The 144179-nt window shown below is 47.9% G+C and overlaps 4 protein-coding genes and 1 long non-coding RNA gene across 14 annotated transcripts in view; 2 read left to right on the plus strand and 3 right to left on the minus strand.

The window, feature by feature from the left end:
* Window positions 1-94: 94 nt before the first annotated feature.
* On the minus strand, window positions 95-12980 carry LOC135249273 (meteorin-like protein). 4 transcript variants are annotated; one of them, XM_064324750.1, is made up of 4 exons: window positions 12643-12980; window positions 7715-8103; window positions 1729-1788; window positions 95-1087 (listed from the first exon to the last, which is right to left on the minus strand). In XM_064324750.1, the coding sequence occupies exons 1-4, from the start codon at window positions 12828-12830 to the stop codon at window positions 774-776; spliced, it is 951 nt and encodes a 316-aa protein (XP_064180820.1). In that variant the 5' UTR covers window positions 12831-12980; the 3' UTR covers window positions 95-773. The 4 variants fall into 4 exon arrangements, with proteins under 4 accessions (XP_064180820.1, XP_064180822.1, XP_064180821.1 ...); XM_064324752.1 differs by lacking the exon at window positions 12643-12980 and adding an exon at window positions 11707-12115; XM_064324751.1 differs by lacking the exon at window positions 12643-12980 and adding an exon at window positions 9440-11676.
* Window positions 12981-17273: 4293 nt separating this feature from the next.
* On the minus strand, window positions 17274-85922 carry b3gntl1 (UDP-GlcNAc:betaGal beta-1,3-N-acetylglucosaminyltransferase-like 1). 3 transcript variants are annotated; one of them, XM_064324743.1, is made up of 12 exons: window positions 85346-85922; window positions 83576-83692; window positions 81902-82001; window positions 79997-80061; window positions 70355-70420; window positions 62698-62793; window positions 38067-38162; window positions 35036-35160; window positions 24830-24965; window positions 23759-23827; window positions 22773-22847; window positions 17274-17863 (listed from the first exon to the last, which is right to left on the minus strand). In XM_064324743.1, the coding sequence occupies exons 1-12, from the start codon at window positions 85388-85390 to the stop codon at window positions 17783-17785; spliced, it is 1071 nt and encodes a 356-aa protein (XP_064180813.1). In that variant the 5' UTR covers window positions 85391-85922; the 3' UTR covers window positions 17274-17782. The 3 variants fall into 3 exon arrangements, with proteins under 3 accessions (XP_064180813.1, XP_064180815.1, XP_064180816.1); XM_064324745.1 differs by lacking the exon at window positions 70355-70420 and having other exon boundaries at window positions 85346-85914; XM_064324746.1 differs by lacking the exons at window positions 62698-62793; window positions 70355-70420; window positions 79997-80061; ... (1 more) ...; window positions 83576-83692; window positions 85346-85922 and adding an exon at window positions 44426-44445.
* A 76-nt stretch (window positions 85923-85998) lies between these two features.
* On the plus strand, window positions 85999-92704 carry LOC135249285 (uncharacterized). 3 transcript variants are annotated; one of them, XR_010328632.1, is made up of 3 exons: window positions 85999-86252; window positions 86662-89492; window positions 91949-92704. It is a non-coding gene; the product is annotated as an uncharacterized LOC135249285 (long non-coding RNA). The 3 variants fall into 3 exon arrangements; XR_010328631.1 differs by having other exon boundaries at window positions 86662-86889; XR_010328630.1 differs by having other exon boundaries at window positions 86662-92704.
* Window positions 92705-120335: 27631 nt separating this feature from the next.
* On the plus strand, window positions 120336-128202 carry LOC135249266 (zinc finger protein 750-like). The gene is made up of 3 exons (XM_064324733.1): window positions 120336-120674; window positions 125069-126694; window positions 126908-128202. Exons 2-3 carry the CDS (start codon window positions 125265-125267, stop codon window positions 127560-127562), a joined length of 2085 nt encoding a protein of 694 aa, XP_064180803.1. The 5' UTR covers window positions 120336-120674; window positions 125069-125264; the 3' UTR covers window positions 127563-128202.
* Window positions 128203-137814: 9612 nt separating this feature from the next.
* Window positions 137815-144179, minus strand: part of epn3b (epsin 3b) — a 35988-nt gene continuing 29623 nt past the window's right edge. For all 3 annotated transcript variants that reach the window (XM_064324737.1, XM_064324736.1, XM_064324734.1), the window contains 5 exons: window positions 143557-143674; window positions 142632-142808; window positions 142047-142154; window positions 140189-140419; window positions 137815-139189 (listed from right to left, as the gene is read on the minus strand). In XM_064324737.1, the coding sequence (XP_064180807.1) occupies window positions 138882-139189; window positions 140189-140419; window positions 142047-142154; window positions 142632-142808; window positions 143557-143674 (942 nt within the window). In that variant the 3' untranslated portion in view covers window positions 137815-138881. The remainder of the gene's footprint in view (window positions 139190-140188; window positions 140420-142046; window positions 142155-142631; window positions 142809-143556; window positions 143675-144179) is intronic.

Below are 144179 nucleotides of genomic sequence, written 5' to 3' on the forward strand. Positions count from 1 at the left end.
GTTCTGGAATGACTGCTTATGAATGGCAGTTTAATACACATTCATATTCCTCAAACCAAACACACACACACACACACACACAGAACAGGAAATATTCCAGGAAGATGTCTTTATTCTCTGGAAAACACAACTTTTATCTCTTCACAATTCTTCTCCTGAAGAAAAATCACAGACTGCAATTGCACTTAAAAAAAAAAACAAACAAAAAAAAAACAACACCAATAACAACAAAATAAAACATGAAAACAAAACAGCAGTATTAGCTGCATACTGTCCATTTCTGTCATAAGAAACAACTTCACACTGTACATCAAGCTTTTTACAAAGCAGTGGCAACTTCTCATTTACAATGTTCTTCCACACGCACACCAGCGGCTGCTACAGTGGGGGGGGGGGGGGAGTTGGGTGAGTGCTACCGCTACGGTTGTCAATGTCAACGTAGTTATCGGTGGCAAAGACAGCGTTCCTCTTCCAAAAAAAAGGGTAGCCTTAAGACATTCCAGATTGGAATGGATGTTGGCTTCAGAGAGAGAGAGAGAAACTCAAACACAAAAAAAAACAGTCCAGCTGATTGCGTTGCTAGGCAACATTTAAGAGCTTCGGCCTCTGTCAAACAGAGCGTTAAGACAGCAAGGTTTTTGGAGGGAGGGTTTTGTCCATGGGACAAGGGAGCACATCCCGACAGCTCTGGCCCCTTCCCCGTCCCCTGCCCGATCTGGGCAGGCGGACGGCGGGGACCTGGCGTTTCCAGCGTTAGCCGCCCGGTTAGCGGTTCATTCTGTGTCTATGTGACAGGGGTTGGTTCCCTGCGCCACGGCCTCCTGGTACAGCTTCAGGAAGTCCTTGTACCGCGGGGCGCACCCCAGCCATGCCTCCCCAAAATGTACCGTCCCGGTAAAGAGGAACTCGCCCTCCCCAGGCCTCACGCCGCACTGGAGGGGCGTCTTCACTCGCCCCACCCATCGCCTGGCCCGCCCCCCCGCCGAGCTGAACACCTTGCTCTTCTGCCTGTACAGCTGGCTCAACCTCACGGCAACCGCCGACTGCCCCGCCTCCTCCTCCACCCCCTGGATACTGCCATGCCCAGCTGGGAGGGAGGGAGAGAGAGAGAGAGAGAGAGAGAGTTAGTCACAGCTCCCAGAATTCCAATGCTCTGATTGAAAAGCCTAATTTAAGACAGATTTAACCCCGCCCCCCGCCCCCCCAAGTTGCATCAACTAGTGTAAAAACTAATCCACATCAGACATCTTCTCCAACTACCTTGTTTTGTGATTCTTTATTGGCTGTATTAGCAGAGCACTGCGGATACAGTCAATCAGGAGAGCAGGTGCAGATTCACTGAACCGACAACCCTCAATCACTATGATTATGTACATGTTGTTTTATTACATAGCATGCTAAGTGCTACAGGGCTGCTTCGTGCTCATTATGTTGCATTGTTCCCGTCAACCGTGAAGCAAAACAAATACTTCAGTCAACCAATCACACAATTAATCAATCAATCAAGACACAAGACAAGCTTGGCCTCACGCTGAGCTTCTGGTTCAGTAAGAGTAAGACCTTATTTCATAAGACTGAGATTATCAAGAACTTCATCGCCTTTGAACAAGAAAAACACTGCATGGGCTGTAGTGTTGTCTAATGGTTATTGAACTTGGGACTTGGGACTGTGAGTGCAGGTTTGATTATGGGACAGGAAACAGTTGGGGTTGGGGGTGAGGTCCTTACCAAAATCACTGGTGCACACAGCGAGAAGTACCTCTGCATCATTGCAAGGCTGACAGGGAGCTGTGGAGAGGGAGGGAGGGAGGGAGGGAGAGAGAGAGAGAGAGACAGAGATTAAAGATGTGTTTCATGCATAATGTTCCTCCGTGTAACTGTTACAAAGATCACAAATCTTCCCCCAGCATGTACACACGCATACATATGCTCACATATGCACATGCACAGGTGCACTCCTCACACTCACCCTCATACTGACACACACACACACATATACGTGCACACATGCACGCACACACACTCACCCTCAAACTGACACACACACAGACACACGCACACGCACACACACACACGTGCACACACACACATTACATTACATTACATTACAGGCATTTAGCAGACGCTCTTATCCAGAGCGACTTACACAACTTTTTACATAGCACTTTACATTGTATCCATTTATACAGCTGGATATATACTGAATCCTGCAATGCAGGTTAAGTACCTTGCTCAAGGGTACAACGGCAGTGTCCTTATCCGGGATTCGAACCTGCGACCTTTCGGTTACAAGCGCAGTTCCTTACCCACTGTGCCACACACACAGACACACACACACACACGCGCGCACACACACACACACAGACACACACACACACGTGCACACACACACACACACGCACGCACACACACACACACACAGACACACACACACACACACACACAGGCACGTACACACACACACACTCAGTAAATGCAGGTGTGCAGAGGACGCAGTGCTTCTTGTTCTTATGCTGAAATGAATTTGTTCTCCTGCCCTGGGTCTCTTATTTATTTACAGGGTGGAACAGGAGTCAGCCGTCACAGTCTGCAGTTTCACACAAACGAGGAGCGGGGGGGGGGGCAGTGGTCTTTAAAATCCACTCACATCCCCCCCTGCTTCCTTTCAGAGTACCGCCCATCAGAAGCGAGGTTCTCCTTAAAATCAGCGACCCAGCACCCCATCAGGGCAGCCCTAAGGCCAGGGGCTTCCTTTAAAACCAGCGAAGCGTCAGCCTACGACCTGGCCTCTCAATTAGGGAGGAAGGGGGGTGGGGCTCAGGCGTGCAGTGAAGTGACTCAGGCTACCCCCCCCCCCCCGCCCCCCCGCCGGAGCCCTGTCCCCTTGAGCCCGCCCCCTGTACCCGCTGCATAACTGGGTCACTTTCAAACAAACTTTTGCTAAACTGCCAAGAGAATTTCTGTCAAACTCACCAGGCATAAATTAAAGTCCAAAGATCACAGAACTGTACAGAGAGACTCAGATAGGCAGTGAGAGAGAGAAAGAGAGAGCGAGAGAGAGAGGTGTGTAGGGTCTCTGAAAATAGAGAACAAGAGGTAGAGCAAGAGAAGACAGGGATAGAGAGAAGAAGAGAGACAGTGCATGCACATGTACTATAGATGTGCACCTACATAGGTAAATAGGCCCTTCAGTTGCCTTATAAACAAAATTACATATTATTATGTATTACATATTGTCTTACGTTCTGGCAATACAAATGCTGTTCTGTCATGCCAATGAAGCTGAATTGAATTGAGTGCGCAGAACTGAACACCATTTCCTCAAACCCATTTGCTACTTAACCCTTTGAAGAGGAGGCTTTTTGGAATGGCTTTTCAAAGTTCTAAGTCAGTGTTCTGGAACTCTACTGCTTTTCAGGGACCAGTAGTGATTGTGACATCAAACTTGTCTAGAATGTTCAGTTACAGTAAGTACATACTAATCACATACTGTATCTGTGACCTTACACTTTAACAAGTTAAAGCACTATATCAATAACACACTCAACCTCCCACTCACACCAACGATGGCACTCAACTATGTTTTAGAGTTATGAACATGCTGCTACTATCAGCTGTGTCACTGCGGACTGCCTAAACCAGGGTGTATTTACGGTTACTGAGGATAAGGGCGTCTGCCAAATGCCTGAATGTAAATGTTAACACATGGTATGGCACAGAGAGCAGCTACAGCCTTGCCGGTCCACACTCAGCCCAGGTTCTTAATGGGTTTTTTTGGAGGGGGGCGGGGGCAGTCGCAGCAGTAAATCACTCTCTGGCTGAGGTTCGGAGCTGCCGCTCTCTACCCCTGAGGTGGGGGTCCGGGGAAAGGCAGCGCGTGGCGGAATTTCCTGGACCTGCCACATTCCGCTGAACTGTGGCCCCTGCCTGTGGCGCCGGCCAATCAGCTGAGGGACTCTGTCCTTACCTGAGGCCCTGTCACTCACTGATGCATCAGAAACACCCAACACCATTCCTCTGCCAATTAACCTTGCTTAGGAGGTCATGGAGGAGAGGGAGGGAGGAGGCAGGGGGGTGGTGGAAAGAGTGGCAGTTAGAGGACAGAATTAAGGAAACGCCACCGCAGTTACCCACGTGTGGCTAAGACAGGGGGAGGGTTACCAGATATGTTAAAAGGAAAAAAGTTTAGCGATATTTTAATCAGGGGATTAAGTTTTTTTTTTTTTTTTTGAGGTGCATCGATTTTTATAACTGGATGTTTACTGAGGCAATGGAAGTCAGCCTGGTCCACCATGGGATTGCCTGGCCTGGGATCTGAACACGCAACCTGCTGTTGCCCCAGTTATGTTCACCTGGAACGCTCACTTTGCTGCGGGTAGGAGAAGAGACTCCAGTGTGCTAACTAGCATGCAACACCGCAGAAAGCGCCAGTCAAAAAATAGCCCTTTATCTGGACAGCCTGGAGCCTGGCTCCCCTGAAGTTGGGGGGGAGGGCACATTATTTTTAACTCCCTGTCAGGTGGGGGAGGAGCAGGAGCGGGTACCAGAGGTCAGCTGGTGCAGCCGTGCCCCGCCTCCGCTGTGGGGTCAGAGTTGATGGGTCGGAGGTCAGGCAACCACGGGCCTGCCTGCAGCGGGGAAACTCCTGGGCCCATCTCCAGAGAGCTGATACCCTGGACGCTGCTGAAAGCTGGGGGCAGCTCTGCCTGACGGAGGGGTAAATACCGCCAGATCCACCGGCCCGCCATCATACATCAAACGCAGCCCTCCCCGCCACATCTAAACAGCCACGCTCGACTCAGAACCGCGGAAATGCACTGTCTTTCCGTCTGGGCATAAACAGGCCCGCTCGGCTCAGAACCGCGGAAATGCACTGTCTTTCCGTCCGGGCATAAACAGGCCCGCTCGGTGCACGGCCGCAGGAATTCCCTGTCTCTCTATCCCCATTAAAACAGGCCTGTGGGGCCAGACCAGCAGGACTGTAATGTCTCACCATCCACATTAAAGCACTGGATCAGAGCCACAGAAAAGCACTGTATCTCTGTCCACATTAAAGCAGGCTCATTTGGATCGGAACCGCAGAACCATTTTGTCTCACCTTCCACATTAAACATCGGACCAGGACCACAGGCATGTAATGGTCTGTTTATGCACCATGAAACAGCCATGCCTCAGACCCGCTCGAATTAGGACCACAGGAAACCACCGTCTGTCTGTCAACGCTAAAATGGGCCTGCTTGAGTCAGGAGCACAGGGCTGCATCCAGATTAATACATCGGATCAGAACCGCAGGAATGCACCCTCTCCCAGTCCACAGAAAAACTGCCAGAACCAGAACAGCTATGGAAAAAACATGGAGAGAAACACAGAGAGGGATGACAGAGAGAGAGAGAGAGAGAGATAGAAAAAGAGAATGAGAGAAAGATAGAGAAAAGACAAATAGAGAAAGAGAGACAGTGAGAGTAAGAGAGAGATAGAAAGTGAAACAGAAAGAGAAATAGAAACAGAATGAGAGAGAGACATAAATTGAGAAAGATAGAAAGCGAGAGACCTAGACAGAATGAGAGATGAGGAGAAAGAGAGAGAAAGACAGAGAGAGAGAGAAAGAAAGACAAGGTTCAACAGACAGTTACAGCACATTCGGTGGGGATGATGGGTATACTGTAACCAGAACAGCACTGGAACAAGAAGACCCAGTTTCCCACGTAGGGCAATCGGATCAGACGCTGATTCCAGCAGAAGATCCGACATCGCTCTTTGTGCCCTCTCTGGAAGAGAGCCCGTCCACCTCTTCAGCCCAGGGAAGGAAACTGACGTGATGCAAGCTTCCCCATGTCACACTCACACCGCGAAGCCCCCCTGTTAGTCAGGCACCTGGATCTTACTGACCGCTGGATTATCAGAGTATGCATGTTGATTCATACATACCCACTTTGATTTCACTTTATCACTTCTAATACTACAGTAACCGAGTCCAGCTACCTTCCTGAGTGAAGACAATCCATTGGGTTATAACCGGAGGTGCATGCATTCAGTGGACGAGCAGGAGTTGAGCCCAATGCTTCTTCTGTGCACTTTCATGACTTCTCCGGTGGCTTAATTCAGCCCAAAAAACCAACAATGGGCTTGTTCACCGACCAATCGATGGCCGTTCAGTGTCGTACTGAAGCCTGCCATCACAAGCTTGCTATCACAAGCCGTTCCACAGCAAAGAAAAAAGTGACCAATGACACATCCGTCCCTGCCTGCCAAATCCTTTCAAAAGTTTGACACGTTAAACAATGACAACGGGTTTATTTGTCACAAATCCGTGAACAATTGTTGACTTTCAGATGCGGAATATTCGGGAATATTCCGGAAAGCAAACTCAAACCAAACAGACGATATCACCAACAGGATTCAGTCACAGCCTGAACACGTATAATGTCCACATTCACAGAGCCACACTATATCTCGCCATACTTTCTATGCGTTTTCACAGCAGTGGTAGTGGGTAGGAGCAGCTGTGATTGGCTTACTGCCCCCCTGGTGTGAATCCCATGTGACCCCACTCCACCCAGCTATTGCTCTTGGACACCCTTGGTTCCTATGGATTTGGCACTGGAGGTGGGGGGGGGGGTGGGGGGGGGGGTGCAGAAGGGACGCAGGGCAGGCAGACAAAGGGCTCTTTCATGTCAAAAGGGGGGGACAATTTGTACCTGTTGCTAATCCCATCCCAACCCCCCCACCCCCCACCACCCTTCATCATGTTTGTTTACCCAGCCAATTCTGCAGTATCCTGGCCTCATGAATGAGCTGATTCACCAGCCCCCACCCCACCGTTTAAAGTCTCATAATGCCGCACTCAACAGAGCGAGGTCAAACAACGAACAGGGTGAGGACCGCGGCCGCACTTCAAAAGGGTGGGATAAATCAACCTAAACACCCCCCCAAAACCAAACGTCCCCCTCCCACCCCACCCCCCGAAGCTCCCAGCAAGTCAAAGCAAACACCGCGTCCCTCTCAGCCCTCTGATGAAGAGGAAACCCGAAACCCAAAAGCACTCTGAGGGTAGCGTGGGGGAGAGGACACAGCGCCGGACCTGGACCCTGCTTCACGAAGCAGGATTACTGAGTTAGCTGGATAACAGCGCCGAGTAAAACCCGGAACCTCCCTAAATCTGGAACACGGACTGAAGTAAAAAGAGCCGCTCCGGGTTTTACTCGGTGCTTCATCCTGCTTCGTGAAACACCCCCCTAATCTGCACGTTTACCCCAATGCGCTTTCTTTTAGCCACTATCCAGATATCGCCCTCCCCCCCACGACTCCTGATCCTTACAGACACAACTAGAGCCCGGGGTCGCCGAGCAACCGGCCTCCAGCGTTTCCGCGGTGATGAGCGGCGCATGCGAACACGGGGCACTGTGCAGGACTTGTTGTGTTGGGCAGGAGGACAGAGCTGCGTTCAGGCACAGTCGCTCCCCGGCCAGCCGGCTCCTATCAGACCGGCGCTTAACACTCCGGCGCCATGGCGACCGGCTAACGGCAGGGCCGCTCAACCGCTAACCATTTCACCCTCCCTTAGCAGCTGCGCATCACGACGTGGCAAACCGCCGGCAGGCCGACAACCGTGCCGACGTCGGGCCGCTCGCGGGCTCCCGCGCGCCTGTCAGTTGGGGGAGGTGCCCCTGTTTTTTTTTTTTAGTTAAAGAAACAAAAGGAAAACCCCTCTTACCCGTCAGGGAGTGCAGCTCGGGCCTCTGCCTGCCGCTGAACAGCTCGTACTGGAAGGCGGTGATCTTGCGGCTGATGTCGCGGCGGGCGACGGCCTCGATGAACAGCGCCCCCTCCTGGAGGCCGAAGCAGTGCAGGCGGCCCGGCGCCTGGTCCTGCTCGCGCAGCAGCAGCCGGAGCCGGCCGCCCTTCTCCAGGTAGACGTTGGCGCCGCGCGAGTCCGCCGCGGGCTTGACGCAGACGCTGAGCGGCCCGGCGGCCTGGGCGGCCGTGTTGGGCCGCAGGTTGACGATGATGGCGCCCGTGGGGTACAGCCACTCCAGCGAGCCCTGGGAGCAGCGCAGGTACACCTGCTCCACGTCCCGCGCGTGAGCCTCGTGCGTCAGCCCGCTGAGGGGAAAGGCCCACACAAAGGAGTCACCGGGGGCCGCTTCCCTTCTCTTTCTTATGTGAAATCATTTTCCCTATTTCTATTTTTCACACAACATCACCCACTCACCACCCCCAGCCCCTCCCCTATCCCAACAGCATCTCTCTCAACCCCCCCCCACAGCTCCCCTTATCACACTACCTAAACAACAGGCCCCCTTCAAACCCATCCCCAAAACCATCAGGCAGCCATCTTTAAAGCCCACATAAAGGCATAAGAGCAGAAATAAGTAAACCACTTTAAAAATGGCTCAGCATCCTGCAGATTACTGGAATCCCATAACCAGAATTGGCTGTGCCAGTTCATGTATCAGTCCCAGTCGTTCCTTTTGGGTCACAAGCAGGAAATCATTTCTTTTACTTGGTCAAGGGCTATAAGAGTAATAGCATTCTCTAAACCGTAAGCAGTTATAGTTTCTACGTTACAAGTAAAAATGAATAAATGCTACTAGAGGCCTCCTAGTGGATGACACGAGAACATGCGCGTACCTGCCAAACAGAAGACGTCCCCCCAAACGAAACTGAACAGAAACCCCGTCGCTCGCAGGTTTGCCTATCACTGGTGACTGTTCCGAGGTGCAACCCATTTTATGTCTATGGCATTCTCTATTTAGATAGGGCAGAACTGATGTTACAGATACTGCGGGAGGATATGAGCCTGCTTATCTGGGGTGACTTGCGTTTTATAGATCGAGTCGCTTCGTGGGTAATCAGCCGGGAACTGATTAAAACTTGTTAGATGATGTCGTAAAACTGCAACAAGGACGTGTGAACGTGGGCTGCGAAGTTGCTTGCTTTTATTACGGCGCTATTTCTTAACGCCGCATCAAAGGATTCTGTTTCTTGCTTTAAAAAAATAGGTAATTGCGGCTCTACTTGCTCCTGTTGGACCACAGCCAAGCAGCAGCCTATGCTCGGCGCGAGGTAGTTATTACAGAGAAAAAAGTGTGTGTGGTTAATATCTTACACAAGGTACCCCCCCCCCCCTCCCTCCGCGCGCCTGGCAGCATGACCGGTCACATGTGCACACGGTTCAGATACTAATCTCCGCGGACACACTGTTATTATGTTTTCCGAAACTGTCGTTTCTCAACGCTCGCGCGATGTGTTGCAATAGGAATGTTGCCTCCTTGGGACGTTGCCTTTTTTTTAAAGCAGATGTTAAAGCACTTACTGAACAAGGCGCGTGACCTCGCAATAGTTAAAGGATAGGCTGCCGATAAATACGAGCGAATGCAGGGGAGCTATACGCACATGCACGCGGCAACAATCAATGTCCAACCTCTAGAGCGCTTACATGAAATTCGAGGATCCAGCTGCAACCTTGATTACTTCATATGTGGCCATTTTGCAGACGCTCTTATCCAGATCGCCGTATATGATGCGCATTAATTCCAAGTCCATTCTCTTTGGAAGCGATTCATTTTTTTCCCTTTTCTTTTTAAAATTTCTTAGAATTTTTACCATCGTCAACGTTTTACACAAATTACTGGAACAAGCATACTGTTTTTCTATTCAAGCAAAACATCTGCCTTTTTAATACTTCTTCAACAAGAAGAGGTTCGTTGTGGTAGACTTATTTTAATTAGTGTAGCCTATTCTCCCGTCTCACTAAGGGAAATGTTAGGGTGTTCAACTGATGTTAGCCTATATGTTAAGATCGGAGAGATGTTAAGATGATGAGATCAAGCCAGTGAATCGTAGGCAGCGCGAAGATAAGGGTTTAGGTACCACGCGCAAATAACCCCACAACCCGGAGTAACTTTACTTGTTCTTGATTAAGCCTCGAAATTGCCTCTATCGCCAATTAGGAGAGTTTCGCAGAACAAATTATTGGTTTATATTCAAAGAGTTGGATCAAGCTTTTACTTCTAGTCTCGATAATGTTGAAGCCGGGCCAAACAATTCTGAATCGAATGTCGGTTAACTCATGCAGGACTCATTATTACTTTCTGGGAGTGTTTGTTGGGAGATGGCATGATCCAAATCCAATATCCTCGCCGCTTTGCTTAAACAGAATTATATACCATAGTGGCTGCAAAAAAGCCGCAAACGAAACAAACAGCGAACGGCCTATTTCCTTCCAGAAAATGATTTATTTTCAGTGGAGAAGCTGTTTATGATATCAATCTATATTTATGAATAGCAGTATAATGTGCCTATCGTCAGTGTAAACTATTTGCCAACACCAAACTGCCCGCGGATGTTAGGAAAAGTTTATTTAAATATATCTGAATTCTGCACTTGGATTAGGTATATCCCATTAGATTTATTAGCACTTTCTATTTGGAGCAACGACAGCTTATAGAACACGTTTAGATATAATAATTGTATCGTAGAAATGTGTATAATAAAATTTATTTAAGTCTACATTGCCATGTTCAGTGTTTCGTTCTAGATCAGGGCCCACATCAAATAAAATTTAAACTCTGTAAACTCGCACCGAAACGACCCTCGCGTAATCCACAGTGTCAGCAAGAAGGTAATTTAGATCAAAGTTCTATCAGTGGGCTAATACTGAAATTGCGTTCGTTGCTTACGCCACCCCTGGCCGTGTTTTTAACGTGGAAAAATACAATGTGATCTTCTGTGTATCTTAAATCGCCCGTCAAGGACTTCACACAAACGTTAGGCTAAGTGCCGAAGGCTAAAATCCCCCAAAGACGGAAATGTGTCATACTTGGACGAACACCGAGTCTCATTTTTTCCACAAAATTAAGTATTTTTTAAACATTTTGTATTTTGACAGTGACTATGTTACGAGCCAATATAAATAGTTTCAGGCACTGTCATAGGCAAAAACTATTCCTAACCCGAATTAACGAACTGCAAGAGAAACCAACAAAGCCCTCGAAAACTGAAGCGTTTTACAAACAAAGAAAACAATTATACAAGGCGATAAAGTGAAGGAATCTCAAGGTCAAGAGGGTGACTGCATTTTGATGACTGAGGGTGTGTTTTACTGTCTTAAATATAGACACCGCTACAGGTGTTAGTGCGGCGCGTGCAGTAATCCCCCCTCTATATGCTGGCATGCCACATAACACCGCCTATCGCAGCAAAATACCGGACACTGAGCCCAGATAACTACCTATACTGTTTTATCAGTTTCAAAGCATTTTACTTTGACAGAAAGATACCCGAGGCCTCGTTTACCACCCCAAGTCTGCTTATAGGCGATAGATCGAGCAGGGTAGTCTATCGACCGCACATATAGTTACATTCAAGAAACATAGATATGACCTCAACGACTATTTTAAACGCAAGTGCCTCTTTCATTCCTCAACTCAGATGCACTACAGTTCTTAAAAAGCACACGGTGTGAAAATACATTCTAGTCTACACTACTAAATTCTTCACGCAAACCCAATACAACTTAACCTGAAAAGTATGATTTAAAAGTACATACAATTAAATCACTGAAATATTTGCCAATGATAAAATGCAAAAGAATGTAAAGCCAGTGCAATTCCCAAGGTAGTGTAAGCAACAGTAGTTTTTTTGCGAAATGTCAGTGATGTCGCGAGGAGGATCAAATCAAATCGTTTCGAATAAACTGCTTACCTTCCCCTCCAACTGCACTGGTCGCTCGAGTACTGCGAGGACGCTACCCGGCACAGCAGCAGCACCGCCACAAAGTAAGCTAAAAACGGTGACAGCATGATCCGCTCTTCCACCCAAAAGCTCAGTCCGACTCCCTTTCCTCTTCTGCGGGTAAAGAAAAATCCACCTCGTCGAAGACTCCCCCAAACGAGCTTTCCTCCCCCCCTTCAACTACATTGCAGTCGCGTGCGGGAGCGCGTCTTCTCTAAAAGTGAGCCGATGTGATTTGCGGCGTTTGCTCTCATTTCAGTGTCCCCCTTTAGCAGCGGTACGTTCCTAAAGAGAACTGTAGACTGTTGAAGCTTTTTTTTTTTTTGCAATCGACTTCCACTCCACGTCACCGCCTCTTCAGCCAGATGACTGGGTGACTGACACAGCAGTGCTCCGTCCGCGACACGCCTACTCTCTGACTCTTGTGCCTGTCAGTCGGCATCCTGCCAAGATGTATTAATACACAATAAGCTATAAAAACAATTGCAAAATACCTAACATAATGTCTTGGTTTACATTTTGAGAAGAAATTTTTTTTTAAAAGCACAAGGTACGTTTTTATCTTTCAGGGGCGACGCATTTTTATTATTATTAGGGTCATACCAGGACTTCGGGGTTATCTTTATTTTACATAGCCTATCAGTTACATAGACCAAATGATGAATCCTACAAACGTCTCCCTGTCAAAACTTCAATCAACTCTCATCTCATAGGAAATAGACACCTGAAAAATATATTTTAATGGTGGGTTCTCATGACATTCCCATAGCTAATTATCGGCAGAAAAAAGTGCATACACGGAAAGGCACCCCGTATCTGTTTTTAAATATGGTTGTGGATCATTGATTTGTTAAGATCAATGGCATATTGAGTTCCACTATGTACTGAGATATTTAAGCCAGATACCTGGTTACCTCTGATAGCAGGTTCAGACTTGGATACAGATGGATCTCCCAACAAGACATTGATCCCAATTGTACCTCAAAAAGATCACAGAAATGGTTCTGTGAAAAGAAAATCGGTGTCTTGCAACAGCTATCAAAAACATGTGGTCTGAATTGAAGAGGACAGCACATAAGCACAAAGCCAAACATATCAACGATACTAAATGGTTATGTTCTGATCCCTTCAACTGTGAACACACAAACCTTAGCAAACATCACAGAGAAAGGTTGCGGTGCTTTTATTCGTGCCTGAGGATTGCTGCACAAAGTATTAATCACATTATCTATTTAGATAGCAATAATTTAGGTGTCAATAATTGTGAAGCCTAGATAAATGTATTATTTGGAAAATTTGTTATTTTGGTTAATTCCGTTGTTTCGTTAAAAGTACAGCATGTTCCATATGTGGGGAAATTATCTTTTTTTATGAATATGTATCCAGGGTCCGATATTTCTGGACCCAGCAGTAAAAATTTGGAACAAGAAGGAACGATTCTTCGCGACATTACACAGGGTTTGTTACAACGCATAGTCTGCGTCGTTGCTGAAGTCCAAAACAATTGAAGACCACTCGCTGAACTAGCACGCAGGTGACGGTTGCACACTGGCTACCCTTTCCCGTGAGAAAATCGAAACGGCAACAATATATCGAGCGCGCTACATTCCCCCAGACAGCTCCATCAATGTAGCGTATTTCGTAGCAAGTTGACAAGAGTGGGCGTAAACGTCAACAATCGTACATATATCCATACAGTTGAACAGCACGCAATTACGCTGAAACAATGCACTGTTGTTATACAACGTAAAGATATATAAACAAGTATTGTTTGTATTTAAAAAAAAATCAAAAACCTTTTTACCTGCCTGATTTCTACGAATATTTGAAAATATAGTCGCTATATAGCTAAAAAAGAATCCACCAGACAGCGCTGCTCATGACTATGATCTTATATCTTCACTCAGTAGGCCCCTGCATATACGTTTCTTTTAAAGTAATAAGAATGACTTGTTGAAATGCCGATACATTATTTTTATTAATATGCCTAATAATGATCCCGCGGTGATTAGAAATTCTTTATAAATCACCCTATCCGAGACATGCTTCCGGCGAATACCCCCTTCTGCATAACCCTTTTAAATAGAGGCTGCTGTGATCTGTGCTCAGCTCTCCACTTTTCTGACTTTTCAAATATTTAGATACCCCGACCCTTTGACCCGGCCCGTGGAGATTTTTTTTCATCCTTATCCTGCCCGTGTCACCTGGGTCTTCTCAAACTCGCTGACAGACGGAACGTTTTAGCCGCCATCATGAATTGCTTAATGGAACGCGCGCATTCCTCCCGCTCGCGAGCACCACACTTAGCACTCACCGTACTGTACACACATGCGCGCACTCGAGCTCTCTCTCTCTCTCCGTCTCTCTCTTGTATGCAGACCTGCAGACCAAAGCAGATGTGTACGTCAGAAATGGAAAAAAGAAAAGCAGTTGACTCTAAGCTTTCCTCAATCTAAGAAAGAAAACTAAGGATCAGGGAAAAATTGTTGTAAACAATTGTTTTATCTTAATAGCCAAGTCAAATGATAATCAGTTTGACCAGGCTACCAACAGCGGGAAAATTTCTTGTGTTGCCTGCAAGTTTTCACAAAGGCTGTGGTCATCAAACATGTTTCTGTCCCTAAGTACTCACAGCACATACCTGTCAAGAGACGTCAAATGTCAGGCCAGGATTCAGAGAACAGGTCTAGCCATTCCAGAGTTCTGCTGTAACGAAAACCAGATCCCAAGGCGCACCCCTGGGACCAGGGCTGCAAAACTCTGCTGAGCGGAGCAGGCCGTCCACTCAAAGGTCCGCTCCTGATTGAACGAAACAGGCTTTATCCCCGTCGTAAATACCTCCAAGCCCTGTTGAGAGGTTTAAAGCAGTTATGTCAAGGGAGCCATCACGTTATTACGATTTATTTCACATTTAAGTCTTGTTTTTTTTTTTGGGGTTTGGAGCTTCTTTGTAAAATCACTCTGAAATTCCAGGAAACGGTCCCCATGGCCAGATGAAAATTATGTTCACACTCGGAAGCAGGAACTGTTTACAGTTTAGCCGCACCTGTCCCTATACCCAAGCTACTCATTTCTCTGGTGCACCCTACTGCTCAGTGACACATGATTTATGACAAGCAAATTCAATAGCCTCATGCACACATCTTAATATATCCGTATCTACAAGGTTTTGGCTTCAATGGACACTCAGCACAGCTTATTGTGTCCAGATAGTCTGGTAATCTATTCTAGTGCATGAGAAGGTAACCCTGGTTCTGGGGTGCCAGAGAGGTCACATGCATTTTCCTTCAAGTGAATGCCAAAACGTAGGGTGGGCGCATGTAGCTGGAGAGCTGGACAAAATGTCACAGGAGAGGGTCCCGCATTTGGAGAGCTGGTGTGCATTTAGGTTTCTTTCCACCATTTGCTTCGGCTCAGTTGGCTGATTAACTGCATGCACCAAAGCCATTTGACCCACAGTAAAATAGTTTATTTTAGTGACACAAAGGTCTTCTGCTACTGCTTGTAAGCTCGCCGAAAAATGCAGCAAAAAATGTCAGATCATGTTAATAACTGGGCTAACAAATTAAGCAGAAGCAGAAGTTGGCAGGCAGATGAGGCTCTCCTGGCCCATCCTGCTCTGTCTGCATAATGGGATTAATTATCATGTGTAATTAATTCAGCTGACCATGCGCTGGAGGTGCCTCAGTGTTTCACAATTCAGACTCTTGGAAGCTGCTCAGGCTCACACTCTTACCATGCAAGATTTTTACCTTTGAAATATTAGATAAGATAACGATACTAAGGCAGATCTATGATGCGCTGGAAATCTCTGTCTTTACTTTTTCTTGTTTTCCTCTTTCAGCTGTTCCCGTTCGTGGTCGCCACAGCAGATCATCCTGATCCACATATTTGATGTGGCATATGTTTTACGCTGGATGCCCTTCCTGACGCAACCCTCCCATTTATCCGGGCTTGGGACCGGCACTATGAATGCACTGGCTTGTACATCCCCAGTGGCTGGGTATGGGGCATTGCCCGGCAATCTCTGCCTTTACGTACTTTCGCAAAATTTGTGCACCTTTACCCTGTATTTGTTATTCTAAAATGTATTCAGGACATTTTAATTTGTGTGTCAGTGACTCAGTCGGGTACTTGGGTTTAGTTGAGAGGGGCTGAAGAGGAGACTTCTTTGATTGTAAACACAAGTCAAAAAAAGAAAGATCAATAAAACTGCAACCAAGGCTACAATGGAACAGAAAACTAGGGACTGCTCGAGACTGGGACCAGGGTCTGCCTGGCCCTGAACAAACCCATGCATTAAAAAAAGAAGAAAAAAGGTAATACGTGTACGCTGACCTCGAGGGAAAGGCAATCAAAGGTCATGACACTCCAGGGCTTCCTTCGGGGGCTGTGGACCGTCTCCATGGTGACGGAGTGACGGGGGGGGGGAATGTAAACAGTGCGGAGACTGGACAGGGCAGCTCAGACATGCAAGTGGAGAGTAAGTGCTAACTGGACATGAGAGATTTCTCAGGCCCAGGGATGAGAATGCCATGACTGGGACATCAGTGAGAGGGTCGCGGGTCCGCAGTTCCCAGGCCCCCCCCCCCCAAAATAATTTGACCCCCCCTCCCCGCCCCACCCTGCTGCAGCTAGCACTGCGGTCGTTTTGAGGCCACATTCTGCAGAAGCAGCGGTGACTGTCTGTCCCGCGCGGCTGTAGGAACTGGTCAGACGGGAGGAACTGGAGACGGCCGAGGCGGTTTCCTCCCTTCTCGGTTTCCCCCGGTTTGGGCCCGGCGTTCCGGTTTGCAGCCGGCACGCGTCCTGGCACTCGTCCACGGCGAGGCACGCGCTCCCTCCCCGGGGTGACGTGAGGCGCAAGCGCAGCGGTGTCCGCGTTCGTCACAAGCTGTCAGGCCGTCAGAGACACCTGCTGAGCCACGCCTGACTGTGTGTGTGTACATGAGACATTTACAACTGTGTGTATGTGTGTGTGTGTGTGTGTGTGTACATGTGAGACATTTACAACTGTGTGTGTGTGTGTACATGAGACATTTACAACTGTGTGTGTGTGTATGTGTGTGTGTGTACATGTGAGACATTTACAACTGTGTGTGTGTGTGTGTGTGTGTGTACATGTGAGACATTTACAACTGTGTGTGTGTGTGTGTGTGTGTACATGTGAGACATTTACAACTGTGTGTGTGTGTGTGTACATGTGAGACATTTACAACTGTGTGTGTGTGTGTGTGTGTGTACATGTGAGACATTTACAACTGTGTGTGTGTGTGTGTACATGTGAGACATTTACAACTGTGTGTGTGTGTGTGTACATGTGAGACATTTACAACTGTGTGTATGTGTGTACATGTGAGACATTTAGAATTAAGGATTTTACTGGACTCACACAGGAAATTTAAAGACGATGACGGTATCTAGGACTGACTCTACGTACTCCCGCCCTCCCACAGAGAGCCACTGGATCAAGAGACAATGCAGAAAACTATGTCAGTAACAAACATACCCTGTCTTTACTGATCAAAGGCTGTATCTATATATATATATTTTTATTTTAACATGAAATTAAAATAAATACAAACCTTCTCAACAAAGTGGACATTGACCCTTCTCACTTTACACAGAGAAAAAGGAACAGAATGGAAAACGGTCTTTTCTATTTTTTTTTCGTCCTGAACTCAACTTCATGGGAGTGTAGTTGAAGTTCCTCTTAAAAAAAACAAAAAAAAAACAGTTTGTCCTCAAATAGATCTGTTTGTGTGAGGGGGACACTGGAGCGGGTGGCGGTTTGAGATGATGGCCTGGGCTGTCCCTTCTGAACGGCTGCAGAAATAGACAAACCAAGTTTCTCTTCCTCTTCTTCTCTCTCTTCTTCCTCCTCCTCTTTCCAGGCAGTTTCCTGGTACCCATCTCCTTTCTTTCTTTCTTTATCTTTTTGCGGTTTTGAAGAAATGCTTCTAGTTTTTCCTGTCTTTCCAGATCTTGCTCCAGATGTTTATTTCTCTGCACTTCTGTTCACAGCCTCAACCCCCCGGTTCCAAATTCAGTTGAAATGGTAGTAGTCTAATCCCTCCTTCCGCTTGAGGGAGAGCAGGTTTTCTTCCAATCCTCCACCTGTCATATCCTGAGAGAGAAAGAAAGGGATACAGAAAGAAAATTGAGGGAGGGAGGGGGGGGGAGAGAGAAAGGCAGAGAAAAGGAAACGGATTAAACGAAACCACTGTGGAACAAGAGAAATCACGGTTTACAATTTCCCCTGGAGGCGAAGAGGGAGCGGAACTTGGCAAAGCGAGTTAAAATCTCGCTACGCTAATGTGCTATGCTAACATGCTACGTTAACAGCGGAATACGGTGTTGAACTGGAGGCCCACTGAAGAACCAACATGGTGCAGGTATATTGGTAAAGGGGGGTGAGATAGGAGTAGGGTTTGGGGGGGGGGGGGGGGTGAGAGGGGCAAGTAGGCATAATCTGCTGGCAAAAGCTGTAGCTGAAGAATTCATATTTCATATGCTATAGATGTGTCATGCTCACAAGGGTAAGTCTGACCAAAATTAAACAAAACAAGATGAGGAGAACCGCCAGAATTACAGGGAGACCTGCAGGTTGTCCCCATTCCCTCCAAAAAAAATGCCCGATAACTGCTTGCTGTTCCTCCAGATAGCCTCCAACCATTCCATTCTGTTTGCTGGCTAGCATTAGCTTTGTAATATTCAAGGGCTTGATGCACCACAGAGTAATGTCAGAAAATGATTGGGATATTTTAGCAATTGCACAATAACTTAATTAAGGGAGTCATCCGAGCAAAGCTAGAACAAATTGTGCCTTGTTCATTCACACAGAATAGAAAACAAGGTACTCCAGTCTATGGGCAACCATTTTAGAAAAAAACAAGGCAAGACTCAAAGCAGACTGCACTTTTTCCCTGCTACTGAGAGAACTGACAAAGACAAAATGTAAGAAAGAAATAAAAAAAAACATAAACAAAAAACTAGTAACCATGCCTTCAGATACAGATTTACAGTTTTAAAAAATAAGCAAGAACTTGACCGCAAATAGTTCTGTTTTGCAGTCTTATACTTATTACCATAACACTAGTGTAAAATGCACCACATGTACCTCAGAAAGGTATGGACCTCATGAGAGACAGTGGGGCTGTCTCAAAAAAAGCACTCTTTTCTCTAATACTAACATGACAAACAATAAACATGGCACCTTCCCCTAAAATAATGGAATATACTGCAACATACTGAAATGAAACATATTATTAGAAAGCTTGGAAAAGATATAGATACACTTCACAATAAAAGCAAATATAAAAATACAGTAATTGCAGCTTTTAATTAATGTAGTTTTCAATAGAACATTTTATTTATGCTATTTATATTTTGCCAAAGTCAACATATTTATATAATGCTGCATATTTCTAATTTATAATATTTTCTTCCACTTTTCCTCCATGTTTTAGGAGTACCTTACACCTTACACTCTCTGACACTTTTATTTTTTTACCAATTAAAAAAGTGAAAGTAAGCAGAAAGTAGATATTTTTCAACACATTTAAACAGACACACACACACACACACACACACACACATGCACGCACACACACACACACACTCACGATCAGCTGAAATATTTGGGGAGATGTGACTCATTTGGAGAATGTGCCTACCGACTAGCTCCCCCCTGCTCCACATTCCCAGCAATCCACAAACTCCGCGGAGGACAAAAGCGCCTCTTTTCTGCTGGCAAAACCCCGCCCCCCCCCACCCCCCACCTCCCCGCCAGCCCTGGAAGCGTTACCCGAGGAGGAGCGGACGGCCGGGGAACCGCGTGGTAAAAAAACCCCGCCTCGACCCCCACCCCGCGACTCCCAGACGGCTACGGCGCATTAGCGCTTAATACCTTCAAGCTGTCCCCCCCCCAATCCCCCCCGTGCCCATTGGATTCCAGCTGCTGCAGGTGAGCTGATGGATCGCAGGACAGTTAAACATGATTTCACTACTGGAATACATTCACAGTGCGGGATATCAAGGGGGGCAGGGTCTGGCTCCTGGGTGCAGGTGTACAATTGACCCTCCTTTACACACCTGCACTCTTTGAACTGCTCGTCTGATTGGACACCTGCAGTCTGAAGTCTGCATATTCACATACAATTGTGAAGTCCATTTTCCAAGGATCTCCCTCCAAACATTCACAAATGATTCTTGTTAAAATTATCTAGATTATGGTTATTATTTTCTTTATCACTATTGAATAAAATTGTACATAATTAAATATTGTTATATTCTAGTGACTGCATTGAGACAGATGGATATTACAGTGCAATCCGCTTATACTGCTGAATATTTGTTTAAATGACTCCCGTAGAACACCTTGCCCATCGGTGTGTGGCAACTGAACTCTGGGACTGGCTGCACAGGTACTAGTTTTGTTACCATTATACCACAGTTCCATTACCACTACGCCACAGTTCCATTACCGCAATACTGTTACTCCACAGTTCCATTGCCACTACAGAACAGTTCCATTACCATTACACCAGAGTTCTGCTACAGCTACACCACAGGTCCATTACCGCTACACTGCAGTTCCATTACCACCACAGCACAGTTCCATTAGCTCTACACCACAGTTCCAGAGAAGGCAAGGGCTGAGGCAAGAGGAGGGCAGGACGACCTGCCCGACTCGGCTCATCAACAGGAGAGCGGACGGAGAACCATGGTCCTGGAGAGCCGATGGGCCTGCTGGGGTTTTGATTTCACCTCAAATTCAGACCCAGAAATGAAATCGCTGTGGAATAAAATCGCTTCAACTGACCACATGCTGAGTAAAAACTAAAATCAGCAAAACCCTGTGGCTCTCCAGGACCAGGGCTGCAGACGCCCAACACTTCCTTTCCACCACCCAACACATACTGAACATCCGTGTTCAAATATAACACTGAAATTTACAACATATCAGCGCAATCCACACAGAAGTGCTGAACACCTACAGCACATTTAACACTTAATATAACAACACAAAAAGCACAGTGATTCATAGAGGAACTCAAAGGTGCTGTACAGAGAGCAGTGAGAGCAATGGCTGTTTTAAGCATTAAATTCAATGCAGCGAAAGCTAACGGTGCACACTCCCCACCTTATAATAGTCCCATGCTAACTTTCTCATCTTAGATGTGCAGAATTTTCAAGATCAGGTACTTCACCAACGTGCATTTTTTTCCATGTTGGGAGGTTTTTTACAAGCACTGTGAGATTTCTGTTTTTCACGGACGTTAGCATTCACGTTTGCTTTCCAGAGATGTTTTCCCCGCAGACGTTCTGGTTTTTTAGAGATATATTTGTTTTTCATGGGCACGCTGGTTTTTGGAACATATGTCTCTTTTTCACGGATGTGCTGGTTTTCCAGAGATACGTTTTTTTCCGCAGACGTGGGTGTATCTCGGTAGACGCTGTGTGTCAGAGCCCAGGTCAGCAGGTCTTGGAAAAACAATCTGCGATTACGGCTCGCAATTACCGTAATTGGAAACAATTAGCGAAGCCATTATCATTTCTGAAGTCCCAATCTCATAATTTGATAAATATGCGAATCGCTGCATTTTGGAACAATTTGCCTGACAGGCGATAATTAAGCAGATCTCTGTGTCCACTTCCCGATACCAGGCCTCGACTGCTGGAACTGACACAGGGCAGTTTTGTGAGCACTGATGTGTGCGTACAGGAAGCAGTTTATGCCACAGCCTCTTCATGGCACTCACATGTTTCTGCACCTGTTTCTCTCGGCACTTAAAAGCAACGACGTGTGGATCTTTCCCATGATGCCCTGCAAAGCGCTCTGGACAGGAGCGGCGGGCAAAGCGAGCACACAGCAAACAGGAAGTAGCATCCGGAGCCCGTTCCTGTTTTTAGATGAGAGGACGGCGGAGAGTAAAGAAGTGAAGAAGTCCATTCGGGATGTCAAGGGGGGGGTTGGTGAAGCGACCCCGCTGGTGCTCCACGCCTCCCCGCTCCGGGCGGGCAGCCATTACAGATGACAGCCCGTCATGTGAACTCAACGCTGCTGTTCCGCCAGGATCAGAGCACTGTCTCCCCTCATTTCCTGTGTGGTGTCCACTGTGACCCTCCATGGGTCGTTCTTTTTACCCAGAAATCCCTGCCTGGGGCTCTGATACGCAGGATAGGGCGTAATTACGCAATTAGGGATGATTAGTGCCAAGTCTGGCAGGCCAAGTGTGTGATGTGGTCTTGGGGGGCAGAGGGCAGTTAGGGGTGGGCGGGGGGAGTCGGGGGGACGGGGGGGAAGTCAGGCTGCTGCTAAAAATATCTACACCAAAATAGAGTTTGTGTGAGGAGAGGTGCAAAACCTCTGCTTCTGTCTCTCTGATGTACAGACACACACACAGACACACATAATCTCTCTTTTTCTCTTTCCAGACAGTCAGACTCACACAAACTCCTTCTGTCTCAGACAGCCAGAAACACAAATTATCTTCTTCTTTCTTTTGGTTTCCTTCTAACAGACAGACAGACAAACAGACAGACAGCTAGATACACACACACACTCCTTCACACACACACACACACACACACACGCACACTCACACACAAACACACACACACTCTCTCTCTCACTCACTCACTCACACACACACACACACAATAGTTTGAGTCTCCTCTCAGAAGCATACGAGCACAGAGCACTATGAGTCCTGATGGCATTGCAGGAATCAGCATCTAAATGATGACATGGACTTTTATAATGCATCAGCTCAGCGGCAGTTATTTCCTGCACTGGGGGGACTTTTATAATGCGTCAGCTCAGCGGCAGTTCCATGGAACACTTCCACGTCATTGTAAAATGCTTTATTTCAAATGGTTTCTTTCTTTCCAAATGGCAGTCATGGTTGTCATGTATGTATCCAATATGTATCCTTGATGTTTCTATTTTAACTTCGCTGCACCCGAACTGACCCCCAGGGCCAAAAATGATCTACTTAACTGACCCTCTCCCAAAAGCCCCACCCACTCACCAGCTTCACGCAAACGAGAAATGGAGGAGATGCTTCTCTGAAGTGCAGTATGGGAACTCTGGGCTTCGGCCTCTCCTACGGAGAGAGGGAGGGAGAGAGGGAGAGACAGAGGGAAGGAAGGACAGAAATAGGGAGGGAGAGAGGGAGAAAGAGGGAGGAAAGGAGAGAGACAAAGGAAGACAAGAAGGGAGAGAGGCGGATAGAGAAAACAGATGGAAGGAGAGAAAGGGGAAGAACAAGGGAGGGATGGAAGGACAGAATAAAAGGAAGGAGGGAGAAAGAGGGAGGAAAGGGGGAGATATAGGAAGAGGACAGACAGAGAGGAGAGAGAGAGAAAACAGATGCAGGGAGAAAAAGGGAGAGAATGGGAAGAATAAAAGAGGGATGGAAGGAGGGAATAAAAGGAGAGAGGGAGAGAGGGAGAGAGAGAGAAACAGACAGCATTGTGAAAGAGTGATTTGGACCATGACCAGAGCGGGATTAGCCTGCCCTCTCTGGTCAGGGTGTGGCCTGATCCATCCTGCCTTACACAAGCAGGTGGTGATGTAATGCACTGGGGGGTAGTCTCACCCCCCCCCCCCCAACCCTAACCCTAACCCTAATGATGCTGTTTTCTCCTGGTCCAATCACTACTGCAGTCCTTTCTGATCACAGGAGGATTCTATGATTCTGTGCATCTATGATTCCGTGATTCTATAATTCAGTGATTCAGTGATTCTATGATTCTGTGCATCTAAGATTCTGTGATTCTATAATTCAGTGATTCAGAGATTCTAAGATTCTGTGATTCTAAAATTCAGTGATTCTATGATTCTGTGATTCTATAATTCAGTGATTCAGTGATTCTATGATTCTGTGATTCCCCTGTTTGATGATGCCTGATGTCGCTGCAGCAGAGGATTGGGGGTGGCACAGCTGGCCCACGGCTGGTTCGGACACGCGGGTCTGCTTGCGGCGTGGAGATGCATCTCAGAGACGTGACTCACCTCAGTCTCCTCGTAGGTGTAGAATCCTTTTTTGATCTTGTTTTCATCCACGTCACAAAATGCCTTCACCTGAAAAGCACGGTTGAATCAGTGGAATCAGCTGGGTGGGATAGTCACAAAAACTTCTCTAATTTTTACATTACAATCACTTACACACGTGATACAAAAATGTGACATCACCAAGAAGACCCAATAAGTAATGTTAATCTAAGAAACAACAGTACCACGAACAGGTAAAAAAAAGTACCACTAACAGCTAACTATATCCCAGTGTGCATTGGGCAAGAGGCAGGAATACACCCTGGACAGGCCACCAATCAATCACAGGGAACACACACAATTCACACACACACACACACATACCTACAGGGGAATCCAAAGAAGAAGAAGAATACAGGTAATCTAAAGGGGTTCAGGGCAGCATTGGGTGTTTTATCAGGACTGCTGGGATGTCCATTTAGAGCGAGTAACATTTTTCCCTCTTTATTCTGGCTGAGTTCTCGCTGCGGTGGCAGAAGGGGGGGGGGGGGGGGGTTGGCGGTCAGCTCTTATGGCTTCAGCAGCTGCCTCTTGAGCAGGGACGTCAAGCTAACGGTTTCACACAAACACACACACACACACATACACTCACACTCACACACATACACACACACACTCTTTCACAGGAAGGCCAGAACAGGGGCCACAGTGACCCCCCCCTTACCCCCTGGACACACCCCCCTGGTCTGGGACAGGCTCCAAGCTGCATCTTTAGTGTGAAGTACACTTAAAAAAAAAATTTTTTCAACTTTGAAATCCAACATGCATCATTTTTGAATGAGCATACTGTACGGATGGGACTTCTCTGAACCGCATCTGGATGTGGCCTGGTTTGGATTCTCTGTTGCATATATGATATGAGTGAAAACAGGGCCTTCACAAGCCGAGCCGGTGGTGACATCAGGCCTTCAGTGAGCTGCAAGTTCTGGTGTCTGTTTTCAGTGCCGGTGGGAGCAAACAGCAGCTCGGGGTTTTACGACCTCTAGAATCATTAACGGCAGGTGCGCGCGCACAGCGCCCGAGCGCGTTTACCTTCTTCCGATTGGCCGGGCTCAAGCTGCGGTACAGCTTCCGCCCCTGTTTCCCAGCGTTCCATATGGTGAAGGAATCCCATTGGCTGAGGACCCTTTCCTGCAGGAACTCCACTCGAAGATTCCACATGGTCTCCCTGGAAATGTCAAGAGAGCAATGATGATTTTCTGGGACGGACAGTACAGCCAATATGAGCCCATATTTATCTGCAGGCTCATTTCCTCCTGTGGGTCTCCACTGTATTTCCCAAACTGTGATTTATAACACCGTATTTTACAGCTGAGCTGTCAGGCTGGACAGATACACACACAGCACACACACACACACACTCCCTCACACACAAGCATGCAAGTATACACACACACTCTTACTCTCACATACACACCCGTACACACTCTCCCACATGCACACACACGGATACACACATACTCTCACTCTCACACACTCTCACTATCATGCACACACACACACAGGCACACCGAGGGGAGGGAGGAGAGAGACAGCTGCTTTTCACATCAATGACACTCAGCCAGCTCTCCTTCTGACTCTCTTCTCTTTCACTCTCACTCCATCTTTTCTGCAAAAATGCCCGATCGGCAGCTAATCGCTCCTCCGCCCTCTGTTGCCATCGCCATTGTTACATGGTCATCACATAGGACACACTGTGGCTACTGCCTCGGTCATGGGAACAAGGGGGGGGGTGCCTGCTGGCCATACGTTTCTCTTCAGCATTTAAATTTAAATTGTACAGTTTCCCTCATAAACCGGCCTCTATAACTCACACTCCAGTGGTCAGGAGTCGCACACATACAGACCTGAACCACATCATTTCTTCCAGGTCTGCTGAGGCGTGAAAGCATTTCCCAAAGTATAAAGCACCTGAGATATTTTAACCCTGTGGACACCAATACAAATCCCCACAGGCTACAGACAGTTTGTTAATCCTAACCCTAACCCTAACAACCATTTTCACCAATATTCAAGAACAAAATTGTAACAGTGTGTGTGTTCGTTCTGGTCAGCGTACAAGAAAAAAACAATTGTGGTGTCTGCACACTACAAAAGAAGAAACACTGAAGTCTGGCAAGGATAATTTGTTTACCAAGTCATGCAAGTAGTGCTCAAGTGAATAAGTAAACGTATTAAAACCTAGGCAAAGCAACATCATCACTGATATAATGGCAGATTTCTATGGATTCTTCCGAACCAGAATACAATTTTAATCCAGATTAAAACCAGACAAATAACTAACAGGCAAGGCACTGGTGATACAGCACAACACTCATTATTGGCTGCTGAATGCACAGTACACATGACCACCCAATCACAGTAGCCATAAATAAAGCAATTGAATCATTACGGCAAATGGAGACACACCAAGCACAATCAAAGTTCACTTCATTGAAATTTCTCAGGGATCCATCAGACCTTCACCTTATCCTTAACTCCAGGTAACATTATGAGTGTTTTGGATTCACGCTGGTGTTGAAGTGAATCACCCAATCGGCAGGGTGGAAGTTTCAGGACTGAAAACAGCAGAGGAATTACTGGTATAAAAAAAGAAAGCACTTTGATTGCTGCTAAAAACAAACTTAGCCCCCATTACTTACAACTGACTTCATCATCACCCAAAACACACACACACATTTGCATGCACACATACATTCACACACACACACTCTCTCTCTGTATTTCTCTCTCATACACATACACACACACACTCACAAACAGACAGAAACACATACACACACACTGCTCTCACAGGCTAGACCTGCAGGTTCTGTCCTGACCACTGCTAGTGGCAGATAACACACTGTTGAAAAACAGGCCAACAGCCGGCACCTATACGCACTTTCAGCTCTCAAAGTCCAACCCGCACAACAAAAGTGACATCACTTAAAAGCTGAAAACAGGAAGTGGTCACATCACTCACAGGAAGTGGTTGTGGTATCCACCAGGCCATGCAAAAGCCTCTTTTTGGTTAGCGGCCTGTGAGGGAGGACATGACATGGCGACAGTGCCGCCATTTTGCACCATGTCCAGTTCTTCGCTTCAGCGTACAGAGGAGCCTGCGTGTCTGCAGCCTTAGCGTGTGCGGTTAGCATGTAGGCTAAACACGGTTACGCAACTGAGGTCTCACCCAGTAACAGGCTTTTGAAAACGCAGCTGGGAGAAAGGTATACATGGGTCAGAGTGCAGCGCGCTAAAGCATAAAACACATTGCGTTCCGCGCACAAATCGTATATTTAAAGCCGCCATTAAGCAATGTTAGAACGCTGTGCTGTGTGGCCACTTGCTGTGTTTGAAAAGAATTCCCTAACAAAGGTCATAAAGCTTAGCATGTCCTGCAGTAATGTACACACGTGTACGTACACACAACTGCACACTCATGCACACGGGTCATCCACAGTGCACGCTTCCACACACAGACCTACATACACCATTTTCATATTGATAATCATTTATGAAAACTATTATACACAGACAAATAGAGCACACGCACGCACACACGCTGACTCTAATGTACACACATACATACATACACATGTACACAGACACACACATACATCTTCATATACCTTTACATACAGATGTGTGCTGGTGGAAATGCTGGTGGAAATGTAGGCGTGTAACTGCACAGGCTCTCTCTCTCTGTAGCGGTGGCCTGATTTACGCCTGGTTTTAAGTGTGTGCTTGAGTACCAAGATGGTAACACATAAACAAACAGAGGCACTGACACTAAAAACCCTTCTGATGACAAGGAGAGAGAGAGAGAGAGAGAGAGAGAGAGAGAGAGAGAGAGAGAGAGACAGAGAGACCATCATAGAAAGAGAGAGACAGGGAAAAAGGAAGAGAGAGAGCAATGGGTGAGATGGGAAGGAAAGATGGCTAAAAGAAAAGAGGGAAAGACAGGAAAGAGGAAGGAAGGATAGAAGAGATCCTTTGCTTTGGTGTATTTTCAGAGCACAGCTGAGTTTCCGCTGGATCAGTCCCTGCACGTGTGTGTGTGTGTGTGTGCGAGTGCGTATGTGTGCTTGTGTGTATGCTTGTGTGTGCGTGCGTGTAAGTGTATGTGTGTGTGTGCGTGTAAGTGTGTGAGTGTATGAGCGTTTTTGCACGTGTGCTTGTGTGTGTGAGAGACACAGTCAGTGTGTGTGCGTGTGTGTAAGTGTATGTGTGTGTGTGTGTGTGTGCAAGTGCGTATGTGTGCGTGTGTGTGTGTGCTTGTGTGTATGTGTGTGTGTGTGTGTGTGTGTGAGAGAGACACAGTCAGAGTGTGTGTGTGTGTGTGTGTGCACGTGTGTATGTGTGTGTGTGTGTGTGTGTGAGAGAGAGACAGTCAGTGTGTGTGTGCTTGTGTGTGTGTAGTGTGTGTGTGTGTGGGTGTGGTAGTGTGTGTGTGTGTGTGTGAGAGAGACAGTCAGTGTGTATGTGTGTGTGTGTGTGTGTGTGTGTGTGTGTGTGTGGACAGTAGTGTGTGTGTGTGTGTGTGAGCACGTCGTGTGTGTGTGTGTGTGTGTGTGTGTGTGTTGTGTGAGAGACACAGTCAGTGTGTGTGTGTGTGACGTGTGTGTGTGTGTGTGTGTGTGTGTGTGTGAGAGAGACAGTCAGTGTGTGTGTGTGTGTGTGTGTGTGTGTGTGTGTGTGTGTGTGTGAGAGACACAGTCAGTGTGTGTGTGTGTGTGTGTGTGTGTGTGTGTGTGTGTGTGTATCGTGTGTGTGTGTGTGTGTGTGTGTGTGTGTGTGTGTGTGTGTGTGTATGTGTGTGTGCTTGTGTGTGCGTGTGTGTGTGTGTGTGTGTGTGTGTGTAGCAGCAGCAGCAGCGGTGACCCGGTGACTCCCCCACACGGAGGCTGTTTCCCGCTCCACACGCCGCTCAGCCTCTCGGGGAGCTGCTTCAGGAATGTCGCTTACGCCCCCTCCACCTCATCCCACCATCGCCCCGCTGCTATCTCCCCTCCTCTGCTCCACCCCCCATGCCCCCCTCCCGTCCCGAGCACCATCACCTCTCCAACCCCCCCCCCCCCCCCCCCGCCCCCCCCAAAACCCCCAGCTCACTCGCCGTTTCAAACAAACCCAAAACATTCTTCAGCCACTGAGAAAAATGGCTGAAATTCCTCAACCCATCGACGGACGAGGGTCGAGGAACCGCCCCCAAAAAAACACCCGCAGCCATGCGGGCCTGACCGCACAGACCAGGGCGCCCCTAACGCTGGAGGTCACGGGTTCGATTCCCGCCGATCAGGCTCCGACACAAAAAAAACTCTGAAGGAAGGAATTTATATTGATTTTCTCTAAGTGAAAATCCAAACATTTCAATGACCAGGTGAAATAAAATAAAAAAAACAGTGGGCTACTGTGCTTGAGCGATGCTGGGGGAACCATTTTGCAGGGAAAGGAAATAACTGCAGACGATCAGGAGAGCAGGACAGGAGAGGAAGAGAGGGATGGGAGAGGAGGAAAAACAGCTGCGGAGCGAGATAGCAAAGAGAAAGAAAATAAAAGCCTGTTTCAATTATGTTCCGTGATGGTTTCAATGCCTTCCGACACATCCCTTTTCCCGAAGACATGATGTTCCCCTTCCACATTTGTTACTTCTTACTGTGGAATTAGCTTTGGAAAAGTGAGTACAAACTTGTCATGCTAACAGTCAACTGCCAAAACAGCCAACTGTCAAAAGCCAAGTGACCTGAGGTAAAGGGAGAGAGAACTCAAGGAAAACTGGGAGAGTGGGGGGGGGGGGGGGAGAAAGAGAGAGAGATGAGCAGGCATACAGTGCATTCACTCTATCTGTCATTACAACATCAGTCAAGCAGTCTGTGTGCTTCTGTGTGTGTGTGTGCAAGCATATCCTTGTCCTCATTAATCTGGAATGATTCTGGAGGTCAGTTAAAATATTCCAGCAGGAGGCTGATTGCTTAACAACAGCTACTTACAGGAGCTCGTGAGGAGTGTGTGTGTGTGTGTGTGTGTGCGGGGGTGGGGGTGGGGGGGTGAAAACTTCAATCAGCCAACAGAACCAGAGAAGATGTCTAAACAGCGCTGTAGGAGACTGGGCTGAACAACACCAGGCACATCTGGGTGACAGCTGCCACACACATGTGTGTGTGTGTGTTTGTAGGTGTGTGTGTGCGCGTGTGTGTGTGTTTGTGTGTGTGTGTGTGCGCGTGTGTGTGTTTGAGTGTGTGTGTGTGTGTGTGTCTGTGTGTGTGTTTGCGTGGATGCGTGTGTCATCATCATCCCCATCACCACTCCATCATCATTACCACCATCATTATGGTCATAAAAGTCATCATCACTGTTACCATCACCATCATCACTATCAAAAATATCATGACCATCACATTCATCACTACCATTATTATCATCACCAAAACCACCATGAACACTGTTATAATCATCATAATCATCATCACTATTACCAACACCACCATCATCATCATCAGCATCATCATAATAATAATCATCATCATCATTATCACAAACATAAAAAATAAAATGAAAATGAAATGATATCACCATTATCACCATCAAGCTAGCTCATTACTGGGTCTTTTCCTGATTAATAGACACACACACACGCGCACACACACACAGGAACGTCTCTTTCACACCGTTCACCAGGTCAAACATCAGATAAGAACCAATTGAACACTCAAGCACACAAACAGAATCATTGATGACAACTGCAGAAGCCTACAGAATGACCATATCCACCAGGCCCTGTCTCTTCTGCCAATAAAGAACTCAAAGTGCAACTGACGCATGCTCTGGGCATGGACAGGAAGGTCGGTGACTAAGCACTATTTCCTGGTTTCACACACGTCTGCATCTTTAATCATTCAACCAACTCACATTACTGATGAACAGGGAAAGAGTAACTGTGGTTTCACTATATAACAGGAAACCAGGAAAAAATGCTTTAAAAAGGCCTTGAATGCCAGACATACTGACAACTGACAAACTTTAGAATTTCCAAGATAATGCTGAGATCCTACGGAGAGGAGACAGGAGATAGACAGGCCATATTTAAGCTGGAAGAGACAAAAAACTGAGATAAAACACTTCTTCCACAGAGCACCAACCAATTATCAACAGCCAGCTGCCACTGTCTGTGAGTCCCATATCAAAGGCTGTGATCATATTGGTATGTGAGGTCAGTTTATAGGTCTGTGATTATCCCTGTCTGTGAGCCAGACTCTTGGCAGTGATGATCCAAGTCAGTGAGCCAAGGTCCTAAGGCTGTGATGATCTGTTTCGGGGCTCAGTTTTCAGGTCTGTGATTATCCCCGTCTGTGAGCCAGTATCTAGGGGCTGTGGTTATCTCTGCCTGTGAGCCAGTATCTACAGATGTGGTTATCCCTGTTTGTGAGCCAGACTCTTGGCTGTGATGATCCCAGTCAGTGAGCCAAGGTTCTAAGGCTGTGATTATTTCAGTTTCTGAGTTCAGTTTTTAGGTCTGTGATTATCCCTGTCTGTGAGCCAGTATCTAGTGGCTGTGGTAATCTCTGTCTGTGAGCCTGTATCTACAGCTGTGGTTATCTCTGTTTGTGAGCCAGTATCTAGAGCTGTGGTTATCTCTCTGAGAGCCAGTATATAGGGGCTGCGGTTATCTCTGTCTGTGAGCCTGTATCTAGAGCTGTGGTTATCTCAGTCTGTGTGCCAGTATCTAGAGGCTGTGGTTATCTCTGTCTGTGAGCCTATATTTAGAGCTGTGGTTATCTCTTATGTCTATGAGCCAGTATCTTAAATCAATCACAAACAAGTGCCAACTTTTTCCAAAAAGCAGTATGAGAGACACGCGTTTGCTGCCTGGGAGATGTTCTTTTCCCATCATCCTCCTCCGCTGGCTCTATCTGTACCTCTCTCTCTCTATCTGTATCTCTCTCTCTCTGAAAATCCTGAAATGGTGTCGCGCTCCACTTATCAGCACATCATTTCCTTTAGCTTCTCGTGGACAAAGGAAAAAAAAAAAACTCCACTTCCTGCCTCAATGTTTTTCAACACCTCTTCCAGCTTTCATCAGAACTAGGAGCTATGTGGAAGTGTGTCAGGAGACAACTACAAAAATACACAAATTTAGAAAAAAAGAGTCATATTAAAAATAATTTTTCTGCACCCATTCAGAGGCAGCATAGAGAGGAGAGAAAAAACCCAGAAACTTGGCTGATAGTTATGAAATGGCCGCCCCTCTTGGCATGCGTGCGGAGGAGAGAGGCGGTGTTGCTGACAGGAGGTGAGCGAACACAAACACAATGTGTGTGTCTGGCAGTGCCGGACAAGTCCCACTCAAACGCCGTCACTCAACCCTCTGAGCCACAGAAAAACAACTGCAGGGCGGGTAGGGGCCTGTGCTCTCACTGGATGAACTGGTGTCTCAATGCTTTAAAAAACAAAAAGTGGGAGACACACAAAAAACAACCCATAGAGTCACTCAGTATTCAACTTGCAGTTTTAGGTCTCTCAGTATTCTACCTGTGGAGTCTTAAATCTCTCAATGTTCTACCTGTGGAATCCTAAGTCTCTCAATATTCTACCTGTGGAATCCTAAGTCTCTCATAATTCTACCTGTGGAATCCTAAGTCTCTCAGTAATCTATCTGTGGAATCTTAAGACTCTCAGCACTCTAAATGTGGAATCCCCAGTCTCTCGGTACTCTACCTGGGGTCAAAGTCAGGTGAGAGAGCAGCTGAGATTGCCCTGTACTGAACAAAAGGCCCACTGGGAGAAGAGGAATATATTCAGAGAAAAGAAAGTGCAAAAAAGTGCTGTGCTTCGGCTCAGCTACTGAATGGCGCAGAAAAGCCAAGACAATAATATATTCAAAGAATCTATACCTGGGTAACTTGAAAACAGATTAACCAGAAAAACAACTGGAGCACAAAGACCATTTGAACCCAAGCCATTTATGTAGAAACATCCTGTCCCAGTTGTGAAATGTGCTCTCGCATTCAAAGTTACTATCTTAAGTTGCAGTGGGAGAGTATTGGATGTACAGTATACTGTGGGTGTATTGACGTATAATGGCGATAGATATGCACAGCGCAGGTACGGTGTACAGCACACAATATTCCAGCTATGACTGCATCTGCAGCAGCAGTCCTGCTGGAGCTAAAACAGGCGGTCAGCATGATTTAGGGTAACGAGGGCCAGCTTTCACCTCCTCCTCCACCTCCTCCTCCTTCTCCTCAGGTCTTCGTCCTCAGGTTTCAGAGCCTCCAGAGCCTGGGAGAGAGAGCTTTTCAGATATCTCAGATATCTCATAAAAGGATAAAGTGTCTCTGGCGTGCGCTCGGGTTCAGCCAAACAAAACAAAACCGCCTTCCTGGGTTCCATTTTAAAAAGGGCCCTTTTTTCCGCCACTGCCGCCCAAACCAGGGCGTGCGATGCACAGCGACCTGGGGCCTCTCGCAGATAACTTGGGGGTTCAGAGGAAGAGGTGGGGGTGCGGCGTGAAACAGACCGCACTGCGCAGCCGTATGAGCCGAGCGCCATCGGAGTGCGAGGCCCTGAGGTTGGCGAAGGGTACCTATGGTTGGGGAAGGATACCTTTGGTTGGTGAAGGATATCTGGGGTTGGGGAAGGGTACATGTGGTTGGTGAACAGTACCTGGGGTTGGGGAAGGGTATCTGGGGTTGGGGAAGGGTACCTGGGGTTGGCGGTGGAGTTGGCAAAGGGTACCTGGGGCTGGGAAGGATATCTGGGGTTGGGGAAGGGTACATGTGGTTGGTGAACGGTACCTGGGGTTGGGGAAGGGTATCTGGGGTTGGCTAAGGGTACCTGGGGTTGGCGGTGGAGTTGGCAAAGGGTACCTGGGGCTGGTGAAGGGTACGTGGGATTGGCGGTGGAGTTGGCAAAGGGTACCTGTAGTTGGTGAAGGGTACCGGGGGTTGGCAAAGGGTACCTGGGGTTGGTGAGGGGAAACTAGGGTTGGTGAAGGGGGTATGGAAGGGTACCTGGGGTTGGCAAAGGGTACCTGTGGTTGGTGAGGGGAAACTGGGGTTGGTGAAGGGTACCTGGGGTTGGTGGAGGGGTTGGCAAAGGGTACCTGTGGTTGGTGAGGGGTAGCTGAGGATGGTGGAGGGGTTGGCGAAGGGTGCTTGGGGTTGGTGTTGGGGTTGGCGAAGGGTACCTGGGGTTGGTGAGGGGTACCTGGGGTTGGCGGTGGCACACAGACCACCAGCAAGTGTGCGGAAAAGCGCGTAGATGTTCCCGCTTCTTTTTTTTTTACACAACATGATGTCACCTTACTGTCCCCTCCCTAGTGAATCCCTCCTCTCAGTCACGTCTCTCTTCTACTCTGCACCCTAGTGGTGGACTGAGCTCCCTGCGAGAGTCACTGCCCATCTTCTGTAGCACACTGAAAACACAGCTACTCACACTGCAGTACAGCTCAAATAATGTTGAACTCAAAGCATTTATCATGGATTTACTAGCCCTGCATCTAACACAACATCCTCAAACCCATTTGCTACTCAAATCTCTACACGCACACACATACACACACACGCACGCACGCACACACACACACACACACAGACACACACACACACACACGCACGCACACACACATGCACACACACATGCACAAGGACAGAGACATAGCATTAAACAGGATTCCTCATTTGCGCAAATGATGGTGACCTTTGCCCTCGTCCATGCTGTAGAGCACTGCTGAAGGGGAGTGGTACAGCCTTAGCCGCACGGTCAAACACCCTGCCTAATTACCTCCACGTCTCTCTCTCTCTCTCTCTCCCTCCCTCTCCCTCTCTCTCCCCCCCCCCACTCTCCCTCTCTTGTCTCTCTCTCTTGTTCCGTGGCTGTGTATGGACGTGCCACAGCACTCACCCATTACCCGAGAGCCTCTTTCCCTCTTTTCATAGATACGGGGCAAATGTTTCTGTTGTGAAAGCACAGCAACCTGTCACGGACTGATTAAACTCTGCTCACAGGCAGGCCAGGTAATGGAGTAATGAGTGATGGATTTAATTACTTAATGGCATGCAGTGATAGCAGTGGCTGAAGAAGAGAGCTCTAGGCCGACTAATAGAGTACTGAATCACAGATGCAACCTGCCTGGGTGCACGTGTATGTCCGTGTGTGTGTGTGAGTGAGTGTGTGAGTGCGTGTAAGTGTGTGTGTGTGTGTGTGTGTGTGTGTGTGTGTGTCAGGGTGTGAATGGTAGATACTGTGGCAGATACTGACTCCAGTACGAAGTGGCTGGCAGCTAGCTCATGGTAGCGGTACACAAGGAGACACTCTTCCAGGCGAACCACTCCTCCTCCCAAACGAAGATTCTGGTAGAAAAAGAGCAGGTCCTCTGGGACACCCTGAAACAAAAGAGAGGGCATCACTGAGCCTGGATCAGCCACTTTTAACAATGCTCCCATAACAGTCAACTATAACGCTATTCCTGGATCAGCCATGTTTAACACTGCTCCAATAACAGTCAATATAACACTGTTAAAGGATCAGCCACTTATGCCACTGATCTACATGGCAACCATATTATACTTTGTGTACAACACTTAAAGGACAACTCCTCATCAAGCATAAGGCTGACAAACAGGACTTCTGTTGCTCCTGTTTACATTTGAATACGGCCATCATGATTCAATTTAATCTCACAAAATTTCTAAATAGTTCAATGTGACTCAGTTTTATGAATGCTATGGACGGCTACAGTTACCGATAAACATATAGTGCGCCCTCAACTCTGATTGGTCAGATACAACAGGCAGCAGTAAACCGGTTGGCAGTAAACAGAGGAACTCAGACAGGAAGTCCTCATAAACCGTTTGCCTCGGCTGTGCAAATACTTTCCTAACCCTGGCGGTCAAACGGTTAAAGTACTGGCCTGGCAACGATCAGGGGCGCCGTTTCCAAACAGAAATCTCACACACATTTGAATGTCCAGTGCGGTAATTACACACGGCGCACACATTCATTTCGGCTAAAAATAACACAGATTGGGAGCGCAGGCGCTTTGAAAGGAGCATGTGATACGCGCAGCAACGTGCTCAGCCGCAGAGCTAATTAGACAGGATCTGGGTGCTCAGTGCACTTCTGCAGGGTTCACCCAGAGGTTTTCACAATGGACGTCTCTGTCGCTAAAACAGAAACAGTTGACGGGATTCTAGTGTGCTGCGTAGGCCCAATTCTTCAACATTTTTTTGTTCCTCCTGCACAGCTGTGACTAAAACATCATCTCAGATGTGCACAGAAAATTTTTTAAACTAACGCTAAATAAACTTTTCTCGGTCGAGTGCGAAGCGGTTCGTTCGACTTGCGGGCCGTGAGCCTACGTTGCTCAGGACAACGCGCATTCCCTTCTTCTGCGTTCCCTGAAGTCATCAGCAACGGCACGCCTTCACATCCAGCGCCTAAGCGCCAGATAAGCGAGGGACTATTGAAGGACAGGTGCAGGGGAAAAAGGGAAAGGGTTAATCCTCCGCATCTGCCAAACTCAAATTCCGTTACAGCTCGGATGTTTACTCGTTTAATGAAAGCTGTAACCTTTGATTAACGAGAGCACTTTTGAGGAAAAAACGAACCGGCAAGCACACCCAGAGCTTGCCACGCCTTTTTCATGACTGAACAAAGGCCTGGGTTTAAGCAACGATCGTCCTCAACTATGACCTAAATATAAACGAAGGCATCACAAACCTTTTCTCTTCGAACGCACAGGTTGGTGAATTAATTTAGGCTGATTGCTGAACGGAATCACTGAACTGTGCTTCCGGAAAATAAAAGTAACACTTGCTTTTAATCTGCCAATCGCAGTTGAGGATGAAAGTTGGCTGAATCAAGTACACTGTAAACCGCAATGCACACACAACAGCAGAACACCATGATGCAGAACAGAGCTTCTAGTAGTCTCTCCACAGTAATGAAAACACACCTCCTCGTTACATGTCCCCATCTCTCTCTCTCTCTCTCTATCTATCTTTCTCTCCCTCTCACTCTATCTCTCCAATTACATTACAGCCATTTAGCAGATGATGTTATCCAGAGCGACTTACACAACTTTTCACACAGCATTTACACTGAATCCATTTATACAGCTGCATATATACTGAAGCAATGCAGGCTATGCACGATTGGGATGCCTATTTAAGGTTCCCCAATGGCTGGAAGAGGACAGCAACCCCACATATCGTGTGTTTCTCTAGTTCAGTTCAGTGGCTTAGTTCGGCTTTGGTTAGTTTGCGTGGTTGGCCCAGGAGCTTACCATCCTTTTGTTCTTAAATGTATTTATTTTGTTTAGCTTTTTGTAAAAAAATAAATATCTATTTGCACCTTTTAACTCAAGACTGGTCTCGCAATGTTACGTGCCTCATTGGTAAATGAGTGAAAGGTTGAGGACGTGAAACCTCTCTTTCACGTATCGTACTGCTTCCTTATCTGGACCCACAGCTTATAATAAAACCTGCTCCCACTGTTTTACATGTACAGTACATTTCTCCAATCTAGCCGATGCTCTTATCCAGAGCAACTCACACGGCTTATAGTGCATTCTCTTAAAAACAATTTATTTACACAGCTGGATATTTTACTGAAGGGATTCAGGTCAAACACCTTTCTCAAGGGCACAAGGGCAGTGTCCTATCTGGGAATGGAACTTGGCACCTTGGTTACAAGCCCAGTTCCTTAACCACCATGACACTCTTTACACCTTAAAGCTCAGAGCTACAGTATGAAGCCAGGCTCTTGGTTGTCGGGAGTAACAGTAGAAGGATCCTGTTGAGAAATGATTTGTTTGGGGGGTTTTGTTATATCTACAGACCTCCTGGGTGGTCTGCCTTCTATATTTAGACACATGAGTTGAGACAGCGGTCTGGAGTAGTGATTAGAGTAGCAGGCTTCACACCAGAAGGGTTGCAGGTTTGAATCTCTGGTGGGGACACTGTTCTTTTACAGTTCAAGCTAAAGTACTTAACACAAACTGCTTCTTTTACCAACGCTATGAATGAATAACATGTAAAATGCGTATTCAATTCCAGGTATGAAAATCGTCTGCAGCATCACACACTGAGGACATATGAACATATACATATACTGCACACACACACACGCACACAGACAAACACACACACACACACACATACACACGCACACACGCAATGTAACTGCGTATGTCAGCAGTAAGGCTTCGGGAACACTGTCAGTGATGTAAGGACTGTATAAGTTCACATAAATTCTGATTGGGTCATTCAGTTCTGTGGGCGTGCCTCACCTTTCCACCTTCATCAAAGATTCCCACCTTATGGAACCAGCGGCGGGAGAAGAACCAGGTAGGCATGATGACCGTGGGACCATGGGAGGTGTACACCTGACCAACACAGAGCAGACACCTGTAAATCAACTGTTAAACACACCTGTTAAATACCTACTGATATTAAAACTGAACTACATACACACTTGCATGCACACACACACACACACACACACATACATACACACACACACACAATTACAGACATGTGTGCATACACCTATGTACATACGTGGAGACACACACACACACACACAAGAAAACGGACATGAATGCATGCGCACAGGGTGGGGGAGGTGGGGGGGATGGTGAGCGTGTACATCTGTGTAGGCAAACGCCCACACCCATGCATCCCCATACTGCTCTGACTGAAGAGCTCTACGTAGCAGCCTGTACAGCAGAGCGTGAGAGCGCCCTGATTGGCTATCCCTGGCCACACCCGCTCGGCTGTCACTTTCCACGTGCGACACACCCACCAGACTGTTGCACACGCCCACCCGTCTGCCAGTCAAACACCCACGCTGGGATCTGCTCTAACGTGCAGTCACACCCTGTGTGATGAGCAGGGCCACAGCACCAGCTCTCCTGAGGATGGGGGGGACCCCCCCACTGCCCCCATCTCAAAACAGTCATCCTCCTGAGTCACGCAGTTTCGAGGGAAGGACAGAGAGAGGCGGGGGGGGGGGAGAAGAGGAATATGGACTCACTGCAGACATGCATACACACACACACACACACACACACACACAGTCATGAATGCCTATACGCATTAACAGACAGAGTGCTTCAATTGCCAGACACATGGAGAGGTAGACGCAGACACAGATATCCTACGCTCACATACAGCACATTCAGCTCACGGCTCATAAACAAAGTCCCAGTCACCATACTCAACAGAACAGGGAAGTTTACTATACCGAGGTAAACTGGTCCTAATGGTTTACAACTAGTCTACAGCCTGGGGAGAGCACGTCTTTTCAGTCACGAGGCTCGCTTCTAATTTTTCTTCTGTATTCTGTTCACGTAAACCTGTTAATAACCCGCGGGGATGAAATAAGAGCACAATCCTTTTTTAAAAAAAGCACACAGTATTACTTTCTGCATCTACTGCCAAAAATGAAGACGCTTAACACATTGATGGAGGCTCCGATCGGCAGATTCTCTCCAATGACCTTGCACACCTGCGGCGACACTGGTGAGTCAGGTACAAAAGACCACAATCTGTGTTGTTCTGCATAAAAACGTCATTACACAGATGACCTCATCCCAAAACATTTAAATCTTTTAACCTCACCCTACCCTCAGCGGGTGTAGCACAACAGTTAGAGAACTGGGTTCGCAGGTTGCTAGTTCGAATCCTCGGTGGGGGACTGCGGCTGTGCCCTTAAGTACTAAAGTACTAAACCTGAATTGCTTGTTTAAGCACCGAGCCGTATGAATGGACGGTACACAGAAGGAATGCAAGGCGCTCTGGAAAAATGGCTTAAACTGGAAAAGTACTACAAAAATGTTAAGCGCAGATCTTTCATGAAGGAGGCTGAATATTTTCCAGTTAAATATCCTGGTAAGAAATGGCATGTGAAGAGGCCTGTTAAATCAATGCCAGAGAAGGGATCGCACCCTGGGATCCTGCTAGATCAGGCCAGTGCAGCAGATTCAGAGCTGAGCAATGCTTTGTTTTTAGTTTGTTTTTTGCTGAGACGGCACACGAGGTTCACTGTGACGCACGGCAGCGAGCGCACCGGCGCACAAACACACGGGAGACGCGACACGCGACAGGGTGGGAGGCACGCGATGCGGCGCACGCGGAGGCGCGGTCACATGCTTCCCAGAGTGGCGCGAGGAGACGCAGGCCCGTCCGGGGCCCGGGCTTCCCTGATTGGCCGCATTTTTAGGAGCGCTCTCATTTTTTTGACCTCTGGGGTTCCAGCCCGCAGCACCGCAAACAAAGCCCGCCATTTTAATTAAAGCTTTTGAAGGCCCCTTCACTGCAGTTCAGCACCGAGCGCCACAAAGCTGTTTGTTTTAAATACAGCTTTTAAAAGCCCTTTCTCTCAAACGCTGAGTTTGCGGAGCCTGTTATTCCCATGAAGTCCTAACATGCTGGTACTAAAGTACTAGTATATGCATATCCAAAAATACATAGTGAACCGATACAACATATTTTTCTAAACTGTACAAATGCCTCGTACAAGGTTCTGCCTGCAGACTAGTTACGGCCTTCTATCTTCACAAGACATACTCACAAAAAAGCTTTCAACTTTGAAGGTCAGATCTATTAAAATATTATGTGAAATCTAGATGAATAAACGAAACCCAGGATAACAATAGGGGTTTGTTTCGCAATGTCAACGACGGCAAATTGTGTGTGTGTGTGCGTACGTACACCTGTGACTGTGTCCACTGCTGTGCCAAGACAGAAACTCCTTCAAGACAGGACTTGACTCTGTCTGAGCCAGCCCTCATTATTCACCTGCTCCTGCACTTGTCTGCACAGCGTGAGTCACTCTTACAGGTGGAAGGAGGGAGGGAAGGAGGGAGGAAGAGGGGGAGAGGGAGGGAGGAAAAGGGGAGGGGGGTTGGCGTCATGGAGTGTTGATGGACAGGAAGTGAATGAAAGTGTGTTTATGAGAGAGAGAGCAACCCTGTTCCTTTGCTGTTCTCACACGCACACAAATACACACATAAAACAAGCACGCGCGCGCACACACACACACACACACATACATACACACACACATTCACACACATACACACACACACACACTCTTACACACACACACATACACAAACACACACACTAACACACATACCCAAAAGCACACACACATACATGCACACACACGCGCACACATGCACACACACACCAAAGTCCGCATTTAACAGTTTCTGCGCTAGCATGTGTATAATTATCTCACATTCAAATCACAGCAATTCACCCCATATTCAAATTCAAGAGGAAACCAAGCAGGCCCCAAATCTGAGCCCTTCCCAACGACCCCGCCCCCATCCCGAGAGCGTCTGACTCAGGCCTTTCACCTGTCATGACTGTCATGATGCAAGCAAAGACTGAGAGGAGCTTTAAACAACTCCCCGCCCCGACCCACCCCCTCCTCCATCCCCAACCCCCAGGACATGAAGGCAGCATGGTTAGGCGTCTGTACAGGGGGTTGGGGATGGAGGGGGTGAGGGATCCTGAGAAGGTGCCTCTCTGTACTTTCCCCGTCTGACCTAAGGGGACTCCCGAAGCAAACACAGAACCTGCTCGCCCGCATGCTCCAATAACATCGCCGTGCCAACGGGGGCGGGGCCTCAGACCAGGTCTTTATTTATTCCTCCTCCTGAGTTTGATCCATTCTGGGAAGGGGGGGGGGGATAGGGGGTTTGGGAGGGGTGGGAGAGCAAACATGTTCACACTAGTGTTGTTATGTTTTAGTGTTGTTATTTAAATGCATCTGTTAGATTCATTCAACCAATCACCATTTCCGCAGCAGTGTCTATGTATCAGTGGCAGATTCAGCTATTGGCCAGTTTTGACCTGCAGTCCTTCAGCAGGTAAAAAAAGGCTAATTTAACAGTGACGTTATCAGCGGCTTAGATGTGGCACGCTCACAGTACCGCTATTGGCTGTTTGGGAGCCCTGTTTGCCAGTTTGCCTGGTTCTCCCGGAGCGAGAGACAGGTTGGGGTCATAAATCACAGCTTGGCTGTTGCTTCAGGCTGTGTGTGTGTGTGTGTGTGTGTGCGTGCGCGTGTGTGTGAGTATACGTGTGTGTAAGTGTGTGTGTGCTTTATCCGTAAGGTGATTCTCCTGTCTCTCTGCTCACAACTCTCTATGTGTAGGTCTCTCTCTCTCTTGGTCTTCCCTCAAACCTCCAGGTCTCCTCCCCTCAGTTTAGCCCCCTGGTTCTCGAAATGCCCCCACACCCGCCCAAATTCATTCTGCTTCAGTTCTGCCCCTAAACACAACTCAAGGACCTTTGCTCTTCAGACACAGCAGCCACAGGGCTTGATTCGGCCAGCGCAGCGGTTGGCCAGCGCAGCCTCCCGAGCCGGAAGAGCTGCATCAGGACGGGAAGTCGTGTTCCCGGGCAATCTGCCGGTGGCATCACAAAACAGGAAGTGATGAAGAGACAAGAGAGCGCGCCGGCACGTGTGAGCCGTGCTGCTGAGATCCCTGAAAGGGCCCGACGCCGGGGGGCCACGTGACAGACACACACTCACATTCCGCCACTTAGCAAAGGCTCCTAAGCAGAGCCACTTACAACAGTTCACACATAAATGTTCAGACAATAAGCACGGTTAGAATGTTCTTAACTGAACATTCTAATGCTGATGTAACAATCATTGCTGGTCATGGAACACTAACATTCCAAAAAAAAAAAGCTATTATTCACAGCAAATGATTTTGAGGATGTAGTGACAAATATAGCACAGGTAAGACACGATAATGGGTCAGAGTTCAGTGTTAGTGTTGAGTTTAAAGTGTACGCAGGCGTGTTTTCAGTCCGGGGCTACTCTTGCGTTCTGACCACAGGACAGAGCTCTTCCCCTCTCGCCTGCCCTCTCTCCCTGAAATCAGGCGGCCCGCACCGCACTGTAAACCCACTCCCATCTGTAAAGCCTCCACCCCAAAGCCTCCAAAATCCCCAGCCTCATCCAAACACAGCAAGAATAGACCGCCCTTATCAAACCAAACCAATTTAAGGAGCTTAGAGAAATTCCTGCCCCGTACTTAATCCTTGATCTAATTTAACCGCTACCTTGGAACAATACACAAAATACGGCAGAACCACACGCCTGATTTAAGGGTTATGCAGTAGTAAAATAATCCATGAAATGAATACGAAAATTAAAGCAGCAGTACAGGCCAGCAGCAGCGTAGTAGCTGGGGTCTATCTTTTAAGAAAGGGTCACAATAACAAGGGTCTCTTAGTGAGGAACTCGGGAGGAAGGCAAAACCGCGACTTGTGTTCCAGATGAAATGAGAGGTAGAACTGATCATAGCAACACCCCGAAATTCAAGGGAGAAGAAAAATGTGCTTTCAAACGCCCTCAAGAAACGCCAACGCCTTCATAGCAAGAAAAAGTCAAGACAATCAGGTGGGCCAAATCAGCAGGTCTAACTGACACAAAGATGTTATCGTGTTACCCACATGAGCATATCTGAGAATCTCAAAGCGGTTCAATGTCAATAAATAAGAAAATATAAAGTGAAAATCTCCCTGTGACTGAGGAAAGACCGATTCACAAACATAGGATTGGCTGAAACCTGCTCTTAGTCAGTGGCCGACAGTGGGCATTCCGGAATGACACTGATGTTAAGCACGAGCCCACATCTGCAAGGACACGGCCCACCGAGCTCAGTCCTCAGATCTGCGGTCCGAACCTGGCTGTCGCAATCACCAGTCCTAAACTCTACACCATTTTTTGCGGTACCCCGTAATTCCCAAACGCAGTCCACACGCGCACATTAAAAAAAAAAAAAAAAAAATCTCCAGGACCACGAAGCAAGGAAATCTAAACAAATAATTCCCACATCGAACACACGTCACTTCTCTCTGCTGCAGGAAATAGCTCAGAGCAACATGGTTTTATAAGGTTCAGATTGCAGAACTCAAGCAGCAGGATGTCAGCTGGGATGAGTGGCTTAATTCACCTCATGAGAACAGACTGCAGCTTAGAGGAGATTACAGAGCAGTAACTAATCAAGGCCAGAGGATAATGCCAACAATACTGTCTTGGGCGTATAAATAAAGAGGATGTATATGTATACACTGCTAGCCTGCGAGTATATGTAAAAAAAATTAAAAAGAATTCTCTTTAATAGTGCAGATAGTTTAATTTTACTATTTTAAATAGAACATCACGTTTTTATTTGCATATGTCTTTGCATTTGCAGTTGCATTTCTTACAGGTATTGATCTTTCCATTACAGTTCAGTTACAGTCAAAGGGTTGAAAAAATGTGTAACCACTATACACATAGTACACACACAAACACACACACACACACACACACACACGTACACATTTACATATGCAAAGCAAGACAGGGAGATTGGGAGAGAGAGTGATGAAAGGAGGAAGAGAGAGGGAGAGAAGGTGAAACGGAGGGAGGGAGGATGGCAGTGGGCTGAACTCTCTCTGGTGGTGTTTTCCAGCTCAAGTCTCCAGTTCAGGGAAGAACCCGACAGTGCTGATCCAATCCAGGCCGTGCCACTGCTGACTGTGCACTTCACCTTCCCTCCCTCGCCCTCCCTCGCCCTCCCTCTCCCCGCTAAGTGGAGTATAATCAGGAGCCCCATTAAGCAATACTGACCTCAGCCAACGTAGATTTTGTAACAGGTTTTAGGTTTCGTAATAGCATACTAAGGTGATCGCCGAGGAGACAGACGTGCTTCTCCGAGGTGTGAATCATATCCAAAATTCTACCGCTCAAGGACTCATCGCACTTCCATGTCCTCTAGAAAGGACCGCTGTGTGCACTTTCACTTCCCAGAGCGTATAAATATCCCTGCCCCGTCTCCACTGCAAACCGCACGCAGCCCAGCTGCAAGACGCTCGGCCCACAGCAGCCGACACGGGGAAGCACACCTCCAGCCTCCCAGGAGTCCAGCGCCGTTCTTACGGCTGGTCTGAAGATTTTATTTATCGCTTGTTAAGGCTTTACATGGTCCAGCACACCTCCCAAGCAGTTTCCGACTCCATGTGGGCTTAGCAGGGAACCCTGGGTCAGAATCCTGGGCGTTCCTGTGTTCCAAACTATTCCGAACCGGACAGCTTTACTTTCTCTCTGAACCCCCAAATCCCTCAAACTACGAAACCAATGGTCATTACTGCAGGATCATTTTAGATACAAATCTTTTAAAACATAATTTAAATGGTTTGCACATTTAATTTATCAAATTTTAATCTCACTGGTCCTAGTTCCAATCTCACATACATTTTTGTTGTTTTGATTTATAAGTATTTTTAAAAATCACTCATTTTTGGGAACACAAGTTCAAGGACCCGTGTTTTGCATTTTCCTCTTTCTGCTTATTTTGATCTCCAGTGTATACTCAGAAGAATAAATATCCAGTTTCAATCTACAACACAGTAAATCATTTTTTATTTATTTTTTTAATCTTCGTGCAATGAAATAAAATTTCAGCAGATGTTCCCCACATATTTCTTCCAGCCACACATCTTGCGTGTGGTGACAGCTAAAATAAGGTACATGTGTTGTGTGAGCAAAAAAAACCAAGTAAAAAATAAATATGACTTATATAAGTGAGCTGGATTTCATGCCATACTTTCGGCCCCCCGGTTATCATTACAATACTTCCTCCATTACAGTGAAAGGATGTTTATATCCTGCGATATCTAGCGGATATCTCACATCTAGCTCTCACACGCTGGGTGACTGGGAGGGAGAAAACTGCCGGGTCATTCCAGTTTTCCTCGCTGTTCTTATTTGCGATAAAGAGAGAGCGTTCCTTACAAAAACAAACAAACAAACAAACAAAAATCTTCACCTTTCACCTCTCATGGGTTCCGGGCACAAACAATAAACTGAAACGACAAAGACAAAACAAACTAAATGTGGCGATAGCTTTCCAGCTAACACAAGCGTGCGCCCGTCCCAAGAGTAGACATGGCTCCAGCCGACCAGGATAGCAGTGCCACAGGGACGTGCAAGACAAACCGATGGTCTACAGTTCTTTCGCTATCTAAAAGAGGAAATCCCCGATTTATTTAAAGTATCTGAGGAAAAGAGGCCGACGATTTTTTATTTGGCTGAGAGGCAGGGAGTAAACTCCGCGTTGCATGGCAACCAGAACAACAATCGCAGAAGTCGCGCTGGCAAGTGACCAGGGATCTCTTTAAGTTATAATCAGAAAAGTTATAAAATGCAACGCTGCGCAGGATAAATGTTACTGTGAGAAGACCCGCTAAAGAAGCTAATGTCAGAATCGATATGCACTTTGCGTAACACGTAAGCGCACACTGGAAGCAGACAGACAAAGGCCTTGTTGCTAGTGTTTTGGCCCAAGGATAAAGCCGTTGTCCTTTGGGTGAAATATTACTAAGCTAAGTCAGGTAACTCAGGACCACTCTTTGGTGTATTTACTTCCTCTGTGTGCGCGAATGCGGGGTTTGTGTTCACACATCTCTCCCCTGACCGTAAAAAAACAGCGAGCTCTGATTAAAGACACTTTCAAAGCAGCTTGACGTTTTCTGCTGATCTGGCTTCCAAACCGCATATCTCACTTGTTTAGCCAAAAAAAGAAAAGGGCCGGAGTTCTTCTCTGTGGGTTTTCCGTGGATGAACCCTTAAGGCCAGTTCAGATCAATGATTCGCAACGAGACGAAATGGTTTTAGAACGTTGCAGAGAGAATTGCAGTGGTGTGAACTGGTTAGTTGCAGAGCGTCTGAAGCCGTTGCCTGGGTTCTCAAAAGGCCCACCTTGTCAAATCGCCAAGTGCAGTTTTAGAACCTTTACAATCAGACGTCTTGGAATTTTGCGAGTTCCATCCAGCCTCGTTGCGAATCATTGATCTGAACTGGCCTTTAGAAGAGTAGGTTCTTTGGAATGTTTTTTCTCATTGTAAGCCATTGTTCTAGACATTTCAGTTACCAGCAGCGACTAGCAATTACCTCAGCATTAGAATGATCAGTTAAGAATATTCTAATCACGTATTTGGGATCTCACACCTTAAAGAGTTAAAGGCCTACAGAGCTGGCCCAGAGCACAGAGAAGGGGGGAGGGGGGGGGGGCAGAGGAACAGTCTGGAAGGAGACTCCTGAATGACACAGTCTCGCTGGGAACGGTTATGAAACAATCGCATTCGATGTTCTTGGGCTAAACTCTGCCGCCTCAGTGGTATCAACGGCTAAGCAAACAAAGAGATTTTGGCAGCAGTACCTGAGAAACAGAAAACGAAAAATTGCACAACTTTTCTCCTGAACCGCATCTCGCAGACTGAAAGCACTCTTAGCACTGTGTGAGTTATCACAGGTCAAGAGATACTTTTTTAACTTCTGCAGAATCATGCGGTGTAGGGTTATCCTGACACACAAAGAGGCACAGGAGCTGAAGGAGGCCCTAGCCTGACCCACTAGCTGTCACAACTCGTAGCATTACTCTAGCAGTAACCTGGGAGCAGACCCCCCCCCCCCCACCGCCCCCCATAATCTGCGGGACCCACACATTACGCTCCAGTGAGCAACCTGGCTGGTGGAGGGGATGGAAAGAGTTTGTGTGATTTATTAGCCAGTGATTAATCTGACAGGAAATGGAACACAGGCTCCTTTTATTCTTTCAATAAAAAAATAAATCTTAGCATGTGCCAGTGTACTTCAAGCCCCTACCAGCTCCCCTTAACAGACCCCCCCCCCCCACCACACACACACTGTCGTGGATTTTACCTTCAACTCAGGCAGGTCGCAGAGTAATTCAGCAATATAACTTTTATTTGGCCAAACAGGAGAAAATGTTCAAGCGCTCATCACAGAGTTCGAGAAGAGAGTCTCAAACTTCTGTTTACAAGTTCCGCTTCTTATATCTTTCTATGAGGTGATTTGCGTGGCATGACTCTTTCTTACTCTCCCACCCATACCAACTTTCTGCTTGCCTGAGAACCTTTTTTGTTTCACCCCAGAAACCTTGACGAAACACCTAGTTTCCTAGCGCCTCACGGCCAGGGAGGGTGTCTCTTCTTAATATAACTTCTTATTCTCCCTTTGAATACAATCCTGCTTTGTACAGCTTGTCTTCATTTGGCATTATACACAAAACATGCAGTTTTAAATATAATCACACAGGCTATTGATTAGGATGTGATAATTTGTAAGCAATGGTCATACATATACCACCTGATTATATGCTTATAGCAAGCGTACTTTTTTAACTATGAATTTTACTCCATTTACAAAGTATCCCTCAAATCATGTTCACATAATCGTGACCTTCTCAGACACCTGTGGCAAGCTTCTTGTCTCCCTCTTTGCACCAAAAACTGTTGCAGTTGAAACTTGGAGGGATGCCCAGAACTTTATCTATCTGACTCCCTTAGCTCATCCACATGTCTTCTTCCTCAAAGGCCGCCCATTCCCAGTACCTTTCCATTTTGCACAATTAGTTACATACATAGTTTTGTTATAAACACATAAAAATACATTTTATACACTCACCTAAAGCTCAACCCAGGTAAGACGGAGCTAATCTTCATTCCTGCTCTAACCTCTCCCCTCCTTGATTTCTCCATTTCCCTAGGGGACACCTTAGTGACATCATCACCCTGTGTTAAGAATCTTGGAGTTGTGATGGACAACACTCCCATGTCACCCACCAGCTCACTACCCTCCACTGGCTGCCTGTTATGGCTCGCATCAATTCAAAACATTGGTCCTAGCATACCAGGCAGTCAAAGGGTCAGCCCCAGCATACCTCCATAAGATATTCAAACCCTACATGCCAGCCAGACCCCTCCGTTCTGCTCACCTCTTCAGGTTGCACCTCTCCCCACCCATCCCTACCTCCCTGTAGTCTTTAATTGGCTATGTAAGCTTAGGTATGTAGCTAGGTAAGCTGTTTATTTTTATTTATTTTAGTTATTGCACTTGTGCCTACTTGTTTAATTATTGTCTGAATTATTTGCATTGACTGCTTTGCTGCTTTTGTTTGTGTTCATCAGATTAACCTACAGGGTCCAAGTTAAACTACACGGTCGCTCCCTGCACTTGGAACTGTACTTCCCTCTAGGGTTTTCAACACACTTGTCCCTGGTTACAGTAATACACTTTGTTGTACGTCGCTCTGGATAAGAGCGTCTGCCAAATGCCTGTAATGTAATGTTACATAATATAGTTAAACACAATAAGCAGCTTGTTTTCTATCACAACACACACACACACACACACACACACACACTAACATACCAGAGCCCCCTCTCTGAGAGCAGGTGATGTGGAACGAAAGGCTAAAATGATTCGGGGGAATGGGGGTGTGTGCACGTTTGGGGAAATGGGGGTGTGCGCATGTTTGGGGGAATGGGGGTGTGTGCACGTTTGGGGAAATGGGGGTGTGTGCACGTTTGGTGGAATGGGTGTGTGCACATTTGGGGAAATGGGGGTGTGTGCATGTTTGGGGGAATAGGGGTGTGTACGTTTGTGGGAGTTGGGGTGTGTGTGCAGGTATGTGGGAATTGTGGTGTGTGTGCAGTTTTGGGAATTGGGTGTGTTGCATGTCTGTGGGAGTTGTGGTGTGTATGCAGGTTTGTGGGAGTTGTGGTGTGTGTGCAGGTCTGTGGGAGTTGTGGTGTGTGTGCAGGTCTGTGGGAGTTGTGGTGTGTATGCAGGTTTGTGGGAGTTGTGGTGTGTGTGCAAGTTTGTGGGAGTTGTGGTGTGTGTGCAGGTCTGTGGGAGTTGTGGTGTGTGTGCAGGTCTGTGGGAGTTGTGGTGTGTGATGCAGGTCTGTGGGAGTTGTGGTGTGTGTGCAAGTTGTGGAGTTGTGGTGTGTTGCAGTTGTGGAGTGTGGTGTGTGTGCAAGTTGTGGGAGTTTGTGGTGTGTGTGCAGTTCTTGGGAGAGTTGGGGTCTTGAGATGAGGTCTTGGGAGTTGTGGTTGGTATGCAGGTCTGTGGATGTTGTGGTGTGTATGCAGGGGTTTTTGGAGTTCTGTGGTGTGTGCAGTCTGTGGAGTTGTGGTGTTTGTGCAGTCTGTGGGAGTTGTGGTGTGATGCAGGTTTGTGGGAGTTGTGGTGTGTGTGCAGCTTTGTGGGAGTTGTGGTGTGTGTGCAGGTCTGTGGGAGTTGTGGTGTGTGTGCAGGTCTGTTGGAGCTGTGGTGTGTATGCAGGTCTGTTGGAGCTGTGGTGTGTGTATTTTTGGAGAAGAGAAATGTGCTCACTCTGAAAGAAGTGAGAGGTATATCGAGGACAGAGATTTGCCCTGGATTTGGGAATAAATCAAAGCCAGAGAAATTTACTGTGCATGGTGCATGATGATGTACTGGGATACAGTAGAGAGCCGACGTCTCCCTCTTTCTGGACAAATGTAACTCAAATAGTTGCCAGAGTGATGACCTCTGACCTCCACCTGCTTTTGGAAGCTACTGTACATCACTCAAACTTCTGCGTCTCTGTACGTGTGCATGTGCGTGTGAGAAATTGTGTAAGTGAGTGAGTGCACTCTAAAGATACAGCACGCGGGGGAACGGGAGAGGGCCTTGGGTTATGATTTCACGGCAGAAAAATGCCACATCTCTTTCCGCGGGACATCTGTTTCGCTTCATCCCCGTAGATTACAGCGAGCTCCTCTTCCTCTCTGGAGGAAGAGTTTGTCACGCGGCGGGCTCTATCCCATCCCCCGCTCTCCACACACCAAACCGCGTGCGTTACGATCACCGCTCCACGGATCCTGTACGTTACAGGACAAATCACACATATTCACACCCAGGCCCCAGGGTCTGGCGGGCAGGCGTGGTCCAAAGCCTGTCAAGATCATTCAGTTTCTCTAATTCAAATTCCAGATCATTATAAGTAAACCCTTACGCAATCTAATTTAAGAACTAACTGCAACACAAGCATCTCTCTCTCTCTCTCCCTCCCTCTCTCTCTTTCTTTCTCTCTATCTCACTCTCGCTCTCCCTCAGCAAAAATTCTCCAAAAATGATTTGTGGCCCAACTGGAAATTCAGTTAGGGATGGATGTAATAACCATCACAGTTGCCAAGACACAGCCATGGTCATGCTCTGTGTGTGTGTGCGTGTGCGTGTGCGTGGTGTGTGGTGTGTGTGTGTGCATGTTTATGTGTGTGTGTGTTTGTGTGTGTGTTTATGTGTGTGTGTGTGTGTGTGTGTGTGTTTGTGTGTGTGTTTATGTGTGTGTGTGCATGTTTATGTGTGTGTGTGTGTGTGTGTTTTTGTGTGTGTTTATGTGTGTGTGTGTGTGCGTGTGTGTGTGTTTATGTGTGTGTGCATGTTTATGTGTTTGTGTGTGTGTGTGTGTGTGTGTGTTTGTGTGTGCTGTTTATGTGTTGTGTGTGTGTGTGTGTGTGTGTGTGTGTGTGTGTTGTGTGTGGTGTGTGTGTGTGTGCTGTGTGTGTGTGTGTTTGGTGTGTGTGTTTATGTGTGTGTGGTTGTGGCGGTGTGTGTGTTGTGTGTGTGGTTGTGTTTGTGTGTGTGTATGTGTTGTGGTGTGTGTGTGTGTGGCGTGTGTGTGTTGTGTGTGGTGTGTGTTTTGTTTGTGTTGTGGTCGTGTGGTGTGTGTGTGTCTGTGGTGTGGTGCTTTGTGTGTGTGTGCTGTTCTTGTGTCGTCGTGTTGTCATGCATGCCATACAGCTCTTCAGCTCAAACTCACGCGAGGTTCAAACGTTCCTGCATACAGGAGCAGAGAGGCCTACTTCAGCTCTTACGCAGCCATGCTAAGCACGAGCAATCTGGAACACATCTCAAAAACACCACTGCAAACCACAAAGCACACCCTCATTTCTGTCGAAGAGATGAAAGGAAAGAAGGAAGGGAGTGGGGGAGAGAATGAGAGAGGGAGAGAGGGGAAGAAAGAGTGAGAGAGGGAGACAGAGATAAAGTGAGTCGTGACCCAAACCGCACACTTCTCACTCATCGTTCTCATGACAGGAACCCTGATGGCCAGTGTGTGCCCACGTGCGGTTTGCATACAGCTGAAGCATGGATTGAGACAGACGAAGGGAGAGACAGATCACCTGAGAGAGATACCATAGAGCCTCAGTAACCAACCCTGGTCCTGGAGATCTAGTGTCCTGTAGGTTTTCACTTCAACCCTAACAAAGCACACCTCACTCAACAGCTAGAGATACTGCTGTAGGCACCACCTACAGAACACCTCACTGAAAGTAGAGATCTATGCCTGTAGGTTTCCTACTACAGAACACACCTCCTCAACACTAGAATTCGTCCTGTAGGTTTTCACTCCAACCGTAACAAAGCAGACCTCATTCAACAGCTGGAGATCTACCGTCCTGTAGGTTTTCACTCCAACCGTAACAAAGCAGACCTCATTCAACAGCTGGAGATCTCACTGAGCTGCTAATGAGTAGAATCAGGTGTGCCATATTACGGTTAAAATTAAAACATAGAGGATGGTAGACGTCCAGGAACAGGGCTTGGGCCACTGCCAGAGGGACAGGGATGAATACATATGTAGATACTGATGGAAAGATAAGAGTGCTAATGAGGAGTGGGAGAACCAAGGGAGCAACTAAAAGAGAGAAAGAGGAATGAAAAAGAGAGTGTGAGAGAAAGAGGGAGAAAGAGAATAGAGATAAAGAAAGAGGAGTAAAACAGAGAAGAGAAGAGAATGAGGATGGAACTAAAAGAGAGAGAAAAATAAGAGGGATGTCAATGAGTAGGAGAGTGTGGGGAAAGAGGGAGAAAAAGAAAATAGTAATGGACAGCAGAAACAGTTACAGAAAGAAGAAGAAAGACTGAGAGTGAGAAGAGAGACAAATTCTAGAAAAATTCAAAAATGTATTGCGTCATTCTGATAACCAATAAACAAACTCAAAAGGCAGAACTGAAATCAGAGAGAGGGACAGGGAGGAAGAGAGAGGGAGAGAGGGAGAGAGGGAAAGAGAGAGGGGGCTCTCTCTCCTGCACAGAGAGCGTGTAAGTTGAGTCACGTGGCACTAACGTTAAGTGAGCAGCACGCTGGGGGGCGACGGCTCTAACTGCTAAAAGACGTCGAGTTTCCCCCGGCCCGCAACGCCACAGCCACAGGCGTTGAGAGCAACCACGGCTCCTTCCGTTATGAGTCGTGACCAAATTACACACCGTCGCCAGGAAACCACCGCCTCTGGCAGAAGACCACAGCTACCGGGACAGAGAGCATGCTGGGATGCAGAGGTGGAAAGTCCAGGGGTCAGAAAGTAAAAGTCCTGCCATGTGCTTCTTCCACCCATGGACTCAACCAGCTGATTTTCACTAACTCCTGGCTGATGAATTGTGATACTTAGCAAATCCAGGGGGTTGGAACAAAATACTGGGGAGGACTTTCATTTTCTGGATCTGATTTTCCACCACTAGTTGCTCTAGCTCTAAAATCCTGCACTGATACAATAAAGAAGGGATAAGGCAGTTTTCACCTTACTCACAAATACCCCCCAAAAAACAGAGAGGCGCCCCACTAATAACATTTACCGTAACAGCCAATACAGCTACGCCAAGTGGATACTTTCTGGCTATACATCCTGAAAATTCACACAAGGATCCCAGAAGTATAATCAGAACGCATCCACCAATCACTGCTGCCATTATTCAATTGGTTGTTACCACTATACTCAATGATTGGAGGAGGCCCTCTCTGTTTTCTTCTAGTAAGGTGACATCATAGCAGTCATATTCCTACTAAATTTAACCCGTGGCCTTGAGCTCCTCTCTTTAACATGACCTCTTTTCTCACAGTGGAGTAAAAATAAACAGCTCATAACTGAGGTGAGATTTGGGTTGTAAATGACGCCTTAACACGCAGACTATGGTTTTCTCCTGGCCCAAACACTGCTGAACCCCTTTATGATCACTGGGCGATGACCTTGTTCAGATTCCAGCGACTCTAAGTTCAGTTTGTAAAAATAAAAGACTTGGAAAAATTGTACCTTACAGCAACGCATTCGCTGCCGTATTACCGCATTTAAGGTTCGGTAATCGCTTCCAGAAAAACCAGGAGAAAACAAGTTGCCGTCCAACTCAACTTCGATTTGCACTGAAATTATATTTTCTGTCAGCAGCTAACTCTGGCAGCCATGTTTACTGAACGCACTGATGTTTCCTGTGGCTTCAGTTCAGCAGGATGAGTTATGCGATGAGAAGAATAAATCTGCTCAATAGCATTTTAAATCCACAATGGCGTTCTCGGTAAGAGAGAGAAATAAAATCTACATTTAAAGCAAAAACAAATACAGATGAAGGCGACCATTTGTGCTTCAACGAACAGATTTTAGCCTGTGCAATACTGATTTGCAAATGTCATAAATGAGTGTCCTGAACCATGGATAATCAGCCAGGTTTAATTATACAGTAATAACATCTACATCGTTAAGCCACCATCCAACCAAATCCAACACATATACACATGCATACATACAGTCCCTTCGGAAAGTATTCACACTGTATGCAGGATGTGATAACACTTTTTTACTCATCGATGGACCCTGTTCCACCAGTACACACACACATGTCCTCAGGGATGGACAGATATGAGAGGGGAAAGAAAGAGAAAAGAAGGGAGGAGAGAGGACGAGACGGAAAGAGAGGGGCAAAGAGGAAGTTGAGAGAGACACAGAGAGGGGAGAGAATTCATTAAACAAACCCCAGGTCTGCTGCATGTGTGTGATTTCATCTCCACGGCAACACTGTCTGTGGTGTGGGCTCTTGGCACTGAGTGAGTTCCCCCTCAATGCCCCCTCCCTCCTCACCCCACCCCACCCAAACCGAATTTGTTCCACCTCGCGGCAGAGGAGCAAGACAGGCCGCCCCAGCGAGGAGGGGCGAGACTACAGGGACGTTCTGCTCCCAGCTGCAGGTTTAGGGAAATTCCAAAAAGACTCTCCCGAAAAAAATAAAAATAATGACTACTGCAGGAGGATCGCTGGTCCATGAGTCACGCGCGGACAGAGCCAGCTGCCCGGGTTACCAAGGCGACGCAGGCCGCACAACAGCCTCTTCAACCGCTGTGCTCGCCGCTCTCCGGGACGCCGTCCCAACCGCCCTTCGACCGCTGTTCAAACAGACCCTTTTTTTCTCGACCGGACGGTTAAAAAAAGCAAACGTCAGTCTAAAAACGGACAGATAAAAACACAGTGGACTGAGCTACAGACCCATGCTGTTACGCATACACAAACCCTGACCATACTCCCAGCTCCACACCGTATCAAACCTTGACCATACTCCCAGCTCCAACCGTATCAAACCCTGACCATACTCCCAGCTCCAACCGTATAAAACCCTGACCATACTCCCAGCTCCAACCGTATCAAACCCTGACCATACTCCCAGCTCCAACCGTATCAAACCCTGACCATACTCCCAGCTCCAACCGTATCAAACCCTGACCATACTCCCAGATCCAACCGTATCAAACCGTATCAAACCCTGACCATACTCCCAGCTCCAACCATATCAAACCCTGACCATACTCCCAGCTCCAACCGTATCAAAGCCTGACCATACTCCCAGCTCCAACCGTATCAAACCCTGACCATACTCCCAGCTCCAACCGTATCAAACCCTGACCATACTCCCAGCTCCAACCGTATCAAACCCTGACCATACTCCCAGCTCCAACCGTATCAAACCCTGACCATACTCCCAGCTCCAACCGTATCAAACCCTGACCATACTCCCAGCTCCAACCGTATCAAACCTTGTATCAAAGGAGGGTTTTGCTCGTAGCGCTTGTGCATCTTATTGTGTAAAACCTCCATTGCCATGGCAATGATAGTGCAGCACAACCGGTAGACTGAGGAGTGCAGAGAACCCTTGCTGTGCCCACACTGAGGACCAAAGAGATGGGACCATTAATTTGATTGGTCAGCCCGAATAGGGAGTAACAAACAGACAACAGGACTCAGAAATCGGGGGGGGGGGGAAATGAAGTAAACAACGCGACAGCCAAAAGGACAGCTCCCGGGACAGAGAGATGTCAGGCAGGAGCGGCTGACACCCCAGTCAGCTTCCAGAACCTTCCGCCTGACAGCTGACACCAGATGGAATAATAGTCTAGCAGTTTTGTTCCAGGACTCACAGTTCAAGAGCTAAAGTTTTGTCAGTTCATTTCGTGTTTCTACATATTACATTGGGACAAAGAAAGTTAACTTTCTAACAGCACAACAGCCAGCGCACCCTCGTTAGCTGGCCAGCGTGGCTTCGTTAGCCGGCCAGCGCGCCCTCGTTAGCCGGCCAGCGTGCCCTCGTTAGCCAGCCAGGGCACCCTCCGTAGCCGGCCAGCGCGCCCTCGTTAGCCAGCCAGCGCACCCTCGTTAGCCAGCCAGCGCACCCTCGTTAGCCGACCAGCGCGCCCTCGTTAGCCGACCAGCGTGCCCTCGTTAGCCGGCCAGCGCGCCCTCGTTAGCCGGCCAGCGTGCCCTCGTTAGCCGGCCAGCGCGCCCTCGTTAGCGCCTTATTGCTGTCCTGCGCTGACACAGCCTGTCAGCAGACAAGCACACGCACACCGGGGCAGTCTGGCTGGTAATGACCCTCTCCGCCCCTGGCACAGTTAGAGTGACGGCTCTGTCATCAGGCTGTAATATGGGGGATATTACTCCCTGCTGTGTTGGCTCCACCAACAACACGAACGCAACGCCATTAGCACGGACACACTGGGCTCACGTATAACAGTACATACCGCTTAAACAAATACAAGTGCAAATGTACACACACACAAACACGCACACATGCATACACACACACACATGCATGCACAGCGCAGTCACAAGCACATATAATACACATTTAGCAGACAAGTGTACACGAAAACACACAATATATTTTCAAAGAAATAAACACACAAATAAACAGCACTTCCACAGAGACTCATACACAATACACAAACACTACTTAGAGTGTGTAAACTCACAGCACACACACACACACACACAATACACAAACACTTCTTAGACCATGTAAACTCACAGCATACACACAAGAATATGCATACAAACAACATTCTTTCAGATCTTGCTCCAAAACTATTGACAGCTATTTGTCCCGAGAGTGTACATCTTATATGACCACTGTTTAAATATAATCCTTTTCAAGTAGCGTTCAATGACCAATAACCAGAAAAGGCTCTGAAGCTAAGGCATATACCATCCCCGCCCTGCTCCCCACCCCTGATCTCTCACCGTGCGCCCTATGCTCTGGGCCTGCCATGCGGACGGGGACGTGATTCGGGGATTCACCCGTCTCAGGACCCGCAGGGGAACCGCGGTACGGCCTCCGCTTTCTCATGCCTCTTGACCGAGTCCCTCTCCCTCAGACGTGACCTCATCCACCAGCCAGGGCCCTGGGTACTGTTTTTATAACTTTTACTGCACTGAAATATCCAAAAATCCCCTTTGCAGCCAGACAGGGCAGGAGCACAAAAAAGACAACAGGGCAATCTTATAAAAGGAGTGTGATATTCAAATGGACGGGATCTGCTGAAGTTTTGAACTTCCCCTGGTCACAAAGACGCTGCGGATGTGTGCGCTAGCAGTTAATGAGTGATTTTATGGAGTGTCCTTCCGACTGGGCTACTGCAAGAGAGAGCAGCATAATGTTAGGGGAGCTGGACTTGCAGCTCCAAGGTCACAGGTTCGACCTCCAGCTGGGGGAGCACTGCCACTGCACCCTTGAGCAAAGGCACTAAACCTGGATCGCTTCAGTAAATATCCAGCTGCATAATCTTAACTGTACGTAAATATATGTGAGCAGCGTAGGTCTGGCAGAAATGTCATTTAAAAGGTGTGTGTGGGGCATTGTGGGATAGAGGCCCTCCAAGGACACGGGGGCTTCCTGGTCTCTCTCTCCTCCTCGCTTGCTTTTGTTGTGATAAGACGCGTGCCATAAGGAGCGTTAGGGCTGTGCTCGCACCCCAGCACACCGGCGTCACAGACTTTAGCTCCCTGACATGGGACGTCACCAGGAAACATAATTTATCACACCCCCAAAAAGAGCAGGCCTCTGCACCTCTCTCCTGGGAGGGGGGGGAGAGGGGGGCACCATGACCTGGTCCCTCTCTCTGGGCTCACCAGCCCCCCCTCCCCCCCGCTCACTGCTGCCACAGCCCTGGAGATGGTTAGCCTATGAGCAACCTCAGAGGATGTGGGGGAGAAGAAGAAGAAAAAAAAACTCCAAATAGGAAACAGTTGTTTTCAATATGCTGTTTGAAAAGGGGCCGAGCGGGGAGGGGTGGGGGGGTGGGGGGGCTGAAGGGTGGAGGGTGTGGGGGGTGTCTTGGCACGGCTCATGTTTGGATTCCTTTATTTGACGGAGGAGTGCGGTGATCGCAACGAGAGAGGAGCAGCTGTACGGAGAGTACGGCCAAGGTGTGGACTGAAAGCACGCCAGTCCTCTCACTCTTTTCTTCCTTTTCTTTTAAATAAATACATGTACTCCCACTCTTCAGCTGCCTGGATCTCAGACTCTGGCCTGTGAGAAACAGTCCACAAACTAGAATCAATCCCCGACTGGTTCAGGTTCTGGAGAACTTCTCTCAAATATTCTAGAGAACATCTTTACAACTGGACCAGTCCTGGGTTTGTAGAACATCTTTCTCAAAGACTCTCCATCTCCTTCCCTGGGCTGTGACACAGAGAATGAAAAGCACAGAACGTTGCAACAAGCTGCTAAGACCTCCTGCGCACCAATCAAACTCGTGTGCGGCTGTGTGCGGCTGTGTGCGGCTGTGTGCGGTGGTAGAGCAGGAGAGTGCGAGCGCTCTCGTCTGATTCATAACAGAGTACCCTCCTAATCTTTTGGCCTTTCTCTGAAAAGAAGAATGGAGGAAGTTATAGCGCACTGCAAGGGAAGGAGGGAGAGATGTGTCAAATTAGCTAATAGCACTGCACGAAAGAACTGGACTACTCTCAGGGAAAAAAAATGAATAAAATCGACGGTCTTTCCATTCACTGTGCAGGAATCACTAATGCTGAAACCCATACGCCCGCTGTGTGCACACTGTTCCCTCCTGTGTGTGTGCACGTGCACACTCCTGCTGTGCACTGCTCTCCATTCCGCCAGTTTGTTTCTGTGGAAAATACCATCTCCAGGTACACATCCTGTTTTCCTTGGCCCCCGTGACTCATCCCTCTCAAACCCCTGCGTCCCGTGCTGGCCCCCGGAGCGTGACCCCCCTCCCGCCCCCACCTCACGCCCCGTAACCCACCTTTCCTGGCAGCAGCAGGACACCACACATCCCTCTGCTAAAACAACAGCCTGGGCTACAGACGGGGCTGTGGGCGGGGCCAGGGGGCAAGTGAGGGCGAAAGGGGATGAGGGGGAGGAGTTCTGTCACTGCTCATCTGAGCCCAGCACAATATTTGCATTGTGCATTATTCTCACAGTCAGAGGACTCGCTCAGAGGGAGAAGGCCTCAGACTGTAAGTACTACACCAGTGATCTCCTCGACGTGCTTTCTCCAATCAGCTCCTGCTTCCCAGCCAAACCTGTCCAATCACTCACTCTCCATCCAGACGCCCCGCCCACTTAACCAGCAGCAGACAGACAGCAGGATACCCAAACATCTGCAACCAACTGGCGAAGCACAGACGTGGAAATGAAAGAACCGCACAGAAATATGAACGCGTTCGCAAACGAGGTTTCACCAAGGCTTTGAACTTTGGCGGGCAGTTTGCTTCATTTCCTCCCGCCTCTGGTTTCCTCGGTGACAGGAAGCTTTCGTTCAAAGGAGAAGACGCGATCAGCTCGGAGCTGCGATCTGTCAACTTCAGACGACGCTCCAGCTGAGCGAAACCGCCACCCACCAGAGACACCACATCCGAAACTGCGTCTGCGCACCTCCAGCGCCACGGCAACCCACACGCGCTGCACGGTTACGCTGCGAAGCCGCGGCCACCGAGAGCTCCACGGTCACCGCGCACGCTCATTACATTCAAGAACCAAAATTCCATGGTTGCCGTGCGCTCCGAGTCCAGGGTTTCACAGTAACCGTACACTCCAAACAGAGTTCCACAGTTGCCATGCCAACACCAGACACACTCTCAATCCAAAATTCCACAGCTATCATACACTCTCCCTCTCTCTCCCTCTCCAGAATTCCACAGTAACCATGATGCCCTCCGGTCTCCTCGCAGAGTTCCGGAACCTTGCTCAAACTCCAGGGTCCAGCCGTTGCCCTGGCGATGCCTGCACGCGGGGGGCAGTGCTCGGCTGTGGGTTTACAGGCCCATCGCTCCTCGGTCAGGCAGAGGGGAGGCCCGCGACGGGACAGAGGCCCGCGCGCTCATACCGCCACGAGCTTCCTGCCCGCGGCGCAAAGCCGGATCAGAGGCAGGCCAACGGAACACGGCTTACACAAGCGTGTGTAATTCCGCCCCTCCCCCCCCACAGGGCCCGCATCTTAAAATAGACTTCACCGAAACTGCTCATTACGCACATTACAGGGGGAGACCGCAGGAGGGGGCCCCGCGTTCGGGGCCAGTGAGCCCAGAGACACCCCCTTCCTGCGCCCCTGGCGTGCACATGCATATGCAAACCCTGCGTACCCCTGCATGCACTGAGGCTGTGAGCCTGCTGCCCTGCACGCTGTACCGCCCACCACCCCCCAACACACCCCACACGCGCACTCACACGCGCACACGCTGCCCACAGCTGGGTCCCACATCCACCCCTCTGAGATCATAGAGAACTCACAGGAGGCTCTCTAACATCACTGAGCCAATGCGAGAATGTGTGTGTGTGTGTGTGTGTGTGTGTGTGTTTGCACGCATACAGGTTTAGGGCTCTTAGTGTACGGCTAGCTCAGGCTGTGAAGAGAGTCATTGTTCTGCGGCAGACTCTGTCCTGTAATAAGTTAGAGCTGCTCTCCTCTCTCACCAGGACCAGTGTGGGAATGAGAGTGAGTGACAGGGAGTGTACACACGCGCAAACACATACTCACTCACTCACTCACACACACACACACACACAAACACACACACACACACACACAGAATGTCTCAGTTCGGCAGGACCAACTCCAAGGGAGATCTGAGGGCTCCACAACAGTGGGGGGGGGGGGTGACACACGGCGACCATGTGTGTGTTCAACCCCCCTTTTTCCTCATCAGTGAGAATGTGGCAGTCACAAGCACACAAGCACAGATATGTAGACACACATAAAACACACACACACACACACACACATGCAAATAAAGACCCCCTTCACTCTCTCTCTCACACACCACACACTTCACTCATTCCTCTCCGTTGGATAAGCAGGGCTGAGCTGGAAGCGGTAAAGGGTTAACCGGGACCTTTGGTCGGTGTGTTTCCAAAGGGAGGGGTGTGTTTTATTAAGAAATGTAATACGAGCGCCTTTCCCCCCTGAGCCGCACCACGGCTGATAAATCAAAGGGTCGAGTAAACAGAGAGAGGCCTGTTTACGGACAGGCCGGCGGGGAGCTGTGGAGGGGCTCGCAGCGCTATCTGTCGCTAATTACTGTAATAACTCAGTACCAGGGAGAAAGAGCCACTCCCAGCCCCACTCTGCCCGCCCCTCGTGGGCTAACACAGGCCACGGGAGGCCTCGGAGAACGGTCGGTCTGGAGAAGCTGTGTGGTACTGCAGCCTGTGTGTGTTTATGCTTGTGTTTGTGCATATGTGTGTGTGTGTGTGTGTGTGTGTGTGTGTGTATGGGGTGTGTGTGCTAGAAATGCATACACTTAGAGATGAATGTTTGTAGTTGGCTGTGGATAAGACCATGAGCTAAATGCAATGCAGTGTGTGTGTGAGAGAGAGAGCGTGTGTGTGTGAGCGTGTGTGTGAAGCCAAGGAAGGGAAGATCAAAACACAGCAATCTGTTTTAACGCAGGGACACATTTTTCCGCTCAGTTTTTGCACTCTCATAAACACACATGTATTTCCTCCCCTCAGATTCATCTATCTAACAGCAGAAAGCATCACTGCCATAAACCGCAGAACACAGAGGCTGAATCCACACCGTGAAACTGAGCTACACCACAGAGATGTCATCTCATACAGGGAAACACTTCACAAGCAACAGTCCGGTTTAGAGGGGGTGATGTCAAAGCGAGGTCACAAAGGGTGAGTGGGATGGGTGTGATCGCGGGACTGATTGTTTGGAGGTTTAGTGTACTGGTAGTGCTGATTGGTTGGAGGCGGTACAGTCCTGATGATGCTGATTGGTTGGAGGTGGTACAGTAGTGGTGGTGCTGATTGGTTGGGGGTGGTACAGTACTGGTGGGGCTGATTGGTTGGGGGTGGTACAGTACTGGTGGTGCTGATTGGTTGGGGGTGGTGCAGTACTGGTGGTGCTGATTGGTTGGGGGTGGTACAGTACTGGTGGGCTGATTGGTTGGGGGTGGTACAGTATTGGTGGGCTGATTGGTTGGGGGTGGTACAGTACTGGTGGTGCTGATTGGTTGGGGGTGGTACAGTACTGGTGGTGCTGATTGGTTGGGGGTGGTACAGTATTGGTGGTGCTGATTGGTTGGGGGTGGTACAGTATTGGTGGGCTGATTGGTTGGGGGTGGTACAGTACTGGTGGGCTGATTGGTTGGGGGTGGTACAGTACTGATGATGCTGATTGGTTGGGGGTGGTACAGTACTGATGATGCTGATTGGTTGGGGGTGGTACAGTACTGATGATGCTGATTGGTTGGGGGTGGTACAGTACTGGTGGGGCTGATTGGTTGGGGGTGGTACAGTACTGGTGGTGCTGATTGGTTGGGGGTGGTACAGTACTGGTGGTGCTGATTGGTTGGGGGTGGTACAGTACTGGTGGGGCTGATTGGTTGGGGGTGGTACAGTACTGATGATGCTGATTGGTTGGGGGTGGTACAGTACTGATGATGCTGATTGGTTGGGGGTGGTACAGTACTGATGATGCTGATTGGTTGGGGGTGGTACAGTACCTGTGTTAGGAGCTGTTCTTGACTCAGGGTGTTGATCCAACGGGTATAGCGCTCTGTAGAACCCTCAGGTATCCTACGAACCCGGCACCCAACAATCTGCACACAGAGAGAGAGAGAGATGGAGGGGGAGAGAGGGGGGAAAGGGAGGGAGAAGGAGGAGAGAGAGAGAGATGGGGAGAGGGAGGGAGAGAGAAAGAAAAGGGGAGAGGGGGAGAGAGAGAGAGAGAGAGACGGAGAGAATCAGCTCCATCTGCTTTGTCACTGTCATCATCTGCAACTGCTCTCCATGAAATATTTATTCATTAAACAGATGTTTTGTTTTTGTGTGACCAAATGTTTATTCATTTAACAGATGTTACAGATACCGAAACTGCCTGCATTACAACAGAACTAATGTGTCATAGTTTAAAAGAAATTGCATGCACTAATAAACACACACAAATGCATCTTCATCTGTACTTCCACACGCATGCCACCATCATCATCAATGTTGAACGTAAGAGACAAAACAATTCTGCTGGCGAGCAAGATCTCAATTCAACTGACAGTACAGCGCATGTTTTCATGTCTGTGTGTGCGTGTGTGTGTGTGTGTGGGGGGGGGGTGTGTTGTGTGTGAGTGTGTGTGTGAATGTGCATTCGTGGTGCGTGAGTGTGTGTGTGTGTGTGTGTGTGGGGTGGGGGTGGGGGTGGTGTGTGTGTGTGTGTGTGTGTGTGTGTGTGGGGGGGGTGTGCATGTGTGAGTGTGGGTGTGAATGTGCATATCCGTGCGTGCGTGAGTCCCTGTGTTTCTGTATCTGTGATCTTGGAGACCCACCCACCCAGATTGGCAGAGGCGGAGTTGAGCCGTGCTGCCTGTGTTGCTATGGGAACGGCGCGTTACTGAATCTAAAAACCAGGGATGTATTTTCACAGATGGGTTGAATAAGAGAGGCACCTCTTGTCCTTTTTCATTTTTATTTTTCGAAAAGTTTCCCTCCACAGGAAGGAGTCTGAATGGACTCCATGTGATGTGGTACCCATGCACGTCTGCACAGCGTTTGCGCAGCCTCTGCGTCTGCGTCTGCTTCTGCGCAGACAGGACAGACTGAACGCAGCGGGCGACCGCAGCAGGACCAAACGGTCAGGAGGTCCGGGTCACAGTCACTCTGTCTCACTCTGTCTCTCCGGTCTGCCAGTACGTCCATGCATTGAGCAGATGCTCTCACATCAGTTTGACGAATGAAGCACTGATACACAGCCGGCCAACTACGTATAAATGGGGCTGTAATTCCTCAACGGATCACCCGGAATGGATGTAAACACACTGGAGTTAAAGCTGACAGCCTGCACTTTAACCTCACACTCACTGCTTCATTTCAAATCCAGGGTGCAGTAGCACGGAGACAAAGTGAGCACAAAGTGTGGCACTGTGCAAATACATGCATTACACGGTATACGTTAGCATACAGAGGGTACACATCTGTGTGCATTAGTGCCCACATAGAGGACGCATATTAACGGTACGTGAGAATGTTAATGGCTAAATCATATCTAGATACAATCTGGATACGAGATGCATGTGAATGCCATGTGTTATGGGTAAACGTTGGAATGTTTTCTCAAAATCCTACATCAGTGTGCTGAACTGAACATTTAGTACAATTACCAGCAGTGATTGTGACATCAGCATTCAAATGTTCCATTAAGAAGTCTAATCACATATTTATAATCTTACACCTTAAGTTCAAACCTTAAGGGTTAAGTACATTTTGGTCACAAAATAGATCCAACCGTTGTGGACGTCCAAGCACCTTTAAAAACTGTGCTGGGTAAACAGCTGTCCCCTGGAGAGTACGGAGGTTAGGGAACAGTAAAAATGGAGACTGCAGGTTTGCTGTCTGCAGAAACAGAGGTTTTACCGAAACGCTGTAATTTAACAACCTGAAACTCAGCGTTTCTAACCTGCAATTTAGACTCCTGCGGAAAGCAAAAGACTGAAGCCATCTGCAAATTCAATCTAAATATATATCTATATATATATTTAAAAAAACAGCAATAATAATATCTAATTCAGCCGGTTCGAATCCCGACCAGACCAACGGTAGTCGAACAGTAGCCCAACGCAGCAGCTGAGCCATCTTCCTGAGGTTAACCAGAGAGGAGGGGGAGGGGAAGCCAAGCCTGGGCACTGACCACAGCCATTTAGGGGCTGGCTTAAACACACGTGTGCACGCGTGCCCACACACACACGTACGTGCCCACACACACACAAAAACAAACACACCCCACCCACAATTCATAAACATGAACATTACTAGTAATAGGATCACATCATGTTAAATTAACCATATGTGTGTACATATAAACCACTACACGCCCTGTCCTTTACCCCTCAAACACACACACACACACACACTCCCCACATATACCTTGGTCCAACAGTAGCATATGCACACACACTCACAAACACATGTGCACACACATACACAGGCACACACACACACACACACATGCACACACGCACACGCGGACACATACGTGCACACACACACACACACACACACACACACACACACACGCACACGCGGACACATACGTGCACGTGCACACACACACACACACACACACACACGCGGACACATACGTACACGCACACACACCACGCGAACACATACGTGCACGTGCACACACACACACACACACACACACGACACATACGTACACCACACACACACGCGGACACATACGTGCACGTGCACACACACACACACGCACGCACACGCGGACACATACGTGCACGTGCACGTGCACACACACACACACACACACACATACGTGCACACACACACACACACACACACACGCGCGAGCCTTCGGTCCAGCTGCAGCGGGGCAGTGCGATGATAGCGTGGGAGGAGGGCAATTTGAGGGGCTGCTGGGATGGTATATATAGGGCTAGAGCTGCAGCCATGGCGACCGGCGGGCTGTGATCAGAGAGCCCGAATTACAGGCCTCCGGGCGGCGGCCGCCGGCGCTCTCCGCCCAATGACAGGGCAGCGCGCGCTCTGCACCCGGAATAACTCACCCCCCGTCCCGCGCTCTCTCTGCTCCCACCCCCCGCCCCGCACCTCCGCGCGCTTCAGCACCCCGACTGTATCAGACGCAAACGGTCTCTCGGGTCACCGAGGGCCGGGTCCACCACGGCCGCCGTCAATCAGCATGCCTGGAAGACTGCGTGTGTGAGTGTGTGTGTGTGCCTGTTCGCCTGTGTGCATGCATGCATGTGTGTGTGTGTGTGTGTGTGTGCTGTGCTGTGTGTGCTGCATGTGGTTTGTGTGTGAACACAAAACTAATAACTGCTATTTGACAGGAAAACAACCATCTGTCTCACTGAGGTCACGCTGTTGTGTGAGTTACACGACACGCCGACACTGCAGTTATCAGACACGGCCGATTACGAGGAAATGACGACCACCTGTCCACAGGCAACAGGACGGCTACATACGCGACAATGAGCCGACACAGCCTCGGCACACAGGCACACAGGGACACGGCTGACATTAACGCAGGACAATGGGAGCCGACACAGCCTCGGCACACAGGCACACAGGGACACGGCTGACATTAACGCAGGACAATGGGAGCCGACACAGCCTCGGCACACAGGCACACAGGGACACGGCTGACATTTCCACATGATTACAAGGAACGGGGGCCGGCATGGCAGTGAGATTACAGGGACACGGCTGACATTAGCATGCGATTACAGGGACACGGCTGACATTGCCGTGTGATTGCAGGGACACGGATGACATTACCGTGTGATTACTAGGACATGTTTTGGGGGGGGGGGGGGGCAGAGGTGCATGACAGGCGTGACTGTGCAGCGTGCTTTCTCCGCAGGAGGAGAGCGTGAGGTTCAGCCACACGCACTCTCAAACAGGCCTCAAACACCAACGACAGAACAACTTATCCAGGACCATCGGACCTTTATTTAGCACTGAACCAAAGATGGCCGAACTGTGGAAAAAAGCTAAACAAAACAAAGCTGTTCTGATGACAGGACACAGTGATGAGAGGCCACAGGGGCCCTAAATCTGCCCCTGTTTACACAGCTAGAGAGCAGAACCCCACCCACCCCAGCCAACTCTCCCCCACACCCCGCATGACCTCTGGGGTCACGCCCCATGCCTGAGAGGGGGGGGTGGAGAGAGGGAAACAGGGAGTGAGAGACAGGGGAGAGTGAGAGAGAGAGACAGCAAGGAGTGAGAACAAGAAAAAGGGAGAGAGAGAGCAAGGAAAAGGGATAGAGACAGAAAGAGAAAGATGGGGAAGAAGGAGGGGGGGGGAGAGAAAGAGAGAGAGAGGCATGCCCATAAATCTGTAAATGACCTATGAAAGTGGATTCTTTTTTAATTACTGCAAAATTCTGACAGGCTGTAATGAATTCCAAATGCGGGGAGAGTGTGTGTGTGTGTGTGTGTGTGTGTGTGTGTGTGTGTGGGGGGGGTGTAATGAAATGCTACGCTGGGCCTGACCCCTCGCTGCCCTGCACATGTGCTGCTGTCTCCAGACTGACTCTGTTAACACGGCGTTACCTGAGTGACAGGAGTACAGGCCGCCTAACCGAGCCTAACACACAGCCCCTGAGTCTGACTGACGGTCACAGCACCCCTGAATCTAACAGCATCTAACAGTCCCAGAATCAAACACAATCACACAACCCCTGAATCTAACAGTCCCAGAATCTAACACAATCACACAACCCCTGAATCTAACAGTCCCAGAATCTAACACAATCACACTACCACTGAATCTAACAGTCCCAGAATCTAACATAATCATATGGCCCCTGAATCTAACAGAAACAGTCCTAGAATCAAATACAATCACACACAATCTAAGTCCAGAGTTATCACAATACAGAAATGTACAGTCCAGACTACACATGACACTCAGGCCCTGAGATCTCAGAAACATCCTAAAACATCTCACACAAATGCTTTCAGCGTCCCATACGAAAGACACGATTCCTCATCTGCGGCCATGACCTCTCAGTATCCGTCCGCAAAGGCGTCGCTCCCAACGGGACTAATTTCTCTTCATTTGGGCCCATTGACCTCTCCAGTATCCGTGACAACGTGCCCCTCCCACCCCCGCTATGGGTTTTCTGCAGGCATAAACCTTGCAGCACAGGAAGAGGCAGGCAGACACGAAAGAACGCGAAAGAACCGTTTCAATTAAAAGCCCACGCAAAGCGCAAACGCAAAACAGACGGTGACCTCCGCTGGACGCCACCGGGCCCGTTCCCGTTTGGGCGGGGGACCCGTCTCAGTTTCGACAGGTCTGGCACCATTCGGGAACCTCCAGAGGGCCCCCTTACAGACACAGGACACACTGAAAATGTTATCGAAAATATATATCACAGCACTTTATAATGTATTTGCAAGCATACAAAGTATAGCTACTTTCGAATATTGTACTACATTACCACTGCTGCGAGTTATACCGAGGAAATATATTGTTAAAAAATTGTGAATGTTCACAATATATTGCCACATACTTCATTTATGTAAGGGTGAGGAGCTGCTGTCCAATCAGCAGCCTCCTCAGCCAGCTGCCTTACAGTGATGTCACAGCTGTAAAAATGCTGGAAGCAGGGCCCCATGCGGGGTTGGGGAGGGGTTGCGGGTTCGAGTCCAGATCCCTGCTGGCCACGCTTGCGGATGAGCTCATGCTGGAAGGCCTTCAGACGAAGCGGGACGGTGACCCTTCTCCCGAACTGGAGCGGGGATGACCCCAGTACCGGGTTACAACACGGCCCCCTCCGTCAGATTCTAAAAGCAGTCTGACCCCCTGCCCGGACTCAGCTAGCCTATCAGAGCTCAGAACAAACAGGGTGCTCAGGCTTCTATTGGTCCAGGGCAGTCCACTGGCCCATTAGGCTCACTGAAGCCTGGAGGCAATATGAGGTACCCACAAGCCTTTGCAAAAATCAGGAAGTGGCAACTGTTTCCAGGTGCTGCTACAGTTTCTTGCACCTAATCGTGTCAGATAAGTTGGGAGGTGGAAGAGAGAAGAAAAGTGGAGAGAAAGAGAGGGAGCGAGAGATTCCAGAGAAAGGGTGAGTGAGAGGGGGAAGAGAGAGACAGAGGAGGAAAGAGAGGGGGAGGAGAGAGGGAGAGGGAAAAATCCCCTTTCTCTGCGAAGCTCATCTAATCCGCAGATTCCAAAAACAGAACTTAAAATAGTAAAAATCGTGCTCTGCATAGCTGAACCAATCTCTTTCATTTCCTTTCCATCGTCAGCAGTAACGGCTGCCATCTCTGCGGTAACACACCCCCATCACTGACCTCGGTTTGCACATCACTTTCCGTGCCATGCCAAGTGCATTCTACAGCACACTGACACACACACACACACACACACATACACACGTGCGCACACACACACACACACACACACACACTCACACGCACACACTCTCTCCGACTCCCTCTGTTTGTCTCTCCTTCTCTCTCCCTCCCTCTCTGTCTGTCTCGCCCCCTCTCTCTCTCTGTCTGTCTCTCCCTCTCTCCCCCTCTCTCTGTTTGTCTCTCCCCCTCTCCTCTCTCTCTCTAAACCACAGCTCCATTCCTCAGATAGCTCAGGAGCAGTCCCTCTCTGCAGGGAGAAATCAGACCCTTAATCCAGTTTAAATAACTACACTGACCATTCAGCCTAATGGCTCACTGTGGAGCTGCTCTCAAACCTCAAACCGCCCGGGCTGGAGCAGGAGTCAGCCTGACTGCTTCATCAGTCTGCATTTCTGTGTGTCTGTCTGTCTCTCTATGTGTGTCTGTGTGTCTGCCAGTGTGTCTGTCTGTCTCTCTGCCTGTGCATCTGTGTGGCTGCCTGTCTGTCTGCCTGTGTATCTGTCTGCTTGCCTGTGTGTCTGCCTGTCTGTCTGCCTGCATGTCTGTCTGTTTATCTGTGTGTCCGTCTGTCTGTGTGTCCGTCTGCCTGTCAGCCTGCATGCCTGTCTCTCTGTCTGTCTGTTAATAAAGGCCATGGGCCACTGCTTAGCTTTTCACAACTACACTCCCCCCCCCCCACAATCCATCATTCCCCAGCATGCCCGTGGACCTTTGACCACCGCGTTTACACACCACACTGCAGACACATCTGACCCTTTCATCTCAAAGTCCATGTTCCAGAATGATGAACCTTACTGTCTGTCTGTCTGTCTGTCCATCTGTCTGTCTGTCTGTGACACCATATTTCAGTCTAGTGTCTACTCCCAAGCCCATCTCACTGCGGTCTGACCGCTACGAAACGATCTCGATCTGTGAGCAGCGGTTGTGGTGTTCATTTGTGAACAGAATGGGCAGCATCGCAAAACACTGCGCAGGAATCACATTACAAATCGTGTATAAAATTGCTTGGATAAACCGAAACGCATTCATCCAGAAAAGCAGTTTCAAACAGCTTTGTGTCTGCTGGCCATCTGTTCGCCGGGTACACAGTGTAATAAGCTGCATGTAGCCAACTTGCGTTCAATCGATCAGTCAGCACAAAATCAGGCAGCCAGGAGGTGGCTGCGCAGCCGTGAACGGTTTCTGAGACGTAGGGCTCCTGCGTAAAAGACCAGCCGATGATGTCATAGAAGCGCAGGTGCGAGGGACGCTGGTACTTACGCAGTCTGGATTCCGCAGGGAGGCCTCGAACTGCAAGCGCACTCTCTGTGGCATCATCACATCGTCCTGCAAGAGACAGCCACGGTCTTAATCGCAGTGACGTCACAGTGACATCACAGTGGCATAACAGAATTCAGTGCAGCACACATTACATTACAGATGTCACAGTGACATCACAGTGGCATAACAGAATTCAGTGCAGCACACATTACATTACAGGTGTCACAGTGACATCACAGTGGCATAATAGAATTCAGTGCAGCACACATTACATTACAGGCAATTAGCAGATGCTCTTATCTAGAGCGACTTACACAACATTCTACACAGCATTTACATTGCATCCATTTATACAGCTGGATATATACTGAAGCAATGCAGGTTAAGTACCTTGCTCATGGGTACAACGGCACTGGGGAATCAAACCTGCGACATTTATGTTACAAGACCAGCTCCTTATCGATTATACTACACAGCTGTAAAGACTGCAGGCACCAGTGGTTCTAAGCTAATTTCTTATGGAAAACCGGTACTGGGTATAAATGTACTGTAAATTCAACGATGGCAGTTCCTGTGTCACAATGTACTTTCACATAAAAATCAGCCCTTGCACCCCATTGCTTCATTAGCAATGTGAGAACATGGGCCCAAGAAGAATTCAGAGTTTGAAAGAGTCTGAAAAAAAGTCACTAATGATTACAAGTGTAGACACAAGTCTCAACAGTTCTTTTGTTTTAACCTGAAAAAAGGCATTGATTTTGGCCCAGTCTTTTCCTGATGTTGTAAATGAAAATATGATCCCTGCGTTTACTTAAGGTGGCGACACTGTGAGGCATTAACCAGGTTTCCTCCCCGTTTCGATCTCAGACGTTCGGGGCGTCAGAACAGCGCGGTGGTTTCGGGAAGTGGACCCGTGAGCCCGGGGTCCCGGGGTCCCGGCTGGAACAGGTGAGGCGTTTCCAGACGTGCCCTCCAGAAAGGTGCTTAACCGGAATGCTTCAGGAGATACGCAGCTGTACAAACGGACTGTATGTAAAAAAAAAAAAAAACGTAAGCTCAGTGTAAGTCACGCTAAATACCTGAATGGAGAAGTGTTCACATCAGACGCGAGCGTGTAGACACAGGAGGGGACCTCACCAGAGGCGGACGCCAGGGGGGCGGTAAACCAGCTTCATTTTATAAATAAAACAGACTTGTTCTTATCATCTCTCATTTTAGAATGGCCCGAAGAACTACAGACTTCATATTATGGAAGACTAAAACCAAAAAGCCGCCTCCTCCTTCTCCTCCTGACCAGAGTAAGCTGGCATACTGACCTGCCCTTGCAGGAGTGGGACATAATGCAATATAATGTGGGCAAAATATAATGATTAATATGTTTCACAGCAATATACCTTCAGAAAATACACTGAAAAGCAGCAATACGCTGTGACTCATATTTGTCCAAACGTTGCGAAGTGATGTAATCTTCAACATACGCAAAGTACGTTCCGTTTTCATAAGGGTGACCGCAGTGAAGTATTTTGGACTGAAAGTGGTGCTGATAAAGGTCTCTATGACGACGCAGCCCATACCACGCACGCTCCAGTGGTGGAGTCAGACTGTAAGAAGGTAGGAACACATAAGGATGAGAACAGGCCGTCCAGCCCACCCAGGCCTGACCTACAGACCACAGAGCCCCCAGCGCCGCGTCACTCCTGCATTCGGACGCTCAGAGGGGCTCTGCCTCTGTCACATGACCCCGGAAAGACGCTGCGCGCTCTCGGTGGAAGGAGAGGAGGCGGATAACGGAGTTAGCGATGGGCGAACGCAGGGCTACCTGACCGCACTGCTGAGGGTCGCCAAGAACCTTGAACTCCGGGACAGAGCTCACACTATCTATCACACTAGTGTGTGTGTGTGTGCATGTGTGTGTGTGTGTATGTGTGTGTGTGTGTGTGTGCGTGTGTGCATATGTGTGTGTGTGTGTGTGCTTGTGTGTGTGTGCATGTGTGTGTGTGTGTATGTGTGTGTGTGTGTGTGTGCGTGTGTGCATATGTGTGTGTGTGTGTGCTGTGTGTGTGTGTGTGTGTGTGTGTGTGTGTGTGTGTGTGTGTGTGTGTGTGTGTGTGTGTGGCGTGTGGCATATGTGTGTGTGTGTGTGCTTGTGTGTGTGTGTATGTGTGTGTGTGTGTGTGTGAGAGAGAGTATGCGTGTCCCTCCCTAAACACACACACACACACGGGCCGGGCTCATTGCCTCATGGGAGAGGAATGTGGGAGGTGCCGGGGAGCCGATAGCCGCCGTCTGACTGCAGCTGCGATAAGGGCCTCGCCGCTAATTAAAAATCTGCGCTCCGGGCCAAACAGAGCCGCTATTTCACTTCTCTCTTTCATTTTTTTTGGGGAGGATGGAGGGAGCGAGAGGGGACTGCGAGGGAGGCCGCGAAGTCAGAGTTGGCGGTTATCACGTCCACAGGAATCCAGGGAGACCACACAAGGCCGTCCCTTAAAAGTCACCCGCATCACAATCTAAACAAACAACTGGGGAGACGAGGTTAACGTCTAATGGGGGAGCCTCTCTCACTGAAGACAGACACAGAGACAGTGTCTGTTCAGTCACAGACAACAGACGGGTTTATAAGAAAGTGTGTCAGTGTTTCACAGTCCCTCTGGCCAGGTAAGTCTGCCAGCTGTCCTGTTAGTCCTTTATAATATAAAATCCAGAGACTTTTTGCAGCTTTTATGCTGAACTGAAAACTGATTAATACATGTGAAGCTTATTTGCATAATACAACTGAATTAGCATCAGTGTGATGATCTTTGGACACCCCCCTACACACACCCACAAACACACGCAGCGAAGATCAGGCAATCATACACAGACACATATGCACAAAGACACAAAAACACTCGCTCAGAAGCATGTATGCACGGCTTAGACACACATGCAGGAAAACAAGCATGCATGCGCACACACTTACACACACATGCAGGAAAACAAGCATGCATGCACACACACTCACACACACATGCAGGAAAACAAGCATGCATGCACACACACTTACACACACATGCAGGAAAACAAGCATGCATGCACACACACTTACACACACATGCAGGAAAACAAGCATGCATGCACACACACACATGTAGGAAAATATGCATGCACGCGCACACACACACACACACTCTACGCTAACATTTTCTTTCCAAGGAGCACGTGCTCACAGTTTGAAAAATTTAGGCGCACGCCAATTAGTAGAAGTGCCCCTAAATTATTTTTCCAGTCAGCACACATCCATTTTCAGGAGCAAATGCTGTTAAAATGGGAGCACTGTCGAGCGCTGACACACACAGACAATCACACACACACACGCGCACACGCACACACACACCAACACCCCACAAAAGACACACTAAAAAAAAGCCGCTCTCAGCCTCCTGTTCTCCTCAGGGCTGTGCAGACTCTAACCCCAGGGTGACCATAATTCCACACGCCGCAGTAGCAATTTCAGGAGTGCGGCGGTGCGCGTGTCTCTGGGACCGTCGATCTCTCGCTTGTTTCACATAAACAGCGCGGTTTCCCCGGGGAACGACCGCGTCAGCCGTCAAAATCATTACTGCGGTCACGCCGCCATTTCTGTACATACGTCCAATCTTCCGCAATCTCTCCACTTCCGTGGATTTGGCAAAACTCGACGCCTCTATCTCCCATGCTATATTTACACACTCGTTCAACTTGAAAGCAAACACAAAGAAAGAATCAAGCCGGGGGAAAAAAAAAATTTTTTCCCCAGTTTGTTTTTATAGCCAGTTGATGGTGGGTTTTTAAAAAAAGTAGCACACAAAGACTTTAGCTAACTGCCTTTGGTAATTACAGATGCACGGTTTTTTAAATAAACGTGTGTTGGCGAGGGAGGCCGGGCTGATTAGCAGACTTAGAGAGGTCATACACAAAGCTGTATATGTTATGGCTAAGTGACTCTGGCGGGGTCAAAGCGGAGGTCGGGAGTTTCAAAGACAACAACGCTTCCACTCTAAACACGGTCTCACGCAGGGAGAGCAAGCGGAGCCTCATTAGTCAAAACAGATTAGGGCCAGAGGACAAGCTAGTCTTGGGCCCGGTCCAGCTGCTTCTCACTCCTTCTCTTTCTCTCTCTCTCTGTCTCTCCATCTGCAGCCACTCTTTCCTACTTCCCCCCTGTCTCCTCCTCCTCCTCTACCTCAGACTGATGAGAGGCACTCGAATCATCAGAGTGCGACCGCAATCAGGAGGTGGGTCAGAGGTCATCAACAGGATTCTCTCATGTAGGTTAAATGGATGCTCTCCTCCCCCCACCAAGACCTGAAGGCCCGGCAGCTAGCCCTGCTTCCGGAAAAGTTCTCCTCATAAATTTGTTCTGTAAAATGAACTAAGGCCCCCCCTCCCCCTCCCCCAACCCTCCAGAAACACAGACACACACACACACACACACACACACACAGGCATTTATTGTATCCTCCCCCCCCAACAAAAGCAATAATGTAACTGTTTAAATCTGATCTCAAAAGTATATACTCGATAAAATTAGCATAATAAAATGTTTGAAAGGATTGTTTTATTTTCCTCAGCCACTGTTCTTCTGGCGGACAGCGAGACTCGTTCACGCCACGGATCACACATTTGCAGGTGGGCTACGGCGTCGCTGTGACGGATCGCCGTGGAGTCGTTTGGAAAGCATCAGCGACAAGTACATAAAACTACTAATCGAAAGAATAGAGGCTCTAAAACATGAAACCCTGAGACCAGTCTGGTGCGGTCTGTTCCAGTCTGATTCAGTCTGTTCTGGTCTGCTCCAGTCTGATTCAGTCTGTTTTGGTCTGCTCCAGTCTACCCCAGTTAGCCTGACTCCCTCTTTGACCAGGAGAGATTAATCCTTTGTGATGAACCTCTGTCTATGAAAGACCGGCAGTGCCTATCACTGGCCCAGATACTGTTTTTCTGCACATTACTGATCTGTACCCCCTGCCCCGCCTTTTTCACAACTGAGCCATCCCCAAAACTGAAACCTTTTGGACTTTACTTTTTGTTTTGATCTTACAAATTCTCTCGACCCACTATCCCCACCCCCGCACCGCACCCCCCGGAAAAAAGAAGTCTGTTTCCATCTGGCAGTTACTGGTTGACTGGTTGAACTAACGGAAAGACACCTGTGGACAGACACACAAAATCCACAGAGACAGAATGGAACCCATTTTGGGGGTGTGTGGGTGGGGAGCAGAGAGAGAATTTGCAAAATTCTGAAAACAGGATAATAAACTGGTGGCTGGAGGAGGGGGAATGTACTTTTATTGTCAGGAGTTAGAATCAGCCGCCATGGGCCAGGGAATGTGTGTGTATGTGCGTGTGTGTTTGTGTGTCTATGTGTATCTGTGTGCGTGCATGCATGCGTGCATGTGTATGTGTATGTGTATGTGCATGTGTGTGTGTACTGTATTTGTGTGTGGGTGTAGCTGTGTGCGTGTGGGTGTGCTGCTGCTGCTGCAGGGGAAACAGACCAAATGAAAGAGGGAACAGGCAGGAAGGAATAGGGAATAGGGCGTAGGGAGTAGGGAATAGGGAGCCAAACAGGGCCCTACAGGCTTCGGTGTTGGTGAGAGAGGCGATATGGGAAGACGGTGAGGGGGGATGTGGAGGTGGGGAATTGCTGAATTGGTCCGTGGAATACTTTCCTGTGGTTAAAAGACAGACAGAGGTGACTTTGTAAGGCCAGAGATTTGCTGCTTGTTCACCACCCTGGTTGGAGGTCACCACTCCAGGTCTGTTATCCAGGGCTGAAACTATCCTACCGCACGTAGCGTCACGTAAACAATCTCCTGTACAATACAAATGTTGCTTTTCGCTTTTGTCTAATGATTAGGGGTAAAAACTAGGGTATGCTGGGGTTTGGGTTTTATGTTACAGAAAAGAACAGTGGGGACGGAACACCGTGGAACACGGAACGCACAAAACAGTTCCGCTTTGTTCCTTCTATTCCGCGCTCTTTCTTTTCTCCCCAGCCTCAAGGTAAACTCCCGTTATCTGAACTTGGTGCAATCTGCAGGCGAACACAGCAGCCCTCTGTGTTTAAGGGCAGCAGCTGTGACTTCAGCACCCTAGAACAGCACATTTTTTTGTCACGCCACATTTACGAACAGGACGGTTTAGGTGTTAAATTTATGAACGACAACTTTGGCTTAAAAGCAGCGAATAAAAATTACAAACGGCTCAGGCTAGGCCTCAGCAGAGCCCGCTCAGCGACTGCAGCCGTTAAAGTAGCCCCGCTTTATAAATCACTGCCCGTTACCGTGGCGACTCGGCTAACGAGTTCGTCGCCCGACGCCGAGCTAACGAGCTAGAAGTCGCTGCTTCCTGTACCGGGCTGCTGGCACACTCACAGGAAACTGTGGTGGTGGGGGGGTTGGAGACGGGGGGTGGCGGGTGCACACCTGAGGCTAATCAAACAGGCTCACTCTGTCATCGGTTAGCGGTTTATCGCGGGCGGCTAACGGCGCTGGAATGGTCCTTAAGCCCCATTTATCCTGTGGAATTCGCAGCTCCCGGGGAGTCGCAGCTCAGCGCGCGGTCCACATCACACGGCGAGCCGCTCCACAAAGACATCTTCATCCCCACCGCAGAACACGATAATAAAACTGACCCAGATTTTCCACACCGCTACCGTTCCCATTTTGCACCCGGCTCTAACGGCGCCTGCCCAAAACAAGTGGAGACTGTTTCCACTAGACACTTTTCTACCATCCGCCGAACAGCCAATCAGCAGAGGAGACGGCAATTCCGCAAATTTAACTAAACTATTTGTGGGGATTATTACATTTACTAGTGAAATTTAAAAAATCCATACGTTGAAAGATAAATGCAAGATCTCAAGGCCATTTAAGGAGAAACGAGAAACCAGCTTTCGGTTTCCCAGTAACAGGATAACTTTGCAACGTGAGATCTTGGCTCTGGACAGCCAAGCACTTTGATTGGTCAGATTTGTAGATTAGCAGAGCAGCAGCCCAATTGGCCGAGACTTGGTTCAGGGATCTGAGTGGATCTCCATCCAAGATCTAAGGATCCGTACATGGAGAATCCTGAGTGTCTATGATCTGCTGAAGAGTGTGTGTGTGCGTGTGCTTGCTTGCTTGTATGCGTATGTGTGTGTGTGTGTGTGTGTGTGTGAGTGTATGTATGCGTGTGTGTGAGTCTGTGTGCGTGTGTGTGTGTGTGCGTGAGAGAGAGAGTCTGTGTGAGTGTGCGTGTTTGTGTGTGAAAGTCTGTGAGTGTGTGTGTGTGTGGGATAAGACCTCCAGAAACATCTCTGAAGATCATGACTAAGACTCAGATGGACCGCCTTTTCCCCAGCAGGACCATAGAGAGCAAGATTCCAAAAATCCAAACACGTCAGATAGACTAAAATTAGATATGGGGGGAGGGGGGGGGGCCTTCTGAAGAACTGCTGTCGGCGGCAGCAAGGTGCCGAGGGATTGTTGACAGGGCTCTGGCAAAGTTTTTGTTTTTGTAACAATTTCAGCTTTGCCATCCGTATTCCGTCTGAAAAATATTCCAAATTTGCCATAAAAGCGGCTGAGATAGAGCGCGGTCACTTTCACTGGAATGCATGAGGTCTCTGGAGCTTTCCGCCATTTCAGCGTCCCCTGAAGGGTGAGACCGCCACCAGGCCTCAGGCCTACGCAGAAGCAAGAAGCTAACACAGGGGAGCAAAGAGCGCCACTGAATCCAAACGAGCGCTGAATGAGAGGCCCGTCTGCCTCTGGACTGCGCACACAACCACAACGCACCAAAGTGGGAGTGCCCCGGGAGGGCGTTAACCGCTTCCTTGGCAAACACGCCCTTTCCTGGCCCCTTCCTGTCTGAATCTGACGCACAAGAGCAGCGCTTCTCCGCACCGCGTTCAAACGCTCCACACGCTCCGGGACGATGTCGCAGGCGACGGACATTATTAAAAGCAAATGCTTCATCAGCTGGCCGTGAACGTCCAGAGATACGCTACAGGAGAGTTCTCCCGCAACACTTCACCCGTTTTATCAACCTGTGAGGGACACCAGTCAAATATCACAGCAGAGAAGCCTGCGCATTGCTACCAGCAGGGGGAGACATTCAGAGCCAGGTATAGAGATTCATGAAAAGGTAAGGGCATTCTGTAGCTCATGCAGGGAACCATGAACGGGTGAAGACATTCCACAAATGAAGCAAGAAGTTTAGAATCCAGAGCTGTAAAGTAGCAATGAATCTCAAATCTGGTAAATAGGTTGAGGCAGGGAATCTTGCACTCCTACACTGATTCTGCAATGCCGTAGATGCAGGTAATCTAGAACAAGTAAATAGATTCTGTAGTTAATGTAGGCATTACTGTAGACAAAATAGCAATGATACGTTACAATCTATAACACATGCAAATATTCTTGATTTTCTGTTCTCCTCTTCATTTCCAAGAAACATTCAGACAGATTTTCCCCCTTGATATGGTGATACGGCAGCGCATAACTCAAAACAAACTGAAATGAAGACACCATGGCAACGGGGTCATGTGCCTCCAGCCCGAAGGTTGATTTTGGACAGGGGCAAGCCGGGGATCTGTCCACACCCCGGCTCCCCGGTCCTGGGACGCTTCACACCCTCTCTGGCTCCGTTCAAATTTTTGGGGAACGAGCCTCGCTCGTGTGGGTCGAATAAAGGGCGACTCAGAGTCCTGCACCCATGCGGAGGGCCACGCCCGTCAGAGACAGGCGCAGGTCCCTGTTTGTTTTCCTGCATAATCAGCGTGAGCCCGGTGAGCGATGGGCGTATCGCGTTTCCAGCGCAGAGCCAAAGTGTCAGCCGAGGTAAACGTGGGACCCCTCCCGCTGCCCCCCGCACCCCCCTGCCCCCCCACCACCACCCGCCTCGGACCGCAGCCCATTTTTCATCCGCTCCTGACAGGCCTGTCAAACCTGCCGCACGCTGGGGGGAGCCGGGCAGGTCGCGCGTGTAACGAGCGGCCTTGACTCCACCCCCCACCCCTGCCCGAACCAGGTGCCCCACGTCACGGGCCCCTAGGAGAGGCCGGCCGGTTTAGGCCTGGCTGTCACAGAGCCACCGAAGCGCGGAGCTGCAGTTCCCAGAACCCCCTCTGTGCTTGACACGTTTCAGATGTCATGCCACCCACCCTCCCTCCCTCCCCAAACAAAAGTGTGAAACACAGGAAAGGGTGAATGACCTGCCCAACAGGAACGTAGTCCTGTTAGCAAAAAACTCCCCATTAGAAAACACACACGCATTCCATACACTTGTATCTTTAACCGTTACAAAGAATCGTGGAGCATCTTTTCTCAACGCTAAGGTATTATCATGCTATTCTATTCAACCCAAAGATGCTGTACTGCTGTAATCCAATTAAGGAAACAAGCAGGTACACAAGGAAGTGCATGGTTGCTCAGATATGCACACCTGCACACACATATTACACCCCTTCAGCAGATGATTCTGATCACAGCAACCAGCAGAATGAAGATTAATACGTACTTGTGTTCACATCTACACTAACGAGCATATATACACATACATGCATGCATGCGCACACACGTGCACACACAAACACAAATGCCCACACACACACACGCACACACACACAGTACTCACCGCATCCTGAAAGCACAGGAACCTCCCCCGGCTCTGTATCACGGCACGGTTCTTGGCGTAACCCGCTGGTGCAGAGGACAGAAGGGCATAGTTACTCCCCATGAAACAGGCCAGAGTGCCACAGAACCAATCCCAACCACCCCATCCTCACTCACCCTCTCCCCTGAACCAATCACATGCAAAACCCTCCCTCAGCATCTCCACTGAACCAATCACACTCCTATCCCCCATCTTAAATTGACCTGCGTGAAATATCTGAAATGCACATTTATTATCGTTTTATTTTTTAAAATTTATTTATGGGGGCCTGTATACAATTGGCACACTGATCCTGATTCTTTCCAAACAGTGAACAGGACACCGATCCTGGGTCTTCCTCTACAGTGAAGAGTACACTGATCCCAGCTCTTTCCTAACAGTGAACAGCGCACTGATCCTGGCTCTTTCCTAACATTGAACAGGGCACTGATCCTGGCTCTTTCCTAACATTGAACAGCACACTGATCCTGGCTCTTTCCTAACATTTAACAGGGCACTGATCCTGGCTCTTTCCTAACAGGAACAGCGCGCTGATCCTGGCTCTGTCTCTACAGAGAACAGCGCACTGATTCCGGCTTTTTTAACAGTGAACAGCACACTGATCCTTGCTCTCTAACATCCCATGTGAGTTGGATTTTTTATTTTCGTGCGGGGGGGGGGGGCGCAGACATGCGGAGGCCTAAAACCAGGAGTTGAGCCAGTGTCATAACAACAGGGCCTCTATATGAGGTCCTGACAGTGACATCGCACAGTGACATCAGTGAGGCACCTTTAAGTCTTTCAGCTTTTCAGTCTGTGAGTCACTCCCTCAGTCAGCCAGTCAGCAAATTCCCATGAAAACACAATTACCCTGGCCTCAGCCTTGGGTTAGATATACCAGTACCTGGGACAAAACTGACTGCACCCTTTCACTAGCCATAACGGTTGAGGGTGGGGGGGGGTTGGAGGGTGGAGCAGGAGGGGAGGGTGGGTGGATGGTGGAGCTGGAGGGGGGGGGGTGGTTGGGTGGGTGGATGGTGGAGCTGGAGGGGGGGGGTGGTTGGGTGGGTGTAGGGTGGAGCTGGGGGGGGGGTGTTTCAGGGCTCCACTCTGTATGAGAACAGCCTGGGGTTCCTCCTACAATATCACTTTCCATGTGTCCATGTTCTGAGTGTGAAAACAAGAGGAACGCTTGTCTCGTGTTCCCCACTGATACACACACAGTGCTAGTCTTGGAATAAAAGCAAAACAAGTCTTCCAAGGACATGATGTGGTTGGTCTGGTGCGGCCTGCATTTTATCGGAGCCAGGCAAGCAGAATCTTAATTTGTTCTCAATTTTATTGAAATGGGAGAAAGATTGACTTCGCCCTTTGAACTGCCAGGCAGCAGGCCCCTGTCCGCTGTCTCCACTGGTTTCCCCCTGCGCAGAACACGTCTAAAATTATACCACATTTACACTGCTGTCCAAGTCAGATGCTGGTCTGTGCAATTTCATGTGAAGGGGCCTTCTTGGTTCAGTTAAAAACAATTGTAAACTACTGAAACACACACGAGCACATGCCCACAAGCACGCACACACACACCCACAGGCACACAAACACTCACACACACAAACACACACACATGCATGCACACACACATACTGACACCCACAGGCACACATACACATACACACACACACACACACACCTGTGTGCTCTTGGCATAGCCAGGCCAGTAGATGGTGCCTATGGAAAGAGCCTACATCCTTCTCATCTTTCCTCTCATTAAATCTGTTTGTTCTTTCTCACATTCACACCATCATCAGCACCCAGCTACATGAGACAGAGCAGATCATAACTGATAAAGACACCCCCACCCCATCACCCGCCCCCCTCGAGACTGACCCCCTTTGGGCTGGTCCGAGTTGTGTCCCGAGATCACCATGGCGATTCCTCGCTCCTGCAGCCTCTCTGTCCAGCTTCCGATCACTGCTTGTGAGTTGTCCTGACAACAGACATAACAATCATCCATCACCATCACCATCACTCATAGCCTTGGAGACAGACACACACACTCAGAAATGGACAAAAAGTTACAGACCACGTCAATGAAATATAGGCACTAACTGCTTCCATGATAAATATTGGCTAAATACTTATATAAACTGCTTCCATGTCTAACTCTGGAATCAAAATCGGACATGTTACATTACATTACATTACATTATAGGCATTTAGCAGACGCTCTTATCCAGAGCGACTTACACAACTTTTTACATAGCACTTTACATTGTATCCATTTATACAGCTGGATATATACTGAAGCAACGCAGGTTAAGTACCTTGCTCAAGGGTACAACGGCAGTGTCCTTACCCGGGATTCGAACCTGCGACCTTTCGGTTACGAGCGCAGTTCCTTACCCACTGTGCCACACTCCGTCCCCAGTGATGAATCTCAGTGACTACAGCAGCCGTTATGACTTCACCCCACACAAATTTCACCCGTCTCTTTATCAAACCATCTCTTTATGTGATGCTGTTTTGATATGAACTAGCAGCATAAATATTTGCAAGGGGTACTGGGGGGGTGCCTGGGGAGGAGATCACGCTTGGGTTTGAGCCCAGTCTTCTGGTCAGGGGTCCTTAACCACACCGCACCAGCATTAAGCCCCCAAGTACCGCTACCCCGCCTACCCCACCCCACCCCACCCCACCCCAGATCCCAGGGAGATGCTCAGTTGGCAGGCGACACACACAGTAATTACTCTGACCCTCTGGCCCGCCGTGAGTCCCCCTCTTCTAGCAGTGGGGGTCCGGCGTCTCCGTACCCTACAGCCCGCCATTTAGGGTGAGGGGGTGCGAAGTGCTGATAGGGGTGAGACGCTGTGGTTGGATGTTTCTAAAACACTACCCAGAGTTGCCTCCAACTGGGGGGGGGGGGGGGGGGTTTGTCTCTGACCGCTCGTATCTGAGGTGAGCCAGCACCACAGGGGCTGAAGGGCATTGGGGGCCCCTTCCACAGAGAACACTGTATTATTTACATCAGGAAAAAAAGGATCTGGACATGTCAAGTATTTATGAGCGATCCAGAGCAAGGCTGTATTTGTGGTGTGAGTGTGTGTGTCTGAGGGGTGGGGGATGTCCAACCCAAAAGTTGGTCTAAGTCTGTTTTTTTCATCCCCAGAGATCAGTTTCCAGCTCTGCTTAAATACAGTATCTGTTTTCAACAAACTGCTAGGAAAGCGGCCTGCTTGTTTTTCAGTACGAATAACAGAAGTGGTCAGTGGAGCAACCTTGGAAACATCTCAGCTAAGAGATGGACAGAGCCAGGTCATGTGATCCTTAAACGCCCATGGGCAGCAGAGAAGTGAAAGCTACCAACTGAAGGAGTGCTGAAGACATACAGACAGTGAGATGCCCTGGACATGGAAATGAATACTTATTTTGAAACGGACAGATGCGGATGGGTTTCTGCAGGTGTGGGCAGGTGTAGGCAGGCGTGGGGAGGTGCAGACTGGTGTGTGCAGGTGTGGGCAGCTGTGGACAGGTGTGGGAAGGCATGGACAGGTGTGTACGTACTGTACTGGCGTCGTCAAACACAGACAGTTCCATGGAGCCCTGAAAGTCCTGCTCCAGCACAGACTGCAGACAGTCGTCCAGCCAGCAGGAGGCATTGTACATCGGCAGGATGATGGACTGAGAGGAGAAGAGGAGAGCATCATGTGACCAGCAACAGACCCTTACATCAGTGCCTGCCCTAGCCTTTTTAAGGGGCACTAAGCAGGATTTGATTTCAACTCCCCCCCCACCCCCCCACTATTTTAGAAAAGTGGCAGCCAACCGTTTTCCTGGAGATCTACCATCCTGTAGCCTACAGGATGGTAGATGTCCAGAAACAGGGTTCGTTACCACGGTATCAGAATGATTTTGGGGCCCCCCTAGGCAGTCACAGGGGCCCTAAGCAGCCACATGTGCCACTTATTGGGTCAAGCCAGCTCTGCATTGCATCACCCACATTTCACCCCGTTTCCACGGTTACTCTTTTTTCTAACCGACAGCGTTTGGAATGAGTTCAAGGTTTGACAAATTTGTCCAGTGGTCATCCCAATTTTCAAAATGAGGGGAGGGGGGTGTACTAAACTGAAACTCCAGCACTATACAAGATATGAAACCTACAAAAACATACAGTAACGCAGTATGAAATTAGAAAGGACACGGTTTTATGCTTGACCAGGAAAAGTCAACAAGATACACCCGGGCTGATTAGTGATTACCAATCATATTCAGGTGTGTGTTCCTGTAGACGAGGGCACCAGGCCTGTCAACTGAAAGCATTTTCTTGTAGGTCAACCATTAGGAATAGCTCTCTGTACCCCCACACTCCTACACTTTTGCACAGCTACCTCTCGCTTCAGTTTATTTTGATGGCCAAACATAAACAAAAATTCATAGTTGAGGTAGGCAAACAAGGAAATTTACATGGCTGTTTTTATTAGGCTAAATCACAGGAATTGAACGTGCTCAACTCAAGCTAAGTAACCAACTGTTTTTATTACACAAATACAACAATGATTAATGCCAGATAAATGCTGCCACACGTCCTGGGTATGGTTTAAAAAAACCGTATCCCTAAATGCCTCCAATAAATATGCACAAATTGATAGCCTTGTTTGTAAAATATTTTCATTGCAAACCACACAGAAAAGGGAATCTGCCAAGCTCCGCTGAAACGCAGAGTGAAATGAAGAACTTCGTAAATAAAACGTCGGTGCGTACACTTCCCTATTTGTTTCATTGTTGCTCTATCAGTATCCAGCATTTCTGATTGGCTGAGGGATTCCCGAATCGTTATCCGGATTCTAACATTGATAAGACAGCTCCCGTCATTTATCGCTCACTTTCAGCAATCCAATTACGTACATTGACCTGTAAGGTCTCAATGGCCTTGTCACAGGAACGTCTATAGCTACAAACTGCAATTGTGTATCAATGGGCTGATACAGGAGTAGCTGACTGGGTAACGGGTCTGCCTTGTCAATCACTCATCTGGTGATGCCGTTCATTCAGAGTCTCTCATTGTAAAGTTGGTTGGGTTTCTGTGAGTGTCTTGACCATAAAGCGAGCTCACTTAATTGCGTTCAAGGGATAGCCTACTCTCACATTTTAAATGAATACGCCAAATTTGATGTTTTCAAGTATTCCAGGAACATTGCACGGCTGTGTCCATTTTTAGATTACAGAGTGCAGCGCGTTAGATCGGACAGTGCAACATTTGAACACCACTTGCTATCGTTTCACTGTATCCCTGCCAACAATAAGCAAATTCAAGATAGCTGGCTAGCTACCTACCACGTCAATGCCACTGCTTGCAGCAGACTCACCGCCCCCGTCCATCTCACATTGTAGTCCGAGATTTTCTCTGAATCGTCGTTTGGCAGGGGCACGACTATCTCATTTACCTTCTGAATGAAAACGTTTTAACAAGCGTAGGCTAATCGTAGCATGCAGTGATTGAAAGGGAATCTGGTTATATGACCGTTAACTGCTCACACTACGATTCATTCAAGATTAAAATATTAAGCACTGAGAATATACTCATGCTAAATACGTTCCTGGTCGGCTACTTGAAATATCCGGCAAATAACATGTTTCAATGGATAGCCACAACACAAGCTCCTTTGCACGTGTAACGTTAGCCACTACTAAGACGCAAAAAGCCTATTTTGTTGTTTTTCAGAAATTATACGGTTACATGATAAGCTACCTCATAAGATTATGGTTGTTGGTTATGGTAATAATTTGTCTGCATGCCTAAGAATCCAGTTAGTTTTATTTCAGGTTCCCTTTCAAGAACATCACACACGAAGTTCCACATATTGGCACAACTTCCGCAACTCTGTCCCCCGTATGCCTATTTGTTAACATGAACAAAAACGTGCTTCTGATTCGCTCAGCTATTTGTCAATCAGAGTAGGGGCGTTCGATATCGGTAGTTTACTTTCTCTAATGATGGCGATATGGAAAGCAACTGCAAGAAACGTAGTACATTAGGCTACTGTTAAGGACCCAAAGCTTTTCTTTTTCTCCGGAAAGCTGTTGTCGCCCATATTCGGTTACTTAAATTTAACGTTAAGTATATATATTTACGCAACTGGTAGGCTCATAAGTTCCATAAACCTCCTTCATAACAGTGATTTGCTTTCGGCGATCACTGTGCTCTCTAGTGGCTATCCGTGCCGCTTCGAATACAAGCCAGGTAAGCAGTAGGCTATCTGACGCTCTTCAAATCAACCCAGTCGTTAACCGGTTAGCTGGTCCATCCAGATCGTTCTTGCGGGAAACGCACCATTTCTGCACAGGAAACTTTGAGTGCAGTTGCCTGCTTTGATGAAACTGGGCTCACTGTGTTGACAAAGTATCGGTTTATTTCTGTTTCTTCGTGATGTATGCTTGGTGTATGTTATTTAGAAACTTGCCAAATAAATGAATGAATATGAATGATTCTGAATGAATGAATAAATAAATAAATAAATAAATAAATAAATAAAATACTTGCAGATCGCGAAATAGTAAAATCACCCAAAGCGTCCAAACAGGTGGTTTGCATTGCCGCAATAAATAAATAAATTCTTCATTTTTCTTGTTTTGTTCTTGCTATTTTTCAGAAAGCTGAGCAGCAAACGTCATCCGGTGTCAAGTGTTCGGGCCGTCACATTAAATGAGTAAGAGCTCATTCCCTGATTACAGAAGTCATTACAGGGTCAACCGAGGGACGAAGGGGGGAACAGGAATGAAGTCTGGCAGTGAAAGAGGTTAGGAAGGGAGTGAGCGAGGCATTCTTAAAAGAGGGAAGCCAGTTACCCGGCCGTGTGCTCATTCTTAATAAAATACAGGTACGTCATATGCTCCCTTCTCGTATAATGTATTCGAGAACCCGGTCCAAGAAAAACAACAGCAGTTGACACGTTCTGGATGGTTATCGAAATGGATACTGGGAATGTTCTACATCAAATCTGAGCTGTGTTTTTCTTCTTTCTTTTTTTTTTCTAAAAGAAAAGCATGTGGCAAAAAAACTGCAACTGAATATTGTTTTACTATATTTGTCAAAAAAAAAAAAAAATGCTGATAAGAAAGGAGTGTTGTGAAAGAGGGTAAACGATCAGGTTTTTCCTGGGTTAAAATCTCTAAAACAGGTCAGGACACTGAACTGACCACAACCTGACTACATAACAAGAATGTATATTTAGTTACAAAATACCTCCTAAGTGTCTCTATAAACTAATCAAAATGTGTTTATTTTTTGATGATGGCATGGAGGTATAAGCCAGATAAAAAGGTGAACAACTTTTTAGTATGTTTTTCCATAACAACTATCCAGATAAATGTGAATGCAAGCATTTGAAATAATGCCATCTCTGCAGCTATGAATGGGCCTTTATTTTATCAACAATTTACCATTACTTTGACCTACAAGTAAATGCAAGGGTTGCAAATTAAGTTTGCCGTGTGTAGTTTTAGTGATTGCCCAACGTACCACTTAGTGTTTATGAAGGAAAAAATACTGCCTGTTTTTAATGGCTTGCCAAAGGTACCTGTAAGGGCAAACATTGGTTGAAACAAACAATGGTTGCTCTCCTCTGCTCCGTGAAGGAAACATGTAAGGATGCTTGTAAACCTTCTGGATTGGACGGATTTTTGAGTCCAGTATTGAGGAGTTCTTGGACTCATTTCCACAAATGTCTTTTTTTTTTCATTACATGAAACACATTTCATGAAATTTTGTTACAGGCAATGGCTAATAAATCTGCTACAATTTTATTTCTAGCTCCTACAAGCCTGCTTTTCCATTGTAGGTAGGCCACTGGGATTTGTGTTACTCATATGAAAAAGGAGGAGAAGATTAATGCATTTTGGACCAGAGATAACCTTCCATGGTTATGCTCATCCAAATTTCGAAATGCAGATTACTGCGAGCAGGAATTTTGTTGCATGACATGATTGATGCCAAGTTCATTGAAATTTAGAATTTAGAATTACTGACTTACATCATTGCCAGGGCTTGTGCTGGACGTTGTTCTTTATCTTTCTTTGTATTTGGACATGCATGTGTATAATTAGTAATTGCACCCTGCTGGGCAGTCAGTTCTGGGCAGTCAGTGCTGAGCAGTCAGTGCTGGTCAGTCTCTGCAGGGCAGACAGTGCTGGTTAGTCTCCGCAGGGCAGTCAGTCCTGAGCAGTCAGTGCTGGTCAGTCAGTGCTGAGCAGTCAGTGCTGGTCAGTCTCTGCAGGGCAGTCAGTTCTGGTCAGTCTCTGCAGGGCATTCAGTGCTGAGCAGTCAGTGCTGGGCAGTCAGTGCTGAGCAGTCAGCTCTGGGCAGTCAGTGCTGGTCAGTCTCTGCAGGGCAGTCAGTGCTGAACAGTCAGTGCTGGGCAGTCAGTGCTGAGCAGTCAGTGCTGGGCAGTCAGTGCTGGTCAGTCTCTGCAGGGCAGTCAGTGCTGGTCAGTCTGTAGGGCAGTCAGTCCTGAGCAGTCAGTGCTGGTCAGTCAGTGCTGAGCAGTCAGTGCTGGTCAGTCTCTGCAGGGCAGTCAGTTCTGGTCAGTCTCTGCAGGGCAGTCAGTGCTGAGCAGTCAGCTCTGGGCAGTCAGTGCTGGTCAGTCTCTGCAGGGCAGTCAGTGCTGAACAGTCAGTGCTGGTCAGTCTCTGCAGGGCAGTCAGTGCTGAGCAGTCAGTGCTGGGTAGTCAATGCTTCTACTGATGCTTCCCAGCATGCACCAAACCACCCGCACAGACAGTTATTCCTTCTATACTCTTTTTTATTAATCCCCCCTTCTCTCTCTCTCTCTCTCTTCCCCCTCTCTCTCTCTCGCTCTTTCTCCCAAATTCAAAATTAAATTTGCTTTACTGGCATGACCACACACACTCATAGTATTGCCAGGACAGCATCGCTTTTCTTTCCTTTCCCATCCAAGAGCAGAGTGAGAGGTAAGAGAAAGAAGAATAAAGAGAGCCTTTTCATTTCCAGAGCCAAGAAACCCCCACAGCTCCTCTTTAAGTTTCTGTGCCAGTGAAGTATGGACATTAATGGGAAGGGCCCCTCTCTATCACTCCCTTCCAAATCTCCCTCCATCTTTCCATCCCCTCCTCCTGAGTAAAGATGGATGAAGGTGCCAAAAAAGCCCATGTCCCTGTTCTTCTTTTCTCCGTGACTTTTTTCTCCTCTCATCCCTCCATCTCTGAGACATCAAACAGGCTAGCTCCTTCAGCTCCTAGGATGGTAACCTTGGCTACGGGACCCGGGGCTTCCGTGCTGTGAAGGCGGAGCTGGCTGCCAAAAATGCAGCCCATTGGCTAAGCCCCCAAACAAGAGACAATGATTGGCCATAAATCACCGGAGTCTCGGAGCTCGTAGGGGAAGTGTTCCAGGCTCGCCTGTCATAGTTCCTGTTCCTTCACTCAGTGACTGATCCCTGCTAAGAAAACACATTTCACAGAGCAGGTAAGAGCCCAATGAAACAGTGTGTGTGTGTGTGTTTACCTTTGAACACCTCCACATCTCACAAGTCACCACGGCACCCTGGACCGCTAACCTGCTGCAGGCATCTTCCAACACCGATGCCCAGAAAAATGGCTGATCTATCACAGAAAATACACACGCGTCCAAAAACACAGGTGCCGTACAGGAAAGTGGGCTGAAAAGAAGGAATGTGGATTTGCACCCTGTGTATGCTTCCCAATGCCATAAATTGATTTAACATCGAACAGTAAGGAACGTTTTGAGCCTGAATGACTCTTCATCAGACTGCTGTTTTTTTAGCCAATGGCTAATCTGCCATTGGACCCTGTAGATGGGGATAGAGAACTATCAATTTAAGGAAGAATAAAATCAGATTAATTCGAAAAAACAAATTGAAAAAAGGTGACCCTCAACAGAAAGTGGAAGAAGCATATGGAATTAGTGAAATCAGGTGGCCCTTTTAGTTGTCTAAATTGCAGGATGGGTGATATGGCCAGTGCAGGTCTTTTCTACATAAGTGGTGCCCAGAGCTGGCAATATTTGGACAGATACACTGATCTATCTTTCGTGGGGGGGGCTCTGTTATTTCTCCTCCCCATCTGATTGAACTGCACACTAGTTGTAGGGCTGGCTCATGACTGGCTATTTTCCCTGACCCATACGCTACAAAAATATACTGACATATACTGAAAAATATGTAGTGCAGTAATTTTAATATATGGAGGAACTCCAAATATTTTTTTAATACATGCCAAATAGATTGCCATTTCTGCTGAATAATAGATATTGTTAGTTTTATTCAGATGTATCCCAATGACAAGCGGCAGTAATTGGTATATTTTTCAATAGATTTGACTGTATTATTCAACATATTTAACACAGTAGAAATAGCAATATATTAGAATATATTGTCATTGCAAATTACAATATATTGCATTGTAATGCTGTGACTAGTTACCCATACTGTTACCATTTCCAGCCGCAGTCTTTATGGCGCAAATAAGTCAGTGTTGTGTCTTTGATGAGAGACGGCCAGCAGCACAGGCCCCGCCGCCCGCCTTTATGTGCGCCACACTCCGCGCACTTCCTCTTCCCTCTCTCCCACATTCCGCCAGGACCTCCCGCCGCCTTTGTGGCTGCTGCCAGAGGAATGCGCCAATGTCTCAGCATCCTCTCAGGAACCCCTGCAGAGCTACAGCTCGTCTGCGTTTGTGGCGCACGCGCGCGTGTGTGTATGTATATGTGTGTGAGTGAGTGAGTGTGTGTGTGTGTGAGTGGGTGAGTGAGTGTGTGTGTGTGAGTGAGTGAGTGAGTGAGTGTGTGTGAGTGTGAGTGTGTGTGTGAGTGAGTGAGTGTGTGTGTGTGTGTGTGTGTGTGTGAGTGAGTGAGTGAGTGAGTGAGTGTGTGTGTGTGTGTGTGTGTGTGTGTGTGAGTGAGTGAGTGAGTGTGTGTGTGCATGTGTGTGATCTTCCTTACAGCGCTCTTTTATCAAGATCACCGTTTCCTTCCGCAGTTTTTTTTCAAGCACATGGCTCACCACGTGGGGTTTAAAATAAAAAAAAACCAAATAATTTCCCCCCTCGACATCAAAAGCAAGCTGACCCAGTCTCCCTCCAGCTGCTGGGCTCAACCAGAACGGTGGACCCAAACAAAGCGCCTGTGTGGATCACACCGCTGGTGCTGCTGCGCTCCTCTCTGGGGGGGACTCGAGGGGGGGGGGGTCTGGCAGACTCTGCGGTCAGGCGTGCCTCTGATTGAGCCTTGATTGGAGGAGGTCGGGACAGGAAGTCTGGAGGAACCGCGTGCCCGGTCTGGGCTTTGAAGTGATACACACAGCACTGCCACAGCATCTGATCTGCAAAGGACCAATCAGGGCCTAGTGTTTGCTCCATCCAGCTGCTTTTACTGAAGGTACTGCTGCCATCCAGTTTTTGGCTGCACGTCCACCTTCATTCAACAGCTCCTCACCGCTGATCTGCCCTGAGCGCATTGAACATTGGGAGCCTGCTTCCTAACAGAAATAGAATATTCAGTAATATTGTATATGTATATGCGGACCTTTTATTTGGAAATATAAGTTTATTTCACAGAATTGTATGCAGTGCTGCAATATTTTGACAATATGTTTTATGTCAATTTATTTTGGTATATTGCATTTTCATAATGGTTCTGAGACAATAAGTACTGTATGTCAGTTACCAAGAGCAACCTGGATGAAACAGTTGTGGCCCAAGACTGTAAAATATCATGACTGGTAACTCTTGTTACCTCTTTCTTTCGTAGGGGGATGGAGGAGGGATGAATCAGTGGAACCATGGATATTCTTTTAAACATAAGTCGATGAAATATGATATCTGCTTACATGTACAGTATATCCCCTTGTGGTGAGAAGTTTTAATTGGTCTCATGCTGATGATGTCACTTCCTCTCTTTCCCAGCATGAGCCACCAGACCTCAGTGTTGCTGTTGGCACCTGCATGGGAGAGCAGTGGACCTTAGAAAAGGGGCCCAGTATTGTTCCAACAGCTAGCAAGAACAGGAAGGACAGCTTCATGAACTCTGAAATCATGCGTTTTTCTTTGTTTTTTTCCAGGAAGTGCAAATTTAGTGCCTTGAAATTAATTTCAAATGAAGCCACGGTTATCTAATTCAACACCTTGGTTTGAGTTTTCACTGTGGTGAGTAACTATGCCCAGAGTAAACAGCCACCACGCCAGCTGTACAATCACACACACACACACAGACACACACACAGGCACACACACAGGACACATATGGATGCATGCATGAATGTGCAAATACACACACACACATCTGTTACCCCATTAGCCACAGCCAGTAAAAAAAACAGCAACACAGGGTACTTTAATACCTTTAGGAGTGTGTTTAGAATCTTCCTTCCAAAATTGCTGGATCGTCATTCACTGTGCTATAACCATAGGAAGCAGCAAAAGTATGGAAACTATATTTAAATGTACTCAACATGTCAGATTGAGAGATTGAGGGCAAGCTAGGTGTGATGGCTTTGTGAAAATAATGTAGAATGTATGTATTGTAATAGTCTGCCACTCAGACTCAGGTCTGCCACTCACACTCAGTTAAGGTGATAGATAGATTAGGAAGCCATTGTTTTGATGTAACTGAAGGTTTTGCACGTTCAATAAAGGAACTGTGCCGTTCTGCTGCAGATGGAAGATAGGTGAAGTCATTTTTTCAGGGTTTTTTTTCAGTGTATGTTTGATTGTGTTTTGTATTTGACGTATTTCGGCATTCACCAATACATGAATGAATGGATATGAGCCGAGGACAGACTCCTTCCCGTCTCCAGCAGGAAACACGAAGCATTTCAAACACATTTCCGCAGTCGGCCATCCCCTGTAATCAGACTGTCAGTCAGATCACAGCCATTACACAGTAGTTAGGTTTCAAAGCAAGTTTGTCATTCTACTGTGCAGACATAGGCGATTGCTCACACACACACACACACTATATCACATACACACACACACATACACACTATAACACACACACACACACACACTATAACACATACACACACACATATTATAACACACACACACACTATAACACATGCAGACACTGTAAGACACACACACACACAGACACACGCACACTATAAGACACATACACACACACATGTACACACAATCAAAGTCAATCAGTGGGCCTTGTTATGTTTTCCACTACAAAGAGCTCCAGTATGGTCCCATCTGCTGGGCTGTGGTTTCTGCAGGAAGCGATTCACCCTCTCCAGCCAAGAGCCTCTCTGACTCAATTAGCACACAACTTCCTACGCACGATCACTTCCTCATGGCAGCCTCCTACGTCCTTTGCCCACCACCTCCTCCTCCTCCTCCTCATCCTCTGCCTCCTCCTCTCCAGCCTGGTATCTAATGGGTTCCACATTGAAGACTAGCCAATTTCAGCTTGTTATTACAAAGAGATTCCTAATTCACCCCTAATTAGTTTTATTTGATCTCTCAACTTTAACTTGCTAATTAGAATTTTTTGTCTGGTGGAAGGGAGCAGGGCTGGTGGGTGGTGGGGGAATGGGGGGGAGGGTGAAGTATGCAGTGTTATTGTGTAGTGGTAACCAAGGTCACAGTTACTGCATTACTGCTTTATAACAGTTCTTTAAAGCAATGAACGTATAAAGTTTTAGATAACTGTCACAAAATCAATAATTCATTAGTTTTAATTAGAACCACACTGCAGGACTGTGCAATACGCATTAAATGACTCAGGTTTTTTTTCTGGCTGATATTACTACTACCACTGCTATTATTATCACTAATACTATTATTACTGTTACTTTTATAAAAAAAATTGGGTATAAATTAAATTAAAACACAAGCAGTTTCCAACTCAAAAAGATGTTTGATTGTTAGCAATTCTTGGTGAAACATAACCTCCAGTTACAATACAATACAATACATTTCCCACGCTGCCTTGCAGTCCATAAAACCAGGCTTCTGACTGCAGCTGGTGCTAATATAAAGTTAAATAAATAATAGCAAGAATAATGAAAACAAAACAAAAACTCCCTGCCAAATAAGTATTTAATTTTCTGTCCTTTGGTTTGCCTGCCTCTGTGCTTATAGCTTTCATCCTGCTGCTCTTGCACCTGTTTGAACCCTCAAATTAATGAAATGGGGCCTCATGTGCTGATACATTTTAGTTAATTGAGCCCTGAAGCTACAGAGAAGGATTATATCTGCCATAAAGAGATGCACATGTTAACAGTACATGCAGAAGGATTATAACCAGCAGGAAGAGATGCACATGTGCATCAGTACATGCAGAAGGATTTTAACCAGCAGGAAGAGATGTGCATGTGCATCAGTACATGCAGAAGAATTATAACCAGCAGGAAGAGATGCACATGTGCATCAGTACATGCAGAAGGATTATAACCAGCAGGAAGAGATGCACATGTGCATCAGTACATGCAGAAGGATTTTAACCAGCAGGAAGAGATGCACATGTGCATCAGTACATGCAGAAGGATTATAACCAGCAGGAAGAGATGTATATGTGCATCAGTACATGCAGAAGGATTATAACCAGCAGAAAGAGATGTGCATGTGCATCAGGTGCATGTAGAAGGATTTTAACCAGCAGGAAGAGATGCACATGCGCATCAGTACATGCAGAAGGATTTTAACCAGCAGGAAGAGATGCAGAGATGCACATGTGCATGGGAACAGGCATAACTTGGTTCTCCTTCAGAAGAAGCCAAAGGTTTTCCTGATGCTTAATGAAGGGGCGGCCAGCTGCGGATTAAAATAATATGAGCTCTGACAGATAATGGATGCAGTAATTAGTTATAATAACGAGAGAGACAGAGCGGAGATTGGCCGAGTGTTTGGCGCTGTTGATTGTGCTCATATGAGAGTGGTCCAGACAGTGTGCGGTCAACATGCGGTCATATGTGCGTGTGCGCGAGAGAGAGCGTTTGTGTGCGTCTGTGTATATGTTTGTGTGCGTGTGTGTATATGGATCCATGGGTGCTTGTGTGTGCACTAGTATGTGTGTGTACCTGTGTGTATCTATGTGCGTGCCCGTGTTGTGTCTGCCTGCGTATGTATGTATGTATGTGTGTGGGTGTGTGTGTGTGTGCACGGTGTGTGTGTGTGGTGTGTGTGTGTGGGTGTGTGTGTGTGTGTCTGCACGGTGTGTGTGTGCACAGGCTCATATTGCCTATACATGCTTAACCTGTGATTCAATTCCTGGAGTTAGCCATTGGAAATCCAGCAGGACTCAGGGAAACTGCCTTAAACTCCAAATGTCTCTGTAAAATATATTTTTTTCATTTTCCTTAGAGCAATTAAGGGTGAGGGTTCGACTAGACATGTCTGTTCAGTAATCAAAATATTATTAATCTTGCGGGAGTTCCCCAAGCCATTGTCTAGAACGGACTGTCTGAGATTTCCAATACAAAATGCTGGTAACAGACAAATCTCAGACCTTTTCCTACATTAGATAGCGGTATATGTATGATGGGCACCTTAAAAACAGAGAAGAGGTTTAATGTGATCTTATTATAGGTAATTTAAGCATGCATTACTGTAACACGAGCTAAATGCTGACATCAAAAAGATGACATTCTGAAACTGCTCCCCCTGAAATTCTAGTATTCATGTGGGATTTGTTGAGGGTGGGAAATTTTGCCAAGAGAGAAAAACTTCTTTAAAACCATAAAGGAGAGAGAGAAAAAAACAACAAAAGTTTAAAATGTCAAACCTTCAAATACACAGGGAAGCGGATATTAAATGAACTAACTGAGTCACCCAATCCCACTGCTTTCGCTCAGACTAAACTCACATGATCTATTTGTGAAACAGTGTCTATGAAGTGTACACAGTATGAAAATATGTTTGATTGATTTGTCAGCTCCTCTGTAATTGCATATATACTGTATATGTGCACTAAATAGCATCACAACAAGCACACGCACGAACATGCAGATGGCAATATGCACGTGCGTACAACACACACACACCACACACATGCACAAGACATGTTCAGAGAGAGAATGAGAGAGAGCGAGAGAGAGAGGTAGAGAGAGAGAGAGAGAGAGAGAAATTTTAGACTTAAAATCACTGTCCGGCACCTGTGCAAGGAGAAACAAATAATGTCAAAACACAACACTACTGTGCAAGCACTAAAAATGAAGATCCAGACTCCATCCACATGACACAGGGCCCCATCAATCCCCCACAGTAACCCAAACTTTGAGAGAGAGAGAGAGAGGAAATGAGCTGGATCTGGCGCCCTAAAGTGGGTATGAAATGCATATGGAGGTTTACAGACCTTCAGTCAGCATTACATTTGAGGATCTTTGTCTGTCTTCCAGCTATCCTGGGCAGCCCTCAGAGTGAAGGTAGTAAAGATGTAGCCAAGAACATTTCTATCATCTGCCTATATGTGTGTGTGTGTGTGTGTGTGTGTGTTTGTGAGTGTGCATGTGTTTTGTGTTTGGATTGTGAACAAACTTTGTTCTAAATATAACTTTTTTTCTGAAAATACACTTAATTTGTCCTCTGTTACATTTTTGGATCAGTTTCTACAGCTTTCTGCCATTGAGTGAATGGACACACACACATACACACACACACACACACACACACACACGCATGCACATGCACACACGCACACACACACACATACACTCACACACACAGACATGCACACACAAACACACACACACACATACACTCACACACACACAGACATGCACACACAAACACACACACACGCATGCACATGCACACACACACACACACACATACACTCACACACACACACTCATTCACACACACACACACACACACACACACACACACGCACACACACACGTCAGCCTTTTCCCTCAGCCTCTGTCCCAGATTCAGGTCTGCCCAGACCCTCTGAGCTGAATATTCATCCAAGGCCACTCGGGGCTGACATAAATTACTGTGGATGAGACCGGACAACCCAATCTGCCAATCAACCTGTCAATCAACCTGTGTCCCTCATGGTAGCAGTTTTTTTTTGTTCTTTTTTTTGGTCCACAATAACTGAGCTTTTAAAAAGTTTTTTGTTGTATCTCTTTTTTTTTTGGCTTCAGGCCCAGTTATATTTATCAGCCTGTTTCTCCACGGCAACACCCCCCGGACTAAACACGTTTTTGAAATCATTTATGTGTTTATGTGCCAGAAAAATTAATAATACTCCCACAGAATCCATGAAAGCTTTCCACTGAACTTTACAAACCAAGTGTCACAAACTCTGACTAATCATACTTGTGCGAAATATGAAGAAATCTTGAAGAAATGGACATTTTTCCACACACTACACACACTACAGGTAGTTCACTGACTGAAGGTGTCGCTATTGTTTACATTTATGTTTCAGGCATTTAGCAGATACTCTTATCCAGAAGAATCTCATTACTATTTATTTTGTGTGTTTTTTAATTTTTTTACACATGGTCTATTTAAACGGCTAGATGTGTGTTGTGAGCAATTCAGGATAGGTAGCTTTCATTACAGGTACATTACATTACAGGCATTTACCAGACGGTCTTTTTTTATATAGATGGATATATACTGAAGCAATGCAGGTTAAGTACCTTGCTCAAGGGTACAATGGCAGTGTCCTACCTGGGAATCAAACCTATGACCTTTAGGTTACAAGACCAACTCTTTACCCATTATACTACATTATAGCCCCAAGGTACAACAGTAGCACCCCACGTGGGAGTAAAACCCACAACCTTTGAGTCGCAAGCCCACAACCTGAACCAATATACAACACGTGCAGTGAGACGAGAATGAACCTTTCCACTGAAGTCTTTGATCCCTGGAATATATTATGTCCAATTATGTGCTGCTAGCTGAAGTTGTCAACCCCACGGTCTGGATTTGATTCAGATTTGATAGTGAGGTGCTTTCGCTACACTTCAACCCAGCATCTTAGCACGCGCCTCTGCCGTATGCAAGTGTTAACTTGCTTCTGTCTCAGGTACGATGCCAGGTAAGTGCATGTCAGGTCTTTACACAGAGCTATAACAAAAGAACACAATAAAGAGCATTTTGAGCTAATGCCTGAAATGTCAGGTTGAACCTTACAATTACCAACTGTACTGCAGCTAGCTTTCTATGGTTTCCTGCATTTTTCCCCCACACTTGTAAATCAGATGTGAAAGCATTTTCATCGCTTTCTGATCATCTGCTAAACCATAATGTCTATCATAATGCATATGAATTTCACTTGGTTGCTCTGAGTGAAGTAACCATGGTGAATCTCAGGGTAATGGGGGGCATATGTCCAGAGTCACATCACAGTTGAAGAGACAGGCAGATTAAGCGAGTGATTTACTAACCTCTCCTGCCCAAGAGTGCAGGTCCTCACACAAAATCAACAGCAACAAATGTAGTTTATCAGAGCTACAGAGTAAAGTTCTGCTTGGATTCCTCAGTATTGTAAGGCAAGGAATGACATGTTCAACACACTCGGGAGATTTTCCTTGCCACCATCACTCTAGACGTGTTCTTGCGGGGATTTAGGCCAGGGTCGACAGTGAGATGTAACGTGTTTTCAAAAAGAGCAATGCAAATACATTTGATTTGACTTGCTCAATTTTAGCATCCGAACTCCATATCAACTCTGGACAAACACTGCCCCCTGTTGGCCACTCTTGGTTACTTGCATCAATTAAAACACCTGATTTTCCCAAGCACAAAAGTGAAGTGGGAGGGTTTACCAGTCCCTTGATACCATGCAAACTTCTGCTTTTAGTTATTTAATCGAGCCCCACCATTTTGATCTCAAGCCCAGGTCACGTCCAAATTTTTTGATAAGCCTATGGATGACGTTTGAAGATGGTTCTTGTTTAACTATACGAAATGTCTCACCGTGTGACTCATCCAGCAATACCCAAACCTCACCTCAGGTAAACCCCAGCCAGATCCAGGTATTTGATGTGTCCCATCTCACAGCACACCTGATGCATGTACTCAAGGGCTTCATTGATTGTATCAGGTGCACTGGAGACAGAACACATCAAATACCAGGATCTGCTGGGGGTACTCGAGGTCTGGGAACCCACTGGCCTAATCTATGGTCAAATCAGCGTTGGTGTCAGCAGATAACTTACTAATCATGTCTGGGCAATTTGTGGAAAGAAAACCATTGAATACACAACACAAATGAAATTACTTGCTCCAGCCATAGATATTATTATTTTCCCCAAGGTGAATTACTCAGATAAATGATTCACCAAAGGATACATCACAGCAGCTGTGGAGGCACTGATCGACAGACACTGCCGGTGGGGCTTTGACACTTGCCCTGTTTCTTACCTGTACAGTCAGCATGTCATTACACTGCACTGCCTTCCGGAAGTCTCCACCCAGCTCAGTGTCTCTGTGAAATACAGAGCTTACTCTCTGACCTGACTCCAGGGTGACTGGACATCATACAGCATTCATCAACAGGTGCCCCCCCCCGACCCTCATTTTCCATTCATCCATCCATCCATCTATATTCCTGGGCATGGTTGCAAGCGGGTGCTGGAGCCTATCCCAGCATGCATTGGGCAAGAGGCAGGAATTACCCAGTTTCCTGAATGACTTTCAACCACAGTACACACATCTGCTTTGACCAGTGCCAGGCCTGTATGACAATGCCTTATTCCCATTCAGATACTACATCTGTAAACTCACTCCGATGCTTTGTGTTTATGTTAGTCAGACATATTTGGAATGCCCAGGGTTTCCATAATTTTACAGGTTATTTATTCATTAATCAGGTTATTTTAAAGTACTCTCGCTCTCTCTCTCTCTCATGTGTGTATGTGTGTGCGTGTGTGTGAGATGTTTTTCATGTGCATTGTCACTGACAGCAATAACCACTGGAACACTAAAGTTAAAATTATAGTTCATTGCACAACACTTTTGACAAGCGTTGTGCAACAAAAATGTTTGAAAGTGTTTTTCAGTTGAAAATATGTAATTTCTGTCACTTAACACTTGAAAAGTGTTGAAAGTGCCATGGACTGTGGTGACGATGTCACAATGGGGTACCTTGCCAAGAGGTGGCAGATTTAGTCTAACAAGCATTCTGAATCAAGAAGCTATAATTAAATTCCAGCAACTTCTTAGCTCTTCATCCTCATTACTGACTCAGCCACCCCCCCCTTTCTCTTTCTCTCTCTCTCTCTCTCTCTCTCTCTCTCTCTCTCTGTCAGACCTCATCAGAGCCAGACCACACAGGGCCTCAGTGTTAACACAGCGCAGTGCGTTTACGCCAATTACAGATCCCTTGTTTCTTGTGGCGAGAGGATTAGGGCCACAAACCACATGCTGTGTAGCCCAATCAGGAGCCATATTCAGCGGTCTAAACTCAGAAACATTCTTTGTCTCCTTTCTTACTCCTTTCTCACTGCCTCTCTCTCTCGCTCGCTCTTTCCCACTCTCATTGAAATCCTTTCTCCACTTTGAACAATGAAGCCGCTAGGGTTGGCTAGCAGCACAGCAGGAAAGACAGGGTTAATCTTCTTCTCCCTTTTAAATGGCACAAACTGCAAAAACCTACAACAGCAATCATTGTTACTGCAGCCGGGCAGAGAATGACATCACTTCTTTTTTTCTTTTTTTTTTTTAAACAATAAAACTCTGATTCACCACCATGGGTCATATATTTCAAGGAAAAATGCTTCTGACGTCTCCATAGGCTGTGAGAGGAGGTGGTCAACACTAGTCCCAGAGAATAACATGTGAACAGGTGGAGTGATGACCTCATTCGGTACTAATATTAAGTGCTACGTACTAAGTGAGAACGAAAGCCAACTGAACCTGCAGCTCTCCAGGACCAGCACTGGCCACCTGTAGCCAATGGAGTTTATGCATCGGAGTAGCACGTCAACGGGCCCATCCTGCAAAAGACAAGAAAAGCCATACCTTTCTTTGAGCTTTACCGCGGCGACGTGCTCTGGCGTGCGTCAGGCAGGATTTCGGGAGCCCTCGGCGACCGCGCCCGATCAGAGACGGGCGGCGGTGTTCCAGAACCCTTCTCCTGGCGCTGATGCAACAGGTGTGCTGATGTCACGGTTGTTTATAAGACTGCAGGAGCGGTTTATAAGTTAAAAAATAAAACGCCGCAGGTTTACTGCGCGCTGTGCAGACTTGTCCCTGCTCCCGTCTGCAGCTGGAGAGCAGGTGACTGATGCAGCGAAGCAGCAATATCGCTGCCCTCGTCAAAATGGCCTCTCAATCAATCAGTGCACCAGTCTCTCTACTTAACAGACACAGTGAAATGTCCAGTGTTAACTGAACTCTGACAGAGTAGGCTACATATGAGTCCAATTTACTCTGTAAGATTTGATTTACCACTTAACATTTTATGGTGTAGCACCTTAAGCCAAACCAGATTTTGTGTGCATTGCCCAACGGAAGAAATTTTGTTAAATCAAAGCCACAGAAAACAAAGCAATTTTACCAGCGTGAAAAGAATCAGAGACTTTCCCCTGACCTCTACACAGGCATCTGAGTTGAACTCCTGAAAAATGGAATACCAAGAATTGCAGAAAGAAGAAAGACATACAGCACTAAGACACTAACCACTAAGACGCTGATCACTGAGACACTAATCAGGAATATGCTAAGCACTAAAGCACTACTGAATCCATGAAGTGTATTATCGCTGCTGTCGTTGCTGGGTTGAAATGAAAAGTCTCTGAATCAGATCGCTCTGTAAATTTGGTATGGGCAGGCGCTGTGTGTGATCAAACGTAATCACAGGCCCGACGGATGGGTCATGTGTCTGATGTCCGCGTTCGACCTCCGCGGCGCCCGTCGAACCCCCGTCCGCCCAGCTAGGCTGTAACCGGGGCGACCGGGCGGGGCAGGGCCCGCCGTAGTCTGCGGCTTCTTTTTAACCGCGGCGCTCTTGAGCGTTTCGCTTTTGTTGCTCTCTTTTGTTTGCGTGAAAAGCAGCCAGTGACTAAGGAGGGCGGCGGAATAAGCCCGGGCTTGCTGTCGCAGAGCAGAGGGAGAGGGAAACGCTCGACGTCAGGCGCAGGAGAGGAGGAGAAGAAATGAGAAATGGACAAGAGGTGAGCGAGAGAGAGGGAGAGCGAGAGGGAGAGGGGAGACAGCGGGTCAGCGGGTGAGGTTACATCCCTAGCAGGTTCTCAAACCCCTCTCGATGGAAGGTTCTGGAAGAAGCCTTTCGGCGCTCGGGGGCGGGGAGCTCCGGTCTGCGTTGCCTGCGGCCGGCGGCGGGATTAAACCCTGCCCCGCGGCGGCGGAGCGCCCGCACACAGGAATGCGCGCGGCTCCAACGCACAAAAGGCCGGGGCAGGTGAGAGCAGGTACGCCGCTCGGCTGAGCAGAATGCTCCTCGGGGCAGGTATGCTGTACAGGTGTGTTTCCTTCAGCAGGTGTTTGCGACAGGTGATTCCACGAATCAGTGCACGAAATGCAGGTGAATGTTTCACTGATTACGCAGTAAAAGGTCAGATGGGAGAAAAGGGTCAGGTATCTATGGCAGGTTAATGTCCTCTAAGGCAGCTCATTACATGTATCTGAATTATAGCTGTTCCCAGCACAGGTGAGTGCTTCAAGGACTTGGTAAACAGCACAGGAAAGTGTTTAAGTCCTGAGGCAGGTTCATCACACAGGTAAGCGTTCCATACTCTCGGTAGAACACAAAGGTAAGTGTTTTAGGGGTCAGATAGCTCAGGTGAGTATTTCATGGGGAAGGTAAGTAGCTCAGGTGAGTATTTCATGGGGAAGGTAAGTAGCTCAGGTGAGTATTTCATGGGGAAGGTAAATAGCTCAGGTGAGTATTTCATGGGGAAGGTAATAAGCTCAGGTGAGTATTTCATGGGGAAGGTAAATAGCTTAGGTGAGTATTTCATGGGGAAGGTAAATAGCTTAGGTGAGTATTTCATGGGGAAGGTAATAAGCTCAGGTGAGTATTTCATGAGGAAGGTAAATAGCTTGGGTGAGTATTTCATGGGGAAGGTTTATAGTGTAGATCCATAAGGCCGGTACACAGATGAGTCTACTATTAGTGAGGTGACTGGCTCAATGAGCAGGATGAACAGTACAGGCATGCTGCAGGATTCACACTGTGCGCTCTGTCTGATACATGCAACACCATATAATAAACAATTCCATCTGTCTGATACACACAACTCCATACAATAAGCCATTCTGTCTGTCTGATACACACAACCCCATACAATGAACCATTCTGTCTGTCTGCTTCACACAACTCAGTACAATATACCATTCTGTCTGTCAAATACACATAACTCCATACAATAAACCATTCTGTCTGTCTGATTCACATAACTCCATACAATATACCATTCTGTTTGTCAAATACATGTAACTCCACACAACAAACCATTCCTACACAGAGGGCGCTGCCTGTATAATACAAACAACTCAATATAAACCACTCCTGTTTAAAGAGTACTATTTTTACCTAAAAAAAACAAACCAGTTTAGAACCAGTTTGCTTTCTTTCTTATAAATCTTAAATCAAATCAAATTCTTAAATCAGTTAAATAAGCCATTCCAGCACATGCTATACTCAATACGCAGCCATTTCTAATATGCGTATGTTGTAGGGCTTTCAGTGATGAGCAGACCAGGCGGATCTAGCAGTTGAGCTGTCATGTTTATTTATTATCTTGCAAATGCACAGGAAGCGGAAACAGTGTGTGACTTCAGGAACTGGCGACGAGCGCCGGCTGTGTGTCCTTTCTACACCCAGCCTGTGGCCCGTATGCAAACACTGGCACAAATCAGGGCGCCCAATAACAGGCTGGCCCGCTGATCATGGACATGGAAGTAACACACTGATACATATTAACTATAAAGAAGTCACACTGGCTAGCTGACTAGCCACCCGCCGCTACAGTATGTATGTATGAAGTAAACTGGGGCTGCCCAACCCTGTTCCTAGAGATCTGACATCCTGCAGGTTTTCATTTCGACCATAGTTTGGCACACCTGATTAAATTGACAGCTCAGCGTGATCTCTAGCTGTTGATTGAGGTGTGCGTTGTTAGGGCTGGAGTGGAAACCTACAGAATGTTAGATCTCCAGGAACAGGGCCTGGCAGCCCTGATGTAAACCATTTATGCACAGAGTGTGATCTCTTTTTAATACATAATAAGAGTGATGAAAACATTCATCACTTAAGAGCAAGGACAGATCTAGAAATTACTTGTGCAGGTAAAAATATGAGAAAGGACACATGGACACATAATTACATTACGTTACATTTATTTGGCAGGCACTTAATCTAACGCGACGTACAATAAGTGCATACCAAAGGTCATTAGAACTACAAAACACAGGTCCGATAAGGTACAATACTCATACTCAGTTGTCCCTGTTATACCCTCTTAGCTCCACCCCTGCTGGACAGTGGCACCTCTGACCTACTCGTGAAGGAGACTGCGATACAATTGGATGTCAGGGTCATTGAATCATGTGAGGACAACTGTGATGTCACGTCTTATCAATCCATAGTTTGCAAGTCGGGCTCACACAGACGTGAGTGGGAGGTAACGCGTAGATTAACTGGTGGATTTCGGAGATCCTAGGGGAGGGAGGGAGGGGCCACTGGCGTGACATAAGATGCTGTCATCGTGGCTGACTGAATCCCTCCCATCCCTGGGCGACGTCAGAGCCGACTGTGCGTTGCCCCGAGAGACTGTCAGTCACAGGCCCTGACCACACCTCGGGTTCATTGTTTCATTTCATTGACATTTTAACGAGCACAGCACGGCACAGAGAGGAGATGTGTGGCACCTTCATGTTGTGAAACATCTTGTTTAAAAATGTATAGCGCGGTTGAGGCCTCACGTTGTGGTGCATGTGAAGCGAGTGTAGCTCGGCTAGTTCACACAGTACAGGTGCAGAACAGCAAAGGTCTCGTAGCAGGTTACCATGACAACACTCTCAGAAAATGCAACCGTCAAATTATACAGCATACATATACATATATATATATATATATATATATATATATATATAATGACATTACCCTTGGCTAGGGGCAATTTCGCCTTTGGTTGACTGGGAACGTATTTGCCTATGAAATCTTTGGACGAGGGAGAGGCCCGGGTTCAAATCCCACCTCGGACTCGAGGCGAATCTCTAACTCGTTACACGTGGATGAGCCCCATAATCTTCGTGACTATCTAGCGACCCCTGCTGGCCTTCGGGTCACCTGTGGACCGCACGCCAAAGCCGCAAATGAGACGCCTTCCTCCGACTCAACTGCGTGCGAGCTCGGCCGGGGGCTGCAGTGTGAAGAGGAGCAGGCTGGTGATGTCATGTGTTCTTCAGAGGAGAACCTCAGATGTCACTCTCCTGAGTCAGCATGAACACGGCTGCAAGGAGCTAATTGGGCATTCCAAATTAGGGTGCAAGTTCGACATGTTCCACCCCCCACGCTGGGTCCCAAATTTTATTGAAATAAAAAAAAAAAGAAGAACAGCGGAAAGCGGTTGTTTTATGGTGTGTAACAGCCGGCCCTGCATTGCTGGAGAGCCCGTGGGCCCGTGCTGTTGACTAGCGTACGCACGGGGCTGTTTATTTTGGGTCTGGCGATGGCGGAACATGCCCGCGGCATTCAGGTGCGCTGCAGCAGTGGCCAGCGGGAGCAGACCAGGCGGGAATGCCGTTTCGGGCAGGGCTGCCACCCTGTACTTGAGAGGGGCACTTCCCCTTAGCTTCTCTAATTTAAAAAAAAAGCTATTGTAACACTGTGATGGATAGCATTGGATTAGTTGCAAATGCTTAATTAAGCATATATTCATAACTGTACTACAATTAGCTGAAACTAGAAACTTGTTTAAGCTAAATCCAGCTGTAAGAAATGCTAATGAATATGTTTGGATAAAAGATTTGATTGCAAGATTTGTCAAATCTACTCAAAGCTACAATAAGTGCTCTTGCTACATGTAGTCCCATATCAATAGGGCTAATTTCACCCTTGTGGAAATTTCTGACAACCCTGATAATTCAATTGCACGCTTACTCCAGTTTCTTTATGAAAACATGCACAGCTTATTTTTTAAATGTGGCTTTATGCTCCGTAATGCATTAAGCTGCTCAAAGGTATTGCCAATGATCCCAGCAATATAAAAAACGCAATTATTAGCAAGCAGGAATCAGGATGGTGCAGGGTGGTCTCCTACGATAAATAATGAGGTAGATCTGGGTACCCCCTGCCTGTCTCTGCCTCTCTCTTTTCTACAGGAGATGCATAGTGATAAAAGCAATGAAGCAGAGTGCTGTCTGCGGTGGGAGGGTGAATTTGCTGTAAGCCATGGATCAAATGCAAGGAGCTGAATTAATAAAAGGAATTTAAAAGTCAAGCCCCTCTTTCTCTCGCACTCTCTCTCTCCCTCTCTCTCGCTTTCTCTCTCTCTCTCTCTCTCTTGCTCTCTCCCTCTCTCTCTCTCTCTCTCGCTTTCTCTCTCTCTCCTCTCTCTCTCTCTCTCTTCTCTCTCTCTCTCTCTCTCTCTCTCTCTCTCTCTCTCTCTCTCTCTCTCTCTCTCGCTTTCTCTCTCTCTCTCTCTCTCTCTCTTGCTCTCTCCCTCTCTCTCTCTCTCTCTCTTTGGAGGCCTCGCCTCTCTTGTTTTGTGCAGAAATTGCGCCTGAAGGCAGCCTTTACCAGCAGGTAGACAGAGCACACCTCACCTCACAGCACTCACCTGAGGACAGATACTGAACAATCACCTGAGAAAAGGCACTGAACACTCATCTGAGGACATGTACTGAACACTCACCTTTGAAAAGGTACTGAACAATCCCCTGAGAAAAGGCACTGAACACTCATCTGAGGACATGTACCGAACACTCACCTTTGAAAAGGTACACCTAATAATGTGCGTCAAGTACACATCTGAGAATCAGGGTAGAATCACTTAAGAGCAAGCACTGAAAACACCCCTAAGAGCAGGTAGGCCTACTGTGTGCGCCAAAATGCATGTACAGAAGTGGTAGCTGACAGTGGGAATTAAACAAATATGAACTGAATGAACTCACCTCAGAGCATGTGTTGCACTCGTTCCCCTTCCCTTATAGCATGTACCCAACGCGGTAGAGCACGTTATTTCCCTCCGGGCTAACTGCACAATGGAAATGATCCTGGAAGTGTTTCACTGGGTCACTGTAGCCTCAGGACATAGCAAGAGCAGTGAAACTCTGCATGCCCCCCCACCCTGTCTTCTTCACCTGATTTGTTTCAGTAAAGGTCTACAGCTGTAGAACTGGGTGGAAAATTAAAAACTCACTTTGGCTTTTTTTTTGTTTTTTTGGGTGGGGGGGGGACAATGTCTGCAAACGCCTAAATGTTGCTAATCTGTGAACTGCTTCTCTCTCTCTCTCTCTCTCTCTCTCTCTCTCTCTCTGTCTCTGGCTGGCTACACACTATTACAGCACCGGGAAACACGCTGCCCAAAACAGCATCTGGACGAGGGCACAAATGGGACAGGGGCCACCACACCCACGGGACAGGGGCCACCACACCCATGGGACAGGGTCCACCACACCCATGGGACAGGGTTCTTAGATACTCAGAAATAAGGGAGGACGTCAGCAGCTACATGGGTGTTCTATAAAGGAATGGAAAACCTGAATTGCCAGATCGCTGTTTTTTTTTTGCGTTTGTTTTTTTAAATAATCTTCGCTCTGTGTGCAGGGCATATCGGACTCCCGGATTACTCAAGGGAAAATCATGTATTACAAACATGATCTGTGGTGATGCCATGCAAAATAATTGTTTTATAACAATATATTAAGATTTCAATGTTAATTAATATTTAATCTCACATGTAATTTGACCCCCACGGACACCAAACAGACAGCACCTGTACTTATAACACTTTATCCCCTTGCACTATTGTTTATTGTTTACTGTTTACCGTTTGCACTATGTTTATGTTATTTTATGTCTGTTATGTTTTTATTGCACTATGTTTATTTCATTTTATTTATCTTATTTTATGTTCACTGTTATGCACCACCTGACCAAAACAAATTCCTCGTATGTGTAAACCTACTTGGCAATAAACCTGATTCTGATTCTGATTCTGATTCTGATTCTGATCATAATAAACCAGTTCACGAAATGATCAAATCCATGTCTGGTGGTGCTGATCGCCGTATTCTACCTATTACAGTACATTTTAAAGCCTTTGGTACCTTATAGGTAGGCATTATATTAATAATCATCATATGGATTCACATTTTCACAAATGTCTTTAGTTTCAGTGACTACCATCTCACAACAATGGCATAAAAAAACAAAAGTGTAGTAGCTCATTAAAGTTTCTACTCAGATTTACCTAACGCTTAAAAAAAAAAAAACCAGGATAGCTGGAAACTTTCTGTGATCAAAGACCAGAGCAATATGGTGGATAAACAAATCACTCGTTATGCACAGCAGTGCCTGAGAAATTAAGGAATTCTTAGAATCTATTTGCACTAATTCTTCGTCCTGTGAACGGCAGCCATCTTTCTGTTCCCAGCGGCTAGCATTTTGCATATTTCTCGGTGGAAGGGCTCTCTGCCCTAAACGCAGAAACACGAGAGAGAGAGAGATCTGAGCACCGGGCGACGGGTGACATTTCATCTGCGGGTGGGGCTCGCCTGTCAAAAGGCAGGTGGGGTGACATTTTGGAGCTCGCGCCCAGCATTTTTTGGATGCCGGTGGACAACAACAGAGGGAAAGAAAAAAAAAGAAGAAAAAAAAGACAAACACAAAAAAACTGCCCCGGGACATGGGCAGAACATTCACAGCCCTTCCCTTGTGCCTCCGGATCTTGCTGCCCAGAGACCTGAGAGAGAGAGGGAGAAAGGGACAGAGAGAGATAAGTTTAATTGATCTTTCTTACTCTCTGCCTTCATTGTGGAGACCACATCTTGGTGGGAAGCAGATATGTTGCATCTCTCTACATGTTTCCAAAGAAGACCAAAGGATAGGCCACTAGGCACATAATGTCAAGAGAATTTCCCAAAATGTACCATTAAAATATACCTCTGAATGTTTGTTGAAGCATTGTAGCTGCAGCAGTCACTAGGTCTATGAATAGATATAGGCCCATGAGTAGATCTAATAGACAAAGGCCCATGAGTAGGTCTAAGACTACGAGCAGGCATAGGGCCATGATTAGGTCTAAGACTACGAGCAGGCATAGCCATGATTAGGCCAAAGACTATGAGCAGGCATAGGTCCATGATTAGGTCTAAGGCTATGAGCAGGCATAGGGCCATGATTAGGTCTAAGACTATGAGCAGGCATAGGGCCATGATTAGGTCTAAGACTATGAGTAGGCATAGCAATGATTAGGCCAAAGACTATGAGCAGGCATAGGTCCATGATTAGGTCTAAGACGATGAGCTGGCATAGGGCCAAGATTAGGTCTAAGACTATGAGTAGGCATAGCAATGATTGGCAGACTATGAGCACAAGTCTGATAGGTCTAAGCATGAGCGCAAGTAGTCATAGGTATAGGTCCATGATTAGGTCTAAGACGATGAGCTGGCATAGGGCCAAGATTAGGTCTACGACTATGAGCAGGTATAGGACCATGATTAGGGCTATGACTATGAACAAGTATAAGACCCTGAGTAGGTCTAAGACTATGAGCAGGCATAGGTATATCAGTAGAAGTAGTAGTTTGTTTATTGATTCAGAAACCAGCAGCACTATCTCTTGAGTAGCTTTGGGACGGACCCCTGAGTGCACAGCGTGCGTGTGTTCTCATCTGCGCAGTTCCAGCAGCAGCCAGTGGCAGTTTCTGCCCAGTTCCTGGCCACGCAGGAAACCAGCCCTTGAGGTTGGCTGTTTGTCTTTGATCAGCAGCGGTGGGGGTGACTCTGAGCCTGGATCGCCCCTAACAACCATCTTCTTCTTCTCTCTGTCCATCTCTCTTCCTCTCTCTGTCTCTCTTTCACTCTGTCTTCTTCTTTCTCCCTGTCAGCTTCTTTTCCTCCATCCCCCATTGCTCTCTCTCTCTCTCTCTCAGTTGTTCTCATGCTCGATAAGCTGCTGCACAGAGGAAGAGTTTCGCCCGGAGACACACAGAACTGGAAATTTGACTTCTTACTCAAATGAAGTTGTTCGCGTCTGTGGGGAATGTAAAACAGAATGCCCCATGGCCTTGTCCCTGCACACCCTCTCCTTGCTGTTTGGTTTTATTATTACTGTTTTATTTAACACATTTTATTATTTGAATACATCAAATGATTCATGCAGTTCCAAACTATCCCTTGCCCCGACATATCTGTCCTCAAGTATTGCTTCATGTTCAGTGAGGTAGGTTACAATTTGCCAATCGATTCTGCACTTGCTGTCTCCATTGAAACTGTTCTTTCCCCCCTCTGGGGAATTACTGCACTTCGACCCAATATCTTCACACTTCTGTTTGCACTGTGCGTCGCTCTGGATGAGAGCAAAGCAACAAGGTGAAGCAAAGCATTTAAATAATCCAAAACTCAGCAAGTCAGTCCACCGGACTTCAATCAGACAGTTAAATGAAATTAAAAATACTTAATAGATGTGGTAACAGAAGATTTTATTAAAACCCAGCATCTAGTTTGTATGAAGAGTGAGTACATTGGGAAGGGCTGGAGCAGGGGTAACCGACCCTGTTCCTGGAGATCTACCATCCTGTAGGCTTTCTCTCCAGCTCTAACACAGCAACAGCGAGAGATCTACACTGAGCTGCTAATTAGAAGACTCAGGTGTGCCAAGTTATGGTTTAAATGAAAAGCTGCAGGATGGCAGAACTCCAGGAGCAGGGATGGGAACCACTGGGCTGGAGTAGCAAGGCTCTTGTACTCCCTCCTCACTTCCCCTACGCCTACAGATGGCCTGTGTGTTGCAGTGATGTCCGTGTCCTCTCCTTTTTTTGGCCCTGAAAGGAAGATTATTTCTCCTTTCAGTTTCTCATTTCAGCTAACCCTTTGAGTAGTACATTTTTTGGAATGTTTTCTGCAGTGTTCTAGAACTCCTTTGCTTTCAGTTTCCAGTAGTGATTGTGACATCAGCATTAAAATGTTCAGTTAAGAGCATTCTAATTACTTACACATAAAAGAGTGAATAGGTGCAGGTTCAAACAGAGACAATGAAAATAGCCCCCAAAATGAGAGAAATACACGTAAAATGTGCAGATGGTGATTGTGAAAAATAAAAAAGACACTGCCCCCCCCCCCCAAGCCCAAGTCAATCATCATCTCCATCAAGCTCAATCATTTTTCCCATTCCTTCTCTGTTTATTTAATGTTAAAAAAAATGAAATCTAAAATATGCTGAATCATACTCTAAAAGACTTTCAGGCTTTTAATCTTTGTCTGCCCATTTGAATCTCCATTAGAGTCCATGGGAACTGCGTCTGGGATGCGGTCTGAATCCGTGCGCGGTCTCTCGCTCCGAGTAACCCGACGCAGTCCTCCACAGGCCTTCTGGAGGATTCTGCACGGGCCGAGATCAGGGCAACGAACGGCGCGGCGCGCAATGACAGTCTTCTCTTACTCATCACAGTCTCGTCACGTCTCCGCACCCACGATTCATACAAAATCATACATGCGTGTGCGTGTTTGCCAACTCGTGAACAGCTGTGATTGTGTTTGCCTGCATGTATGCGCTTGCATGTGCATGAGGGTGCAGGTGCGTTTGTGTGGTGTGCGTCTACATTTGTGTGGACGCGTGTTGATTGTGCAAAAGGTGTGATCGCGTGTGTATGCATGCAAGCACGCGTGCACACGCGTGTACCTACACAAGTGATTTATGTGTGTGTGTGTATGCAAGCACATGTGCACATGTGTGTACATGCACATGTGATTGTGTGTGTGTGTGTGTATGTATGTATGCAAGCACATCTGCACACGTGTGTACGTGCACATGTGATTACACACATGTGCTTGTGCGTGTTTCCTGTTTGTGCGCGCAGCGGAAACAGGGAACTGTGGGTAACTGTGCTGGATGCAGACCTCCTGCAGCCCAGCGCACAGGCAGCACAGCAGCTCTCCTCTCCCTCCCTTATTCCTGCACTCAGCGCGAGCAGGACCCAGCACGCCTGAGCCCCAACTGCCAAACGCAGACCGAAACTCGCCCAGACGGGAGCGAAACCTGGCAACAGCTGGCGGAGCGGCGGTTTTCTGCGTGGGGCGCCCGAGCGAGCGAGCGGGAGGGAGGGGGGGAGGGGGGAGGGGGGCGTGGTTCAGGGAGGGCCAGCACGCACACAATAGGGCCGAGATACTGGGGCGCACCAGGCTGCCACCAGTGGGGGAACCAGTTGGCCGTGTGTGGGAGGTCTTTGGGCAAGTCCGGACATGCCTGCCCCGCTGTCAAACGGCTAACGGCTAACGGCTGACGTAGGGACTGGTTCCTCGTACACCCCACCAGAAAGGGGCCATTTAGCTGATGAGAAGGAGGTGGCAGTGAACTTTCTAGTAATCATAAAGTAAGACAACAAAAAGATGGCCACCAAGCAAACCCTGAAACCTTTCCCAGTCAGCACAACGATCTGACGCACTGAGGGCTACCGCACGACCAAATGAGAACAGACAGATCTTATGGGCTGAATCGAGTTTCTCAAGACTCTTCAATGAGGAAAAAAAGTGAACACGGCGAATTTCAGGCACACATGCACAGAGCAGGAAAACGAGTAAAGGCCTTTATTACAGAACGGGCATGTCAGAAATACAATTTACCAAACACCCCCCCCCATCCCAGCGTGCATTGGGCGGGAGGCAGGAATACACCCTGGACAGGCTGCCAATCTATCACAGGGCACACACACCACTCACTCACACACTCATACCTATGGGCAATTTAGGGTCTCCAATCGGCCTACCTGCATGTCTTTGGACAGTCGGAGGAACACGGGACACGAGAACGTGCAAACTCCACACAGAAAGGCCCCAAGCCAAGATTCGAACCCACAACCTTCTTGCTGTGAGGACATTTAGAGCAGGGTCACTCAAACAGACCAAATTCATACAGAGCGTATCAATGCAGACATCTGGACCAAGGGCACTTTAGTGAGAACATGAGGATCCAGGGTAGGGTCACTCACAAAGAGAAGGTTCAGTAGGACACAGCAGGGTAACTTTGAGCAGGGTTCCTGAAAAATGGAGGGAGAGAAAAAAGCTCATTTGGAGAAGGTCTGCTCAAAAGGAGAAGAGTACGTTTGAGCAGGTCACTGTGATGATGTTGGGTCATTGGGAACAGGTGCACTCAGAATGGAGTGAGGATTATGTGGTGAGAGCAAGTTCACTCAGAAAGAGCAGGGTTATGTGGTGAGAGCAAGTTCACTCAGAAAGAGCAGGGTTATGTGGTGAGAGCAAGTTCAGTCAGAAAGAGCAGGGTTATGGGGAGAGAGCAAGTTCACTCAGAAAGAGCAGGGTTATGTGGTGAGAGCAAGTTCAGTCAGAAAGAGCAGGGTTATGGGGAGAGAGATCAGGTTCAGTCAGAAAGAGCAGGGTTATGGAGAGAGAGAGAGCAGGTTCACTCAGAAAGAGCAAGGTTATGGGGAGAGAGAGAGCAGGTTCACTCAGAAAGAGCAAGGTTATGGGGAGAGAGCAGGTTCAGTCAGAAAGAGCAGGGTTATGGGGAGAGAGAGCAGGTTCAATCAGAAAGAGCAGGGTTATGGGGAGAGAGCAGGTTCAGTCAGAAAGAGCAGGGTTATGGGGAGAGAGAGAGCAGGTTCACAGAAAGAGCAGGGTTATGGAGAGTAGAGCAGGTTCATCAGAAAGAGCAAGGTTTGGGAAAGAGAGAGCGTTTGGGGAACGGTTCAGTCAAACAGAAAGAGAGGTACAGAAGAGCAGTTATGGGGAGCAGGTCCAGAAGAGCAGGTAGGAAGGAGGTCAGTAAGAGCAGGAGAAAGAGCAGGCAGTTCAAGAACACTTGGAGGAGAGCAAAGAGAGCAGAAAGAGCTCACAGGATAGAAAGCAGGAATAATTTACATGTTACTCTGGAGCAGATTCGCTCAGATAGCAGGCCAGAGATAACACAGACGGGGCAGAGCAGGTATGTGCTTGTAAGGGTGTGACAGGGGTTTGAGTAATGACGAAACACATTACAAGTTATAAAGGCATACAAGTATGGGGACAGTGTCACGCACACAGGTAGGCAATGATTCACACACGCACACATGTACGCACAAACACTTTCAGACAGGCACATGCACCTATAGACACACACAGTCACATGGTGATAATGAAATAGAGCACACACACAGGCACACACACACACACACACACGCACACGCTCATGCATGCACGGCAAGCAACGACAAACAGGCAAACAGGTACTTGGCGCCCGAGGAGAGAGGAAACAGGAGCAGAGGAGCAGACTGCAACAGGCAGATCAGCGAGCTGATTACAAACTGGTTTCCTGCACCCTCGGGCTGGGCTCTGTCGCACTTCCTGGCTGCGGTCCTGCGGTTGCGTGCGCCGGGACCAGGCGCTCTGAGGACCGCGACCCCGCGACCCAGGCGTGCAACCAGGGCCGCATCTGCTTCTGGCTTCCACACCAACTCCTGGGGTTTAATTACTTAGCAGATTGAGGGAGAGAGAAAGTAAGGACATAAACGTACAAGTTCACATAGTTAGCAGGGCTCTTTAAAAATATTGAAAGGAAATTGATTCCATGGCACTCTTATTTTGAAATCGGAAAGCCTCTGATATTCTGGAAAACAACGCCTGCTAAACGCAAAAAAATCTAATGTACAACCAAAAAATGCACAACCAATATTCCAGCCTCTAAAAACCAAGTGGGAACGCTGAGAAATGAAACACTTAAGCTTTGAAATGCACCAGAAACCCACAGACACTGTGGCCCTTCAGGACCAGAGTCTGGCACACTTGCGTTAGAATGGGCAGCGAGATGATATCATGTCCCAGAAGACCTCAAGTACAACCACAGCAGTAGCTGTGAGACTGAATTTACTGTAAACAATACGACAGGAAGTGTGAAATATGTGCCAATGAAGAATGGAAATAGGTTTCCTCATAAAGAACAACAAAAATCCATATTCATAATTGTGGTGTCTAGACATCCAAAACATTAAAGAGTCCTAAATTGTGTTCAGTAGCGATATAGTACAAAGAGGAATGAGCAGACAGGATCCCACCAACCGTTTAAATCCACAAAACAGGAAACAGGAGACAACAATGTGCTTGATTTTTTTTTTTGGAAAGTGATTTAGAGGGCCTGTACATGCCCAGGGTGAAAGGCAGGGTTTAGTCTGAGCCATTACTCACAGCCCATGGGAAGGGAGCGGAGAGGGGACCCCCACGCTCTGCACTGGTCTGCGCCATGCGGCGCTAAGCTAGGATAGCTGCTGCCACCGGGGCGTGTACTGCCGAGTGCAAACTGCAACCGTGATAGGAGACAGCCTGAGGGACACATTTCCCTGAAATATTACTTACTCACTCTCTCTCTCTCTCTCTCTCTCTCTCTCTCTCAACCACACACACGCACGCGCACACACGCACTCAAAATGAACACACACATTATACAAAACCAAACACACGCACACACACACGCGTGAACACGCAGACGCACGCACGCGCACTTCGCATTAAACAAACTCACTGTCCGGTATCCATAAAGCCCCTGGGGAATACAGACAGACGAAAGGGGATGTGACACCAGAAACGGGTGCGTACACAAGCGTAACAAATTCCTTAATGAACCCCGCGCTGCACAATGGCTCTTTCAGAAGCGCACAATGCACGGGAGCGCAATGTGCCCGCGAGGACGCCGCCGCTAACAAGAGACGACTGTCTGGCCGTCTCACGGCAGCGTGTGCCGCAAGTATCGAATTACCCCCCAGGAAATTTAATCACAGGGACACCTAACCACCTCCAGAACGGCTATCTCTGGTTCCTCTGGGCTATCAAACCAACCCGCTTAAACAAACAACAAAAAAACAAAACAAACAAAGACTAAAAAACCATCCGTGCCCGGCTTGACCGAACCAGTGCGCCAGCGCTAACTTTTCCGTTTCACCGAAACCCGTTCCCTGCGGGATTCGTGTGGCACATGAGAAGAGGAAACGCGTTTTACATCGGACATCACACCTCTCCTCCACGTGAGGTCACGTCCACGAAGGTCCCAGGATTTTCTCGCCCCGGGGGTGTGTTAAAATCCCCCGGCTGCACAGAGATGTTGAATGAATACACAATGAGTGTTTTTGAACAGGAACGATTAGTGGTAGCACACTAGCTGGCTACAGGGGAGTCAGCAAATAGAACAATAGTCAAATACGGTAGGATCCCTACCACATCTGCAAAGATTCATCACTAATCCTGAAATCAACCCGTTGGCTGAGCTGATTCCCATCCGATGAAGATCGGTGGAAGCCTAAAGATTCATGTTTTATCTGATCAAAGTCCAGTCTGAACAAAATTTAGCTTAGCGCGAAGAACCATGTGATCCTGCTCACCTCACCCCCGTTTAGTTGCAAGTTTTTTTAATGGATAAGGGGCATTTCATCCACTGAGGAAAGATACGGAGCAGCCACAACAGTTGATCGGATTCCCTGCTCGGACCAAACCAGTTACACCTGCAAAATTTTCTCCCAGCCAGAAGTATGCGGGTTAGTGTTTTATCAATCACTTATCCACAGCCTGGGGCAAGCTGTAATAATTCATCCTAACTTAATTGGCGAACTGTAGATCGGCTGCTGCCGAAGGTGAACAGTTCGAATCAGAAAGGAAGATTTAGCGTCATTGAGGCTGGGAGAGAATGTTTTTGAATATGTGGCATATGAATGGTTAATGCATACCAATCTTCTCTTTCTGGCGGTGGGGTTGGGGTGGGGGGTTGGGGTGCAGCAACACACTTAAAAAAAGAATTGTTTTCAGAATGAAAGGGGGCAACCCAATCATCTGAACAATGTACAGCAAAGTGAATGCAGTCTCTTCATTGTTCTCACAATAAAACAACAAGTCCCAATGGGCTATTCCGGAATGTTTAGCTACTTCTAGCATGCTGTTAGCAGGGCTTCAGGCAAATGTTTTTTTTTTAAGTTTTTTTTTTAGGTGGGGGGGGGGGAGCTAATTTACTCCCGAGCTGCTTCTTCGGCGTATTTTCAGAATGTTTACCGGTACATTTTTGTGCCCAAAGCCCAAAGGAGGCTCTGAACATGGGCAGTGAGTTTAAAAAGAGCCTTTGGGGAGGAGAAGGAGCGAGAGAGAGGGAGAACATTCCAGAAGCCCTTCGCATATCCCCACAGCATTCAAATTCTCCTCTGCTTGCCACGCTCGACAAAAACGTGGTCACTGGGGCCAGGGATAGACCATTAGCCAATCGGAGGCCGTCGTTTGCCAGTTCAAATCCGCGTGAGCTCCGGTTCTGGAGTGTAGACAGGAAGGCGCTCTAGTCTTCCCTCAGGTCAGGACGGCTGGTGGGAGTGGCCTGCAGATTGCAGTTTTTACACCGATTTCAAATTCACCATTGCACCCCGAGGCCTGTTCCACTGCCACAACATCCTCCGCCATTTCACCTCACAAGACAGCAGGGTGGAAATTTTCAGCGCCTTGTCGACCATAAATGCGCCATCATACTTTCTCCAGTAGGTTTGTGTTTATTGAGCTGTTCTCAGTAATCTCCTGCCATTCTCTGGGAGTTCAGTGCGATAGTCTTTTAAGGAGTTGGAGTGTATTTTCTTACCCTCAGGTTTGGTTCAAATGGGGTTATTCAAATGTTTTTTATGTGCAGGTTTGCATTTTGGGAACTCTAGTTGCAGTGCATAGGGTGAGCGTATAGTGGATTTTGACAGTTGACCGGTGTTTATGCACATAATACAAGGCTATTTGGTTGTGCATGGTCTATGAAGCGAGCAACAGTTTTAGGAGTTTAGAAATCCTGCCTGGACATATACACTGATCAGCCACAACATTAAATCCACCTGCCTAATAATATTGTGTAGGTCCCCCTCGTGCTGCCAAAACAGCTCTGACCAGTCGAGAGTTTTTAAAATCACGTGGAAATAATTCACCCTCTAACAATATCTTATCAATAGCTTTTTATAGCCCCGTAGCAACTAATAATGTAATAAACTACCAATAGTGTAGTAACTTCCAATAATGTAATCCATTTAAAATTTTGTATGTAATAAAAACCAATAATGTAATAAGTAGTATTAGTAGTACTAGTAGTGTTCTTTATTGATCCCGGGGGAAATGTGCACTATTGCAGCATCAAAGACCACAAAGTAACACAATCAGATACAAATTTACAGTAGATACAAAATTTCAGATACAAATATACAGTAGATACAAATATATACCGAAATCCAAATATACCAGAGGACACCTTCAGACGTAGACCCCATGCCTCAACGGGTCAGAGCTGTTTTGGCGGCACGAGGGGGACCTACACAATACTAGGCAGGTGGTTTTAATGTTGTGGCTGATCTGTGTATATTCGGTCACAAAAAAGAATAAATGGCGGGGAGAGGAAGAGGATGTTTGGTCAGCCTAATGTTACAAGGCTGCAAGTATTTAAAATAAAAGTAAAAACAAACACCTTTGTCAGGCCTCGCTTTGAGTCAAAGTGACACATCGGGGAGGACAGGCTGGAAGGGCAGGCTCCATCAGGGAGCAGATTTCCAGAGCACACTACTTACGTTCCTTTGCAGGTTCTTCATTATCACGTGGAAAAAGTACGTCAAAAAGGAACAGGGAAAACATCCTTGTTTGTGTTTACAAGAGAATTAACATTGTCACCCCCACTCCCCAATGACCTCCTCCCCTCTATCAATCACCACTCCCCCCCCCCCTTCCCCGCCAGCCCTCAACTCTGACCAACCTAAACTGGAGCAAATACACCAGGCCCAGGCATGTGACTATACTGCGGCTTGGCAATGTTGTAGCAAGGTTGTAAAAATTTTATTTCAGTGTTTTGCAGTGTTGCGGTAAGGTAGTGGTGAATGATGTGGTGGTAGCTGGGGAAACATGGTCAACCCCATCTCTTATTTGTTAGCCAGTGTGTCTGACTGGGGTTTTACTGATAATTCTGGGGGAAAAAATGCTATTGCAACATTTAACGATTTCACAAAGCTTTCTATCTACATTGTGAAACGTTGTTGGCCTTTCAAAATGTTGTCTTCCTGTGATTTTGTCGAGTCGTAAAAACATTTATAAAACGTGAAAAAAAACTATTGACACCACAGCTAGAAAGTTGTGATGTGAGAATGAAACAAAAAAAGGGTTGTTTTAAAAAAGTGTTTCATTCACAGGCGTTCTGTGCTAGCTTTGTAAAGACTGTAGCCAGTGTGTTTGTTAGCAAATACATATGACTGATCATACATTCTAAATAATGGATACATTATGGTACATTATGGATAATGGCTGTATTATGGATGAATGAGTCCTGAAATGACCTGCTTGTGAGTATAGAATTGATATCTCTCAGACAATCTGGATTCCAGAAGCACTGGCAATGTCTGATTTCTGAATGACTGACGTGTCCAAATGAAACTGTTCCCTGGGTTTAAAATATAGCCAGCTGCTCTTTAAGTTCCAAAGTCCAAAAACAAAAAGCATAAAAATAATTAATAAAATAAATTCTAAAAAATAATTCAGATGTATTGTTTTCTAACCCATAGGGTGGGACTTGCATTTCAATAAATTGAAAACATCAAAACAATCATTTGAGCTGATTTTATATTTATAGTGTTGAATGTTTTATATTTAAAACTAAGAGCAGTGGTGCTGGAATCAGAATGAAAGTGAAAGGAGCACCATAATTTTAAATTTTAAAATGCAAGAGTGAAGCAGCAGATGCAGTGTGTGTGCATGTGTGTGTCTGTGCATGTGACTGTGTGTGTGTGTGTGTGATTGTGTGTGTGTGTGTGTCTGCGATGTGAGTTGCAGTGTCGTGAGTGTGTGTGTTGTCTGTGCTGCAGTGGAGTGTGTGTGTGTGTGTGTATGTATGTGTGTGATGCAGCTTGCTCTGGGCTGGGTTGCTCCTAGTCCAGCAGGCTGTGCCTGTTTCACGTCCTGTCCCGGCACTCCACCCAACCCCCCCCACCCCACCCCCCCCCCCCAGCCAGCACCCACCTGAACAGAGAGAGAGTTTTACACACAAACACACACACATACTCACACACACTCACACACTCACACTCACACACACTCTCCACGCTCTTGTGTGGAAATGCACCTGTCTGTAGCAGGCAGTCAGGCAGGCAGGCAGTCCGGTTGGAAACAGGTGCACGCGGCACAGGTGTGCACGCGCGCTGCGTAGGCGTGAGTGCGCAGCTGAAGCATGGCTCGGGGCCGGACTAATATCAGGTGCACGGGTGCAGCCTCAGGGCTCTTCTACCTGTGTGGAAGCCCCGCCCTCTGGAGCAGACACGTCAGACAGGACAGGTAGAGCAGCGAGGGACAGAGCAGGTAGACTCAGACTCACACGCAGGACAGCGAACGGCAGCAGCCGTTCAGGCAGAAGCGCTATAACCGCAGAGCCCGTCGAGTTTTCCCGCGGTCGGGACGGGTGGAAACCACACAGGACAGCAGCACTGGGGACGCGCGTGGGATAGCCCGAGACAGGTGTCACTGTGTTCCCCCAGCCGCTAAGGAAAGCAACTCCGCCACTCCACAGGTAAGACGCTCCCTTTACCTATTACGCGTACGGGCGAGAAGCACAGGATCGACAGGATGTCTGTGTCGCACTCGGGTACATTCATCTGTGTGGCACGGCATCAGCCATTTAGCACAGGAGGCGTGAGTCACAGAGGGCTAGACACAGAAGACGCTGGTGGGAAAAGCACCGAGCGAGGTTGCCGGAGGTTCGAAATGGCTGACGGTAGCGGCAGACGGCGTTAGGCATTTGCGGTGTTGGCCAGGGGGATACCGCTGGATACCGCCGGTGTTAGAGGCAGGCGGCGCTGGCGCGGGCGAGCTCGGCGGCGGAGAGGTACGGTTTATCCGGGGAGCGAGGGCGCGCACCTGTCGCCCCGTAATTATTTTGGCATTACGCGCTGCCGGCACGCAGACACACCTGGCCTGACCGGCACCGGCACCCGGACTGCCCAGGACTAACAGGATTCACACACGTCCCCGTCAAACAGTCCTGCGGCTTCCCTGGATTAGCCAGGATCTGACTGGAGGCAAATAGACTGCCATTACAGCTTCGAAGCAGCTTGATTACAGGAAGTGGCTGAAAGGGGGGTTTTAATGCTCTCATACACCCCAGCACTGTTCATTAAAAAAACAGACCAGAAACAACAAAATATGAAGTTTTTTTTAAACAAAATAAAACTAAAGAATATCATAAATCTGTAAAAAAAATAAAATAAAAATAAAGATCTTTAACCTGTTACACAATCTTATTTTGAATTTGATTAGCACTACTGAGCATGCCAATCCTATTGGTCCCGTAGCGCGGGGTGCTGTTCCAAAACAACTTTGAAACAAAACGGGCTTCTTTTTCTGAAACATTTGAATAATTCAGTAACCTGTAGCGTTTGCCTTTTTTTTGCTTTAAGGAACGTATAAGGCATTTCCTGATCAAGAGAACACTGCTTCAGGCTAACCAGGGCTTAATCAGTTTACAACATGCAAGGGCCTCGTCTATCGTATTAAAAACAACACAACATAAACATTACATAATGATGGAAGGACATTCAGCCAAGCAATGCTCACCATTTTCCTACCATTTAAGAGTACCTAGTGTTGACCATTTACCTACAAACTAAATAGTACCCAGCACTGTATCAAGCCAGGTCATATAGGAAATGTAGAAGAAACATTGGGGGAAAGAAAGTATGGGTAAATACACTTAAATGTAATTTAGTCACAAACTACAAAACATCTTCCAGATAAATGCATCTATGGACTATGATTAAAATTGTGGAGATGTCAAGGCATAAACCGTACAAAAAGGAAAGTAAGGAGGCAAACAAATGTTTTCACATGAAATGCATATTTGAAATACTTCTGCTTAAAACACTGCCCATCCTTGCTGAGCAGATATGTGATTGTACACATTCAGCGCGGGGCATACCTGCTGATGCTGCCTGACGTGGGGCAGAGCTGTATCTATCCAATTAGCTGATAGATCCTTTTAATCAGCGCGAGCGTGTGCAGGGAGTGGTCCCCCCCTCCTACCACCCCCCCCCCCCATCACAGCCCGGTCTCCCCGGGGAACCTGAGCAGCGACTTCTTGCGACAGCACACAGGATGGGCGGGGCATCAAAAACCTGCGGGTTCAAGAGCCGGGAGAACCAGTAGTAGCGCTCCTAGGACCTCGCTTGGGGTGGGGGGGGGGGTGGGGGGAGGGGGGTTGGTCTCTGCGCAAAACTCTGGGTTTCACTGCAGGTGTTCTCAATGCCTTTAAAAGCAGTTAACACCCTCTGATTGACACATTCAGATTCACTTTCTGTTCCTGGATGTTCCACGAATGTGTGATCACAAGGTTCTTAACTGAACATTCTAATGGTGATGTCACAATCATGGTAACTGAAAGCAATTAAGTTTTAGAACACTGACATGATTTTGAAAAAACATTCCAAAAAACATACTCTTCAACAGGCCAATATGCCCCCCAAATACTTAATCTTAAAGGCTTAAAGAGGATAAGAGTATATTTCTTGGTGTTGAAAATGGACTAATTTTTCTTGTGCAAATGCAAACTTAATACAAACAGGTGGTGTTGTAAAATGGTTAGGGAACTGGTCTTGTAACAGAGGTTGCAGGTTAAATGACCAGTTAGGACACTGCCGTTGTATCCTTGAGCGAGGCAGTTAACCTGGATTGCCTCAGTGTATGTCCAGCTGTAAGAGGATAGAGGACACTATGTAAAAACTCTGAGGTCCGCTGAAATGCCTGTAATGTATCGTACACTACGCCACCACATGGCCTGTGGTCACTCCTCCCATTGGAAAGCCATTGAAAGAGGGCTTATTTATTCACTTCCCCCCATTCACGCGTTCTTTTCCGGGGAGCGCTCTTTTTCTCTTTCTGCTGGTGCATTGCTGGAGCTCTGGGGTTCCGAAAAAGTTGAGAGCGTCGCAGAAAGGAACGGCGGCAGGAGTGTCTGTGTGTAATCGAGTCACGGGTAAAAAAAGGGATGGGTTCTGTCAGTGTGATGGGAGAGAGAGAGAGAGAGAGTCAGGTTTTACCCTGCAGCTAGGTATTCTGTCTCCCTCAGGATACTTGAGACGGGGACTCGTCCTCGACGCAGACCAGGAAGTGGCTGCTGCCGAGCCTCACGCGATTACCGTCACGCCGTCTTCTGAGGGGAAAAGGAAGGAAGGTTTAAGAGTTATTGGGAAACACTTCACCACCGGGGGGGGTCTCTATATATTTCAATGACTGTAAGGTGTCACTCACTGCCACTGAGAGGCAGGCCGTGCATCGCGCACACATGACTCCTGTGCTGAGACACACTTCAGCTCCTGCGCAGCCCCGCTCCTCAGGTACAGGTCAAAGGTCGCACTGTCTTTCCTGTTTACTAGTCAGCATAACTTCACCCCACCCTGGCCTGTCTGCCACATATCCCCCCCGATGAGATGGGAGAGAGAGATGGGTTGGCCTTTGATGTGGGATGATGACATCATCAGGCATCCAGCACTGGGTGTATGTGTGTGTGTGTGTGTGTGCTTATGTATGTGCTTGTGCGTGTGTGTGTGTGTGCTTATGTATGTATGTATGTATGTGTGTGTGCTTATGTATGTGCTTGTGTGTGTGTGTGTGTCTGTGCTTATGCATGTGTGTGTGTGTGTGCGTGTGTGTGTCAGCAGTGGGGGGTGAAGTCATGGGAAATGGGATGCTGCAGATTCTCACGCTGTAAGCGAGGGAGGCGAGTCTCTGCAGGTACCCCCCCCCCCACACACACACACACACACACACATAGCCTAAACACACACCAGGGGAGGGGTGGGGGTGCTAACATCCTCTGAGCATACACACTAAATGTTACATTACACTCAAATTCTCACATCCAGAGTTGAAAGCCTGATATGAGAAAACTGAACATCGTAGCCAGACCGGGCTAGCAACATTGCCAGACCAGAGTGTGCATACGCCACATCGCCAAAAGCACCAACACCGGATTAACTGTGCCAGCACAGGCAAAAATAAGTATAGTAAGACAAAAGATATAAGCAAATGTGCCGTAACGATCTCTCAGGGTAGTTTCTCTGACAACGCCCGTTACCTCCGGACGGGACAGGCGAGGCAGGCGCAAGCCGCAACATGGAAAGTGCAGCGGTTTTAAAGTTTGGCCCGCGGGTCAGGCGCATTTCCCTATGCAAAGCGCCTCTCCGCGGGGACCTCGCCCTGCTTTGCATGCCCCGACGGTTTCAGGCCGGCTTGTTATTGTCGCAGTTGCTAACCTGCATCGCCCGGGGCAACTGTTACCGGTTGATTTGGCCCAGGGGCTGGTGTTTTTTTCGCGGACGGGCAGAAACGAACCTGCGTGGCGGGCAAGAAGGTGCAGGGTTCAGTTTTCAAACTGAAGTGGGCAGTTACCAGCGGAGACCGGACACTGAAACAGGGTCTTTTTCTGAACACAGCTTCACACACCAATCAGCAAACAGAATTTTAATATACTGCAATACTTTGCAAATGGACTGTTAATCATAACTATATTTCCCTGCAGGGCATTTTGTAAAATATATTACCATGTCTGAAAGAGGAATTATTTTGTATATCTGCCCATATATTGCGACATATCTCATAATATCTTGATAAAATATTTTATTTCCATATACTCCAGTATAGTCCACTTGTACAAGGTGGAAGAAAAGTCAGATTGAGACACCACAGATTTAGAGCAGTATTATGTGATATCACATATTCCGTAATTAGTTCCAACACCTGGCTAATGAATTGTGCTAATTAGCAAATCCAGGTGATCGGAATAATATACAGGTGAGAATATACAGAACTTCCTCTTTGTGAAGCTGGATTCTCCTCTGATGTGTGATATATACACGTACGCTCTGTTGTTGCATATAAACAGCAGGCTTTTTTGATTGGTTCTCCTCGTAGGTCTGGGCCATGGGTTTTCCCCTGTGAGACCACAGGGAGCGCCTGCAGCATTCAAACCCGGACGGACCTTTTATAAGGCATCCCCTGTCCGTTCTGAGACAGGAGGAGAAGACAAAAAAAATCTGAGGGTTTTCCCAAAAGCAATCATACACCTCAACCCTTCGCCTCGCCCCATCCCAGGCCCACGTCCGGCACCATGAGCGCCGCTAGAGAGCGCAAGCCGAAGAAGCCCCACTACATTCCGCGGCCGCAGGGCAAGCCCTTCAAGTACCAGTGCTTCCAGTGCCCCTTCACCTGCAACGAGAAGTCCCACCTCTTCAACCACATGAAGTACGACCTGTGCAAGAACTCCATCTCCCTGGTGTCCAAGCAGGTGAAACCCCCCGCCCTGGACCCCACCCCCGTCCGCATCTCCGCGGAGACCAAGAGCGCCACGCCCCCGCCTCAGCCAGCGGCCGTGACCGCGTCAACGGTGGCGACCTCCCCTCCGACTGCGCCCCTCCCCAGGGAAGAGGGCATGGCCTTGGGGCCCGGGGCGGCGCCAGAACGAAAGGGTGGAGACGAGGAGCGGGCAGGGGTCCTGCTGGGCCCTGCGGGGGGAGAACAGGGCCCCCTGGAGCCCAAGGCCCGGCTGAACGGCGAGGACGCGGGCGAGAGGCGGCCGCCGCAGCCGGAGGCTCTGACCCGCCCCTCGGCGTTCTCCCCCATCGCCCGCCGCGAGGCTGACAAAGACGCCGCCGCGGCTCCCGCTCCGCAAAAATCCGAGCGCTTCCCCTCCCCCTCTTCCGCCTTCTACCACCCCGCCCCCACCTGGAGGCCCGCCCAGGCCTTTGTGGCTCCTCCCCCAGCAGCCGCCACCGGCCCGCCCCCGCCACCCAGCTTCCAGCACAAGCTCCACCCCTCCCAGGAGAAGAAGGCTGTCCCGCCCCACCCTGCTGGGGTGATCCCGGAGTACCCCACATACCTGTTCCCCGACCCCGCCCTCCACCACCCCTGCTTCCAGCCCTACCTGCTGCATGCCGGACTCCACGAGCAGGACAGGAACCATCCAATTCGGCCCTACTTCCTGGACCACCAGAGGCCCCTCCTGCCCCGCCCAGTCTTCCCCACTCACACGCTTCTCCCCTTCCCGGATCACCACTACAGGTACTACCACTCGCTCCACCAGGCCACGCCCTTTCCATATGGCCTCTACCGACCGGCCGAACAGCACCCGCCCTCCTTCCCCGAAACAGGGCCCCTCCCCCTGGAGGCCTATGCGCGACACCTGGGGCCCGGAGAGTACGGGATGTACCCTCACGCGTATGCCCAAGCGGACCCCCACGGCCGACCCCCCAAAGACTGCGCGGGCAGCCGGGGGGGGCCTGCGGGGGCGGCCGGACAGGACCAGGGCGAAGGGAAGAGGCCCAGGATGAGCCCCAAAGTGGGATGCGCAGCCTCTGGGTCCCCCGACAGGCCCAGCGCCACCGACTTCACCCAAAAGGACCCCCGCGGCTCCCTCCAAGGGCCCACACAGCCTGCCTCTTCCCACCAATCAGGGGATGGAATTATCACCGCTCAGCCAATCGGACAGCCGGCCATCCTGGAACCCTCACAGACAGAGGACGATGAGCAACAGTCTGACAGGTGAGAAGCACAACAAGTGTTCTGTCAGCTAACTTTAGGGAAGACAATGCGTCATAAATATAATGTATTATTATTAATATTATTCTCACTATTGTCATTAGTATGATTATTATGAACCAAGGATAATAATAATAATAGGACTAATAATAATGTATGTTTTCTCAACAGTTTATGAATGTACATTTTTAAATGGCAGAATGTTATTTTTCCCAGATTGTCCGAGAGGCAAGCAGAGATGTCTAATTCTGCCCCAAAAGAGTCTGAGAAGAAGGAGGTGGAGGAAGATGAGGAAGATGATGAGGACGAAGGAGACGATATGCTTCCACTCAACCTCTCCAAGAAGGACCAGGCTGTGGGTGAGCCAGCCGTTGACCTCCTCAGCAGCAGGGGGAGCTCTCCCGCAGTGCAGAGCACGCCACAGGACATGCCCCTGAACCTGTCCCTGAGGGCGTCACCTAGCCATGCCCCCTGCGTTCCCCTCGCCCGCTCTCCTGCCCCCGAGGGCCTGGCCCACGGATCCCCGGGGATCAGAGTTCGCCGGCCACCCCTTGACGACTGCCCCGGCGATGTGGAGACGTGTGACGAGCAGAAGCAGACGGCAGCGTTTGCCCTCTGCCAGTTAGCCAGCTCCAGCCAGCGCAGCGCGAACGCCAAATCCCCGCCCCACACGCGCTCCTCCGACTCGGGGAGCCCCGCCCCTGACCCGGGCGTCGCGGCAGCCAGTCCCCCGGAGCCGAGGGCCAGGGTCAAAGGTCAGAAGAGGTCCAATAGCAGCGATGTCGATAAAAATGCCCAGCAGCAGCAGACAAAGAGGGTCAAGACTTCACACCCCACTCGCACCCTGAGGAAGAGACCGCGCTGCTCCTGATCGGCAGAGCGTCGGCCCAGCCACGGCCCAACTGGACCCATGCACTCTCTTAATGCCGCTTCCGGTCGGCAGGGCGTCGGACCGATTACAGACGAACACCACCGCTTCCTCTCATTGACTCACTCCTGATTGGACCCGCAAGACTTGTGCCAAGCAACGCCTTCCAGTGCAAACTGTTCAGGTGTTGGGGTTCATTGGGGTGCTTCGTAAGCGAATCACTAAGCACAGCTTGTGAAACTGGCCAATGTGCAGACACAAAGGAAGCACAGGTGTCCAGTAAAACTCCAAGACTGTCACTGTTAACGTAAAATATTTTGTTACGAAAGACCTTTCCTGATTCAAATGTAATTGCTTATGTGACATGTTTGTGTGTTTGCCTGCATTCTCTGAGACTTAAGAGGGCCTTGTCCACACACAGGACTAATGGACTGCAATTAAATATCCAGTATTGTTCTTTTTTAAAAACAAAATAAAATTAAGTCTTGCAGTAACAGTCCTAGAGACAGAGTCCCGGACAGGTTGGTTTTGTTATTTAAATATGATGGACATATATTTATTCTAACCTACGGGCCCAGCACTAGGTGATGGTAATCTGTACATACTGACCTACTTTAATAAAGAAATATATATATATATATATGTATATACATATTTTTATGGGTGTATATCTCTACTGACTTTCTGTTATCAGTTACTGGATAGAAAAATAGGAGCAATTTGTTTTTGTGACTATGAGATTTTGAGTTTTTATTTAGAGTTTTTTGGAGGTTTTCTGAGGTGACAGATTCAGTGAACTCACCAAATAATCACCTTCTGTGTTACTTCTGTCCCTTGTGCTTCTGAACTTCATGAGGCTCTGCTTTGTGATACAGGTTTCAGGCGGTTTGTTCCAGCCACAATGTACTCAGTTACACCCCCTTCTTGAATTTTCTGAAGACGTTTTGAAGAATGTTTTGTCTTCAGTGGTTGGAAGACTCATTATGGAGATGAGTATCTGGTGGGTCAGTAGAATCTGTGGTTCGAAGACCAAAGGTGAATCAGATAGCCTTTCGTGAATCTGCGGATGCTAGGAGCTTAACGTCACAGCAAATGGGACTGTGTATGCTCTTTCTGAATATCCCGGGTTCAAAAAGCTGATGAGAAGCAACAGTCATTCTTCAGCAAAATCATTAACCTGAGAAAGCATCCAGCGGAATACAATAAATTGTACCATAGACAAACACATGCACATTATACAATGTACTTGTGTGTGTACTAAATATTGCGCAACATATTAAAATTATATAATCTATATCAAACACCAGGGTCAGATGTCAAATAGTGAAAGTTCATGAACCCAAAAATGGGGTGGAGCTACAATGTTCTGTTAAACACTGACTTGTGTGAACAAATCAGAAGCCTTTGAGCTCTACTGCGAAACACTCTAATTGGCTCTGGTAGCTCATTGTGGCAGCCCCGCCCCTTTTGGTTCATGGGCCATGGCTGGTGCAGTGCTGGGCCTTTGGCATATCCCAGCCTGGCAGTCTGCTCCAGTTCTGGGCCTGACTCTACATTCCTCCTTCTCTGGGGTGGGTGTGGCCACCTCAGGTCCCCAAATGCCCCAGTCCAGCAGGTTCAGCAGGTTCCTCTGTGGCATCGCCCGGCGTCAGCAAACATGCACACACAGACACACACATACGCGCACAAGCACGCACGCACACACACACACACACAGATACATGCACACGCACGCACACATGCACACAGACACACACACACACACACGCAGATACATGCACACGCACACGCCCCACACACACACACACACAGACATGCACACACACACACACACGCACACATACACACAGACACAGACACACACATACGCGCACAAGCACGCACGCACACACACACACACAGATACATGCACACGCACGCACACATGCACACATACACACAGACACAGACACACACACACACACACACAGATACGCACAGACACACAGGCGTGCATACACACACACACACACACACACACACACACACACACACACACACACACACACAGTCACATCACAGCATTGGGGCCAATTTCCAAACCAGTGAATGAGGCCAATTCAAAGTTAAGGACCAAAAAAAGTTTCGGAGTTTGAAATTCTCACAGTTCTGTAAACTAAAGTTACGTGGACTAATTCCTTTATGTAGAGCTATATTTGCTATACCAACCCCCAGGACCGAGGATACAGTTCAAAAAGCTCCATTTGGAATTTGAACCCACAACACCTCGGTTAAAAAGTACAGGTTCCCCCATCCAGTGAAGAATGAAATGTTATAGTCGCTAGAATATTTGATGTGTGAATGAGCATCGGGTGTGCCTGTGGCCGATCACTAGTGCTCTTACACACTAACTCCATGAAGGCCTCATCCATCTTTGTTTTTGAAAGTCTTTCGGTTAGTCACATTGCCTTGTTAGCCGTTATGTCAGGGGTCACATTAACCGCTCAGGAACAGTGGCTGCTGCCTCGACCGCCTGCAAAATTGCAGCAAATACATGAAATAAACAGTGAAAAGGTTGCATAATGATTTTGAGATCGCTGCTCCAGGGGGAAGAGAGGACGGCTGCGAGTGTTTTCAAACTGCAGTATCGGTGCTGGAGGCACGGGTCTAATGGGGCTAATGGCTGGGTATTAGCGGCGCAGTTTAAAGAGCTGCCTCTGAGAGAGCGCTCCCAGTGAGCCTGTCCCTCCTCCACACGGCGCGCGGCCTTCCCGGGACGCTCCCCTGTCCCGCGGGGCCAGTTTTAACGCCCAGAGCAGAGAGAAAACAGCCCGAGACGAGCTTTCAGTCGCCCCCGGCTACCGTCACCCCACAGAGAGCTCACATCTGAGGAGTCAGGACAGGGCTGCCTTGGGCGGCGCTCTCTCTCTCTCTCTCTCTCTTTCCCTCTCTCTCTCTCTCTCTCTCTCTTTCCCTCTTCTCTCTCTTTTCTCTCTCTTTCCCTCTCTCTCTCTCTCTCTCTCTTTCTCTCTTTCCCTCTCTCTCTTTCTCTCTCTCTCTCTCTCTCTCTCTCACTCTCTCTCTCTCTCCTCTCTTCACCATAAGTACTTTGGCCATTCTCTCCCTACTTTTTTCTCTCCTTCTTTTCTCCCCTATCTTTCTCTCCCTTCCTCCTTCCCTCCTACTATCTCTTTCTTTCTAACCTCCTAGTCTCTTTCTCTCCCCTCATCCTACCCTTCTCTTCTCTCTCTCTCTCTCTCTCTCAGCTCCGTGCAGCAGGCAGGTGGGTGTGGTCCCAGAAGCAGGACAGGTTTGGTGTCCCGGGGCGACGGTGACTCAGTCACGCCATGCAGGGGAGGGGCTCGTGCCCCGAGGCTTCACCAAAGGACACCCACCTGCGCAGCCCTGTGCAGCCCAGCGACAGCCCTGCAACGGCCCAGCAATGGCCTGGTGACGGCCCATTGATAGCCCTGTGCAGCCCAGTGACAGCCCTGCAACAGGCCGGCGACAGCCTAGCAACAGCTCGGCAACGGCCCAGCAACAGTCCTGCGCAGCCCGGTGACAGGGCCAGCGACAGGCCGGCAACAGGCCGGGACGAATCCGTGGGACAAATCGATCGCCGCCCGGTACAGCCTCAGAGCACCCGCCAATCAACATGCTCAGCCTTGCTTGTCACGCTTTGTTGAGTGGTTGTCAGGAAACGCTTACATCATCACAATCACTGGAAAGCTGACTGCAATCTGGCAGCTAATGCTAATTGCGGACAATTTATCTTGTGAATTTGCATTATCTTGTTGTTTCAGCAGGTGAGTGAGCCTGAGCTGCCCGTCTCCTGCCAGATTTGCGTAGTCTACAGGAAAAAAAAAAAACCTTCCTGAAGGGAGCAGTCAATCAAACATAAAAACCCTGCTCACTTTGGGCTCTGACCAATCGCTTGCTTTCGTAACAAAAAAGAGGTGTGGGGATGACCGGAGAGCTCGCATCATTTAGCCTGAATTAGGGGCCGGGGACAGAGGAAAGCAGAGGAGAGATTCGAGACGCAATTAGTCCCTGCTCACACACACGCACACACACACACACACGCACACAACAGGTGCATGTTGAGCCGACTAAACTGAGAGCTGCAATTACAGGTCACAGGTGCAGGCACGCCAGTTTGGCAGATGATCTTCGAAACTGCACACAGACACACGCACACCCCCACCTCCCCAAGGTGCGCCCATACCTGCCCTATGGGCTACAACTGTTCCTTCACCTGTAATCCACCTGCACCTGCGTGGACTTGCTCTCCATAGTCTAATCCCAAAAAGAGATCTACAGCTAACCTGGTTGGACAGTGACCGTCTGTAACCTCATGCCTCTCTGGCCAATCAAATGCTACCGGTGCAGAATTGCCTGGATGAAGGCTTGTCCTGCCAGAGGAGAGAGCTCCCCATAGCATCCCAGACCTGTGACAGGGGAATGTAACTCAGAAATGCTTTATTTGATTCTCAAATGGGGCACTGCTGCAGTACCCTTGAGCAAGCAACCCGAATAGCTTCAGTAAATATCCACCTGTGTAAATGGGATGCACGTATAAAGAAAGCACAGTGTAAGTTGCTCTGGATAACACTGTCTGCTAAACAGGTATGCTAGTCACATTCTGAGTGAATCCAAAAATGCATTTTGGAGCCGCGTCTGAAATTAAACAAGACCACAGAATGCTAGCTGAGACCGCAGAATGACACGTTGCCCGGACGACGGGGGTAATGGAGGACCATCCACTCTTCTGTACTCTCTGTATTATTTATCATTTCTTATCTCCTCTGTATTTCATGGCCATAAGTAAAACATGTTAAATCAAATTATTTAAAAAAAACCCACCTATCAGGCAGGCAGAATGACATCACTGGGCTCGATCTGGGTGGCGGCTCACACCAGTCTTGCTCAAGGGCTTGAAACTTGCACTATTTATGATTAATCCTGCAGTCATTTATTCACCTGCTAGTGATGTACTGTAACTGGCTTCATGCCCGTATGCTCAAAACAGATGTCATTAAGCTGAGAGAACTAGTACACTATAGTACAGTCACAGCCCAATATGGCAACCCTCCCTAAAACAACACATTGATGTGATACAGAGAATGAAGTACACACTGAAACCCCTACACTGACAGAACACTAAGATATGGCAACCCCACACTGAAAGCACACTAAGATATGGCAACCTCTCACTGACAGAACACTAAGATATGGCAACCCCACACTGAAAGCACACTAAGATATGGCAACCCCACACTGAAAGCACACTAAGATATGGCAACCCCACACTGAAAGCACACTAAGATATGGCAACCTCTCACTGAAAACACACTTAAATATGGCAACCTCATGCTAAAGGGACATTTACATTTGGCAACCTTACACTGGAATATCATAGTCCAATATAGCTACCATTATTTTAACTAAACCAGATATTGCATGTTGGAAGTAAAATATCACTCACACAACAAAACCTACACTGAACTCAGATAAGACAGGGATCCTACGCTAAATTACTACCCCCTCTCCAGTAAAATATTATATATTCGAGCAGCACTGTGCTACATGCGGAAAGCTCGCATAGATGTGGCAACCCCCCACTGAGATTGCCATAGCAATTTGTGGCAGATGCCTCAATTAATATTTCACGTATCAGTGGTGGCTTTCTTGAAGTCCTGGTCTGTATGGTGACAGTGAAAGAGGCTACTCTCATGCCAGGATACTGAAATACCTGGAGCTGTCCTCGCGTCAGAACATCAGGAAATTCGCCTCGCCGAACAAGAGCCGGCACGTAGCCGCGAAACCTGCGCTCCTGGATGACACATCGAGACCGTTATCGTCGAAAAGACCAATTACCGCACAACAAAAGGACAAGCTGACACTGCACTGTAACGTTTACTCGGCAGAAACACGAGGGCGTGGGACAGGTCAGTTAAGTAAACTAGTGGGAGGAACAAATGTTTGGGGGGTGAAAAAAAAAAACATTAGTTCTTTCACCAAGGGGAAAAAAACTGAAGAAAATTAAGCTGAAGTACTCCAACTAAAATGTGTCCCCCCAACACACAGCGGGCAGGCTGGCAAATGAACGGAAATGAGTGAATGTACATTTTGAACCGCTCAAAAGCCGTTCATTTGTGTAGCAGTAACCCCCTTGAGTGAAGCATTAGGAATATTCATAGCAGCTGTGCATGTATGCAGGGGCCAATCTTACGCACAGGCGAGGCAGACACCTGCCTGGGGCCCCCGAGCATTAGGGGGGCCCCGAAGGCCAAGTTTTGGGAGTTTTTGGGTAATATGACGACAGTGGAAGTGGGTTAAACGGGCCCCGTGGGGAATTTTCGGCATAAAGGCCCCCCAGGGGTTCTAGAATTGCCTCTGTGTGCGTGTAGGTCCCGGATCCTGAAATGCAAATCTAATCCGCCCAAGAGTTTCCGAAGAAGCCTGCTTGTGAACGTTGGACCAGACCTTTCGATACTTTATTATACCTGCTAGCCAGTTTCTTTCGGTGTGGAAGGGAGACAATACATGTGATGTAGTAAGAGTGAGAAAATGTTTGTGTGGAAAGTGAGCGTGTGTGTAAGTGTTCGATTTGTGTATTTAAGGGGTGTGTGTATGTTAGATGTGTATCTGAAGCAGCTGCACGTGTGTGTTTAGGCATGTTTATTTGCTGTTTATGTAGGCGTATCTACGTTAGAGGTGCGTGGAGGGTCAGTGTGTGTTTGTTTGAGTAAGTGTCTGCGTGCATGGTTTTGTTTGTGTGTGTGTGTGTGTGTGTCTGTGTGCACGAGGAAAATGAGAATGTGCTTTATAATAAGTGTGTTATATGTGCATTAAACATGTGTCCTAGGGCACACACGACACACAAAGATAAATGTGCATCACACACAGAACACACCTAGGAGGTGATATAGTTGTGTTGTGACAGCTGTAAGTAGGTATGAGAATAACTGGGGTCGTGGGGCAATACCTGCCTATGACCAGTGGGGGTGGTTGTGGGGCTGGAGAAGGGGGGAGATAATTCACTCAAAACCAAAACTGAAACCAAGAATCACCCTCACAACTTTGGATTTAGTTCCCCAGCACACCAGGACGTCTCCAGAACCAACTCTAAGATTCGACACCAAGACACAACACTCACCATCCCAGAGGAAGCGCATAACCGAAACCAGCAACACCGAGACACGCAACAAATCAAAAGACAAATCTACAGACTGAGTTTCAGACACGTAACGAATCAAACCACAAACCTACAGACTATATCTGAGACATGCAACGAAACAAACAACAAACCTACAGACTATTTCTGAGACATGCAACGAAACAAACAACAAACCTACAGACTATATCTGAGACACGCAACGAAACAAACCACAAACCTACAGACTATATCTGAGACACGCAACGAAACAAACCACAAACCTACAGACTATATCTGAGACACGCAACGAAACAAACCACAAACCTACAGACTATTTCTGAGACATGCAACGAAACAAACAACAAACCTACAGACTATATCTGAGACATGCAACGAAACAAACAACAAACCTACAGACTATATCTGAGACATGCAACGAAACAAACCACAAACCTACAGACTATATCTGAAACACGCAATGAAACAAACCACAAACCTACAGACTATATCTGAGACACGTGACAAATCAAACCACAAACCTACAGACTGAATCTGAGACACGTGACAAATCAAACCACAAACCTACAGACTGAATCTGAGACACGTGACAAATCAAACCACAAACCTACAGACTGAATCTGAGACATGCGACAAATCAAACCACAAACCTACAGACTGTGAGACTGAGCACTGAAACTTGAGGGATGGGGCCACCCTCACACCATAGAATTCACATGAGATTAAGACTGCAGCTTTGAACCCTGCTCCGGGTTGGAGAATTTGAGCTGAACTGACAAAAAGCACACACGTCTAAAAAGCTGTGTTCTCTCGCTCCAGAATGGGTTTCTACCTGTTGTCACAGCTCCCTCTGCTGGTGGAAAAAAAATAATTCAGAACAGTTAATGACAAGGTAAGCAATGTATGGGGGGGGGGCTTGAACGTCAAAACCTAAACAGGAAAATGCATAGCAGCAAAAAACAAATTTAAAAAAACAAATAAAAGAAAAAGTAAGTTAGCAGTGCACGTTCAAACCGGTGTGAATGCAAACGCTGGACTGACGCAGAGGGATTCATCCAGCACTTACGCCGCACCTGTGTTGTTATCCTGATGCCGCAGCTCGTCGTCATGCCTCCTTCTAGTTTGACTTTAACATTACTCTCTGATGTAGCCTATGTTTACTGTGTGAGCTGGACTCGATGGCCATGGCGATGGATAACAGTTACCTTATCGGACCAGCGTTCTGCAGTTGTTTCAGCGATCTTCATTACGCACTTACTGTACGCCGCTTTGGATGAAAATGTCTGCTGAATAAACGTGATGTAATGTAATGGGTAGACTTTGCATAGCGGAGGAGAAAGAGGCCTAAGTGCCTACGCAGCAGATTCCACAGCAACCAGCTTTCCCTTCACAACAGGAACTGAATGGAGGAAAACTGGACTCCATATCAGCTACACCCATGCGTACACTTTTAACATTCCACCACCGCAATTTATTCTACTTCTTTAACTGTCACCAAATTACAGGCAGTCATTTGGTTCTGTGTGAACCCTTTACACACCTCAATCAGCATTTATCACCTCACCACAGCTACCACTACCATCACAGTTCACTTTAGATGTGCAATACATTTTCTTTGCCAACTAATTTGCATGTGGGGCTCCCAAACATTTTTTTTCTGATGTGAGCCCAAATAAACGCTCACAAATTTCCATGAGCCCAACGACGCCACCCACACACACACTTTGTGCCTAACGGCACCATTTAGCCTCCACTATACTGGCCATATACCACCACCTCTCGTGCCCCATTGCCTTATTATCGTTGGGTTGTTGTGAAGTTCGACATACAGTCGTCTACGTTCACTATTTTAAAGAGACAAAAAATAACAAAAATGTCTTTTTATTTTTTCCCCCAAATTTTCAGGTGACCCCCATCCTCAAATCAGGCAACCCATGGTTTGGGGACCCCTGCACTGAGTAAATCAAAAGGAATGAGCAGGGAATTATGAAGTGAGTCTCTGGTAAAACAGAAGAGGCAAGGTAGGGCTGGATAAAGAAATGAACTAAAGAGTCTCCACCTACAAGCAAAACATAAAATGAAATAACAGTTTTGACTTAGAAAACATAGATAGCATAGAAAACTATGGTGTTCCCAATCACAAGGTGAAAAAAAAAACATTTTCATGCAGTGTCATCCCACAGATTAATATTCATACATCTTGTGGAGGGAGGGGTGGGGAGGCAGGGGGTAGAAGGCAGCTCTTGGCTCAGGGATTTATTTCGCGTATGAGAACAGAGCCTGCTCCAACTCCTCATCAAGCGACCTCATCTTTTAGGATGACATCACAATAGCCTCTGCCCCTCAGCCAATTGGACCTAACCCGTGCGTCTCAAGTGACATCATCTTTCCACCTGCCACTTGCCATAAAAAAGGACATCACCACCGGAACAGTGAGGCACACATATTCCCTTGTGCAATGTTCTGAAGTGACCCCTCCACCCCCCCCCGCAAAAAAAAACAAAAAAACTGTCCCATCATCCCTCATAACAAACGGGAACCATATGATCTTCTGTACCCGAGCCCCTCTGTCCCAGCAGCAGGCAGTATGAGGTGACCACACGCCAAGCACTTATCTCCGCGTTTGGCTCTAATTTTGTCATTGTGTTCCGCACGGTGTGTGCGGGTCTGCAGACGGCTGCGTCTGAAGGGCACACAAACACCCCGGGGGAGAGCGGGGACGGGAGACTGCCAAAACCGCACCTCAAAAAGCAACACCCACCGTGTTCCCCTGTGCGACAACTCGAGAGGGTCCAACACAAGAACAACAATAACATAGAAAAAAAAAAACATTCAAATATAATAACACAACTGCACAGTAGGGGGCAGCAACGGACAACACGGTGTGTGCATGGAGCTTATGCTGCTCCTGTGACTAGCAGATGTCTCCGTGAGTGACGCACCCCTGGTGACACCTCGTGTTCCCAGGTAAAAGGCCAGAGCCTTCTTTCAGAAAAAACAAATGGCGCGCATGAAGTCTATGCTGTCTATGCTCGGGATCACAGACTGCAGAGCAACAGAGGAAAGGGGAGGTGAATTAAAAACCAACATCAAGGCAAACTCCTTTAAATCTTTTATTTAGATCTCATCTTACTTATGGATTTATACTTTGACGGTGAGTAAATCAGTGTGTTTACCGGGGTTACGCGTCCAAATCCAGTCCGTTTCAGGCCAGCTCTCACGCACCCCCCGAACCCCGAAACGACCTGTCCGTGGAAACGACGCCGTGGCCGAAACCCACGTCCGTGAGTCTGTCTGCCCTTAAGCGTCCGCCTGTCCTTCCCCCCGGCTCCGGCCTTCGCCCCAGAGAGCGTGGAACTCAGTCACAGAGGCAATCGGAGGCGACGCGGCCGAAGGCGAGGGTTTCCGACGCGTTTCATTGGCCGAGAGGCTCGCGATGCATTGTGGGTCTGTCGGTGAGGCAGGCACGTGGTTCTGGGGGTACAGTCAGCTCTGCTCGAGATATTATGTGCCCCCCAGTGAAGACGCAGTAAGAAAAACGGTCCGGGAGATGAGAGCTGGCTTTCAGGGAGGGGCGAGAGTCAGAGCATCTGTGCCAGTTTTGTCGGTTATTTGGTGCTGGTCGTTGGGAGTCACAGTTATGAGAGGAGGGGTGTGCAGGGCGGAGCAGGGAGAGTAGGGAGGGGCCAGGGCAGGACAGGGAGGGGTCAGGGCAGAGTGGGGAAGGGCTAGGGCAGGACAGGGAGGGGCCATGGTGGGCACCTGTCACTTCCCTTCTCTGGAAACTCCTACTTCAGAGAATAACACAGGAAGGCAGCCGTGGCTTTGAGCATAGAAGAGCATTGTAAGCAATCCTAGACTTCTTCCACACACACACAGACACACACACACACACACACACACACAGACTGCCAAGAGCTTACAGTGTGGTGTAAGGTGTGCAGAGACAGAGAGAGAGGGATTAATCAGGGGTAAAATCATAATTCATCTTAAAAACAAATAAAAAGCCTTTCAGCTTTGGCAGGGGCGGGGCCAAGAGAGGCTGGGCGTATCCAGGTCCGGGCAGGATGGGGCGGGGCGCGTCTCCAGCTCCAGCGTAGTCTGAGGTCAGGAACTTTCTGGAAGGGGCCGGAAGCGGCACTGTCAGCGGCAATTCGGCGAGGTCCTCACAGGAAGGGGTTCTGACCGTGGGGGTCCCCTGGAGGCCCCGGCGGGGGCACGGGGGACAGGGGCAGCAGCGGCTGGGGCAGGTTGCTGGGCATGTCCAGCAGCCCGTGGGACGGTGGGAAGGCGGGCGGCTGGGTGAAGGAGGAGGGCAGGGCCGACGGCTGGTGGGGGAGCGGGAGGGGGAGGGAGGCGCTGTAGGGGAGCGCCGCGGGGGGCAGGGGGGAGGTGGAGCTGGGCCGCATCTGGTTCAGCGTCAGGCGCGGCTGGTCGCTGTGGAACGGGTTAGTGGGCGAGGGAGCGCTAAGACCTGGGAGAGAGAGAGAGAGGGAGGGAGAGAGAGAGGGAGAGGGAGAAAGAGAGAGGAGAGAGAGAGAGAGAGAGAGAGAGAGGGAGGGAGAAAGCAAGAGAGAGGAAGCGGTCAAGATGGCGAGACAGAGAGATGTATTTCACTGTTTATTATTATCATTGTAAGTTATGGCTTCTTTCCACTTTCACATTTGGTGATACTCCATTAATATCGCCTCTGTGTGTGTATACGCTTTTGCAATGTAACTAACTGAAATGGCAACTGAATCTAAAGTGTCAGTGTAAAGGATGGATGTGAAGGCAGTCCATTAGACTCATTTGTTATGTTCCCGACAACAACAGTGCAATAAAAAGCACCATGGGTAATTTTAGTCGTAAAGAACCACACGTGACATCAGTCCTAAAAAAAACCATGGGTAATATCAGCCCTAAAGGGACCATGGGTAATTTCAGTCCTAAAGGGACCATGGGTAATTTCAGTCGTAAAGGAACCTAGGTAATTTCAATACTGAAGGAATAATGGATCATTTCAATCCTAAACGAACGATGTGCAATTTCAGTCCTAAATATGTAGAAATGTGCAACATTACCCTGCATAGGGCTGTCTGCTGAGTGAAGACTGTTGCTTAACACATAACCCAATACATGGAGACTGGACTGCACAAACACAAGCACACGTGCAGTGAATAACCAGCTGTATAAAGGGGTCCATACGTCTACAAAAACTGGAAGCTGCATTAGTGCCTCTGGATAAGGGCGCCTGCTTAAATGCCTGAATGCAAAATGTAGGCTTCTTTGGATTGTTTAAAAAAAATGTTTTTAATTCTAAGTCAATGTTCTTGAACAACTTTCAGTCACTGGTAGTGATTGTGACATCAGCATTAGAATGTTCAGTTAGGAACATTCTACGAATGTCAATGCTGCTACCATCGCTGATGAACACGGGTCTTTGCACTCTGAATTTCCTGGTTGACTGTGCCCCTAGACTCCCGAGACTCACCTGAGAGGAAGGGGTTCTTGTTTTTGGCGGGGGGGTTGGGGGGGATCAGGGTGTCCAGGTTGACCAGCGAGGCGGCCGTGGGCCCCAGGAAGGCCTCGGGGGTTCGGCAGGTGCGGGGGCTGGGCACTCTTAGGGTCTCCCCCAGACGGGACAGGTCAAAGAGCTCCGGGCTGCCCTCCCTGCGGCCGTTCACCTGCCCCACCTTGCCACCCTCCCCAAATGGGTCCGTGTCTGAGATACAGAGGAAAGGGGGGCACGTTAGCTCGGTACCCCCAAATCCCAGATCTATCCCCAAACCCCAGCCCAGAAAAGACTGGTTTCACAATCACCATCAGACAGAGAGGTGGTGAAAGAGAAAGTGGGGTGATAGAAAATATATAGACAGACAGACAGACAGACAAACATTTTTCATGTGAAGCACCTTATGGACCTGGCTTATAACTCACTCACTCACTCACATTGAGCAGGCTGAAGATTCTCCACAAGAGGGAGCTATTAGCACTCTGTTAGCATGCTCCTTCCCCACAATGATACAGGGTGTCCTTTTCGCTTATAAAAAAGACCTTGAATAGCCCCCTCCTTTCAAACCAGATTCAACATCAAAAAAGACCTACTTCAAAGATTAAACATAATCAAAAGAGGGGAAAAAAAGAGGAAGTAACAAAATACATAATAAAAAATAATAATCTCTAATATTTCATTCAATTACCAACACCCTTCACCTATAACTATAGAGAGATAGATAAATAGATATAGATAGATCGACAGCCAGACAGACAGGCAGACAGAAAGACAGGCATACAGACAGACAGACAGACAGGCAGGCAGACAGGCAGACAGGCAGGCAGACGAACAGACAGACAGGCAGGCATGCAGGCAGGCAGGCAGACGGACAGACGGCAGACAGGCAGACAGGCAGACAGACGGACAGGCAGGCAGGCAGGCAGGCAGGCAGGCAGACGGACAGACGCAAGAAGCAGGCGCCCAGGCAGGCAACGCAGACAGGCAGGCAGGCAGAAGACAGGCGGCAGGGAAGACAGACAGGCAGGCAGGCAGGCAGAGCAGGGAAGACAGGCAGACAGGCACAGCACAGGCAGACAGGACAGAAGGCAGGCAGGCAGGCAGGCAGGCAGATCGGACAAATCATCACAGACAGCAGACAGGCAGCAGCAGAACTAGACAGAGGCAGACAGACAGACAGCAGACAGGCAGGCGGAAGGCAGACAGACAGGCAGACAGGCAGGCAGCAGACAGTACAGACAGACAGACAGCAGGCAGGCAAAGCAGGCAGACAGGCAGACAGACAGGCAGGCAGGCAGACAGGCAGGCAGGCAGGCAGATGGACAGACAGGCAGACAGAGAGACAGAGAGGCAGACAGATGGACAGACAGACAGGCAGACAGACAGACAGGCAGACAGGCAGGCAGGCAGACAGGCAGACGCGCAGGCAGACGGCAGGCAGCAGGCAGGACAGACAGGCAGGCAGGAGAGACGGACAGCAGGACAGGCAGGCAGACGCAGGCAGCAGGCAGAGCAGGCAGACAGACAGACAGGCAGACAGGCAGGCAGGCAGACAGTGCAGGCAGCGGCAGACAGACAGGACAGCACAGACAGACAGGCACAGGCAGACAGACAGGCAGACAGGCAGACAGCAGGCAGACGACAGAGCAGCAGGCAGGAGCGGACAGACAGACAGACAGACAGACAGACAGGCAAACAGGCAGACAGGCAGACAGACAGGCAGACAGGCAGACAGGCAGGCAGGAGGCAGGCAGGCAGACAGACAGGCAGGCAGGCAGGAGGCAGGCAGGCAGACAGACAGGCAGACAGGCAGGCAGACGGACAGACAGGCACCGACCCGCAGGGCTTTCTGAGCGAGGGGTGAAGACTCTGGGGGTGATGCTGTCTGGCTCCCTGGCGTTCTCGCCTGGGAGTGAGAAGGGATCTATCCCAGGAGCACCTGCAACTACAGACCAACACACCCTCCAGCTCTGCCTCGAACACCATAAAAACACCATAGACGTTCTGACTCAGTCCTACTGAAGCCCTGCAGCGGAACACCATAGAGACTACGAGTCCTATTAGTGACCTGACTTATGAAAAATAACAGACAAACACAGGCACTGAATCCACAGTAGAGTTACACTGAATCCCCTGGTAGGAGTACAGTGGTGAAACGTAATTGATGCCATAGTTTTACACTCCGAAAAGGGGGGAAGTTGCTTTTGTTTCTGCAGCCCTTTTATTGTAATTATTAATATTTTTTCATTTGCATGTGCAGAATCATACGCCCACACCTACAATCAAGCGTGGAGTTAAAACTAATGAGTACACATTACACAGGACCTGAGATAAGCGCTACAGTACTGAGTGTGTGTGTGCGTATGTGTGTGTGTGTGTGTGTGTGTGCGCGTATGTGCGTGCGCATAGTTCATGCCTGTACCAGGATGGGCAGGGGAGCTCCAGGATTGGCTGGCATGGTTGGGGCTAGGCGCAGTGGGTGGAGCCTCCCAGGGATCTGACGAATCGTGTGTGAGACCCCAGGGTTGGGAGGGGCTAGTGGAGGTGGGAGGGGCCATCCATGGACTGCCAATCACTGGAGTAGTGGAGCGTGCTCCCGCTAGAGAGAGGGAGAGGGAGAGGGGGGGGAGGAAAGAGAGAGAGTATGTGTTTATTATAGAATTTATTTACATTTTAAATAATATTCATTAAAATCATATAAGTGACACTTTCCTGTATGCGTTGATACTTCATTAATGTGGTCCTCTGTATATGCACATGTATATATGGCAATAGGGGCATAAGATTGCAGAAGCACCAGACATAAAGTATAAAGCTACATCAGCAGATGTGTCTGTCACCCGGGATTCAAACCCACAACCCTCAGGTTCAGACCCCAGTGCGTCGGAGGTTCTGAACAGCGATCCAAACAGGTGCTTCCTACTTTACGGTGACACAGTGCCTTCATGGACGAATGAGACTCTTAGCAGGCCTGGTGTAAAGCACTCAGTATTAAATTAAGTGGCCAATAAAAGCTGAACTAATTAAGTGCTGGAATAAGAATAGCTCACAGTGGAGTATTTACTGGTGCTAATGACTGAACCTGTGAGGGCTGCCTCTCTCATTATACCGCTGTGTGTGTGCGTGTGTGTGTATGTGCCTGTGTGTGTGTGTGTGTGTGTGCATGTGTGCGCGTGTGCGTGTGTGTGTGCCTGCGTGTGTGTTGCCTGCGTGTGTGTGTGTGTGTGTGTGTGTGTGTGTGTGTGTGCCTGCGTGTGTGTGTGCCTGTGTGTGTGTGTGTGTGTGTGATGTGTGTGCGTCTGTGTGAGTGCATATGTGTGTGTATGTGCGTGCGTGTTTGTGCTTACCCACAGAGTCCCAGGGGTCAGAGGTCGTCAGGGTGGCAGGCTGTGCGTCCCAAGGGTCATCAGAAGGGGACGCACCAGAGACCGGGCCGAAAATGTCCACCAGGTCCATCATCGCAGACTGACACGGGACAGAGTGGTCATGTCACTGGGGCTAACTGCACAGCCTTTTCACTGGGGTTAAACTACACTCAGCTCACTGGGGTTAAACTACACTCAGCTCACTGGGGTTAAACTACACTCAGCTCACTGGGGTTAAACTACACTCAGCTCACTGGGGTTAAACTACACTCAGCTCACTGGGGTTAAACTACACTCAGCTCACTGGGGTTAACTACACTCAGCTCACTGGGTTAAACTACACTCAGCTCACTGGGGTTAAACTACACTCAGCTCACTGGGGTTAAACTACACTCAGCTCACTGGGGTTAAACTACACTCAGCTCACTGGGGTTAAACTACACTCAGCTCACTGGGGTTAAACTACACTCAGCTCACTGGGTTAAACTACACTCAGCTCACTGGGGTTAAACTACACTCAGCTCACTGGGGTTAAACTACACTCAGCTCACTGGGGTTAAACTACACTCAGCTCACTGGGGTTAAACTACACTCAGCTCACTGGG

Source organism: Anguilla rostrata, chromosome 2, assembly GCF_018555375.3.
Source record: "Anguilla rostrata isolate EN2019 chromosome 2, ASM1855537v3, whole genome shotgun sequence".
NCBI classification, from domain to species: Eukaryota; Metazoa; Chordata; class Actinopteri; order Anguilliformes; family Anguillidae; genus Anguilla; species Anguilla rostrata.

Coding starts and splice junctions, on each gene's coding strand:
- LOC135249273 (XM_064324750.1), bottom strand. CDS start 12,830: ATGTTTGGCTTTGTGCTTATGTGCTGTCCTCTTCAATTCAGACCACAT. Junction 8,104..12,642: donor CTGCTATCAGAGGTAACCAG/GTATCTGGCTTA, acceptor CTTTCCCCTCAG/CGGGCTGACGCACGAGGCTC. Junction 1,789..7,714: donor CGAGCTGCACTCCCTGACGG/GTAAGAGGGGTT, acceptor CCCTCTCCACAG/CTCCCTGTCAGCCTTGCAAT.
- b3gntl1 (XM_064324743.1), bottom strand. CDS start 85,390: ATGGACGGGGGCGGTGAGTCTGCTGCAAGCAGTGGCATTGACGTG. Junction 62,794..70,354: donor CCCTGCGGAATCCAGACTGC/GTAAGTACCAGC, acceptor CTCTGTGTGCAG/ATTGTTGGGTGCCGGGTTCG. Junction 35,161..38,066: donor TCTTTGATGAAGGTGGAAAG/GTGAGGCACGCC, acceptor CTTTTGTTTCAG/GGTGTCCCAGAGGACCTGCT.
- LOC135249266 (XM_064324733.1), top strand. CDS start 125,265: ATGAGCGCCGCTAGAGAGCGCAAGCCGAAGAAGCCCCACTACATTCCG. Junction 126,695..126,907: donor GATGAGCAACAGTCTGACAG/GTGAGAAGCACA, acceptor TATTTTTCCCAG/ATTGTCCGAGAGGCAAGCAG.